General features: G+C 39.5%; 1 protein-coding gene and 1 pseudogene across 1 annotated transcript; both read left to right on the top strand.

The window, feature by feature from the left end:
- Window positions 1–4,626: 4,626 nt before the first annotated feature.
- On the top strand, window positions 4,627–14,841 carry LOC127437337 (thrombospondin type-1 domain-containing protein 4-like; annotated as a pseudogene).
- Window positions 14,842–18,381: 3,540 nt separating this feature from the next.
- On the top strand, window positions 18,382–119,629 carry LOC127437298 (carbohydrate sulfotransferase 8-like). Its single transcript, XM_051692145.1, has 4 exons — window positions 18,382–18,492; window positions 46,075–46,283; window positions 115,306–115,346; window positions 117,682–119,629. Exons 2-4 carry the CDS (start codon window positions 46,109–46,111, stop codon window positions 118,762–118,764), a joined length of 1,299 nt encoding a protein of 432 aa, XP_051548105.1. The 5' UTR covers window positions 18,382–18,492; window positions 46,075–46,108; the 3' UTR covers window positions 118,765–119,629.
- Window positions 119,630–122,378: the final 2,749 nt, after the last annotated feature.

Raw genomic sequence — 122,378 nt, forward strand, 5'->3', positions numbered from 1 at the left:
CCCCCAAACCATACTAGGGAGTCAGAAATTGGTAGGACACTGAGGAGAAGATAAAGCTGTTATCCTCCTAAAAAAAATAGTTATGATAGTAGCATCTCTAATTTTTTTAGGAGAAATAAAAAATTAGATTCAAATGACGTAACTATTTACAAAGTAAGAGTATACAGCAATAATTATGTTATGGGTAGCATAGACAAGATAAATTGGTTTTGTATTTGATGATAAATTTGACGTATTTTAGTATGACTTTTAATTGTATACTTTGGTATCTTGGCAAATCTGAGCAGAGTAACATTGTTGACATCTGTTCTGAATTCTGAATCTCAAGAGCAGGAAACGTAACCATTTGCTTTCCATTTAATCTCATTGCTCTTTAGGAGAAACAATTGAGATCTTGTGATATTTTCTTTCCTTTAATGTGATGGTAAACACACTTCTTGCAGTTTCCATTAGGCCAAAGGAGATGAAACTGCAAAATGATGTTAGAATAGCAATAATCAGATTAAAATGAGTAGATCCATAGATTGAGTGGAGGCCAGTCTTGAAGATCGAACCAGACTGCATGTGTGGTCTCAGCACTTCGTTTTCAGAATGACTCTGTCCCCCTCCCTTTAACCCAGACAACCCCCTGCTCATAAATGCCCCAGAAACCCCTTTCCTTTCAGTTATCATTCTACTCTCAAACTGAGAGAGCTGAAACAGCCTGAGGAGAATGTTACGAGTGGGGAGAGACAGGTAGAAAGGGATACAGGTACTTCTTTGATGTTAGGTGGACTACTCCTTTCATTTGAGGATGCTTTCTATAGTGGTTCCTCTCCTGCTGGTCTCTTTCCATATGCACTGGCCAACCCAGAATAACAGATATGCACTGGTTCAGAACTTCCACAAGTTGTCATAGATGTTTAATTGATTGCTGAAAGTACTTTATAAAAAGTTTCTGCACTGAATTTTTTAGACAGTACTTTGTTTTGATCAAACATAGGCTTATTTGTCATGTACGTCTGTTGCTATTTTAATGACAGCAAATTGAAATATCTCTATATGTACAAATGTCTCATTGTAAACAGTGACACCAAAAAGTATTTGGCCACACTTAAAAATGGATGAATGTCTTAGCATTATATAACAATATCTCAAACCAAGTGCCATCTATTTTGAAGAAAGGAACACAATTTTCAAGCATAGCATTGCTCAAAAAGAAGTTTGTTAGGTTTCAAATGATGAAAAATAGATAGACTAAAAGTATTTAATACTTTATGGTTGTCAAACTTTGTGGAACATATCCATAGTTTATGTGATGAACTAAACCTGTGGTTTTGCTGCTAGGACACTTAAAGTGTTAGTTCACCCAAAAAGGAAATTCTCTCATCATTTACTCAACCCCATGCCATCCCAGATGTGTATGACTTTCTTTCTTCTGCTGAACACAAATGAAGATTTTTAGAAGAATATGTCCAATTTGTAGGTCCATGTAATGCAAGTGAATGGTGGCCAGAACTCTGAATCTTCAAAAAGCACATAAAGGTAGCATTAAAGTAATCCAAACGACTCCAGTGGTTAAATCTATATCTTCAGAAATGGTATAAGTGTGGGTGAGAAACAGATAGATATTGAAGTGTTTTACTATAAATCTCAACTTTTGACCAGCCCTGCCCAGTAGGTGGTGATATGCATGAAGAATGTGAAGCAACGAAAAAACAAATGAATGTGAAAGTGAAAGTGGATATTTATATTAGAAAAGGACTTAAATATTGATCTGTTTCTCACCGCCACCTATCATTTCACTTCTGAAGACAGATTTAATCACTGGAGTATGGATTACTTTTATGCTGCATTTATGTGCTTTTCGGAGCTTCAAAGTTCCGGTCACCATTCACTTGCATTGTATGGACCTACAGAGCTGAAATTTTCTTCAAAAAAGTTTCGTTTGTGTTCTGCAGAAGAAAGAAAGTCACACATCTGGGATGGCATGAGGGTGAGTAAATGATGAAAGAATTTTCATTTCTGGGTGAATCTCTTTAAGGGGAACCAACTTAATACTTCCAATAAAAAAGATCTTGGGACCTGGTGGTTAACAGTAATTTTAAAAATGGCTAAGAAAAGTAATGTTCTGAGAAAAGAATGGTTTGAAATTTTGGATCTAATGCAATGAAATTCATGCATTTGTAGGTTTGACTTATTGTCCAGTATGACCATACTTTTTGGAACCAGTGCCACTGTATGTAAAGTACATTGATGGTCAAAAAATAACCACTAAACAAACACATAAGCATTAGGCAATCATATTATTCATCCAATTAAAACTATACCATCTTTATTATTACACATACAACATGTATTGTCTTTATGTAATGATATTTGATCATTATTATTGTACAATGTTGTGTCTGTGCTGTTCCATTACTTCAAAGTTACCCAGGGTGATGATTTGTTTTGAATCAACCTTGCAAAATGAGCACCATGCTGAGGTGTCTGGAGAATGACTTGGCTGCCCTTTCGGGGTCCTAAAAGTAATTGTAGCATGTAATTGTTGCAGGTGTGCCAGAGAAAGGGAATTGACTGGTAGAAGGTATTGGGGCAAACTTGGTTCTCAACAGTAATAGATGCCTTTTAATGAATGCTGAGCAATTTTGTGTTCAATAACTATCCAATTTTCTACCTGGAAATGCTTCATACCACAATGGTATGAAGATATGGTGAATACAAGCTAAATTGTTGAAAAACAGTTTGTGTATTTCTGTTACCAACTTATTGATTAAACAATTTTAATCAGAACTCTCTTGATATGTGATTTAGATCTCTTTAGCACTCTGTGGTTCTTCCAGGAAGTAATACATTTGAATAAATTAAAATGGAAAAACTCCACAAAGATTAAAAAAAAAAAAAAAACACCTGCAATTCTCTCTGCTCCCCAAAATAGATGATCTTCCAACTGCAAAACCCTGGTGTGCACTGTAAATTCATTCTCCCTGTAGAAAACCTTGCAAACCAACGGCATCCTCATTACAACAGACCTGGAGGTAAGCCCTAAATGGAGAGCTATTCAAAGCTGGTGTCATATTTACAGAGTTTGAGTTGTTTGCTTTCTCTGATAGACTCTGAAAGCATACATGACCCTGATAAAGATGGATTTGAAAATGGACAGAATTCTTTAAGAAACACAGCACTGGAGCCTGGGTAGCTCAGCAAGTATTGATGCTGACTACCATACCTGGAGTCACGAGTTCGAATCCAGGGCATGCTGAGTGACTCCAGCCAGGTCCCCAATGCAACCAAATTGGCCCAGTTGCTAGGGAGGGTAGAGTCACATGGGGTTACCTCCTCGTGGTCGCTATAATGTGTGGTTCTCGCTCTCGGTGGGGCGCGTGGTGAGTTATGCATGGATGCCACAGAGAATAGTGTGGGCCTCCACACGTGCTACATTTCCACGGTAACACACTCAACAAGCCACATGCATGGATTGACATCTCAGACACTGAGGCAACTGAGATTCGTCCTCCTCCACCCAGATTGAGGCGAGTCACTATGCCACCACGAGGATTTAGAGCGCACTGGGAATTGGGCATTCCAAATTGGGGAGAAAAGGGGAGAAAATCAACAAAAAATTTTTTGAAAAAAAAAGAAACAGCACTGAAACCAGAGTACATGTAGATAGAGACCAGCACCTCAACAGGTGGCGCCTCATGTGGCAGGGGTGAGAAGTACATATTGTATCATTCAAGGAACATTTCACCCAAAAATGAAAATTTGTAATTTACTACCCTCAGTTTTTAAGCTTCAAAAAGGATGCAAAAGCACCATAAAAATAAAATGTGAATTATGAGCAGTATTCCAAGTTTTCTGGAGCCATATGATAGCTTTGTGTAAGAAACACAAACCCTGAAATTCTCTCTGCTCCCCAAAATAGATGATCTTCCAACTGCAAAACCCTGGTGTGCACTACAAATTCATTCTCCCTGTAAAAAATCTTGCAAACCCACGGCATCCTCATTTCAACAGACCTGGAGGTAAGCCCTAAACGGAGAGCTTTTCAAAGCTGGTGTCATATTTACAGAGTTTGAGTTGTTTGCTTTCTCTGATAGACTCTGAAATCATACATGACCCTGATAAAGATGGATTTGAAAATGGACAGAATTCTTTAAGAGACACAGCACTGGAGCCTGGGTAGCTCAGCAAGTATTGATGCTGACTACCACACCTGGAGTCATGAGTTTGAATCCAGGGTGTGTTGAGTGACTCCAGCCAGGTCTCCTAAGCAACCAAATTGGCCCAGTTGCTAGGGAGGGTAGAGTCACATGGGGTTAGCTCCTCGTGGTCGCTATAATGTGTGGTTCTCGCTCTCGGTGGGCACGTGGTGAGTTGTGCGTGGATATCACGGAGAATAGCGTGGGCCTCCACACATGCTACATCTCCGCGGTAACACGCTCAACAAGCCACGTGATAAGATGCACGGATTGACATCTCAGACACTGAGGCAACTGAGATTTGTCCTCCACCACCCGGATTTAGGCGAGTCACTACGCCACCACGAGGACTTAGAGCACATTGGGAATTGGGCATTCCAAATTGGGGAGAAAAGGGGAGAAAATCAAAAAAGAAAAAGAAACAGCACTGAAACCAGAGTACATGTGGATAGAGACCAGCACCTCATCATGTAGCGCCTCCTGTGGCAGGGGTGAAGAACATATTGTATCATTCAAGGAACATTTCACCCAAAAATGAAAATTTGTAATTTACTACCCTCAGTTTTTAAGCTTCAAAAAGGATGCAAAAGCACCATAAAAATAAAATGTGAATTATGAGCTGTATTCCAAGTTTTCTGGAGCCATATGAAAGCTTTGTGTAAGAAACAGCCTGTTCATGAGAGAGGTAGCAATTTCTGATTTGTGAACGAATTATTCATTTGACTCTGATCCTTACAGTTAATTGGTTGTTCCGGTTATCAAAACTGCTCTCATTGATTTATTGAGAAAACGGGCTGATCTGGTTCTTTAGTTAAACTCATTGACTGACATTGATCCAGTCACAGTGATTCTCCAGTTGTCAGTCCTATTGTTTGACTGCAGAAAACAAATGCACAACTTTCATAACAATTTTATGGTGCTTTTGCATCCTTTTGAAGCTTGAAAGCTCCAGTTCTTATTCATTGCATTTGTGTAGCAAAGAGCCACAATACATTCTTCAAAATTTCTCCTTTTGTGTTTCATGGAAAAAAGAAAATCATACAGGTTTGGTGCGCCAAGAAAGTGAGTAAATGATGACTGAAACTTCATTGTGGGGGGAACTATTCCTCTAACTTTGGAAATGTGTAATGCCAATGGCAAAAAAAGTTAAAAAGAAAAAAATGCTACATACAGTTGTGGAGCACAATACTTGCTGACCTCTCTCCAAACATAGCGCTTGTGGTTGTGACCATAAAGTTCTATTTTGGTCTCATCACTCCAAATTACAGTGTGCCAGAAGCTGTGAGGTGTGTCAAGGTGTTGTCGGGCATATTGTAACCAGGCTTTTTTGTGGCATTGGCTTCTTTCTGGCAACTCGACCATGCAGCTCATTTTTGTTCAAGTATCGTCGTATTGTGCTCCTTGAAAAAACCACACCATCTTTTTCCAGAGCAGCCTGAATTTCTCCTGAGGTTACATGTGGGTTTTTCTTTGTATCCCGAACAATTCTTCTGGCAGTTGTGGCTGAAATCTTTCATGGTGTACCTGACCTTGGCTTGGTATTAAGAGATCCCCGAATTTTCCACTTCTTAATAAGTGATTGAACAGTACTGACTGGCATTTTCAAGGCTTTGGATATCTTTTTATATCCTTTTCCATCTTTATAAAGTTCCATTACCTTGTTACGCAGGTCTTTTGACAGTTCTTTTCTGCTCCCCATGGCTCGGTATCTAGCCTGCTCAGTGCATCCACGTGAGAGCTAACAAACTCATTGACTATTTATACACAGACACTAATTGCAATTTAAAAAGCCACAGGTGTGGGAAATTAACCTTTAATTGCCATTTAAACCTGTGTGTGTCACCTTGTGTGTCTGTAACAAGGCCAAACATTCAAGGGTATGTAAACTTTTGATCAGGGCCATTTGGGTGATTTCTGTTACCAATATGATTTAAAAAGGAGCCAAACAACTATGTGATAATAAATGGCTTCATATGATCACTATCCTTAAATAAAAGACAGGGTTTTTTTTTGCATGATCTGTCATATTTTCAAAATCAATGCCAAAATTTCACAATTTCTGCCAGGGTATGCAAACTTTTGAGCACAACTGTATGTGTATAATGATTATTCCTTTTCTCCTATTAGATGTGTAAAGGAGTCAGGCGTGTAGTATTTGGTTGGCTGTGCAAACTCAGCCATGAGGAAGTGTCAGAGCTGTTGTGTGATGAAGCTTATAAACCAGCCCCCAGAGAAGAGCCCTGTAACACCCAGCCATGCCCTGCCCAGTAAGCAAACTAATGATACTCCTTTTGGCTTTACATATATCTGACCAACTGTTTAAGTCTAATTAGATAAAAATAGAATGCAACACAAGGCACAAAAGTATTATTTTGAGTAAAGCAGAGAGAAAGATAGGTGTGTGCCACTCTAATTATTATAATGAATGTATCTCTTGTTTTAAAGGTGGAATACTAGTGAATGGTCTGAATGCAGTAAGACCTGTGGTCTCGGTACACAGCACTGCCAAGTGTTTTGTATGCAGACAAATGCCAACTGAACAATGTCAGTGTCACCAAAGTTCTGCAGACATCTCCCTGTCCCCGAGACAGCTGCCACCTGTCAGCTGAAGATATGCACCGAATGGCAGATTTGCACCGACTGGACTCCAGTAGGTGACATCTGTCAAGTATACGGGATTACTATGGATCTGTTTATCGCCTGAGGCGACAGTATTGTGTCACAGCTATAGACCTAATGTGGTGACAGTACATTTTTTATTCCTATTTATTAGTGCCATTGTTATTTTACTGAAGATTTGTTTTAGAAGGCCTACTGGTTGCTGTATCCACTGCTCATGTTATACTCAGTGATTTCCACAAGTTGAACAATTTTATTATATACATTTGGTAAAATGTACTTAATCCAACAGGTTGCTCAGCAGTTGTCTCATGACATATCGTAATAATTCGTACAAGATGGAAAAATCGTAAGTTATCGTACGACTTGGCTAGTACGAAAAGGTACAACTTTTATTCCCATAGAGACCAACCAAACAATAAACAGAATTTCAAATCGATACAATACAGTTATCAAATTTTATCTACAGCCAGCCTCCTATCCAACACTTTATTTCAAGGAGGGGAGTGTCAGTGAACAAATTTGCGTACTCTTTCCATATTTATTTTTGCAATAAATTACTAATGTAAGTTAGTTATCTGTAATACGCCTCCCTTGTCTTCTTCCAAGGTTTAGGTTTAGGATTTGGGTTAGGGGTTAAACTTGGGAAAAATAATAAGAATGCTCATTCAAAACCCAGATGTTTCTCTTTCTTCTGTTGTACACAACAGTGATTTTCCTGTTGAAGTCATGGTTAGGTTTAGTGTTTGGATAAGGGGTTAGACTTTATGGCTAGGTTAAGTTGTGGGGTAAAACTTTGGAAAAATCGTGATAACATTGTTCGTTGCTTTGTTTTATTTTTCTTTATGAGAGTAAAAGTGGAATGTTTTTATATGAGCCAACTTGTGCAATTACTTACAATTTTGCCATCTCATATTATTATTACGACTTTTCATGAGACCAGGTTGAGTTGTTCCATTCTAACAGGTTTGGCCGGAGTTAAAGTAGTCTCGCCTAGCATGAAGTCTGGTCCAATTTTGCAGCTTATTCAGGCAAAAAACTGCCAATGTAGACAGGAAAGATCTGTCAGACTGACATGTAAAGAGACCATCCACAGTACATATTGTTTTTTCCTGCTGTTTAGGGGCAGGTTAATCTGAAATACTACAATTGATACCACAAGAATAATGCAAAAATTATGTAAAAAACATGAAAATACAGTTCTGCTTGTAGATATCTAGGTTTCTTGCTATTATGTGACTCAAACAAAACTCTGAGGATCTTTCAATTATGTAATGCTACTGCCATTCCTGTGATCAGTTCATCCTCAATAACACTCATTATTGTAGAGGTCTGCATTCCTGCGGGACCCGATCAGATTTCTTGCGGCGTGGGATTAAATTTCCGAGTTGAAGGTAGTAAAAGACGGTATGTCCATAAGTTGTGTGTGGGAGCCTGAAAAACCCAATGTGGACATCTATTTTTACAAGAATGGCAGAGCATGGAAACACTGTGTCATCAAAGGATGTGAAACTGGAATTGGAAAATGGTCAGTTTATGTTTTAAGAAACCAACCTCAGGCAAGTCAGATGGACATCATGTCACGCATCATCTGATAATAGCAATAACAGAAAAAAAAAAAAAAACATAATTTGTGTACACTTGTTGACTATTTGTATGGCTTTTGCCCTCTGTGGAAAACATGGGAACAGGGAGTGGGTGAACATGGAGTACAATTCAGCGGGAGCGTTCAGGTGTGGAATAGAAACTTGTGGGAGCAAGATGTAAAAAACAGTCCCGTGCAGACCTCTACATTATAGCACCCCAGTACCTTGATTTTCAGGCGTTTTCAGGCAGACTGTTGCACCTTGAATCCTGAAAGTTGTGTAAAGCCTGTCAGTCAGCTTGGAACTGGTGATTACAGCCAGCTTTTGCTTTATTTGTGTTCAATATGCATTAGATGACCAGTGAACAGAATGTGGGCGGCCTGTAGGCGTGCTGTCTGTGGCCGAGAGACTATGCTACACAACTGTGCAATACTTTGCGAACATGGCCAGTTCTGCAAATTACGCTTGATTTCCCAAGACCATTCAAGCTACAAAAATTAATCACTGCCATAAGGGCCAATCAATTAATCCTGACCTTTGTCTGACCCAGACATGTTGGCAGGGGACAACCACAGGAGGGGACTAAAACCACTAATGCCAGGCTAGAAAATATTGGAAAATATTATGTTATGTCAGACTCAGCACTGTAGTGTAATGCTGTTGGTTATATTCCCACAGTGCTCAACTCCATGTGGCATAGGTCAAAGGTCATGGGAGGTTGTTTCATGAGCAACACTGGCGAAATAGCACCTGATGAGGAATGCAATATGAGTTTACGGCCCAGCGATGTGGAGAACTGTGACACGGGGCCATGCACAAGAAGTTGGTTCTTTACAGAATGGAGCAATAATGTAATAACAGAAATCACACTCGAGCGCACACACACACAAACACAATCTTGCCACACTAATATGTTGAGGGACTCAGTTGCTCCATGATTGCATTTCAAGGTAATTGCCAAATGTACTGCTGATAATGTTATTTTCCCATGTTTTCAGTGTTCTGACTGTCACTCCGGTGTGAAAACCGGTAGTGTAGTGTCTGAGAGACCACAGGGGCAGTTTGCCTTTAGAGGGCTGTGGGTCACAGCGCCCACCAGAGGTACAGAAAAGTAACAGCAACTCCTGCAACAGTCAAGAAGAGTGGTTCACCGGACAGTGGAGTCAGGTAATGGCAATGCTTTTACTGTTAGAGTGAATGTTGTTGGCACATCTGATTGTTGGTAACTGTCAATGGAGTCTATGGAATCTTTGAAGAGAAATGCAAAAGGAAATTTAAAGGAATGTTCCGGGTTCAATACAAGTTAAGCTCATTCGACAGCATTTGTGGCATAATATTGATTACCAACAAAAAGATAATTTGTGGTAGATTAAAAAAACAAAAAGATTAGAAAAAAGGCCAAAAAGTGGTTAAGGCACTTACAGTGGAAGTGAACGGGGCCAGTCCATAATCTTTACAATACACACTTGTTTCAAAAGTGTAGCCATAAGATGTAAACATTATAAATGTTAACATTATTATAGTGTGATAAAAGTGCTTACTTACCTTATCTGTGCAAAGGTATAACCGATATTACAACTTCGCTGTCATGACGATGCAACACCGTTAAACACTGTAATCTGGTAAGACGCTGTAACGGCAGTAAATCACTGATTTTTATCATGCGTAAATCATATTAAAACCTATATTGTACTTCTTGTGGCTATACTTAAAAAGTGTGCATTTCAATGTTTATAGACTGCTTCCTTTCACTTCCATTGTAAGTGCCTTACTGAAACCGATTTTTGCTTTTTTTTTTTTTTTTTTTCTTGCTGTTAATTGAGCTTATATTCTTAAACACACTTGAGCTTAAACACCCTATGCATTGTGTCAGTGTTCTGCAGATTGTGGTCCAGACAGCCAGCAGAGGACAGTAGTGTGCATACTGAGAAGTAAGGAGGGGCTCACTGTACTGCCTCCACCCCAGTGTGCCTCTTACAGTCAGCCTCCCAGCATGCAAAGCTGCTACCACAAAGCCTGTGGGGCCAGGTGGTATCACACCGACTGGAGTCCTGTGAGGATACATCTTCTTTTTCTCTCCCCAATAAATCTCCATTAACATTGACTTTCAGTGGGCTGACTCACTTTCTTCATCTAAACTTAGAAGACACAGGCAGCCATCTAAATCTAGTAGGAGGACAGAGATAGCATTCCTTGGATAAAGAACTATTATTTTAGCCTTTGTGTTAGAAATAGGTCTGCTTTTTGAACCTGGTGGAAGTTTTGTCTTGTTTTAGAAGTTTTAAAAACAATTTTTTTTATCTTTAGTCTGTTTGAGACATTTGAATTGTAGATGTTTATTAATCAATATAATAACTCCCTTGCTCTTACTTGAACCAGCACTAAAAAAACATGTCCACCCCATATCTTCCCAAATTTTTCAAAACACTCTATCATATTTCTTACGTTTAAGAAAAGTAATAACCTTCTTTCTTTTTATGGGGTGCCCCAACCCATTTACATTCCATGTGGAGAGAGATAGTACACTCATATTAACATTTTACATTTTGATATAGTAGAAAAAATAAATTGTGTGTCAAAAACAAAATTATACAGACCACATTCCCCATTAGTGAAACAATCAAACCCCGAACTTCCCCCCGAACAAAACAAACAGGAAAAAAAAAAAAAAAAACGTGCGCATTAACCCCGCACACGAAAGTGCCAACTGGTGACAATCCCTCTAAACTCAAAAGGTCCATGAACGCCCACGAGCCCCCACGAAAACTTTGCTATCGGACTGCTCAATTTTGCCTCATAAATTTGTGAGGCAAAATTACATAACAGAAATTACTTTGTAAAATAAACCCCAGCCAATAGGAAGAATGAACACAAAGAACGTGTAGATTCATTCACAGAACGGTCTCAAAGGTGTGATCTTCACAAAACAAATTCCAGCTGATATAAAACCGTTCAGATTCCTCGGACAGACAAACAAATGTTCAGTGAGCCGGCTGTTATGAGTTCAGCGGATGACATAATCATTCCAATGTCCCGTAAAAATACTCAACAAAACAAACTCCAGCCAACAGGAGGAATAAGCACGAAGAATGAACAGATTAATCCACAGCTGTTCCAAAGGAGTGTTATTCAATAGAACAAGCTCCAGCCGTTAGGCGGAACCAATACAAAAAGAAACAAAACCAGAATCCCGGTTCCCCGGATGGTCGAGTCAATTCACTCAGAGGCCGCATAAAAGTATATACCATGACTTACACAATCTGTCAACTTTATAAAAGACATCCTTTGTGTGAGCATGTAGATATTTTGCAGTCATCCGTAGTGTCCACTCTCAAACTGGCCAGGAACTTCAATGCAAAAGTAATCTTTCGTCAATGCAAAAGTTTCTTTAAGGAAAAATGTTATTCACAAAACAAACTCCAGCCGCTCGGCGGAGCCAACGCAAAAAGAAAAAAGAAACCAAAATGATCCCCATCTTCCTCAAAAGCCAGAGTAAGTACAGTGAGTCAACCCACTCACATGAGAAACACCCAGTGGTTTACTCATTTACATTTATGCATTTGGCAGATGCTTTTATCCAAAGCAACTTACAGTACCCTTATTACAGGGACAATCCCCCTGGAGTAACCTGGAGTTAAGTGCCTTGCTTAAGGACACAGTGGTGGTGGCTGTGGGGTTTGAACCAACAACCTTCTGCTTTCCAGTTCAGTGATTTAGTCCACTACGCCACCACCACCACTCACCCATTGATTCAATAAAAGACATTGCCTGATAGGGACATGTAAATACTTTGTGACCGTCCTTCGTTTCTATTCTCAGTATGGCCGGAAACATCAGAGCAAAAGTGATCTTTCACTGATGTAAGAGTTTCTTACATTCCTTGAACTGATCGCGTTTCTCTCTTGTCGATCTCGCAAAGTCCGGGAAAAAGAAAATATTATGGTTCTTCCAAGAAAGCTTCCCTTTGCTCCTCGCCTGGCGCAATACAAGATCTTTATCGGATGATCTCAGAAATCTGTCCAGAATCTATCGGGGCCTGTCTCCCTCAGAAAATCTGTGAGCTGGGACTCTGTGAGCTCGCTCGATTTCCAGCTTGTGGCCTATTATGTCGAGCAGACTCTGGAGAAGCTCGTCTAGAAATTTCACCATATCTCTGCCCTCCTCATGCTCAGGAATTCCAACAATTTGAACGTTATTCCTGCGGCTTCTATTCTCAAGATCTTCAAGCTTTGGTCGCAGACGGATTAGCAGTTAATTCCCTCTCCGAAGATTCCAGACAATCGATTCATCTCTCAACATCAGTCACTCTTGTAACTAACTCAGAGAATTTTATTTCCATCGCCGTAATCGATTGACGTATTACAGCGAGATCCTCCAAGTCAGCAAGAACCTTCGTCAACATCACCGACATGTTGGACAACTGACGCTGGATCACCTCTCCCGCCGCGCCATCCAAATCGAGTCCCCGGTCTGTAGGCCTGTCGGGGCTTTCATACTGAACATGTAAGTGTCTTTTAATGTCTCCAGAGCCTGATGATTTTGACTTCTTTGCCATGTTTTGCCTCAAAGAGCAAATGTGTAACTGGGTGTATCAAAGTTATAGTGAAAAAGGAGTTACATTTTGGTCTGTTATCACCCAAAACCTATTGTATCGCTTCAGCAAACACTGATAAAACAACTGGAGTCATATGGATTCCTTTTATGCTGCCTTTATGTGGTTTTTGGAGCTTCTAGCCACCATTCACTTGCATTGTATAGAACTACAGAGCTGAGATATTCTTCTAAAAATCTTTATTTGTGTTCTGCAGAAGAAAGAAAGTCATACACATCTTGGAGTGCATGAGTGAGTAAATGATGAGAGAATTTTAATTTTGGGGTGAAATATCCCATTAACGGGAAAGTTCAGCCAAAAATGACAATGCTGTCATCATTTACTCACCTTAATCATGTTCCAAACCTGTATGACTTTCTTTCCCCTGTGGAACACAAAAGAGATGTTAGGCAAAATGTTAGCTTCAGTCATCATTCACTTTCATGGTATGGATAAAAGATTTATGGGTGAACTAAATGCTTTAGACAAAAATAAATTGTGCCTACATATTAATTTTTTGCAAAAATAACATTTTATAAAAATAAAAATAAATAAAAAAAAGATGGACACAAAGTGAAGCCGACAAGTGTCAGACACACATGGGAACTCCTTCAATGCAGTTTAGAACGCATCCCAGGAGGATGAATTGAATGAAGTTGGTTAAGAAAATGCCCAGATTGTGCAGAGATGTAATCTAGACAAAGGGTGACTACTTTGAAAAAGCTAAAATATAAGATTATTATTATTGCATAAAAACCTCCTTTTGTTGTATTTCAGAGCTTTGATGACTTCGCTATTATTCAAAAACATGGAAAATAGTAATAATAAAGAACGAGTAGGTGTGTCCAAAATTTTCACTGGTAGTTTATGTCTCATAAAGTGTTCCAGGTCATGTGAAGGTGGTATTCGTGTTCGAGAGGTGCATTGTCTTACTGATGACCTGCAACCCTCCCAGGACTGTGAGGAGCATCTGATACCAGCAGGTCAAGAGACTTGCAATAACAAACCGTGCTTGCCACAAATAGGTGAACCTTATGCACATTATTTCACATGGTTCATCTGATATAATGTTTTTAAATGTTGGTTTTTACTAACAACCCAATTGACATATGACGTTTTACAGCATTTACACAGCTCAGAGAAGTGTCTAAAGACACTTGAAAATGCTTTTGTTTTGCATTTCGATAGAATTGCATTTAATTTCATTCATTAGAAATTATATTAACTGCTTAAGAAATTTGAATTTCTGAGTATTTGGTATGTTCCCCTTTTGCTGTAATGATATCATGCACTCGAGTTGACTCCACAAATTTGTGCAAAACCTGATGATCCATGTTCCATGGAACATTGTATGTGCTTTTATAGAAGCAAGGAAATCTGACCTTTTGTACAAAGTAATTAACATGGTCAGTCTGTGTCACAAATGTACTTAATTGTTTAGTGACCTTGAAAGAGTGCAGAATATTAAATATTTCTTATTCGTTTTGCATAAAAATCTTTCTTGGTTTTATTTACTTTATTTTATTGTATTTCCTTTCAGGTATGAATTAGATTTTGAAAATTCTAGTTTTTCAGTATGGACTCTGACTTTTGAATCCCTCTATATCATATAATCTTAATGTGTTTTGTTTTCTTTTGCAATTGAGAGCTGCAGAGACAAATACTACAACTGCAACATCGTGGTTCAGACTCGCCTGTGCATGTATGATTACTACAGGACGGCGTGTTGCATTTCCTGCTTGACATTTGCTCGTGGGCAATCATACAGGTGGGGCTATAGGTGACATCATCGTCTCTTTTATCCACAAACCTCATAACTGACTGCAATTTGATCTCTTTGTAACAGCATTAGTGAGCTAAAAGAAACTTCTAGCCTTGCAGATGAACTCATTATGTACTGGTTGGTGGTCCAGACATCCGTACCAGGAAGAAATGCAGCAAATGATTCAGATGGGGGTCCATGTGCCAAGTCATTAATAAATTTGCCACTCTGAAACAAGACAAAAATCTCAAGAAACAAAAAATATAATTAAAAATGACATCAATAAGAGTGTTCAGGAAACCTGTTCAAAAGCAATTATTAGAAATTTGATTATTCAGCTTTAAAGTAGTGGCTAAGAAAGTGTTATATCAATATCAATATCAATATCAATATCAATATCAAATATATATATATATATATATATATATATTGCTGTTCTTACACTGATATCAAAAACAGCTGCAAGAATCACAAGAACATTTAATTCAAATGAAAATCTGCTAACTTGTATTTCCAATCAAAAAATTCAAGGAAAGCACAATTAGATGGTGAAACCTAGAGAGATCATCTCTTTCAATGAGGATGTACTGTATGTTGTCTGAAGTAAAGAACCTCGAAGAGAATTTCTTATATTGCTTTTCATTTTGGACTGGAAAAGAGATTTTAGTGCTGTGGGAATAGATCAACAAGAATCTGAAACATGAAATCAATATTATTTTGTCTATTTCTGCAGTGAATAAAAAACAATTGGTTATCTTGTGGGCAGTGAGGTGAATTATACTGCTGTTAGGAAAAGTGAGCGGCACCTCATAGTGACAGTGAAGAAATAAAATTATGCAAGCTGACAGTAATTTATAAAGCAATCAATACATGCCTTCAAGATATAGTGCAAATGCGTACAGTACATCATTTAATCCATTTGGTGGTAAAAGTCTATTGTTTTGGAGTTGCTGAAGTCAATAAACTAAATAATGTCATAAATAAAATTTGATCGACAAGAAAAAGGTAAATCACCAGTGTGTTATAGATCTAAATGAACAGTTCATGAAACCTAACACTGTATAGGGCCTGCTGTGCATTTACATATTGGTAATACAGGCCAGCAATGCACAATGGTATCATTCTCAGTTTCATTAATTCACAATGTTCTTTTAATCTCTTTCGGTCCCCTGAGAGTGAATTTTATTTATGGACTGTACATTTATTTATAGACTCCTGCCCAATGTTACCCAATAAACAAAGGAAGAAGACTGCAGTTTTGACAACACAAGAAATCCTATTGATTTTAGATTTAACTTTCATTAGAACTTGCAACATTGCTCTAACCAAACGTACTGTGGCAGTCCTATGGTACAGCGAATTTAGATGGGCTTGAGATAGGCCTCGACCATGATACTGAATGCTTACCATTTTCATGTATTATGGATAGCTCATTAACAATTTTTACCTTAATGATCTATTTCTATACCTATTCTGACTCTTTATCGACTATTTTTGTTGGTGTAACCTAATGCAGTCAGATTCAGTCATAATAAATAATAAAGATTTTATTACATAAAATTGCCTACATTTTTTTAGGATACCTGACAAATATTTTTTTATAGTATGGTAGGATACTTGAAGATACTTTTAAAATACTGTACTACTTAGAATACTACCATGTGAAACGACAATGAAGCCGGTGCAGCCAGACATTTCTTCAGTCTACTATGATGGACCTAAGAGGATGAACTGATGCCAACTCCAACCATAAGTCATGGGATACTTCATATGCCATTGCCTGAACCTTGGACTTAGGATAGACCTCGCCAAAATTACTGGCCGGTTGAACTGCGAATCACCTTACTGATCTCGGCCTGCATCACCTTGATCTAATGATGGACTACACTCTTGAAATGGAATACATACACTCAATAAATTGCCAACAAAAGCCTTCATCAGCCAACTAACAAAGGATGAATTTCAAAAGACATTAGTCATAAACAGTTCTTACAAAAACTTTGTTTAAACACTGGCCCTTAACACTTACTTAGTTTAATAATTTAAAACCATGACTTGCACTGCACATAATTAAGTAATATTGGCATTATATTCATGATGTTAGCCAGAGGGGAACTGGCCCCCACAGTGAGTCTGGTTTCTTCCAAGGTTATTTTTCTCCATTAACCAACATCTTATAAAGTTTTGTGTTCCTTGCCACAGTCGCCTTCAGCTTGCTCACTAGGTTTCTTAATACATTTATTATTTAATTACTTATTTTAATACACACTTCACAATCGTACTTAATCAATCTACACAATGAAGACTTTATAGATATTACAGTTTAATTTTGTTAATGCATGATTTTCTGTAAAGCTGCTTTGAAACGATGTGTGTTGTGAAAGGTGCTGTACAAATAAAATTGAAATGATCAACGTTTTGCTAAATCTTTGCTGAACCTTGTTCATATTACTCACAAAAGGCATGTAACCAAGTGAACTTAAATTAACTCAGTTGTTTCAATGCTTTCAAGCTTTACTTAATCTATTAGTGTTAGGACAACATGAATATTTTTGTTTGATTAACTAAAACTGGGCAGGGGATTTCTCATTTCCAGCATGCTTTGCATGGCACTTGATAGAGAGAGTAAATGTTCAAAGTAAATGTTATATAATGTGTCTTTGTGCAAGATGAATATAAAGAGGGAGACTTGCTAGTGTTTTTATGTTTTGTTGTGTTGAGATTTAGAAGAGTTTCTGTTATGTTGGAGTTTTAAGGGTTATCATGGTGAAGAGTAGAGCTTGAGCTTATATCTTAAGGACATGCACATGTTGAGAATGCTCTATATTGCTTTACTCTTTGAGTAAATAATCATATCATTTGCATGCATTTAGCATACTAGCATTTACTGTGCTTTTATGTCAGAGAGAGATTAATTGATTTGAGTTCTTTTAAGGTATCTAATATAGTTGGGTTTACTCAATTCAATCAGATTCCCTCTACTTAAAGTATTTAAGGTGAGAATACATGGTACATTTATTTTAAGATAACTTATTTTAAACATGCGGAACCTCTGTCCATGATTGAATCAAGTTCAGCTAAGTAGTTATATGTGTTTGATAGTAGTTATTACAAAGTATTCAACAATTTTCACACCATCCAAACTATTCCACCCATCTCTGACTGTAAAACCAGCAATTGTTACCTCAAGGATCTATTTCTACTTGATCTAACCGATATTTGGGCCAGGTAAATTTAGATTAACTTTTTTACTTCAATTCACTAAGTTAATTTCGATGTTACCACATAATACATTTTTCCTTGTATTTTTAGCAAGAACGTATGTCTAAAAGTCAAATTTACTGACGTTTGTATTAAAGCGCGCCAAACTCTGGGCGGTTATTATAGTTGCTGTTGCCTGGCAATATCAGCAGCAGCATCGGTGTCCCTAGAGAGCGCGGGAATAAAGGCTGAGGGATGCGCACGCCCAACACGGCGCTGCTCCAACCGAGAGCGCATACACATCACATATCACAAAACACCAGCGCCAGTCGCTTCAAAGTTAAACTCGGGCGGTACTAGCCACACAGGACTCCGACTGCAGATAGGAATGCTATCACAGACTACTGCAGATTTTATTTGTGTCCCATGGTTCAGTTACAAACTCGACGTTGAAATTTAAATCGTTGAATTCTGTCACCCCTAACGAAGTCAATTCGCGGGCTAAGTGTGCTCGAGACGCCACATTTCAGCCTTATGAAGATAGCTGAGGTAAGTGTTGCGTGTTTTAAAGGATTTTCTCGGTTATTTATACAGGAAAGAGTAATAAACGGTCCCCAAGGTGAGTCATTTCGAGCTTCAGAAAGCTAACAAAGTGTCCGAGCAAAGAGACAGAGGTGTTGAAGAGAAGTGAAGGACTAGGTACGCATAAGACATCAGTTTAGAAGGCAATTGTCTGTCTGTGTAACTTATTTCGCCCTAATCCCTAAACAAGAAGGTTTTAAAGCATCTGTTCCTCTGAAGTCTGACTCAGCCTCTTTTATACTTTGACAGGTAACTGCTTCATGTGGTAACATCTAAATGAACTGGTAGTCAATAATACCTATTATGATGTGACTGAATCAATCTGAATACATTAGATTACACTAACAATATTAATTTTAAGGGGCAGATCAGGAAAAAATAGCTCTTTACAGTTTAAATTCAGTTAATTATGGTAGTTTAATTGATGATTGTTTGTTTATTTATGAATTAATTTGAACAGGTTTGAGTGAATTTAGCTCTCATTCAAACATACTCCTGGAGCATAACTTCTGGAAGTTCTCTTGGAAGAAATGCTTCAATTTGTTACTACTTGGGTTTGAAACAAATGCAGTGCATGCTATTCTGTCTGTCCTACACAGATGCCACATCTGTCACTGTGATCTTAATGATATAGCTTACACCTTTTCAGAGGTATGCTTCACTGTCTCGTTCAGATGGCTTTTGGGACAGAAAGAGAGATGTTCTCTTTTTTCATTCCGCATGGTCTCTGACAGGGAAAATTTAAGAGATATTTCCTCTGATTCCTTTGAATTATTTCTCAGCAGGCTATAAATAGGATGGTGACATGCACCAGCTTCTGCTTAAGAAATGGATGAGCTCAGAGGACAAGAGCTTTTAGCATGTCTACTAGATGTTTGTTACAAAAAAAAAAAAAAAAAAAATGAAGGTGTGGTTGAAACTGAAGCAATTAGTTGACCAGTTGCTTTGTAGAAGTAAAAATACCTGGGTCGGGCAATTTAAAGTACTGTAGGAATATTATTACCTTGTGACAAAAGTCCTCTTTAGGTCAGAGGTGCACATGGCACAAATTAGGATCCTCCTGAAATCCAAAAAAAAAAAAAAAAAAAGATTGTCAATAAAATACAACAGGTGGTGAAATGAGAATGTCTGAGCTCTTATTTTGCCACACAGAGACTTGATTTGTTTCAATGTCCATTTTGTTTCATGCCAGTTACAGTTCTATCGTCTGTATTTCAGGCTGGTCCTTACGGAGGCTTATTTTTACTTTTGCTACCATGGAAATTGCCTATATAATGGCCTCCTCAATTCTGTGCAAATAATACTTGTGGGACACCTCATGCATTTTTTAGCATTATACTAATGGATGTTTGCTGTTTGTGGAGGCCACGGAGAGCCATAACATTTTAAAACAACCACTTATGAACACAAATCACTTTGTTTTCTGTTTAGGCTGTAGACTCGGCTCGTTTAAGATGACGGGATTCAAGATTTGATCCTTTCTCATTCTCCGTCATATACTGCAAATGTGTTTCTGACTCAAACTTTTTGAATTACACTCTGTTAATTGATGTGTGCACCAGTGTTGTACTCTAGTCCAGGACTCGGACTCGAGTCCGACTCGATTCACGATATTGATGACTCGTGACTCGTCTCAGACATGAACACTAATGTCTCAGACTTGGACTTGGACTCGAGCATTGGGTGCATTCTGACTTGGAGGAGAGTACTCGTTACGACCATTAACTTTTGCGTTCTGCCCTTTTATGACATGAGATGCATGTCATGCAATATATCGGTTCCGCGAGCACGAATCTCTGCACTTGCACATGGATTTCCTTTGCACTCTCAAATCTCCCTGCTCTCGTTCAGAGAGTGCGTGTGTCACTCAAAACATGTCATGTGTACTCGCAAATCTATTATAATGCAAAATAACTCCTCCTCTGTCTCTGACAATGTAAGAGACATGAGCAAATCAAATGACAGAAACCATTAACAAATAACACATTGCGACTCAAGTCCTCTCAAAACTTTCACCTCAGTAGAAAACGTCTCCGGTTACTCACGTATCCTTGGTTCCCTGAGATGAAGAGAACGAGACACTGCATTTGAACACTATAGGGAAAATCCCTTTTCCATGACCTAGTTGAAGCCCTTGTATCGTAACACCAATCTTGTGATTGGTAATGATGTTTGAACTCTGCCCCTTTAGGCACGCATTTGCCCTATATTAGCGGGCGCTCAAACATAATTTCTTCAGAATTTCTGACTGAGGGACAAGAACGCGTCGCTCGTTCCTTGAAACTCTGATGTAGTAGTGCAGCCAAATCTTGCGATGTCTCGTTCTCTTCATCTCAGGGAACCGAGGTTACGTGAGTAACTGGAGACGTTCCCTATCAATTCAGTTCACATCGAAATTACATTTGAATGCTGCACTACGCCGCATTATGTAGCATCATACCTTATATGTACCAGGGTAGAAACACTTAGAAGAATGTGTATATGAGGTCATGGTCCTTTTGGCGGTGACTTATATGTCTTCAAGTGTGTATGAAAATGAATAACCCCACATGGTGAAAAACAGATGGAAAGTTAATCTTAATCAGTGGATCTATACGAGCCATGTAATACACACAGATTAATTAACCCCTTCATAACCAAAGGTAGGGAGAGAGGTTTTATTCTATTGGAAGTGCTTGTGACTTCTAGTGGGCGTAAATTAGATAATTAGATGTATTAATATTATAACAGGTAGCCCGCCCAAAGAAGGAGCTCGGGCTCACCTGCCTGGTGAAGGAATAGTAGCTCTCTAGACAGAGAGGACTCGCGAAGCGATAGACAGCATGACTAGGTAATAAAACCTTGCGAACGTGTTCTGCGAAGACCATCCTGCTGCAAAACATATGTCCTATAGGGATATAGCATTTGTCCATGCCCATGAGGAAGCCATGCCTCTAGTTGAATGCGCCTTTATGCCAATAGGGTATCTAATGCTCTGTGACTCATAAGTGAGGGCGATCGCATCAACGATCCAGTGAGAGAGCCTTTGTTTGGAGACGGACATGCATTTTGTGCATCCTCCATAACAAACGAAGAGCTGATTTAACAGTCTAAACTGGTGAGTGCACTCCACATACGTGTGCAATGCCCGCACGGGGCATAATAAATTTGCTAACTGCTCCTCATCCGAATTAGACGGTGGAGAAGAGAAAGCTTTTAGGTGCACTATCTGAGCCCTGAAGGGTGTGGAAAGCACCTTAGGTACATAGCCTTTTTTGAGTTTGATGGTGGCTTTTGAAAGCCCCGGACCGAATTCCTGATATGAACTGTCAACCGACAGTGCCTGTATATCACCAACCTGTTTTACTGAGGCCAGAGCCAACAGCAGTGCAGTCTTTAAAGAGAGCACATGCAACTCAACAGATTTCAATGGTTCGAAAGGGGGGCTCAGCACCAGATTTAAGTCCCATGTTGGAACTGTAGCAGGGCGAGGGGAGTTCAAGCACCTCGCTCCCCTAAGGAACTTTATGATCCGATCATATCTGCCTATAGAGGAACCAGCCTCTGGGGTGTGAAATGCAGTTATGATCGCTACATAGACCTTAAGCATTGACAGAGTAGACCTGCATCCAACCGCTCTTGAAGGAATGTAAGGATCTCCACAATTCACTGGGTCTTTGTTGCGTGAAGAGCACCAGTCCACAAGCCATTTTAGTGCATAGAGGCATCTCATAGTGCACCAGGCGTGACTCAGTACATGGTGTCTGAGCCAGCACTGGAGAGGTCTCATGTGTAAAAGACCTAACGGTATGACGGCAGATGCTGCCGCCATAAAACCCAGCATTTTCTGAAAAGACTTCAGTGGTAATGCTTTCCCCAGTTTGAACTGAGACAGACACTGGTGAATGGTCTGAACGTGCTCACTCGTGAGGTGTGCACGCATGCTATTGTAGTTGAGTCGAACCCCCAAAAAGGAGATTTGTTGGCTGGGAGTAAGTGTGCTTTTCGCCCAGTTGACATTGAGACCCAGGCCGTTCAAATGGTGAAGTATCAAGTCCATGTGCTCGCATAGCAGAGCCTCTGATCAGGCCAGTAATAGCCAATCCTTGAGGTAATTCAGAATGCGCACACCGTTCATATTCAAGGGGGCGAGCGCCGCATCGACACATTTCGTGAACATGCTTGGGGCTAGAGATAATCTGAAGGGAAGGACTTTGAATTGATACAGTATGTCATCCCTTCGAACGCGATCGAACATGGGATCGAAGACCCATGTTCGATCAGTTTTAGCACTATATCTGACATGCCTATGAGCGCCCGCCATGCGTTCACGCAACCGCTCTTGAAGGAATGTAAGGATCTCCATTATGGAGCAATTCACTGGGTCTTTGTTGCGTGAAGAGCACCAATCCTTAAGCCATTTTAGTGCATAGAGGCATCTCGTAGATGGTGCTCTAGCTTGCAAAATGGTGTTCATTACAGACTGAGCCAATTCCGGCTTGTGCGTTGTGCTCCGTTCAGGGTCCATACATGTGGGTTCTACAGCTCCGGCTGGGGATGCCAAATCATGCTCTGCACTTGAGAGAGCAGATCCTTCCTCAGTGGTTTTTCCCATAGAGGCCCGCCTAATATCTCCATCATTTCGGAGCCATTTTGGCACAACCAACAGAACCATTTCCTTGTCCTGTCGGACTGACAGAGTGGAGGAGACGTACTGGGGAAAACGCATATTTGCGTTTTGTCGGCCTCTTGTGGCCCAAGGCAGCCACTTCCAGTGGGGCTTGGGACAGAGAGTACCAAAGAGGGCAGTGGGCTGTCTCTGCGGAGGCAAATTGGTCAACTGCCACTTTGCCAAACATTTCCCAAATCCTCAGAACTGTCTGAGGATGAAGTCTACATTCCCCCCCCATTGGTCCATGGCGCGACGCTCCTCACGAGGAGGCGTTGTGCCAGGCTCATCATTGGTAGCAATTGAGTGCCGCCCTGGCGATTTATATATGCTACCACTGACATATTGTCTGACCAAATCAGAACATGATGATTCACTATGTTGGAATGGAAAGCTTTCACCGCTAAGAAGACGGCTAGCATTTCCAAGCAGTTGATGTGCCACGCCCGTTTCGCACCTGTCCAATTGCCGAATGCGAATCTCAAGAACAGCCTGTGGTGTGGTACAGTTCGGATATGAATGTACGCGTCCTTTTGATCTATTGACGCAAACCAATCCTGTGGGCAGATGTGCGATAAGATCTGTTTCTGAGTTAACCTTTGAATGGCCGTTTTGCAAGCATGCTGTTCAAGTGTCTCAGATCTAAAATTGCCCAAATCCCGCTACCTTTCTTCGGAAAGAAAAGGTAGCAGCTGTAAAAACCCTTTGCGGGCATGGCAGCTCGGAACAATCTCTATCACATCTTTTGCGAGATTGTGAATTTCTGCACGTAATACCAGCATGTTCCATGACAGAACCGTTGAGGACAAAATGCTGCTGAAGCAAGGTGGTCTGCATGCGAATTGGATCGAATACCTGTGTTCGATAATTTTTAGCACCATATCTGACATGCCCGTGAGCACACGCCACGCGTTCACGTAACAGGATAGTGGGCGCTTTATATTTAACACTAATTGTGGTAGCGCGCTGCTCACCATTGGGAAGCAGTTGTGCACAGTGTGTGAAATGGGGAAGCAAGGCAAACTCTCAAGATTGGCCTGAGCCAAAGTTAATAAGTACACTAAGGTATGGTTTAGGAGCGTACAAACATAAGAGAGAGAATTGTTTGTATGTGATCATTATGAACAGAACCCAAAGAGGGCTCAATTCAAATGTCACAGATGCAGATAGGCCGGAGGCCACCGTCTTTTTGCATTTTGATGAGAAAATAACGACTGTGAAATTCTCTCTGTGCACCGTATGGGGAACTACCCCTATTGCATCTCTCACAAGGATATTTACTACCTTGCAATGCAGAATGGGCATGTCCTGCACTGTAATGTGGAGGATAGAACGCTGTTGAAGCGAGGCGGCCGCATTGCGAACTGGAATGTATAACCGCACGCTGCCGATTTTTAAACACACTGAGAAATGCTCGGTAACGCATGCCACACGACCACATAATGCACGGGTGGGCTCCGAGTTTCGTGGGTGTGTTGAGGGGAGCTGCCGTTTATAAGATGGGAGAATTTTGTGTGGAGTATGGGCTGATTTTTTCTCTGAGATGCTAGGAAGCGCACCGCGCGAGTGGGCCGGGCACAGATAGCGTCTGCTTATCAGACAGCAGCTTCTCACTCAGAGTGTGTCACGCATCCGTGCACAGCGCTAATAGTGTAAAGGCTCGAGTGAGCTAACAATAGACACCAATCACCCGCGGTTATCATGGTGAGTGAGTTTAGTTGGAGAGGACGAAAGACCTTTTTCAGCCTTCAGCGCGCGTAGAGCAGCCACTACGATGTACACATGCTATTCAAGCAATGCAAGGAAGCATTGCAATAAAAACTGACTCGTTCCCGGTGAGAATAGCAGGGAAGGGTGAGTCAAAACATAATAGAAAAAGGCAGGAGCTCTAGATTCCTATGAACACTATTCTTCCAGGGGGATTCTTCCCACTGGGGACTGACAGCGCTATTTGCTTTGCAGTACAAAGATGCTAAAATATGCCTGAGGACGGCAGCCCCTCAAATCTGGGTGCGCACAGTTTAGGGCGTACGCCAGGTCTCAGTAAGCTCCGTGTGAACCTCAGGGAAGAACAACACTGCTTTCCGAACCACGGTCTTTTAACGGTGGAGGGTGTGCAGGAATCATACATTCAAATGAGAAATTTTTGGCTCGACAGGAGGCGACCACTCAAGGCCGAGCTCTTCGACCTTGACACGGAGTAACTCGTATCAATAGCCATTGCGCGCTTCTCACCCTTGCTGGGGGGAGGGGCTGCAACATCCTCCATGTACCATTCTCAGATGCTGCGAGGGACACGGCATCATTATCATCATCAGGCCTGCCGAATGTGACAACACCGTGCTCATTCATAGAGGGCCGGTGGTCATCATGTGCATACTGCACTGGCGAAGATGCTGCATGGGAAAATCATGGGGCTCGTGGGGCTTGCACAGGCCTGAGATCCTACTCAGGATCTTCCATCTCTACCTCGCGGCCCTGCCGTGCTTCCTCATGTGGTCCCTCGAGACTTAACACAGAGTAAAGTTGGGAGGGCGCGGGAGGCGGAATCGTCCCTCAGAACAAGGGCAACCCTAGAACGGAGCTTCTTGAGACTCATGTCCTCACAGTGAGGGCAGTCTGTCCCCATGAGAGCTGCTTCGGCGTGGGTGCGGCCCAGGCAGCGAACTTAGCTCTCATGTTGGTCAGACGGAGCGATGTGTCGCTCACAGGAACACTTGCGATACGACATCTTTAAAAAGACACTTACACACAAGCAGCTCTTTTATGTGTGTTTTATGTCACTTGGACGGAATTATATTATATATATTGAAAGGATACAACTCCTGCTTGGATGCCGCGGGAAGCGGGTAGATGTCTCGCTGAGCGAAGAACCCGACCTGGCAGCGGAGAGACTTCTTCGCCGGAACACTAGAAGGGGTGGGTGAATCAGCAGGCGCTGAACTCAGGCGAAGAATGTCCTGATGTGTCTGCAGGGAATCCCATCTGCTAAATTGTGTCCGTTGACGGCAAAGAGCGGCTGATCAAGATGAGATGATCCATCATAGTCAAGACAAGACTATGTCAGTCTTGAAGGAAGAAATTCTGAAGAAATGATGTTTGAGCACCTGCTTATATAGGGCAAATGCATGCCTAAAGGGGCAGAGCGCAAACATCATTGTCAATCCCAAAATTGCCGTTATGATACAAGGACTCCAACTAGGTCGTGGAATAGGGAATTTCCCTGTAGCGTTCAAATGCAGTGTCGAGTGAACTGAATCGATAGGGAACTTACCTGCACAAGTTTGTCTAGAATGCATAAAGGATTTTTCATGTGGCGACACATACGTAGAAAATATGTGGAACAAAATCATAAATCATTATTACGAGTTATAATTATAATGGGAACATAAGATCATGTTGACGTGTGCTCATGCGTTTATGACAGGTGCCATTTTACATAGAGACGGAGGCTCATGTGATGCGAGTTTATCACAAATGTAGGCTAAAACAGTTAAGTAATCCCATTGTTAAAAGGACAAACATCCGTCCATCCATGAAAAATCATGTGAATTGCTCCAACGCCTGAATTATAATGAATTTTGATAATATAACACTAGAGGACAATACCTGAGTATGAATAAATAAATAAATAAATAAATACATTTCAAATAAAATTTCAAATAAATGGCAAGAAGGCACTGTTGTTTACAGTGGAAAGTTATTTTTCTGACATCTCATTTTTTATTTCCTTGATTATTGTATAGGCCTATATACAACATTGTGATAAATAGATAGATAGATATAATTTTATTAAGTTTTCAGCTAATTATTCAAGACAAAGAAACAGTTAGTACTAAAATTAGAACAAAGAAACAAATTAAGAAAACTGTGCTTAAAGTTATTGTGTGTATGGTTTCTTGTACAATACACTTTGAAATGCTGAATGTGTGTATGTGTGTGCCAATAAACTTAAAATGGCAACAGAATTGTGATTTTTGTTCTTACTTTATGACATAGACAAGGACTTGTAACTCGGACTTGTATGCAGTTATTGGCAACTCAGCTCGGACTCGATATCTAGTGACTTGACTGCAACACTGCTGTGCACTGCTGTATGCCTCAACTGAGTGTTAATAAGTGTTAATCTGTTGTGTTTATAACTTTATAGAAGCTTCTTATGACCAATGTAAGGACATTTTGACCAAACACGGGTTGTTATATATTTTCAATAGGATTTCTACAAATAGGATCCTTTCCTGAATCAACTGGTCCTGGAATGAAATTCTTTAGGACCTATTGCATGCCTTGAAAGTTAGTTTTGTATGTTTTGTTCCTCTGGTAGCACACATGGCTCTATGAGCTGGTGCAAGTTATTGACTTCTGTAGTATTACAGTAATTTTATGACCTCACAGGCATTACTTCCAATGATGTATTTTGTATTCAAAAGTGGACTAGTAACTCAATAGTAGAATATCAATTTATTGTCGCAGAGCACAGCGGGAATTACCTAGACAGCAGTTCAGCCCAGCTTGACAGAGTATAAATAAATGCCTTGCAATAGCTGCGGAGAATCCAAACTGGAATTATCACTTGCATGCCCACAGATTCACAAACTAACATAAGTGTTCACCAGATCTTGAGCCACACACTCCTCGCACCCTCACAGTATTCCTCTGTAGGCCTCCTGACAGAGACTGCTGACGCTCTGCATGTCAAGGACAAAATCAGAATGCTCCGATAGAAGGTAAAAAGACAAGTTCTCACTCTGTATGATTAGTCAGGCCCTGAGAGGATTAGGGTTTGACATTCAAACATCCACTCAACTCTGCAAATTATCGGATGTCTGACTGGAATATGAGCCAGTGTTTAGGAGAGGGGACACGTCAAAAAAAGCTGCTTGTTCATTTTAGTCCAGGTGGCTTATTCGTATGAAATCGTATGAGTTCGTTCATATGAATTAGTACGAATTGTAGACGTGCAAATCCCCGGATGTGTAATGTGGGAGTAAGCAGAAGTTATGCATGTCAGACATTGTGTACATGTTTCTTTATTTTATGCCCTTACTCAAACCCCATATCTAAACCTAACCATAGAGTAGTCTCAAAGCATGATTTGAAGGAGAAAGAGTGTGTTATGACAGAAGAAAGTAAATGTTGCACTTTAGAAGGAGACGAGGGAGAGTCACCTGATTGGCTGTTGTAAAACATGAGAGTTTGTTGGTTTAATTAATTAAAAAGAGCAATGAAACACAATTGTTGGACATTTTGTCACAACTTAATTTCATTGTGTGCAATCAATTTAAATTAGAAAAAGGGAAGTTTAAGTAGATTTGCATTGGAACTACATTAATAATTTAAAAAATGTAATACTCTACTTAATTAAAATACTGTTTTTTCTTTATTTCTTACTGTATGCCAGAAAACAAAAACAAAATATAGCCAATATTTGGTAAAACAAACATTGAAAAAAAAAAAAACTCCATAATACTATATATATATATATATATATATATATATATATATATATATATATATATATATATGTAATGCTTTTAACGATTTGCGTCATGCCTTTTACCTGTGGTAAAACATTTATTACATTTACTATTGATAATTATTGGAATAAACAGTTATGTCACCAAGTAATATTGTTCATTATCCTAACTGTAAGCTGTTGCCAGCGGTTACAGGTGACCGTTTATATTTAACGACGGCTTTGAATGCGGCAGATCCAATCATAATTTAGAGCCGAAACTATCTGTTTTATAATAATATTTTAAATATGCCATGGACACATCCACAAAAATTCGTTTTTGTTTGAAAACACATTGATTTAGCTTAATCTACGACTCCACATCATCCACATTAGAGCAGTGTTTTCCTCCAACGAAAACAGAGACTTTTGAAAACGCTCTCCATAATTGCATACTTTACAAAACGATGATGTCAGGAAACTGAAAATGGAGGTTTCAAACTTAAGCGGATTAGTGCGGACGTGAGTGTGTTAAAGTAGAATGACTTCATTAAAAAGCATGCGGTCTGTTGTGTTGCATGTTCTCAGGTGACCCAAGTTTAATTCCCACTCAGTCCTAATCATTTTCATTGCATCTAGTAGGCAAAACGAAATTAATTTAAGATTAAATTCAAAATTTCTGTTCAAATATTTTGCTGAAAAGGCTTCCTCAATTTAATTAAGTTCATTGAACGTTTTTATTTCCTGAGTAAAGGACAACAAGGGTCTTGCTGAACCTGTTGTTTAAAGATCATCCCAAGTAAACATCTGTCTCCTGCAGAATCGTGCCACTGCACAGTAATATTAGTGTGTAATTTATTTCCCTTCAAGGCCAGCACACCTCATGTGTAAGGGAGGTCAACATATGGTGCTACTTAGCCTGTGACTAACGCTGTGTGTGCATCTGAGTGTGTGAGAGAAAGAGAGTGGTTAAAACAAAGACGATATTACAGTGTGAGTGTGCAGAGTGTATTTTCTGCAAGAGCATATTGGATGAGTGCATGAGGGTGTATCCGCCCCAGCACAGTGACTGATGTAATTTACACTGTCACAATATGAGGCCAGTCTGAGGGTGACAGGGAAGAGAGGGAGAGCAGGGCACAGTGATGACTGACCTGTCAGCACTGATCATTCTGCATGTCATGTACAACTTGCTGAAAATGTTGAACCTGTAGTGCCAGGAGAGGACCTGAGTGAGAACTACCTCTGGGTGATAATGCTGTGTGGTCACCTATGTGGTGATTTTGCCAAGCCAAAAGTGGATCAGCATATTTTATTTGTCCTTAAACAACACTCCTTTTTCTTGTCAACTTCCTGGAACAACATTCCTGTCAGTTCTAACCGTAAAACTAACCGTTACCACTAGAAATGTTGTTCTATAACCAACAATGATGTTGATCAAGGAACACGTCCTACCTGGGGAAAGTACAGTAAGTCTTGTGGTAAGCAGAGAGGACCTTAGTGAGAGTGTGGAAGGTAGCCTACAGTAATAATTAGCAACCACAAGCAAATATTCATTCTGGAAATAAGAAGACCTGTGGCCCGAAAAATTACAAACTTCTCTGTTCACATTGGGGAAAACAAAAAAGGTGGGTTATAGTACGTCTTTCTCCTCTTAGTAACCTATAGGCCATGCAAAATTTCGAAAATTCGTATAGGCTGATAATATATCACACTTGCAAATTCCCTGTGGATAATGCACAATCACGACATAGATTTCTATAATTTAATCCAACTGTATCTGCTGATTTGGATTAAAACGTCCCATAAATACTTACCAATATAAATTGTTCAAACTTTATTTTTGTGGTGTGAATCGTAACTAAAGAAGTTTACAGACATTTAAAGTAAATGTATTAAAAGTAAAATAGTAATTAAAATAGTTGTAAAGAAAAGAAAAATTAAAAGTTGTAAAGAAACGTGTTAAGAAAATGCAATAATTTATTTATTTTCGTTTTGTAAGCTCTGTATTTATTTAATTCAGGGAATAATGCTTTCATATTGCTGAAGCGTTGCACTTTTCTGCAAGTACTTTCTGCTTATTTATTTATTACAACTTTTTATATAAAATGAAAAGAAGAAAAAACATTGAAAGAGCTTGAGTAGAGTGATAACAGGGCACAAATGTTGCTATGGTGGTGCAGACGCGGAGCAGGTTTCTTTCCAAGTGAATTGGGGTGCGAGAGAGATGCGGACTATCTCATCTGTTGTAATAGCAGTCACTATATGGCTGCGATGCTAAATTTCTGACACTTAGTGGTGCTAAAAGTGACAGCTAAATTTTCTCTCAAACAGATGGGTTTTTACAGGAAAATTCTGTATTCAATATAATTTCAGTTCAATCAACAGCATTTGTGGTAAATAATTACCACAAAACATAATATCGACTCGTCCCTCCTATTCTTAAAAAAAATAAGCACAAATCGAGGTTACGGTGAGGCACTTACAATGGAAGTGAATGGGGCCAATTTTTGGAGGGTTTAAAGGCAGAAATATGAAGCTTATAGTTTTATAAAAAGCACTTACATTAATTCTTCTATTAAAACTTGTGTACTATTTGAACTATAAAGTTTTTCTTGTGGCCGAGCGGATTTCGAATCCACCTATTGTCCCATTCTTTTCCCCATCCTGTTTCCTGACTCCACTTGTAGTATTTCCCTATATACAACTTATAATAAAAAAAAAGTTAATATAAATATTGATTTTCTTGCAGTGATTTGGTCTACTTAATTAAAATACTGTTTTTTCTTTATTTCTTACTGTATGCCAGAAAACAAAAACAAAATATAGCCAATATTCTTTTCCTTGTCCGGGGTGAGAAGGGTGATGGCTTTCTCCCGTGGCTTGGCATCAGTTGTGTGTAGATTGTTTTTGCAAAAGTCTCGGAGGCTAACCATATGAAAATCCACCATGGTTTTAGTATAATAATAAACTATGTTTTTGGCAGAAACCATATTTTTGATGTAATTAACCATGGTGTTATTACAGTAATATAGTGTTAATATAGTATCCATATTATATTTTTTGTGGTTATTGATTTTACAACAAAATACCATGGTGAGATGGTTACTGTAGGAAAACCATGGGTCATTTTTTAAGGGAAAGTTAGGTTTAGGGTTAGGGGTTGGAGTAGGGGGTCTGTGGGACACAATAGACACAATAAACATGCCTATAGACCATTTCAAGGACTGTTCATTAGTGATGTCAAGTGACGTCATTGTTCCATGAACATTTCCTGCTTGTCAAAACTATTTTGCAGAGATGGGCCACTTCTGTTAAAATGAATGGGAGAAATTGGAACGCCCAACTGCAGCCAACGGTCAACGGATGTAGAAAGGAAATCCCTTCTTACAGGTAAAATAGCCATTCACCTTTTTTATACAGAAATAGTCTGTAAAACAACTCGAGAACGCGCATTCGCATTAGCTATACAAAATGGTAAAATTGCGTTTTTTTTAACACAATCTGAGTTACAGACGCACAATTTATTATATCAGTTGTGGCAGAACGATACACCCCTCCCATGGATCATCGTTGCCCGTGGTGACTTTTCCCCGTTTGGGCGTGACTGGGATTACCTGAACCCAATGAAGAGCCTCATCTCCGCTGGCTTTAAACACCGAGTGCGCCTCTCCTCGGGAGTCCGATCTCTACCTGCTGACGTCTTCGCAGGTCCAGGAATGGAGCGGGGAGGGTCCAGTGCGAGTTAGATGCAACACCGGACCCGCACCTCAGAACCCCTGCATGAGTTAGATGTGACGCTGGGGAGTCGCTGCCGATGGGCCAGGATGCCGGGCCGCAATTCCCCTCAAGTGCCGAGACCCAGGGAAGCTGGACTGCTCGAGTGAAGCCGCCACCCCACGCGCCTTGGACCAAGGAGGGGAGCATGTCGCGGCTGCTGGGACCCCACCCACTATCACCTGCACCTTATCCTGTCTTCACTACTCTTCCTTCCCAAAGCCTTTTCCACCACGAAGGCCTACGATTCCCATTTGTTTTGGACATTTAATTGCCTCTCCGAGGCCTGACACCACACCCACTGTGTTCGTCTCTTGCTCACCCCGCCACACAATGTTGTCAGATTTTACTGCTTTTTTGAAATATGTTCTTTTATCGTAATCTTGACCAACCGTTTTGGAGATTTTGGTCTTTCCCCATTCAAAGAGATAAGAGCTGTGCTTTCATGACGCTTGTTCACATAGAAAAGAGAAAAAGAGTTTACAAGAGTGTTTCAAAGATGGCCACCGAGTGGACTGACGTACCTTGAAAAAGAGACTTGTTGAAAGGATCCGGAAATATGTTTGGACCGTTCTAATTCCTTTGTTTTTGTTTACATTCTTGAAATAGTCTATACTGTATTTTAGTTTTTAATTAGGGGTGATCACTATTTGCACTTGGAGTAAATAGCTTCTGCCTTGTTTAAATCGTAGTTTTTACAGTCATTTTAGGGTTTACAGTTATGTCTACATGGCAACAACGTTGCCTACACAGAAAGCACGGCTACACTACATGGGCTGTGTGCGTGCTTAAAATTTTGTATGAAATGCTGCATTGACCCATTTTATATATGTGTAAATAATCTATATAAATTACATATTACTCTTTGTGCATATTATTTTAGTGAATACAAGTGTAAAATATCACACTTCACTCTTGTGTTGTTCGAACAAGTAAAGCACGCTGCTTTTTTATGCATTCATTTGTCCACAGAAGTCAGTGAACGCATGCACGCAGCCATACGTGAAGTTGTGCTTCAATAGTAGTCTATGGCAGATACCTGTACAATAACATTTCAGGGGAGTAAAGATTGACCATTGAACGAGAGGCTCTAAACATGTCATTTTGGGTCCTGCCCGGATGCTGTGCTTCTCTGGGAGTCTACGGTAGCTTCATGAGTGCTGTTTGTATTGAATGTGCATCTGATTCAAGGATGTAACCACATATTCAGGATGGGGGTGACCAAATGATATAATTTAATAATCAACCATCCAGGAAAAAACCCCACATCAGTAGACCACTATTATGAAAATTGGGTGGGATGTGTCCCGCTCAATATCTATGGTGGTTTACAGCCCTGATCTTATTGCCTATTAGACTCTGGGCAATCAATGTTTTTTATCCTGCCTGGAAGCTCGGCTTCTCTATATGATAATTGGTTGAGCTCTCAAATGGGCAGTACTCCGTGACAAACAACAACAAAAAAATGTAGACAGTGATGGACATTAGAGGTCGACCGATAGTGGGTTTTGCCGACACCGATAACTAAGGTGGGAAATCAGACCGATAGCCGATTAATCGGCCGATAGTTTTTAAAATGTATAATTCGAATAAAAACTTTACACTCAATGTACAAAACTTTAGTAATACTTTCCATGGCGATACTTTAATACATTTCTCCCACACTGGTACCTTCTTCAAAGCCTTTGCCATCTGAAATGGATGAAAATATTAATTAAAATATTACCGGTCAAATGTGTTTGTACAATGTACAAGAAAGGAGAGAGAAAAAGGGATAGAAAAAATTCAACTCAAGTCTTGTCTTTTGAAAGGTAATTTTAGAATGGCATTGCCTATATTATATATATATATAGGCGTATCAACGCATACGCACAAATTCATAAGTGACTTTTTTATTCAAAACAGCGTATTAAGAGGAAAGGTAAGCAGTTTCCATCCTTGACTTTGGAACATTGTTCTAACCATTCAAACAGCTAATGTCCATTTGCCTGTCCTCTCCACCTTGTCAGCATTGCAATTCTCCAGTGCAGCGGTTAGTTCTAAACAAATGTATTATCAAACCACCTTTTGTTGTCTTAAATGACTGATTTATTGTACAATGATGTGCATTGTATACATACTTTGGCTTTTCTCTGTTGATGTTTTAAACCCGCATTTTAAGTTTCCGTCTATATAAATAGCCTAGTCATGTTGCATAACAAACTCCACGCAGAGTCAGTGATTGTTTTTATTTAACTTCTAGAGGGCGCCGTTATATAGTTGAAGAAAGGAGTTCAGGCTGTAGAACCCTCCAGTGCCGGCAGGGTTGGGAGGGTTACTTTTTAAATGTATTCTACTACAGATTACAGAATAAATGCTGTAAAATGTAATTTGTAATGTATTCCATTGGATTACTCAAGGTCAGTAACGTATTCTAAATACTTTGGATTACTTCTTCAGCACTGGTAGATTTTTTAACTTGTTTTGACTATAAAAACTCTGCCAGAGGGGGGCCTGGGTAGCTCAGTTGTAAAGATGCTGGCTTCCACCTGTGGAGTTCGCGAGTTCTCAATCCCAGGGCATGCTGAGTGACTCCAGTCAGGTCTCCTAAACAACCAAATTGGCCTGGTTGCTAGGGAGGGTAGAGTCACATGGGGTAACCTCCTCGTGATCGCTATAGTGTGGTTCGCTCTCAGTGGGGCATGTGGTGAGTCGTGCGTAGATGCTGCGGTGGATGGCGTGGGCCTCCACACGCACTATGTCTCCATGGTAACACGCTCAACATGCCACGTGATAAGATGCACGGGTTGACGGTCTCAGACGCGGAGGCAGCTGAGATTCGTCCTCCCCACCCGGATTGAGGCGAGTCACTATGCCACCATGAGGACTTAGAGAATTGGACATTCCAAATTGGACAATTTACACAAGGTTTATTTCTATTTCTTCTGCTCCAAACTTACTTCAGACTTACTTCTCTGTCTGCTCGTATGAATGTAACACATCATAAGAAAGTGTTTTACCACTGTTCAAATGCACTTTGGATCACATCATTTATATGTATAAATGTTTTCCATCTGAAAGGACTAAATATTAAGTAAAACAACTGACAATAAAATGCAAAGTAATCTCTTCAGTTATCAAAATACTTTTTGAATGTAACTGTATTCTAATTACCAATGATTTAAACTGTAACTGTAGTGGAAAACAGTTACTTATATTTTGTATTTTAAATACGTAATCCCGTTACATGTACTCCGTTACTCCCCAACCCTGAGCGCCGGCCATGGAGAAATGAGTCCAAAAATAGGTATCAGAAACAATCTGAGTTTATTTTTTTCTGATAGCTGATAGTTAAAAAACGCAACGATCGGCCCTGATTAATCTGTAAATCTGATATATCGGTCGACCTCTAATGGAATTAATTGACAGAGTATGAAATGTAAAGGCACCACTCTTGAGCACAGAGTGTTCATGCGTCATTATTTGCATTCTAACATAACATTTGTTTCAGCTTTCATAATCTGATATTTTGTCTATTTTGTTGCAAAAACAGGTTTGAGGTTAATTATTTTTGTTAAGCAATTTCAACGCTAGAGTAGTAGTTTGAGCAGCTTTGGGAGCAGACACCAAAAACAAGTCTTTTGAATACCAATATAAGATATATGAAGTGGGGGGCATATTTAGAGATGTACTGTGTGAGAAAGAAATTCTGGAGATTTTAGAGATTCATGCTCTTTTTTTACAGATTACTCTGTATATCCATGCGGAAAGCTGAACTGATAGATGAGGGATCTGAGAGCTCGGAACCAGGTTTATACTCCCTCTCCGTTTTTCCCTTGATCCCCAAGTAATCTCAACCCTTCCTCCATCATGTTATAGGAGTGGTTTACTTAATGAAAAAATGTTGTGATCTGTAAATGAAAAGGCTTTGGTGGCTCTCAAATCATTAATCCACGCAAGTTAAAATCACACATGCTCAGGAATCAGTGCAGTTCCTCCCTCTGAAAGCAAAGACACAAAGGACAAAAAGTGCAAGAAATCGTCTGATTTCTCTCATGAATATCCTAAAACACTATATGATCTGAAAGCATAAACTCTGAGTCATGCACGCTGCAGTATAATTTTTATTCAGTGTGAGAGAATCATTATAATGAGACATCTTTCATTCACTCTCGTAATACCGAAGGTAGTGGGCTTGAGAGTATTTCAAGGATAAGCTAGCTTCTCGTTTGTTCTAACATTTAGAAGATAAATGCGCGAGTGGGCATAAAAGCAGATTTTGATAGCCAAGTTATTAATGCAAAGGCGTCCCATATCTCAGTTAAATAAAGATCAGTTGATTTCTGTCTGTGCAGTAAGAGTGATTTATTTCACCATTTCAGTATGATTAGGGAGGAAAAGTTATTGTAAAATCAAGTCATTTGGGTTTCCATATTGTGGTGTATTTAAACGGGGCTTTTTGTACTTTATTACATTTTAGTAGAAGGTTGAAAGGCTTTTTTTTATTTATTAAATAAGGCTTAATAATCTGACTTTAGCCTCTCTTTTTATAGATGTGCTGTCATGATTTAGACTGTACATTTAGCCTCTTTTGTGGATGTACAATATGTTCACTTGGTAAATACCCTTTAAGGTCAGAAGATACCAAAATCCATTAATCCAGGTTTTGACGTCATTGTATCCTACGCAGCTTTCAAAAGGCTTTAGACCCTCTTTTGGCAAACAAGGAGATTGATTCTACTGTAGATACAGTATGTTAGACTGATTACAACCACATATAGAGATCCTAATTTGGGCACTTACTAAAATAAATTATATTAAAGGGAAAGTTCACTCCATAATGAAAATTCTCTCATTATTTACTCACCCTCATGATGTCCCAGGTGTGTATGACTTTCTTTCTTCACCAGAACATATTTGAAGAAAAATGAAAAATTTCTTAGCTCAGTAGGTCCTTAAAATGCAAGTGAATTGAGATTTCTCTTTTGAAGCTCCAAAAATCACAGACAGTCAGCATAAACATCATCTATATGACTCCAGCGGTTAAATTATGTCTTCTAAAACATCACGATTGATTTTGGTGTGAAAAAGATAAATATTTAAGTACTTCTTTAAACTCTAAATCATGCTTCGGTACGCGTGTGTGATGTAATCTCATTGGTATTTGAAACGCGAGAACTGTAGCACGTGAGTCACAGCTGGAAGAGCAACGCTGTTTACAAGTGAGAAGGAGGAATGCTGTACAGAAGTTTGGTTGGTTTTGGTTTAGATATGTTTTTATCTGTTTCTTTACTCACAATGATGTGTTTTAATGCTCATCCTGGATGTCTCAACTGAGTGGAGAACGTGAGATTACGTCGGTATCATGGCAACGCTAATATGTCACATGAGAGACTGCTTGGACTCCACCCTCTCGTGAAGCTTACCCTCACATTGGATTATAGTTAAAAAGTACTTAAATATTTCTATTTTTTCACACCAAAATTGATCTTATCGTTTAAGAAGACATTAGTTTAACCGCTGGAGTCGTATCGATGATGTCTGTGATTTTTAGAGCTTCAAAAGAGAAATCTTCATCCACTTGCAAGATATTTTTCTATTTTTCTTCAAATGTGTTCTGGTGAAGAAAGAAAGTCATACACACCTGGGATATCATGAGGGTGAGTAAATAATGAGAGAATTTTCATTTTTGGGTGAACCATCCCTTTAAATATAAACCATGTTGGCCTACTTTATCTTTGACTGTTTATTTAATGTTTTGCCTCTGTTATCACAAGGATGTAACCAAAAATTTTAATTCTATAATTCTTTACTCGCCCTCATGTCATTCCAAATTTACATGCTGTTGTTTTTTTCTCCACAGAACTCAAAAGAATATTTTTTTAAAATCTTCTTCCAGTTCTTATCCATACAGTTCATAGTGACCACACTTGTCAAGCTTCAATAAGGAAAAACAAAGAACAATAAATGTAATCCATGCATCTTATGTGCTATATTGTAAATCTCCTGAAGTAATATGATAGCTTTTAAGTTGTTATTCACTGATAATCTTCCCATCTAGTGAGCCGTTACCATGAGAATCGCTACAACTGGATCATTAAATCAGTGAGTCAAGATCTGGAACTGAAGGTCTGGATCAGTTTAATTCATAAACAAATCAATCTTTTGAGCCAATTCTTTTCAGCGAACTGGTTCATTTGGGTCACACATCTCACTGGAGGGGAAGATTATCAGTGAATATAGCGACTAAAATTTCCTCGCACAAAGCTATTGTATGGCTTTAGAGACTTGGAATACACCGATCAACCACAACATTAAAACCACCTGCCTAATATTGTGTAGGTCCCCCTCATGCAGCCAAACAATCATGCCACGGTCTAAATCACTGAGATCACATTTTTTCCACATTCTGGTGGTTGATGTGAACATTAACTGAAGCTCCTGACCCGTATTTTATGCACTGCACTGCTACCACACGATTGGCTGATTAGATAATCGCTTGGATGATTGTTGGTGCTAGATGGGCTGGTTTGAGTATTTCTGTAACTGCTGATCTCCTAGGGTCTCTAGAATTTACTCAGAATGGTGCCAAAAATAAAAAACATCCAGTGAGGGGCAGTTCTGTGGATGGAAATGCCTTATTGATGAGAGAGGTCAACAGAGAATGGCCAGACTGGTTCGAACTGACAAAGTCTATGGTAATTCAGATAACCGCTCTGTACAATTGTGGTGAGAAGAATATCATCGGAGATGCGGGTTGGCACTGTTTTGGCGGCACGAGGGGGACCTACACAATATTAGGCAGGTAGTTTTAATGTTGTGGCTGATCGGTGTATAGCGCACAAGTCTTATGGACTATTTACTTTTTCTGTCATTTTTGGAGTTTAATAGACCTGGTCACTTTTTATGGAAAAGACCTGCATCGAGGTTGTTCATAATATCTCCTTTTGTGTTCCATGGAAAAAATAACGAGTAAATAATGATTTTTATTTATTGTATTTTTTTGGGTGATCTGTTCCTTTATTAAACCTGTCATCGAAAACCCCATATTGATGGATTAATAATCTGAATACTGGGGGGATATTCTCCCTCAATGTCTATGGTAGTTACAGCCCTGATATAGATAAATATAGTTAGAAAAATACATTTCTTTCTGTTGTAAAGTTAAATACAGAGCCTGTTGTCAAAACAAAACCATGCACAGAATCATCAACGTACTAAGGCTGCAACGGTACACAAAATTCACAGTTCAGTACGTACCTCGGTTTTGGGGTCATGGTTTGGTATGGTTTCGGTACAGTAGCAAAAACAAAGAATATTTCTTTAAATATTTTTGAAAACAGTGGCTGATGGGCAATAATTCTTATTGTGAAGGCTCATTTATACATGACTGCACTATGCATATTTCTTCAACGAAATTACAATACAAAACTTAAGAGCCTCATATATGCACATTGTATAAAAACATAATAATAAAAGTTAAAAAAAGTGCAATTATAATAATTGTAACAAAATTAAGACATTAACAGTGCTGATTTTTGTGTCTTTTGCCTTTCAGCTCACCACTTGTACTTATCACTTAATTTTCAAGCTTTTTTTTTCAGGAAAATCAGAATATCCACATTATCAGAGGAGAGGACAATTCTTGGACAATTACAGCGTGTGCTTGTTTAGAGCGGACACTACAGAATTGCTGAAATGCGTTCTTGTAGGAACTTATATAACAGGGCTGAAGCATGTTAAGCAGACGCTTAAATCCTGTGTTCTCGATGACTGAGTTTGGTCGCATATCTGCAGCAATAAATACTCCTATGGCATTCGTTATCGCTTTAACCCTGTCTGAGCTTGCAGCGAGAAGCTGCTTGAAGGCTGTGGTGAGATTAACTTGCACAGGCTGTTTATGCTTTGCTTCCATGAGCTCAAGAGACACATGTGGATGATGTCGCCGCAAATGAGTCATCATGTTAGATGTGTTTCCTGAGACATATCTGACTTTGGTGAAACAGAGCCGACACACAGCCTTCGTCCTGTTCACTACTTGTTGCCCAGTATTACTGTAGTTTACTGTGAAATCATAATGCTCCCAAACAACAGATGTTAGAGATGGTGGTGGATCTTCAATCTCTGGCTTATTTAAGTCCGACATATTTATATTTTGTTTAGTTCCATCACAGTTGGGAAAAATAGTGAGCTAGCTAGTATAAGCTTCACATGCATTTATCTGATCTGCAGATTCTAGTGTACCATCTGGCACTCTGCTCTGTTCAATTTTGGTTCAGCGCGGTCCCGTGTTTCTCCGCAATCTTTTTTCATTTGAGTTCCACACAGTTTGTGTTGTTTCTTATATGTTGTTTTAATATTGGTTTAACACATGCTATGATATGTAATCATTCGTGTGACTGCGAGTACCATTCCGAAGGCCCTGTATCAGTTCGGTTCGACGAGGACACATGTACCGTTGCAGCCCTACCATGTACTAAAATTATTTTGCCTTCAAAATTTAATTACATCCAACAAATAATGTGGAGAAAGTAGGTGCTTAGATTACTTAAAATTTGTCTGCAAATTATTTTATTATGGGCGAGGTTTGCATGTTGTAAAGCATTTCATATTAGATCAATGATTTATTAATTTCTAATTCTGGAGCAAATGATTTAACAGGCTTAATAATTGCAAAAGTGTGGTATTATACAGAGCAATGATGAATGTGTGTTCAACAAGGAAGGATGTAGTGTGAGAGCGAGGGAGAGAGACAACGGAGGAGCTTACAGTGATATTGATTTGCGAGTATGTCCACCATCTGTCACCATAATGAATGTTAATATGAGACTACGCAGAATACAAAAGCTCAACAGATCGTGTAACCAGGGGTTTAAGACTCAGGGCTCTTACATTTTGACAGTACCACAACCCTAAAGCTTTCCTCACACTGCACAGATTGGAAATTCCAATCTGGTCATTTTGCAAGTGATGAAATCAAAACCAGTAAATTCAATATATGATGTATCTACTTTGGTTGCTATAGTAATTATGTAAGTGTAGGCATGATGCCATTTCCAAGAGACTTTGTCATGAAAGTAGCTGTTAGTCTGGAGAAAGAGAAAACTGGATGGAAAACTGGACATTTTGCCTCTGCTCATGTCTATCACGTCATCTCACTGTGGTGCTGAACGTACAAGGTGCATGAGAGAACATAAGCAACATTTTAAGCATTCATGCAAATGTTGTGTCCAAAACTGCTGACTTGTTCACTCATTCACTATTCAATACATCCACTTACCGACCACTTTATTAGGAACAGTATGGTCCTAATAAAGTGCCCAACATGGTCTTCTGCTGTTGTAGCCATCTACCTCAAGGTTTGATGTGTTGTGCATTCTGAGATACTATTCTACTTACTACAATTGTACAGAGTGGTTATCTGAGTTACCTTAGCCTTTCTGTCAGCTCAAAGTAGTCTGGCCATTCTCTATTGACCTCTCTCATCAACAAGGCATTTCCATTGGCAGAACTGCCGCTCACTGGATGTTTTTTGTTTTTGGCACCATTTTGAGTAAACTCTAGAGACTGTTGTGTGTGAAACTGCCAGGAGATCAGCAGTTACAGAAATACTCAAACCAGCCCATCTGGCACCAACAATCATGCCACAGTCCAAATCACTGAGATCACATTTTTTCCCCATTCTGATGGTTGATGTTAATATTAACTGAAGCTCCTGACCCATATCTGCAGGATTTTATGCACTACACTTCTGCCACACTACAGTACTGGCTAATTAGATGATCGCATGAATAAGTAGGTGTAGGTGTACCCAAGAAAGTGGTCGGTGAGTGTAGTTCACTTTATGAGGATAGAGTGAGTGAAAATTACGGTATTGTGACAAAGCTGCAGACAATATTGCACACTTTGTATGATGTTACCTGGGCTTGAATGGCAAAAAATCTACCTTAAATTCGAGCTGTCTGTTCAGAAGATGCATTCCAAAAAAATCCAAATTTAATCTGATTTCAAGACATATATGGATGACTTTTTTTCTGTTCAGACAACAAACAACTTTGTCATATACTGTACAAACAAAAAATTATTAACAAATTTTGCCTTTCTGAACAAAGAATCTTTTTTAGCATAGATTTAAAGATAAAGCAGTCTATGCACATACACAACATCACTTGACTTATAATTATTCAGTATTGTGCAGACAACTGTCAAAACAAGTAATACAAAATTTAATCTGTTTAAGGAGTTTCAGAGATTTATGACTGGGTAATTGAGCACGTCTGGTTTTTGCAAGCTTTTTATAAGGTTGCAAATTTCTTCCCACTTACAAATACAATCAAATTTGATTGAAACAGGCCACTATACTGTACCAGAATTACCAGTCATTAGCATTAATATATGCAGTCCTTCTTGATTATTATATCCATTTCAGACTTGTTGTCAAGACAGAACAATCTTCTGGTCACCACCAGGTAAAGTTAAAGGGATAGTTTACCTAAAAATGAAAATTCTCTCATCATTTACTCCCCCTCATGCCATCCCAGATGTGTGACGTTCTGTCTTATGCTAAACACAAACAAAGATTTTTAGAAGAATATCTCAGCTCTGTAGGTCCATACAATGCAAGTGAATGGGTGCCACAATTTTGAAGCTTCAAAATGCACATAAAGGCAGTATAAAAGTAATCTATAAGACCCCAGTGGTTAAATCAGTGTCTTCTGAAGCAATATGATAGGTGTGGGTGAGAAACAGATCAATATTTAAAAATAAATTTTCCTCCCTGCCCAGTAGGGGGCGATATGCATGAAGAATGCACATCACCAAAAAAAAAAAAGAAGAAGAAGGACTTAAATATTGAACTGTTTCTCACCCACACCTATTATATTGCTTTAGAAGATATGGAATTAACCACTGGAATCTTATGGATTACATTTATGCTGTTTATGTGCATTTTGGAGCTTCATATTTTTGGTATCCATTCACTTGCATTGTGAGGACCTACAGAGCTGAAATATTCTTCTAAAAATCTTAATTTGTGTTCTGCAGATGAAAGAAAGTCATGCACATCTGGGATGGCATGAGGGTGAGTAAATGATGAGAGAATTTTAATTTCTGGGCGAACTATACCATGCCATGAATTAGTGAGTGACTTATGGTCTTAAAGAATAATTATTTATTCAGATACAGCACAGAAAGTCAGAATAACTTAAAGGTGAATTGTGTAATTTCTGTGCCACTAGTGTCACTAAATGCAATTGCAAAAATAATGTCTGTTTTCTTCTGTTGGTCAGACAAACTCACGCCATTGGCTGAACCAGTGTTATTGTGTCAGGCTGGTCGGGATGTTAAAAAAAAAACAGATCAAAGGTTTAGTGCCACAGAGCCACTCCGTTTACATTTTTCGGAGAAATCAACCTACAAATAAAAACACACATTTAGAAATTATAACATCTAATTTTCATATTTAAATCTTAACCATGAATATTAAAAACCAGACTAAATAATGATCAATTACATCAAGCAATTTCTAAACAGATTGTTTAATAGAAACATTAATTATTGTGTTAACTGTCAGTTAGACCAGAATTATTATACTATACATTTCTATTTTATTTTCAGTTTGTCCTTAAATAAATTTCGTTTAACTTTAGTTCTTTCAGTGTTTTCTATTTTCAGTTTAGTTTCAGGTTTTCAGTATACAGTATTTAGTTTTTATTTTGGTATTTTAACGGTCAAATTTAATTTGTTAACCAATATTATTTCAATATGTTTAATGGCATTACATTTCTCAGGGTTGTGTGTTATCTGTATACAGTATAGTGGCATTTTCATATTTAATGAAGGCAGGTTTTAAAGGTTTTGAATTTTAGAATATGCTCTGTATCAAAAACGAAAATCTTATTTTTTTTTTAGTTATATTTTGTTCAGTTTATTTTTATTTTGTTTTAGTTTTCATTAATGATAATAACACAACAATGAAGTACCTTTGACCTGCTTTTGAACTACAAGTTCACAAGTTCATGTCAATTGTAAGCTCATCTGATGAGAAGCTCCTGTTATTAGCAGAAGATCCTCCAGCTCCAGTGAAGAGAGCAGCTCTAGATTACATCCACAGATTTCCTTTTACTTCTCAAGACCCCTTTAAATCCCACTATCATCCAGGTCAAGAATCGGCATTATCACTGGGACTGAGGTAATGGGGGAAGTGGTCCAGTCCAGAGAAAAGCAATCAAACCCAGATAAAAGGATAGGGGGGCGTCTTGGAAGGAGCAGGTGCACTGTTTTTTTTTTTACTCAAAGCTATTGTTAAAGAAATCTAACCCCCATTACCTTAGCCTTGATTGCCTGCAAAGATGCGAGTGTAAACCTCAAGCTGCAATTTCAGTGTTTTGATATGTGAAGATGATAAGCCCGGTTTCCATCTGGTTGAAAGCTTGATGTTTTTTTTTGTTTTTTTTAAGGATTTGGCACATTTACATTGAAATGCTAAATGGAAAGTGCTTTCAAGCAAATAAAAATGACTTTGCAAGGCAAATGAAGGAACATTCACACTGTGCTACAAACAAATTCAATAATTACTGGGCTTTGATTTATTTTGATGAAACAGGACCAATGACTATACCAAAGGTTATATCTGTGAAAATGTGCCACTGTCGTTTAATATGGATAATGTTATTATACACAGTCCTATTAATAAAGCTAAAAGCAAATTAATTCACATCAATCTATAATTTCCTCCTCAGTGCACCAGTTTAGATCTTTTTGGTGTTAAGCTCTACAAGGCACATTCTATGATGAATGTACGTAATAAGAATTTGTGTTTGTGTGGGCCATGTGAGTCAGTCTAATCTCAGTGCATACTGAGAATACACATGGAACAGGCAGTGCAAGATGTTGTGTGTGGACTCCAGGTCTCTTTGGCTTGGAGCACATGATTCCTTATGCTACCTTCACCTGCTGAGAACAGCAAACCAGGAACACACACACACACACACAAACACACACACAGCTGTGCCTCACTTTTTCTAGTTAGTATTCTCTGTTTTGCACACTCTTTTTGGAAATGGGACCTTGCAGTCAGCAGAATATTCATCAGATAAACCTGCGAAAATACAACACGCTATTTATATAAATGCATGCCTTATTTATTATGCAGTAGACAGATGAGGAAATTCACAACTGTGATTCTTCAGACGCCCCATTGTCCCTTTTCAATTTACTACTAAAACTAATAAAAGTTCTCTGTAGACCCCAACAGCAGACTTAATTGGATTTGTAAATTTTCTGAAGAAATGTGAGTGCAGTTTGCCTGTAGAAAACATGCCACAACAATGCTAAGGTGTTGCTACAGTATTTTGCTTCAAAATAGCTCACCCCCAAGTCTCTGTGATATTATGGTCTCTAGATATGATTTGGGTCATCGTAAGTTTGAAGGTAATAGCACACATTTCTTTAACAAGCCACATAATTTGAGGTATCATTCATGTCTGTAAAACAAACGTTGTGTGACAAATCACATGCCAAAGTTTAATACTTGGGGTTAGGGGTTTGTTCAGATCCCTTATGCCTTAGCAAGCACCACAATTTTTGTTTTTGCTGACTAGTGTGTCTTGTAATAGAGGAGCAGTCACAACTTCCTTGGTTGCTTTGGTTAAAGTTTTTTTTTCTTTTGTGTGTATGTGTTTGTGTGTAGGTCCAAACGTCTGGGCCGTGCGTCACAGGCCGTGATGTGGGCAGAGTGTAGGGTGCTGGAGGCAGGCTGTGGAGTCAGGAGGAGGTTTCTACGTTCGTCTGTCATGAGACTCCCATGCTCCTTCTGGTTCCTGCTGCTATTGGGTGCTGGAGGTCTTCTTCTGCTGCATCTACTGGACCTCTCAGAGACACTCAAGCAACAGAACCAAGGTCTGTCAAACTTGTACCTCAATCTTTAACAGAGATTCAGACTGCTTTTTTCTCTCCGTTTTAAAGGGTCTGTTCACTCAAAAATGAATATTCTTGCATTATTTACTCATTGTCATTTTGTTCCAAACCTGTATGTCTTTCTTTATTCAGTGGAACATGATTCACACGAAAGACTGTCAAGAAAATGTCCAGGTCCTATTTTACTCCATAGTCAAAAGAAACCAATAAATAAACCATATTTTACCAGCCAATACTCATTACCACAATGCATACATTTTTTTATTATGATATTCTCATTACCTCAATGTGAAAAAGAAAATCATAAATTATTTAAATTGCAAAGTATTTATGCATCATAGTAGTTCTTCCTTGGTACTGTCTTTTGTTTTTTGTTGATTTTGAAAAAAATGTAATACAGTAAAAACAATGACTGTTACAGTAATTAAAAACAATGTGAATAGTAAAAGTAAAACATCCAGATGTGTTATGTTAATAAGAATTGCGGTGTAAAATGTGCGTAAGTGTCCTGAAATTAATATCACAATGCAAAAAAATATTAATGGTCATAAATGTAGGCTTCATTGTCATCATGTAAAATACAATTTATTATTATTTTGTATTGATTTGGGGCTAAATAAAATTTCACATTTTCTTGACAAGTTTAATAAGTATCATCCCATTGCATCTTTTTTTTTTTTTTTGAACAATGATTGTATATGGAGACTGAGGCTGTCAGTCTCAAACATTCTGTCTAATATCTCCTTTAGTGTTCCATGGATGAAAGAAAGTCATACAGGTTTGGAACTACATGAGAGTGAGTATATGATTACAGATTGTTTTTTGGGGGGGAGAACTATCCCTTTAACAATACCATAATCGCAACAAGACATGATATTTTTACACACTAAAGGGGAGTTCATACCAACAGCAATTAATCGCTGGCGGTCACGGAGTCTGTTCTTGCTTTCTGGTAGATTTTCCTGCTTGACTGCTGTGTCAAACTGTATCAGGCCGCAGATCACCTGAGCAACACTGCCATTCCCACTGGTAGTCAGCACATTATATTGCTGTTCATTTGCATCACCAATGGTTCCTGCCGCTAATGCCGTTGGAAATTGACAACTTCAGGTCACTTCAAATCACTGTCAGTGTAAACGCCCCTTAAGACACAGAGTGATTTGTACCCTTTAACTGAAAAACGTGACGGACCAAATACAAACAACTGAAGTTGTTTTAAGATATGAATAGAATCCTTGAAATCATTAAATTGTCATATAGCACTAGAAATATTGTACCACCCTAGCAAAATAACCATTAAGCCAAAGTTTCCTCTGAAAGAGCTAACACTGTGTTTGATTACTGTCATTTTTCTTTTTTTTATGTGATAGCATGCAGTGAACTGAGCTTTAAAACTCACAACGTCTACCCTACTGAGCCATCAAAAGCAGCTAATATTGTCTGTTTCCATCTTGCGACAGAGGACAATTGTTAGCTGAACGCACAAGCTCATGAAAATGATATTATACTGATTGAGAGATACGCAGGGGAGATATTGCAACGTTGTCTCTCCGAAATGTGGGTCAACACAAAACTCTACCAAATGACTTTTGAAAGGAAGTTGCCTGTCGACCTCACTTCTGTTTGTTGATGCAGTATTTAACTTGATCAGTGTAAACAAAATGGAACTGATTTACAGAGAAACATTTTTAAAAAAGCACTTATGGCTAGGTTTGCATGTTAATGTATGCAACTAAATCCCTATAGGAATATTTTTAAATGCAGGTTTAAAAAAATGGGGGAAAATCACTGAACTTGTGGAGTTTAATCAAAACTAGAATAGTAGAAACATATTTTTATGTTTCCGGGGACACAATGTTGTGATATTGTTCTTTATTTGTCCCAGTTTTCATAAATATTCCAAATTAGAGTGCACCACACTTTATTTTCTGAAGGAACTTAGAGACGGTGACTGAGTGACACTGGCAGAGTGGATCCTCATTTTTACGTCTCAAGAATGGTAAGATATACTGTAATTCTTCTTTGACATTATTGTTGGTACTCCTAAATTACTAACATTAAATCATCTTTTTGTTAAACTAAACAGTCACTAGAGGTTAATTAATATGCATATAGTTTTGCCGGTACTTATCTAACACTACATGTTAGCTCGTGATCAAACAGTTATAAGGTTATTACATGGATGCTATGTGAAGAAATATCTTTGTCCATTTATTATGCTGCGCCTGTGGCAAGCGGCCCTCACTCAATATCTTTAAATACGCAATCCATTCTGATATAGTGATAACAGAAAAATCAATTCAAGAAGGCATTTGGTAATGTTCAAATATGAGCTATGTCTATTTAAAGCTCTTCCATTCACTATGCATCTCAGCCTTGATGATCACTATTTAAATAATAAAAAAAATCATCTGTTATTGAGCTTAACATCTTACCCTTGTCTTACAACTTAAAATATCAAAAGGACTTATTTTAATCAATATATCGAGTTATTCTTTAAATTTTTGGCAGGATTCCTGTAGTGAATCTTGGGTAGTGGTGTGTCCGTCTGACATAATTATTCAGTTCAAACGGGGTAGACAGTCTCTTGATTTTGTGGCTACCTGCATTTTTTCTGCCGTCCTGAACTCTTTTCTCGCTCACTGCGATACCGTCATTATCGTATTAATGTTATTAATGCATTAGAGTTGATGAGTGCCTATGCAGTGACACAATCAGAGATGTAATGTATTTAATGAACATAGTCTGGAGCAGAGATAGCGAGTTACAGCAGAGAACTGAGCTGAGTAAGAACATGAGGCAACAGTGAATCTGTTTCAAGCGTTGGGCATCTCCAGCACAAAAGTGCAGCTGAATCAGGTAAACTATGTTTGTGATGTTTGTTGTCAGGTAAACATGTGGCGCCCTTTTGTCATGTTAGAGACACCCAAAGAGGAAGAGAAAGGAAATAATAGAGTAACAAAGATAATATCAATATTTGATTAAAGAAGACCATGAATAGCTGGATTAATGTTGTAAAACTGTTTACCAGGGTGGGAGTCAGTGTAAGGGGACTCCCCAAGAGCTTGGACTCAATTCGAACACTGCATTTGTTGGACAAAACAGATTGTCCCATCCTACACCATTGTTTAAGCCATAATATTGGGGTCACTTATGATTCAGTAATGAAAAGGTGGAATTTCTATATCAGAATGAAGCATAAATAGCTTTTTGGCGATTGGTTAACAATGTTCAGTAGTCTGCGAAGTGATGTCACCAAAAACAGGATTTCTTATTTGGAATAACCTGCACCGATGAATCCTTTACATTAAGACTAGTAAGTAAGAAGGTAAATAGGGTCAATTTTGATTTCATGTCGACTTTACATTTTACAAAAGCTCTGATGCCAGAATTTTTTTTAAGAGGGTATACATTTTGTTGCATTAGAATGTAATTAGAGAATGACTAGACTTGAGATAATTAAATCAAATCCATTACTATTGACTCAAGTCTTATGTAAGCACTCATTGGTGGGAAAACTACTGTAGGTAACAGTTCAATAGTGTCCTGAAAACGGAGTCCCTCTCAGTCTATTCAGTTTCATCTCTCCTGTGCTGATTGATCTGTCTTTCTATACCCTCTGATCCCAACCGCCCAGTCAATGACAGCTGTCTCTGTGGACCCCCCCACCTAATTTCAGTATGATTTCACAGTCTCATAGTATTGCCATTTATTATAGGCCAGTTACAGTCAATGGTTATTGTATACTTGCCAGTACAGTGGTCTGATGTTTGCTCTCATGCTCTATCACTGCAGTGATACATTATACAATACGTTCAGCAGTGAGTGTGGTAGTAAGAAAACTTTTTTTTTGAGTGTCTGTTTGAATGTGAGCCAACATGAATTGAAAGGAATGAGATGGGCCCAAGAGAAGGCATATCTTAGTGTTCATTAAGAAAGATACTTTGTTCATGAAAGAGAATAAATAATGTAAGTAACACTTAGGTTTTTTTTTTTTAAACTTTCTAATTACTGCTGTGAATGCCTTCATGAGTAGCAATTGTCTAATTTGATATCTTGCTAAAATGTGCATTTGCAATATTTCCATAGATATATCCCATTTATTTGCAATTACATTACGCATTTGGTAGACACTTTTATCCAAAGTGACTTAATATAATTAGACACAATCATGATTTTCTTAGTTCAGTGCCCCCTGGAATTGGAAATTGGTGAAATTTGGCATGTGTCCTCCTCAGAATGTCAGAATTGTGAAGTTTGAACATTGAGCTCCAAAGATACTGGCCAATAAGCAATTATGGGCCATGTCCAAAAAAATGCATTGGCTTATATCTTCTGAATTTTTTGACAACATTTTGCCAGGAACATGTCTAGATGATTAATTCCAAATTTCATGCAGAATGGACAGTCAGCCTAGGCAGTGGCAGTGGTGGCTCAGCAGTTAAGGCTCTGGATTACTGATCAGAAGGTTGGGGGTTCAAGCCCTGATGCCACTGTTGGGCCCTTGAGCAGGGCCCATGAGCAAGGCCCTTGACCCTATCTGCTCCAGGGGTGCTGTATCATGTCTGACCCCAGCTTAGCTGGGTTATGTGAAAAAAAAGAATTTTACTGTATATGTGCAAAATGTGTGATAAATAAATATAATTATTATAATAGGACGAGTAAAAAATTTTCAAAGTGGTGCCATTTTTGGTTGCAAAAATTGAAATCCATATTGATGGTTTATTTGGTTGATTTTTAAAAAATTTATTAGAAATGATAACAAATAAATAATACTTTCCAGCCCTTACAGTTCCAGAGTTATTAGCAAAAACGTGAATTAGTTTATTATAGCGCCAACTCAACTTGGTATACAGTAGATCTTCTTGTAGACACCGTGCATGTGTATACCAAGCTTCATGTCCATCTGCCATTCACAAATGAATTTATTGGCTGCTGAATTTTGATTGGCTGTTGGCAGCCATTTTTGTTGATATGTCTGAGTGATATTAAAGGATATTTTGCAGGACAGTGCATTCAAGGCCTATGTTTAATAAATGTGTTCTTTGGGAATCAAACCCACAACCTTTTTGATATTAACATTTATTGATTAAAAATAAAACAAGATTGAAGAAACAGAACATAAACACACAGAATCAAATTATAACAAATTATATGTCCCTCCCACTACAAATATCTAGTGGTCCAACACAAAAAGTATACACACATTCAAATACAAATACCAATACAAAAAAAAAAAAAAAAACAGACAAGAGGAAACACTTAAAGGTTCTATATGTAATATTTTTACTGTACTAAATCATAAAATGACCATAATATGTCATTATAGAATTAGGAAACATGCTTAGTTGAAATACTGGCTTCTCCGATAACAATGCTACAGCAGTATATTCTATTTGAAGCTTCCATTCTGGGCCGGAATTTCTGTTTATGTTTTGGCTTGTGTGATCCTGCCCACTGCCCACTCACCAATAGTATTTCGACACTGCCGGGTTGCCATATTTGAACAAGTTTGCAGGCAAACAACACTGCGTGCTGCAGCCATGGAAGTCAGCAAACGAACTGGATCAGAGATAACAGATTCCACCCGACCTAAAAAGCCGTCTAAAAACCACCATGACCAGAGGTGTAGTAAAACAAGGATAAATATTGGAGATGCCTTTGGAAAATGGAGACAGCTTAAAGCCCGGAAATCCTTTAAAACGGATGCTGAGTTGGCTAATTTGCATGTCAACATTCTGGCAACCCGCATGAGCTTCGAGTCTGGGCCGGGGCAGACAACTCTCCAATATTTTGAATTTGGACTGCAGTACCCATTTGAAACACTTGTTGTCAATCTTACATACATCACCTTTAAGAATATATATATATATATATATATATATATATATATATATATAAATCATACATTTAAAACTACAATCTCCCTCCACTGCCCCTCTCTGAGAATCTTCTAAAAAGGCTAAATAGTTGCCCCATTTTTTATGAAATAATGACATATTACCTAGCCTTCTATATGACATTACTTCAAATGCCGCTACCCTGCCCATCTCTGTATGCCACTCTTGAAAAAAGGGCAAAATGAAATTTGAGTGCCCAATACATCAACATAATACTCTGAATCCTCAACCAAAATTCTTGGATCTTAACACACCACCAAAAAACATGGGTTGTGTCCCCATCTTCTGATTCGCATCACCAGCAGGTGGGTGTGTCTTTAAGACAAAGTATATACAATCTAGAGATCGTATAGAGAATCTAGAATCGATGTAAAATCTTAAATTGCATAAGGCGCACCCTTGCATAGATGCAGACTTGACGTTTTTTAGAATCCTAGTCCACACTCCCTCCTCCAAGTTTAAGTCTTTCTCCCATAATCTCTTGAGAGAAGTTGAAGCTCCATCCCAGAACTATAGAGATCATGATAGAATCCTTTAAAAGCATTATTAATATCAATGGCCGAGTGTAGCAGCCAATTATGTAATAACTACCGTTAATGTAATAACTGCCAATAATGTAATACATTTTTTATTATTATTTTATTAACCCAGCCAATAATGTAAGAACTTATTACATTATGGGCATAAAGTTATTATGTTATTGGTTCAGAAATTGTATTACATTATTGGTAAGTTATTACATTATTGACTTTTATTACATTAAGAATGGAAAATGTATTACGTTATTGGCAGTTATTACATTAACGGTAGTTATTACATTATTGGCTGCTACACCGAGGTAAATATTTTACCACCAGCAGATTTCACTGAGGGAATGGTAGAAAGAGATTCTCTCTGTTTTATATATCTAGCCAGAAGCTTCCCTGCTTTGTCCCCCGACTCAAAGTATGACTGTCTTGCCCTGAATAGCCAAAACTCCACCTTCCATGACAAAATAGTATTATATCTTTATTTCAATTGGGTCAATTCTCTGAGGCCATTAGATAACATTCAGCACTTCAGCTCTGCCTCGGCACCTTTAATATTCCCTTCCAATTCCACAAGTTCTTATGCTTTGGATTTTTTGGTGATTGAGGCATACTGTATGATCCGGTCCCTAAGAACGGCCTTAAGTGCCTCCCAAGCCACACCTACCGAGGATACTGAGGACCAGTTGGTCTCCATATACACATTGATTTCAGCCTTTAGCATTTGTTGGAATTCAGGATTTTCCAAAGGGATACATTAAAGTGCCAGCTATATGATTTCTTTTTCTCTGTATGTGGCAACACCTCTAAACACACCAGGGCATGATCTGAGACTAAAATGTTTCCAACTGAGCAATCAACAACAGATAAAATGAGGGACTTAGATATAAAAAAAAAAATCTATTCTAGAGTAAATCTTATGGACTGAAGAAAAACATTTATAGTCCCTACCAGATGGGTTCAAAAGTCTCCAAATATCTGTTAGACCAAGATTTTTACACATCCTGTGAAGCGTCGGTGTTGCTCTAGGGGGCTTGCACACTTTTGCTTCACTATGATCAAGTCCATCAAAAGATTAAAGTCTCCTCCCAATGTTATATCATGAGGGGTGCCAGCTGCTTGCAACATCCCTTCAAGATCTGTAAAAAAGCCCTGACCATCGATGTTAGGTGCATATATATTAGTCAAAATAAGACTTTGTCCCTGAATTTCAGCTAAAACAATAATGACTCTTCCTAATTTATCTTTACACTGTTTGAGACATTTGAATTGTAGATGTTTACTTATCAGTGTAATGACTCCCCTGCTCTTGCTTGAGCCAGCACTATAAAAAAAAGCCCACCCCATATCTTCCCAAATTTTTCAGCTTCCTGCAGAGAAAGGTGTGTTTCTTGAAGAAACACTATATTTCATAATTTCATAATTTCATGGTACTCCTGCAGTAAAACCAGACATTAAATACTATGGTTTTTAGACCCCATTCACATTAAAAGTCAAAATTGAACCTCTCAGCCCTCTTTACAATTATCAGGTCAGTGATGGACACTCCATTATGAGATAATTATCATAGAGTTACAGTGAAACCATTTTAAAGTGCCTGTTCAAGAGTTCTCAGCTGCCAAAATAGGATGCAATCAATCACAGGATAATCAGTTGTATTGCTTTCAGACAGCCTATTGCAGTCAATGGGATTTTAAAGAACTACATTATGGTGCATGCATTTCCGAGACCGTTCCCCCCACCTAATTTGATTGCAGTTGAGCTCACTTTGCACACCACTTAAGCAAGATCAATACTCGTTTACAGCCCTGCTAGATTTACAAGGCGATTTAGAGCAATTATTCAAGTCAATTTTATCCCCACCTCTGCAGAACATTAACAAACTAGAGTTCCCATTTAGGATATCATTATTGTTAATAATTTGATGAGTGCTTAACCTTTGACCCACAAGCGACTTCCTGAATTGTATAATAAGTGACAGTTGAGGAAACTACCTTGAAACTGTAGCTATAAGCTACAGTCAAGCTGCAAGTTATTTATACAACCCATAAAATTAGAAAACACCATTTTTTTCAGAAATGTGTCTGAAATGAATAATTTGAAAATAAATAAATGAAAATTAATTTTAAAATGTCCAATTCACAGATTTTGCAATAGTGAAGTACAAGTATATCCCCAGTATTTCACTATGCAAAAGGAATACAGTGCATCCGGATAGTATTCACAGCGCTTCACTTTTTCCACATTTTGTTATGTTACAGCCTTATTCCAAAATGGATTAAATTCATTATTTTCCTCAAAATTCTACAAACAATACCCCATAATGACAACGTGAAAGAAGTTTGTTTGAAATCTTTGCAAATTATTAAAAATAAAAAAACGAAAAAAAAAAAATCACATGTACATAAGTATTCACAGCCTTTGCCATGACACTCAAAATTGAGCTCAGGTGCATCCTGTTTCCACTGATCATCCTTGAGATGTTTCTACAACTTGATTGGAGTCCACCTGTGGTAAATTCAGTTGATTGGACATGATTTGGAAAGGCACACACCTGTCTATATAAGGTCCCACAGTTAACAGTGCATGTCAGAGCACAAACCAAGCCATGAAGTCCAAGGAATTGTCTGTAGACCTCTGAGACAGGATTGTATCAAGGCACAGATCTGGGGAAGGGTACAGAAAAATTTCTGCAGCATTGAAGGTCCCAATGAGCACAGTGGCCTCCATTATCCGTAAATGGAAGAAGTATGGAACCACCAGGACTCTTCCTAGAGCTGGCCGCCCGGCCAAACTGAGCGATCGGGGGAGAAGGGCCTTAGTCAGGGAGGTGACCAAGAACCCGATGGTCACTCTGACAGAGCTCCAACGTTTCTCTGTGGAGAGAGGAGAACCTTCCAGAAGAACAACCATCTCTGCAGCACTCCACCAATCAGGCCTGTATGGTAGAGTGGCCAGACAGAAGCCTCTCCTCAGTAAAAGGCACATGACAGCCCGCCTGGAGTTTGCCAAAAGGCACCTGAAGGATTCTCAGACCATGAGAAACAAAATTCTCTGGTCTGATGAAACAAAGATTGAACTCTTTGGCCTGAATTGCAAGTGTCATGTCTGGAGGAAACCAGGCACCGCTCATCACCTGGCCAATACCATCCCTACAGTGAAGCATGGTGGTGGCAGCATCATGCTGTGGGGATGTTTTTCAGCGGCAGGAACTGGGAGAATAGTCAGGATCGAGGGAAAGATGAATGCAGCAATGTACAGAGACATTCTTGATGAAAATCTGCTCCAGAGCACTCTGGACCTCAGACTGGGGCGAAGGTTCATCTTCCAACAGGACAACAACCCTAAGCACACAGCCAAGATAACAAAGGAGTGGCTCCGGGACAACTCTGTGAATGTCCTTGAGTGGCCCAGCCAGAGCCCAGACTTGAACCCGATTGAACATCTCTGGAGAGATCTGAAAATGGCTGTGCACTGACGCTCCCCATCCAACCTGATGGAGCTTGAGAGGTCCTGCAAAGAAGAATGGGAGAAACTGCCCAAAAATAGGTGTGCCAAGCTTGTAGCATCATACTCAAAAATACTTGAGGCTGTAATTGGTGCCAAAGGTGCTTCAACAAAGTATTGAGCAAAGGCTGTGAATACTTATGTACATGTGATTTTTTTTTTCTTCAGTTTTTTATTTTTAATAAATTTGCAAAGATTTCAAACAAACTTCTTTCACGTTGTCATTATGGGGTATTGTTTGTAGAATTTTGAGGAAAATAATGAATTTAATCCATTTTGGAATAAGGCTGTAACATAACAAAATGTGGAAAAAGTGAAGCGCTGTGAATACTTTCTGGATGCACTGTATATCTAGGGCTGAAACGATTAGTCGACGTTATCGACAACATCGACAATAAAAAAAATGTGAAAAAAATTTTCATTGTCTAATAGTCGTTTGATCTCATTTAACGTAACATGAGATCATATGAAACTCTAATGATGACACTCGAGAGCAGCACTGCAGTTCGCGCCTGACTAAGGAGAGGAAGAAGACACAGCTCACAATCCAGATGCTCTCTAAACTTTCCAAACAGCTTCAGGTGATGTAGATCGCAAACTATGACTATAATGCAAAAATACAAAATAAGTAAATACAGAAGCACTCTCGTTGTGGAATAAGTGGAGCTGGAGCTGCCGCTCCGCTGAAGCAAACTTGCGTGTCCAGCGTCTTTAAAGGAAACACCCCGGCATTACATCTTAAATGCAGTTATATTTAATGTGTTATAGCTTTAGTAAAGTTCAAATCATACGGAAGCAGATCATGTAAATAACTACAAACTCCGAAAATGGCATTTCTCTGTGCGGTCAGCGCCTCTTCTATGAGTTGCGTGAATGTCCCAATCTAAGGGGGAGAGATTGCAGCTGCACCCGGCTGAGGCACACTCTGTCGCAAGATATTTTAAAATATCTAAAAATCCTTTAAAAAAGATGCATTCACTTGAGAAGCTGCATATAAGATATTTAGACTTGCTTTTAGAGAATAGATCTTGAATATAAGTATATTTTGTCTTTATTGCACTCGCAGAAGTATAACCAAGTGGAAAAATACACATATACAAAATACACTTATATTTAAGATACATTCAAGTCAAGTCAAGTGGGTTTTTATTGTCATTCCTCTATATAGCTTATATGCATTGGAACGAAATGTCGTTACTCCAGGACCATGGTGCAACGCAGAACAGTATGCAAGATTACATAAAGTGCAATACACAACAGAGTGCAGGACAATAAATACATTCTCTTAAAGCAAGTCTAAATATCTTATATGTTTCTTCTCAATTAAACGTATCTTGTTTTAAGGATTTTTAGACTATTTTAAATGGAAAACAAGACAAAAACACTTGATAACAATAGGATTTTTTGCAGTGAATTTCTTTACTGAATTAAACTTAATAAAAAGTATTTTTCCCCTTTAATTCAGTGAATGTCATTTAGAGGTATTTTTAAAAGATGATTTTGTTGATTTGATAACTCAGATTTAAAGGATCCGGAAATTATACTGCAATGCTTCGGGGCTAGTAGCATTTTAATTCCTTTGTTATTGTTTACATACATCCTTGAAATGGTCTATACAGAACTAAAAGGAGAAGGCATACAATAGTTTTGATGAGAAGCAAACTGAAATTCAGTTAATTTGTCATTGAAAATCTTGACATCCGTTGCATGTTCGTGAATGCACGAGAGAAGCTCGTTCACAGTGACATGCGTTCATGTGAGAACATGTTTTTAGCACTGAACAATGAAAGTGAAAATGAAACGGACATCAAGATTTTCACTGAAAAATATCTTGAATTTCAGGTTGTTTCTCACTACATCCTATCGTATGTCTTCAAAAGGCTTGGAATATGACATATAAGTCACATGGATTACTTTCATGAAACTTTTAGGTCTTTTTTTAAACTTTAAATTGAGGCCCTATCCACTGCTGTTGTATTGAAAAGACAGACCAAGATACAGTATTGGCATCACCTTTTGTGTTGACAGAAAAAAGAAAGAAAGAAAGACATATGTGTTTGGAATGACATGAGGGTGAGTATATGATAGCTGAATTTTAATTTTTGGGTGAACGTCAAGATTCCTTTAAGCCACGGCAAAAGTGTGAGACATATTATATCACACAATAGCATTTTCATCCTCTCTGCTTCTGATATGTGAGGCTGTAGATTAAATTTTTCCCCAAGGTTAAAAACTCAGAGAGGTGAGAGATGTTTGAAATCTCCACCATCCTGGATCAACACGCAAACATGTCTCTGCACGGAAAGGTCTCGTCAGAGCGTTCAAGTTTAATTAGAGTTCACACAGAATGGGCTTCTTCACAGTCAGGTTTCAGACGAATCCACAGTCCGGAAATATGAATATATACTGGTGTTAGGCTCCTATGGTGTTCAGTTATTTGCTTTGAAGCAAGTGTATCTCAGATCCTGTTCTCAGAATACTCATAACTTTATGCGAATATATCTGATTATAAGATCCAAATCCAATTATATGTGTGTATTTTTAAAAAAATTCATAAGCTAATTTAGTGGAAGAGTCCTGTTTAAAACTGAGCCTTTTCCAAATAATGCTTTCGTTTGTCCAAACAACACCCTCGAGGGGTCTTAATCAAGGGGGCGTTTACCTGACAAATCAGTAATATAAAAAAAAAATCATCCAAGCCGCTGCTGCAGACCTCGCTGTTTCATGCTAAACTGCTTTTATACAATGCAAACAACATGTAGCTCCAAAATAAAGCATGCAGAATTTTTTCCACAAATTGCAGACAAAAACTTTCAATGGGTACAGAGGTGAAGCACATATGTTTTTGTTCAAGGAAATCTGAAATTTGCCAGTGGCCTGTATTTATTTTTCGACAAAATATATGCTGTCTTGAATAGGCATAAGCAGCTCAGTGCATTGACGAATTGAAGTATATACTGTATCTCCTACATACAGCCATTGCTTCACACATGTCCTTGTAACTTCAAGAAAAGACAGAAGTAGAACAGCAGAGTGAGAGTGAGGGAATGATCTTTTAATGGTTTTGTGAGCCATTCAGTCAAACCCACTCATACTGGGCACAGAGGTCGTTGCACTTGAAAGAAGTTTTTTAGTGTCGAATACATGCAGCTTGTTAACATTCAGCCATGCTCATTAAGTTCATTTAGGCCTGACATGAAGGTCAGTTAGTATCATATTCACTGTACAATTATGATTCTTACAGGTTTGTAATTTCTGAAAGTGCACATAATGTGCATGTTGTCCATTTTACTACATGACACTTTTAAAAATGTAACAATGTGGTGATTTTCGGTTCCTATAATACTGAATTAATGGAGGTGAATTACCAGACTGGAGGTGAATTGCCAGATCAGACTCTGATAAAGGAATAGTTCACCCAAAAAATCAGGATTTACTAACATAGGGAAATTCATTTAGGTTTGGAATGACATGAGGGTGAATAAATGATGACAAAATTTCCATTTTTGTGTGAACCAATCCTTTAAGGCCACATGGTTTTACTCCTCAGCTTGCTTCACGCATAAATTGCAGTGTTAAATCAAATCAGTTCAATACACAACAGCATACAGCAAAAAAATTCAATTTCAATCTCTTTATTTATAGAAATCCTGATATTTGACCCCCTTTCCATGCCCCTTTGAGGGTGCTGTGCTAGGTTGATGCAGTGGTTTGTTACTGGGGTATTTATAGACGAAAGATGACGGAGGAAGACTCTTGTGCTTTGTATTGGGCAGCCTGACTTGTGTGGTATCAGAACACAAGGCTATTGGATTCCTTCGAAAGAGGGCAGAAATTTTTGTCGGCCAGTAGCATCTAATCCATGTTCAAAGGCACAGCCTGACCCCTCCTCGCTCCCTGTGCAGAGGTCTCTGAGCGTACAGAGTTCTGACACAATTAGGCCATTGGCTGCTATCCATACAGCAGGTGTTTCCTTAATTAAGATGACAAATGAGAGAGTTGACACTATATGTACGCCTTTATCTGGATTTATGACTTTATGAAGTGTCCAACCCTGCATCCCAATCTGCATAATATTTGTCCATGAATGGTCCATGGATTGTGATATTCAATGTAGTGCCAGTTTCTCCCAAATTACAGTATGTTTAAAATAGTAAGCCTGGTTTATGTTGATACTTTTGAAATTTTCTGGTGTCAGGGTTCCCACCATAGATTTACATGTAGATGCCTCATTCGCAGCTCTTCCTATGGACTGTGATATTTCAGCTCGTCTATCATATTGGAAAGGTCATGTGCCATAGTTAATATGGTAAATAAATCCTACTTAATGCAAAATTCCTGTGACTCCTCTTGTAACATTTGCAGTAGGGGTGTGACGAGATCTCGTGCCACGAGATCTTGCGATATTAAAACATGACGATATTTCTCGTTGAGGTGAAAAGCTGTCTCACAATATCAGCATGACGGAGTGTGAGGGTGAAATTAGCATAGAAAAAGCCCCCCCGCCACTTTTAAATAGTTTGTGTGGCAGCATTTTAGGTACCCGGTGGAAACAATAAACTGTGACAGAGTGACAGACAAAACACGAACAAAGGCTGTGTCTTGTTTGGAAGGCTGCGTCCTCCGGAGGTCACATTTATCGGCCGCATACGTCATCGAGGCTGTCTTGTTTCATTTTTTCCGATGACGTATGTGGCCGACAAATGCGACCTCCGGAGGACGCAGCCTTCCAAACGAGGCACAGCCAATATGTAAGCACTGTAAGAAAATAGTGCCGTACACCGCGGCTAACACAAGCACTATGCAAAGACACCTACAGAACCACCACAGCTCTCAACTTAAATCAACCAGGTCTGAAGAGACTCATGTGAAATCATACAGGAGAGAAGCCAGTCAGTTGAGTTTGTGGCAAAACCTTATACAGTGCTTGCATATTGTTCTGTCTTTTACTGCATATGATAATTCATACTCAGAAAGTAGAACTGGAGTGACATTCATTACAAGATGATTAGTTAAAACATTTTAAAATGCACCTGCATTGTTTTGCATTTTGTGACTTTCAGTTGAATAAAAGACTATTTTTCCAGTCATATACACTACCGGTCAAAAGTTTTGAAACACTTGCCTGAAATGTTTCTCATGATCTTAGAAATATTTTGATCTGAAGGCGTATGCTTAAATGTTTGAAATTAGTTTTGTAGACAAAAATATAATTGTGCCACCATATTCATTTATTTCATTACAAAACTAAAATTTATTTAAAAAAAAAAGTTTTTTCAAGAAATTGATGACTTGGACCAAATAATAAAGAAAAGCAGCCACTAAGTGCCCAGCATATAGATGGGAACTCCTTCAATACTGTTTAAAAAGCATCCCAGGGTGATACCTCAAGAAGTTGGTTGAGAAAATGTCAAGAGTACATTTCTGCAAATTCTAGGCAAAGGGGGACTGCTTTGAAGATGCTAAAATATAACACACTTTTGATTTATTTTGGATTTTGTTTAGTCGCAACATAATTCCCATAGTTCTATTTATGTTATTCCATAGTTTTGATGACTTTACTATTATTCTAAAATGTGAAGAAACAAATTATAATAAAGAATGAGTGTTTCAAAACTTGAGACCAGTAGTGTATATAGTGTTAAAATATCGTCTTGTCTCGTTCTCGTGAACATAGTATCGTGTATCATCTCGTCTCGTGAGCTAAGTGTATCATCACACCCCTAGTTGGCAGCATTTTTTTTCGTAGCAAGCTCCAAATTAAGTTGTCTATAAATTAATTTATCATGGCAAACATATTGAAGAGTAGCACCCAAGCAGTCAGTTTATCCTATAATGAACACAAAAGTAGTTTAATTGCTCTGAGGCATTTCCTCCATTGACTTTCAAACAGGTGTCTTTGTTGACCATTCCAAAATGGTCGACGACGCGGTTGACGTATCTGAACCAGCCAAATGAGGTATCTACATATGTATATTTATTGTTCCAAAGGTCATGGAATACCTGAAAAAAAACTTGGAATACCTTTTTCCAGGCTTGGAATTTTTTTTTTTAATCTTAAAAATAATGAAAATTTCTGTAATGAGTATACGGTTTTCAAAAATATTTCATTGGTTATATATTGCTCTTGTGTAGTAAAACATGCTTGCATGCCATGGTGTTGACTGATTTCTGAGCCAGTATCTTTCTTTTGAATTGTTTGTTTTCAATACATGAGTCAGACCTGTTCACAAATCATTTTGAATGATTCATTAGCAAATTGATCTAAATTTGAATGATTTTTAAAAATCATTATCCAGTAATCACAAACAATTGACAATATCATGGGAAAGTCATGGTAATTTATTGGTCAAAAAATGTGTGAATGCTTTTTAGGATAGTATTGCATATATAGGGTAAAATGGGTTTGTGGTTGTTTACTTATTTTAAGAAGAAAAGTGTCGAAGAATATGATGCTGCTACATTAGTTTTTAAATGTTTAAACCTAACACTTAAAGGGGTAGTCACCCAAAAATGAAAATTCTCTTATTATTATTTTTTACTCTAAATCTCCACTTTAACTTTCACTTTCTGATGTAAAAGTGAAAATGGAGATTTAGACTAAGAAAAGGACATACATTTTGATCTGTTTCTCACCCACACCTATTATATCACTTCTGAAGATATAAATTAAACCACTGGAGTATGGATTACTTTTACACTGCCTTTATGTGCATTTTGGAGCTACAAAGGTCTGATCACCGTTCACTTGCACTGTATGGACTTACAGAGCTGAAATATTCTTCTAAAAATCTTAATTTGTGTTCTGCTGAAAAAAGAAAGTCATACACATCTGGGATGGCATGAGGGTGAGTAAATGATAAGAAAACTTTCATTTTTGGGTGAACTATCCCTTTAAAATTATTAATTATTCAATAATATATAAAATTATTAATATTAAGGAAATTAATTTAGCTAGATGCTGATGCTTACAGTACATGCAAAGTTTGCAAACACAAACAAGATGAAAATCAAAAGCTTAAGTTTTCTCAAGAGTCTTTTTTTTATTTATTTTTTTTAACTAGCCATATTCTAGTGATTATTTAAGGTTGATACAAAAATTGGCACTTCACACAAAGACCATAAAATGATAAGGCTTGTGGGTATGTAATCACATTCAAGACAAATGTTTTGGAAAGCAGTGACAAAGTGAAGTAGTGTAATTTGGAATTTAGAGATCCAAAATGATTATTCGGCCAAAATTAACTCATGGATATCCTCCAAGGCCAGAAATTTGCTGATGTTTATCAAATGCATATCAGGCATGTGGAGGAAGCATTTATTAATGGTAGGAGAAGCTCTAGGCTTCTATATAAGGAACTAACTGCAAGGCATGTGAATATGAATGCCAGGTATACAATATTAATGAACAAAACACCTGTGTTGACAGTATCTCTTCTTGCAATAACTTCCCCATAAGCTTTAGCTCCCAAAAAAATAACAATCTCTGTAAGGCTTTGATTAAAATCAACCCCCAGGCAATGTGTAGAGCTTACATAAGCTGATTATGTGTTCATCTAAAATGCATCATCTAAACAACAGGTTATTTCAAGCCATGCCAAAATGAACACAAATACATTATTCAGAATGAATGACAAATTTTAATAAAATAAACCCTTTTTTATTAAAGGCTTATTTTATCTGCCCATTATAATTGTAGTCGACTTGAAATGTTGTGGGAAATTGTCATGTCCTGGGTGTGACATTCTACATATCTTAAACTATTTTAAACAGCATTTGTTAAAATTATTATAATTATTTTTATACTAGCAGAATATTTTTACTTTCGAAAAGTCATTTCTTACCGCAAGATGATTTAAAATGAACTATTGAAAGCAAAATGTATTAAAAAACGTAAAAGAAATGGTGAATAGTTACAGGACCTAAGATATACAGTACACTTTCCCTTATACATATATATAAATTAAAATCATGATAAATAACACATTGTGTCCACTGTCCAGTTCAACGTGTTGGTTACAGGGTATGATAATGGACAAGAGGGAGCCACTCTAGTAAGCCACCTCTGCTGTTAGAGCCTTTTATCTGGTCTATCTTTAGGAGTGTGCGCCATCCGAACATGAACCATCGCTCAACGCGGTTCAGGCAGAGTTCAGGGGCAAGGGCGCTTTTCTCCCAGTGATGGCCTCTTGCTGAACTCTCAATTGGCTCTCTGATCTTCTAAACCAGCTGAAGACAGCACAAGTAGGATCAAATATGTATGGATTTTGTTAAACATACATTTCAAGGCTTTTATAACTGCTGTTTTATGAACATGTTGTCATATACATATTACACAAAGTTTAAGGGTCATTCATGTTATGCTCAGTGCTGGGCGGATTACTTGTGAATTGTAATCCAGTAATGATTATAAATTACATGACAAAAAATGCAATCAGTAACGTAATCTCGTAGATTACATTTTGTGGTAATCTGATCCGATTACTTTTGGATTACTTTCAACCTAATTCTATTTTACAGATTACAACCTAATCTTGTTTTATGTCACATGCATTTGAGTAGGATAATCATTTTAACATAAAAGATCAAAAAGGAAGAAAATGTATACCAATCTATATTACTAACAAAAAGAGCTCCTTGTGACATTCTTAAAAAGTGCATTAAACATTACATGAATTAAATAAACATTTAATCTAACAGCAATGACAGTGCATGGCCAAAGTTTATAATTCAAAACACTGAGACATCAAGTTCATTTTATGTGCATAAAACAATAGCAACACTAAGAACATTAATGACCATAAAATCAACAGCATTGACATTGCTAGGTCAAAGCTTTCATCTAAAAACACTGAAACAATTTTGACCCTTACTGCTTACTGATGGTCTATCACCTATTCCAAAGCTGAGGTGCAAGATATTATCTTTTGAACAGCAAGAATGTTCTAAAAGAGTAGAATATTTTAAAACAGTTCCACTGAGTCACACAAGAAACTCAGTTCCACTGAGTCACACAAGAAACAATTGTGGCAAGTTTTATGTCAAGTTTCATGCAGTGGACTCTGCATCAGCAGCAACGGTAGAGCGATGGGCTTTGTTCCATACTGTTGCACATTTTGCAGTTGAACTATTGTGTAGCCTGCGGGCAGGACCCTTAGAGATGGCATCCACTAGATCCTTTGAAGCAGTTAAGTTTAATGTGTGAGCTGCACACTATTGGTGTAATTTAATTCTTAAAAATGAAATTATCTCTATAGATCCAGTGGTTAAATGGCTGGGTTGTAGCAAGTATCAGTTCTGAGTGCAATAGACACAAACCTCCCCTTCTCCCTCTCTTCCGAAAACACTCGAAGATTTACCGAATGTATATCAGCGGTGTGCTGATTTAGAATGAAAAATGTAAAAGATTGAAAAAAGATAATTATTAAGATGATCAATACATTTTTAACAATTTACTGCCGTTGCCTTGTTAATATATAATCATGTAATCTATAAAAAAGTAACTGTAGTCCAATTACAAGTAATTTAAAATGTAATTTAATCCAATTACAAGTACTTGGTTTTTGTAATATGATTACGTAATCCAGATAACATATAATCTGTTACTACCAGCACTGTTGTACCTTTTTCTAGAACCCTTGAAAAACTATGTATGGCTGTGTAATTTAAGGAAGCATTTATATAAAAGGCAATGCCAGACTTTCAGAAATATGCTAATATTTAATATGGACGTCAATTTAAAGTTAATTTTGATAGTCTTGTAACCATGTTTTTAAATTTTGACAATATTATTCTGATTTCTGTAATTTTATCTAAGATGATGGAATGTTTAGAGTGAGACAAACTAAAACGTGCTGTTGTTTTCCCTCCAAAATGATGTCATTTCCTGGAGGATGATGTCATTTCCTGGAGGATGATGTCATTAAGGAACTGGCTTTTTTTAGTTATTACAAAAGAATGAAAGGATGGAAAGTGAAACTGAGGCCATGATGAAAACCTATGAAATTATGAATATTAAATTAAGACAATGCAAAATAAATTTTTGTTTAAAGCATTTTGATTAGAATAAATAAATAACTGAATATTTCTTAATGAATTGCCAGTTTTCCAGATTAGAAGTTAGAGTATAGCACCTGGAGACATTAATTTTGATATTGTTATAAAAGAACACTAAGATAATTTCAATTTTTAGTTTAATATTAAATCTGACATACTGGAGATATGAAAATATACTGCATAACAGGAGTGACCCTTAAACAGTAAAAGTGCTGTCAGTGTATGACCTTTGGTTTCCTATCACTGATTATTGTTTGAAAATTTGACTTGTGTTCTAAATGGGTGAAATCCTGTCATATTGTCCCCTACAGTTAATTCATCTGTTGCATGCAGTTTCAGTTAAGACACATCAGCTAGAAATAAATGTCAGCTAAATGTCATTTTTTAAATGACTGTGGACAAATGGATCTAAAGGAAGAGTGTTGCAGTCAATGATTTCACTAATTAAACTGAACAAGAATAAAGAAGATGCTGACTTTTGGATGTTGTAAACATTTGACTATCACATAGTCTTTCCCCATATCATTATTATGCCTTTTACCTACCCAAAGACTATAATCTTTCTGCAAAAAAAGACAACTTTCAAATTGATTTGACAATTTGGTGCTGTTTCTCAGTAACTAAAGGTCGTTACTCTAATTAGTCTACAGCAGCATCCCAGAGATCACTTGTCTTGTCTTTCTAAATTAAGAAGAGTTTTTGAAGCAGAAAGCAAAGGACAATATATATATATTCTGTTTTATATTTTCTACAAGAATCTTTGAGAAACCTCTTAAAGTCTCTTTTTTTGTTGTGATACATTTCACAAAAAGCATAGACTTTGCTGTCTCATTACTTTTTTCAAAATATTAGAGGCACAAATCCCATATTTTTTTTGTTATGAGAACTTTAAAGTAAAAATTAAAAAACAAATTCTAACATTGAATTAACCTAAAATGAAAAGTTGTGATTTAGGCCTGCCCCACTTCCGAGGTCAGGATCTGCTTGACTGTATCCAACAGGGTTGTCCTGTATTGGTTGGGACATCCCGTATTTTGGCCAAAAGCAGGACATCACATATTTAAGCGGTAAATCACTTGAGAAGGAACCCACCCCCCCAGTGTCCAACTAGGATATTATCATAAAGATGATCATACAGCAGTGGCATAAAATGTACATCATCTGTTGAATCTATATTCAATTAATTGCAGTAAAAAAACAAACAAACAAAAAAAAAAATTAATTAAATGTAATCACGAAATACATCATATTTAGCCGTGTCCCTAATTTTTTCTATTTAATTTTGTTGTTTATTTAATCTATATTGCTAGAAAATAATTATATCACACAAATCAGGGTTTAAAGAATACCAAATTTGTACCAAATTTTGGTAACAGGGTTGCAAAAATGGCAAACCTCATTGAAAATGGGTAGAAAATGAAACAGCTCATTTAATTTGATTCATTTTTAATTTTATTTGACTTTCTGAGGCTGATGATCAACCTTTTCTTACAATTTGTTAAAAAAAATATTAAATATAATATTAAAAAGAAAAAATATTTTTGTTTTTGTTTGAGGTCCTATTTTTAGCCTATTCATGGAAAGTAGCTTGTCTTTTCCATCACTTTAAACTCCTAAAATGGCATAAAATGATCATGATTTTTGAGATTTTTGCCAGATTCAGTTAAATAATAAAGCAAAAACCTGGAATAAATTTAATTGTTAACCTAGCTGAAAGTCGATAAAAAGATTCATATGTGATATATCTCAAACTTTTAATCCACGTGATGTATTAAACTGACCTTTTATCAGTGTTTGTTACAGAAGTGTTTGTTACATTGCATACAACCGAAGGATGAGTCCTTATATCTCTTTAACTGAATTACAAAATTAAAGTTGCATTTCATGCTTTTGCCAATATCTCAGTGTTTTTATAACACACTGTAGACCAGTGGTTCTCAATGTTTTTTTTATGAACGCCCCCCTACTTCATTCCCTTACCCCAGCCCCCACCCCCAATTATGTGACATAATTTGAAAGCGGAGACTTTGTTGTACAAAAGGAAAGAAAAGAAAACACAAAACTCAATATTTGTGTTATTTGCATAATTTGCTCAATGCAACTTCGATGCATAATTTTAAAGTTTTGTTAATAAATTCAGCAGGCTTACGCATCATGAATGTGAGACCAAACCTTGCGTTTCTTGAATTCAAGCAGATGGAGGGCTATATCTGGGGCCTATAAAATGAAAATGTGAAGACAGGAATAATAATAAAAGTGATATTGTTAATATATTTTATATTTGCCTTTTTGAAATTTTGTATTTATTCATTAATTATTTATTTTTTATAGTTTTAACAGTGGTATTTGTAACAAGACCATAGTAAACACATGGAAGCATGGATCTTCTTCACTACCATGGTTAGATGTTACATGATTTCTATAAAACAAATTATGGCATTTTTGTAATTATAAACAGTAGACCTGCTCTAAAAACAAATAAAACAATAAATACAAAATACAAATATTTATAAGTTGTAACAAAAATTAATTATATTCCCTCACTCCCCTAATGTAGACTATGACAAATTTAATAAAGCTGAAGTAGTGATATGATAATATTTTTTATCAATCTGTTTCTGCCTAAAGTACAGTTAGTGTTACTATAGTAAATTCAAGGGTGGTGATGTAGAATTCTGTGCCGAATTCAAATGGTTTCCCCTTCTCGCGCCTTACTTCTCACTGATTCTCGCAATGCTGCGAGTTTAAGGTACTCAAGCTTTAAGAGCTTTGCACTCGTGCTGCTCTGTCCATTGAGCCGTATCCATCTACAGAGCCATACAGGTGCATTAGCCAAGGTTGTATTTGACGCTGCTAAACCAGATACTTCAGATGCGTCGCTAGATTTCAAAATCAGATGAACCGTGGTACAAATGCGTACCAACCCGTATAATTGAGAACCAACTGATAAACTCCAAGTCTAGATAAATGTTTTAATGCAAAGAGGAACTTGACGATAGATTTGATTATAATGACTGATAAACGCCCCCCATTTGTAACCTAACGCCCCCCCTCTCTAATAATTTGTTCTCAGCGCCCCCTGACATACTGTACTTTTGCAGGGAATAATGCATCAAATTTAGCAGATAAGGGAAAGTATATTAAACAGAGGTTGTTTGCAGGTGTGCAATTTTATACATCTGTGTATGTGTAATAATTTCCTGTTTTCATCTATGGTTGTGCACATGTGTGTGCATTTGTGTTTCTGTCTTTCTTGTGTATTTCAGTCAGAGCTGCACAGTCCATCTCCCTACGAGAAGTTTGTGCATTGAAACTGTTTACTGATTCCTCACAGACAGTGCTGTGATGTACAGCAATGAGGCGTCACCAGGGTAAAATTGATAAATGAATATGGGTGGGTGACCATAATGGCAACTGTAAGAAATTGGATACTTGGCATTTCCAGATTTAATTTACTGTAGGGCCCTGCGTTCTCAGAGTGCTATGCCACGGCCCACTTTCTCGTGACAAGCACCTAATTATTTTCACCCATCCAAGTGTAGACCTTTTTCAAACCATGGCTAGGAAAAACAGCTGCCAAATCTAGAGCTAGAAATTGCTGGGATAGATGAATTTCTCTGCTTTACAGAGACGTCTAAAAGAAAGAGGTACTCATGCTTCAATGTGTAGCCTTATTTATGAATTGCCTAATCATGGATAGATAGATATACTCAATACTTTTATTGTGACATGCTATACAGTACTTAATTTAAAACGATTTTGAACAGAGTTTTGTTTTTTGTTATTATTATGCATGCCGTTTTTATGACATCATATTAAATGAGAGACTACATATTTGCACTTCATTTGTCACACCTTTTAGTTTACCCAAAATTATAAAATTAACTAATGTCAGCAAAATGGTTATTAAAAATTGTGACCAGTCACAGCTCCAAAAATATTAATTTCTTTTATACAGTCTTATAAATTTTAACCTAAAATCTTGATGTTGATTAAAACTTCCAACATATAGGGAATGTCTGAGCGCATAAACTATATTATATTTAGGGTCCAAAATTAACACTTACTGTATCATGTGGCAAATAAAATTGGCTTACAGTAAAATTGGCTTTGTAAACAGTGTGGGTAAACAAAACAGAGTTTCTCGCCAGTTGGCTGGTTACTTTATTATGAACAGCAAAATTACATGGTCTAAAGTGATTTGTAAGAATCCTAATCTGACCCCCGCTGATAGAAGTGACATTAGTGATTAAAACCATAGACACAAAACATCTATTATAGAAAACATGGGATATTTACCATCAGAAGTTACGCTAGAAGGTTTTTTTTTTTTTTCTCCAGAACTCTATGTGGTGACATGCATGTGGAATATTCCTCACATGAAGCCACCAAAATGAAAATATGAGGAATAAAATCACAATGGGTCTTCAAGTTTCTGTAACAGGCGACACAAATACCTGTGCTATTTGTCATGGAAAAACAGGTAAATAATCCCATTTTCATAGTGAAAAAATAATTATTATTTAAAAATAATTCATAATACAGTTTCATGATCAGTATGAAATATTTATGGCTGGTAATTAATTACACAGGGGAACTTCTAACTTTATAAATCACAGAAATATTAATTTGAGAAGTTTCATCATTAGTTTTAAACAATTTTAGTAACATTTTAGCTTTTTAAAATATACAAATTCCATGCAGTCCATCAATAAATATGATGTCTTTAAATTGCATATATTATATTGCATATACAGTATATATTTTGTTACATGTTGTTTACATGCATAATTTGTGCTATTTGTAAGTGTATGTAGAACATATCATGTAAATGTTGATATGTAACAAGTGCTAAAGCGGTCTCTTTAAGACCAGCGGCAGGGACTTTGGCAAAAGTGTTTGGTGGAATGGCTTCTTTAAAGCATATGTGCAGTGTGTGATTCAAATTAAATGTTTCTTATTATTGTTAAGAACAAAAATTATATTAAAAGAGACATAAATACACATAAAGAGTCAAACCAAAATTTTACTCTCAGCACGGATTGAAAAGATCTGAAACACTGGTGAGTGAAATCTAAAAAATTACCAACCTGTGGCAAATCACAGATATTTTTTAGTGGCATATGCGAGTGCATTATGGAGGGTCGCGCAAAGAGTAAAAGTGCGTTCTTAGGAGTTTAAGAATCAACATTAAGGTTATTAAAATGAAGATTGCGATTAAGCGGGAAATCTATATTTTTGCCCGATTCTACTGTCAAACGCGTTAGAGAGGCCCACGTGTCCACAAGAGATACAGGCTCAGTTTCAGGCTCTCTCACACCTCGTAGAAGCATCTCTGACTGCACTGAGGAATGCTGCTTTCAGAGTTTGCACTTATTTAGACGACCTGCTTTTTTATTGAAATGCTGGACATGATATGAATACACAAATAGTTGAATTTAAATATTTAAAGTATGATTTTAAAGTATCAATACAATATCATGAGAATCAGTAACGTGATATATCGATATTTGATTGTATTGACACAGCCTAGCCAAATATGCACCTAAATCCAAAATCAGTGTGTCACTCTAGGGGATCTGATTATAGTGATGTAATAATTTTCCCATTTCTTGCCCGTCCTGAAACTATTATATGCATGATTTGTCCTTTCGGTCCCCTTGAGTCCAGCGGGGTGTGCTCAGCCTTTCTCCATCCTCTTTTCTTTCTATCCTTTTACTGGAAAAGTATTGTCGTTCATTCCCTTTGGATTTCTAATCCTTGTGTGGGCAGTATGTGCTCAGAATTTTAGCAGCAATCTTCTCAAGGCCTCTAGGTTAGAGAGCAGACAGTCAGAGGTCAAGCTGTGTCTGACATCTGTGCCATCCCCATTTCATTTCCAATCATAGTGACATTACTGAAGGCCTTTGATGTCTCCTAAAATCTAAGAATGAGGTTAATTCGATCCTTTAAAATGTTGTGTTCGTCCTCAGAATATTCTCACCCCATAAAATCAAAATGAGATTTTTATGGCATTTAGTACGTCAATTAGCTTTGAGATCACCTATATGCTAATGTACTCTGAAATGTTGACAAAATTCACTTTTAGCAGGTACATACTTTTGAATATATACATTCTTGCTCTTGCAGGAAAACAAAGTTAAAATATTGAGGCACTACACAGATTTTTGTCCAATCATATGCTCTCTAGAATGAGAATGTCCCATCCCCTAGTACCATCTGCAACCGAATAGCAAGTACCAAATTATTGTTTTGTGGTATGAATAAAACCTATTAGCTAATTTAAAAAAGGCAGGGCAAGCCTTTCGAAATGCCCCTCCCAAACCTCCTATTTCAATAGGAAATACTGTATGTAAACACAAGAAAGAAAACTGTACTCGTCACGTGATTTAATTGGGATTTAACACATCAACCATTTTTACTTATGTCATAAACTCAGACTTGTTGTGTAGGCCAAATACACACACATGCACAGAGGGAGTGTTTAATGTGATGGTGTCACAGAAGTGATGTTTGATTTATGAAGAGTGCCTGTGAGAGGAACACAGTAGGCAGATCATTAGTGTTCAGTTACAACTTGATCTCTCTCACCCTTCCACAATACTGATGATGTTTGACAAGCACCATCTCTCTTTCTGTCTGAAATATTTAGCATTCACGTGAAGACACAGATTACTCCCAATTATTACCTTTCTAACCATAATTTATTTTGTATTCCCAAAAATGCTCAGTGATCAATTTGAACTATAAGCTCTAAAAGCCAATCTTAGAAATTACATCCCATAAATAGATAGACAGACTGGCAGATAGATAGATAGATTAGATGGATGGATGGATGGATATTATGTTAGTTGATGTTAATGGCTTATGTCGTGGCATTATGACATCATAGTGGTTTATGCACCCTGTGAAATTATGAGCAGCCATAATGACATTAGTCTCCAGATTCTCTTAACTTCATACACCTGACTCAAGTTTTTGCCCCAACATCTTGTAATGTGGAAAAAATATATTGTACAAGACATTTTCCAGAGTTTTTTTGTAAAAAATCCAGTTGTTTTTGTTTTGTCAAAATATGGTCTACTTTCACTCTACTGTACTTTCACCTCAGTCATTGCTTCTCGCTGCACATTTTGATGTTTAAAAAGGATGTTGAGGCAGACATATTTACTGGCCTGCTTTTTGTTAGAAAACAAATAATATCGGCTCATAAATGATACAGATAAGTGTAGCCTAAAACCAAATGATGTATGACTGGTCAGCAGTTGCCAGGAGTCTTGTCAGCAAAGTTCTGCTTAAATGCACAAATTGAATTACATTCCCTGAATAATTCTGTTACAGCTGAATTGAAGTCCTCATTTGCTGCGTAAAGATTTTACAGTTTCACGTCTTTTCAATGTGACTATTTTTTATCCCTTTTATGCCATAACCTCATACCCCATTTGGGTCGATCTTGTAAGGTTTCAATTAACTGTTAGAGCTGGAAATTAATAAGACTCATAAAAACTCAAGTTGGAGTGACCTTGCTCTGAACCAGTTTGTGATAGTTATTAACTACAGTGGGGTCCAAAAGTCTGAGTCCACATTGAAATCTGTTGTGTGTTAAAGGGAGAATGACTTTCATTCTTCTGTGGAACACAAATGAGATGTTAGCTATTCCCTTTCATTGTATGGAAAACAGATGCAATGAAAGTGAATGGGGACTGAGACTAGCATTCTTCCTACAGGACTGGAACAACATGAGGGTGAGTTAATGATGACACAGCATTCAGTTTTGGGTGAACTATCCCTTTAAGGTCTCCCCAAAGTGTTCAGAAGACAGTTACAAATGCTCTGTTGTTTGTTTTTCAGACAAGTGTGGTTGCTAGGGATTGTTCAGCTTGGCCTTATTTTGAGCTTATGTTTTGAAAAAACAAGAACTTCGGACCCTTAATATTCAGCACACCGATACACTGCATACATCCTCAGTAGACCGAGACACACAATAATCCTGATGTCTCTGCATGCCGCAATATCCTGTGCAATATCATTATGAGATAGAGGGAGAGAGAGAGAGAGAGAGAGAGAGAAAGAGAGACGTTGCTCAAGATTTCATTTCAAGCACTTCATTTCACCAGTATGACATTTATTGTGAAGGCAAGGGTTCTTGGCTTTAATATTGTACAGCTTTACAATGCAGCAGCCCAGATTTCAATGTTTCCTTATAAAAGCCCTCAAGGTCAGAAGAGGCCAGCCCCTTTCTGAGCCAGAGAAATGTTCAAATCCACTCACCCTGGGAAAGAGTAGCCCACCTCATCTTATGTGTGGGCGATGTGGATTTCAATCATGGAATAATCCATGCTCATTATTTCTTAAAATTGATCTATGCAAACTAAAGGTGGTGTGGAGATGTCCTTGTAGCTCTGAAGCCTTATAAGAACAATAGCTGGGGGTTATGGAGGGATTTTGACGTGTGTTGGATTCTAAAAGGATTGTTTTTGATTGGACAAACTGACATTCAGACCATACAGATCTGTAACTCACCATGTGCAAAGTTGTTCTGAGTAGGGCTGCAACGGTACACAAAATTCACGGTTCGGTACGTACCTCAGTTTTGGGGTCACGGTTAGGTACAGTTTTGGTACAGCAGGGAAAACTAAATATTATCTTTAAATTATTTACTTTGAAAACACAGTGGCTGATGGGCAACAATTGTTATTGTGAAGGCTCATTTATACATGACTGCACTATGCATATTTCTTCAACGAAATTACAATACAAAACTTAAGAGCTTCTTATATGCACATTGTATAAAAACATAAATAATTAAAAAAAAGTTAAAAAAAATTGCAATTATAATAATTGTAACAAAATTAAAATATTAGCAGTGCATATTTTTTGCCTTTCAGCTCACCACTTGTACTTATCACTCAATTTACAAGTTTTTTTTTTTTTTTTTCATGAAAATCAGAATATCCACATTATCAGAGGAAAGGGCAGATCTGTTAGCACTGACAATGTCCCCTGCTGGACAATGACAGCACATGCTTGTTTATATACACTGATCAGCCACAACATTAAAACCAACTGCCTAATATCATGTAGGTTCCCCTCATGCTGCAAAAACAGCTCTGACCCATTGAGGCATGGACTCCACAAGACCTCTGAAGGTGTCCTGTGGTATGTGGCACCAAGACGTTAGCAGCAGATCCTTTAAATCCTGTAAGTTGTGAGGTGGGGCCTCCATGGATCAGACTTGTTGGTCCAGCACATCCCCTAGATGTTCAATCGGATTGAGATCTGGGGAATTTAGAGGCCAAGTCAACACCCTGAACTCTTTGTCATGTTCCTCAAACCATTCCTGAAAAATTTTTGCAGTGTGGCAGGGACACAGTTTGCAGTTATCCTGCTGAAAGTGGTCACTGACATCAAGGAATACCAGTGCCATAAAGGGTTGTACGTGGTCTGCAACAATCTTTAGGTAGGTGGTACGTGCCAAAGTAACATCCACATGAATGCCAGGACCCAAGGTTTCCCTGCAGAACATTGCCCAGAGCATCACACTGCCTCTGCCGGGCTGCTTTCTTCCCATGGTGCATCCTGCTGCCATCTCTTCCCCAGGTAAACGACGCACACATACCCGTCCATCCACATGATCTAAAAAAAACATGATTCATCAGACCAGGCCACCTTCTTCCATTGCTCCATGGTCCAGTTGTGACACTTTCGGCGGTGGACAGGGACATGGGCATTCTGACCGGTCTGCGGCTACACAGCCCCATACGCAGCAAGCTGCGATGCACTGTGTGTTATGACACCTTTCTATCATGGCCAGCACTACGTTTTTCAGCAATTTGTGCTACAGTAGCTCTTCTGTGGGATCGAACTAGACAGGCTAGCCTTTGCACCCCACATGCATCAATGAGCCTTGGGCGCCCATGACCCTGTCACCAGTTCACCGGTTGTCCTTCCTTGGACCACTTTTGGTAGGTACTAACCACTGCATACTGAGAACACCTCCCAAGACCTGCCATTTTGGAGATGCTCTGACCCAGTCGTCTAGCCATCACAATTTGGCCCTTGTCAAAGTTGCTCAGATCCTTATGCTTGCCCATTTTTCCTGCTTCCAACACATGAAATTCAAGAACGTCATGGTTACTTGTGTAACCTCCGTTCCCTGATGGAGGGAACGAGATGTTGTGTCGATGTAGTGACACTAGGGGTCACTCTTGGGAGCCTGAGACACCTCTGGTCTTTGATAAAATACCAATGAAAATTGGCGAGTGGTATTTGCATGCCACTCCCCCGGACATACGGGTATAAAAGGAGCTGGTATGCAACCACTCATTCAGGTTTAATGCTGAGGAGCCGATATAAGGTCCGGCCAGTTCAGTGGGTAGTTCAGCATTGTGGCAGGAGGGACACAACATCTCGTTCCCTCCATCAGGGAACGGAGGTTACACAAGTAACCATGATGTTCCCTATCTGTCACTCACACGACGTTGTGTCGATGTAGTGTCACTAGGGGTCCCTATACGAAACGCCACAATTGGCTGAACTGTGTTACGTGAACTGGCGGTGTGTGGTGGGCAGACTACTGTGTGCCTCATAGCCAGCACACCAGGTCGACACGTAACCTCCCCAACATAGTTATGAGTGTCGAACGGCTCTTTTTGGGGACAAGTCAACTACCCAAGAGATTTAACTTTTTAAGAGATTTAAGAGAGGCTTAACCCAGTCGTGGCCTCTTTTCCCCATCTCTTTTTTCCACTCCCTAAAAAAGAAGGGGGATTATCTGACTGGGCCGCCAGGTCTAGTCTGGGGGGTGTCCCTCCCAAGGGAAAGACACAGCGGAGACCACACCTCGCCCAAAGAGAGGGGGGATATTTAAGTGGAAGAATACGTCACATTGTCTTTCCAACCATGTGGAGAGTCTTCTAGGTAGATCCTGCCCAATGGGGCAGGAGTTACTACAAACATGGAGACTGGGGCAGAGGGGCTCTGCCCAAGGAAGACGCAGTTTGCTGACAGGGAAAGAATTAGTGGAAGATATATATATCGCATGGGGTTAGCCTTACAGGGAACCGCCACATGCGGAGTACCTACCCAGAACAGGACTCTTAGTTAGCACGTGTACTGGGCCGGCAGCGAATCTCTCCGAAAACTCGACTGCCACAGGGCTCGGAGGAAGTCAACCAGGGAACAAACTTGTGAACACTACTGGGAATTAATGGCACACGTCTTCAGCTCAAAAGGAGGTGGAAGGCGCTATGTGCAAGCGATACACCCGGCCGGCTATCCCGGGCTTATCCGCTTGTGTTGCGTGCCACTACCTGGGATGAAACCGGTTCCACCCAGAGGTTGTAGAACCTTGCAAAGGTGTTGGGTGTTGCCCAGCCCGCTGCTCTGCAAATGTCTGTTAGAGAGGCACCTCTGGCTACACCCCTGGTAGAATGGGCTCGTAGCCCTATCGGGGGCAGCATGTCCTGGGTGAGATATGCCATAGTTATGGTGTCAATGAGCCAGTGGGCGATCCTCTGCTTGGAGACAGCGCTTCCTTTCCGCTGTGCACCAAAGCAGACAAAGAGCTGCTCAGAGATTCTAAAGCTCTGCGTGCAATCCAAATAGATGCGTAAAGTGCGCACCGGACACAGCAACGACAGGGCTGATCAGGTCGTGCTTCCCTAAGGACTTACTGTCGACTGCGTCGTGGTGTTCTATGGCGGCAACGTACACCTTCAAAGTGGAAGGGGACAGCCTCCCTTCCAACCTCTCCTGCATGAAGGAAAGCAGTGATCCGACTGCGCATCTCTGGGGGTCTTCGCGTCAGGAAGAACACCACTTAGCGAACAGACGCCACTTAAAAGCATACAGGCACCTCGTAGAGGGGGCCCTAGCCTGAGTGATCGTGTCTACCACCGCAGGTCTTCCGCGTCCCATCCAGGGGCCAGACATGGAGATTCCAGAGGTCTGGTCACAGGTGCCAGAGGGTGCCCCCTCTGAAGAAGGTCCTTCCTCAGGGGAATTCGCCAGGTGGGAGCTGTCGCGAGGTGCGTGAGGTCCGAGAACCACATCTGGGTGGGCCAGTAGGGTGCTACCAGGACGACCTGCTCCTCGTCCTCCCTGACCTTGCACAGGGTCTGCGCAAGCAGGCTCACTGGGGGAAACGCATATTTGCGAAGTCCAGGGGGCCAGCTGTATTCCAGCGCGTCTATGCCGAGAGGAGCCTCGGTGAGGGCGTACCAGAGCGGGCAGTGGGATGATTCTTGTGAGGTGAACAGGTCAACCTGTGCCTGTCCAAAACGACTTCAAATCAGCTGGACCACCTGAGGGTGGAGTCTCCACTCTCCCCTGAGGGTAACCTGCCATGACAGCGCGTCCGTTGTAGTGTTGAGGTTGCCCGGGATGTGAATGGCTCGCAGCGACTTGAAGTGCTGCTGACTCCAGAGGAGGAGACGGCGGGCGAGTTGTGACATACAGCGAGAGCGCAGACCGCCTTGGCGGTTGACATATGCTACCATTGCCGTGTTGTCTGTCCGAAGTAACACATGCTTGCCCTGGATCAACGGCCAGAACCTCCGCATTTTGGAGGTGTCTGTTGTGACCACAACGTGCCTGGAGACCAGTTCTAGAGGAACACCTGCCCGTAGAAATGAGAGGTCGGTCCAAGGGCTGAAAAGCCGGTGACAGACTGGCATGATGACCACGCGATGTGTCCCGTTATGCCATGCCCATCTCGGGACTCGAGTCTGGAGCCAGTGCTGAAGCGGCCTCATATGCATCAACCCGAGCGGGGTGGCCACCGCCGAGGATACCATATGCCCCAGGAGCCTCTGAAAAAGTTTCAGTGGAACTGCTGTTTTCTGTTTGAATGCCTTCAAACAGGCCAGCACCGACTGGGGCTGGGCCGAAGGGGCGCACTTGGCGACGAGCAGATGGGGTGCAGGATCTTGAGCCGCGCCGGGGCAGGATGTGCCGGATTGCCTCCGTCTGCTGCTTCACCACCGAGAACTGCTGGGCAAAGTCCTCGACGGTGTCACCGAATAGGCCCGCCTGGGAAATGGGGGCAGCAAGGAACCGTGTTGGCCTCGCCCATCTCGACCAGGTTGAGCCAAAGGTGGCACTCTTGGACCACTAGTGTGGCCATCGTCTGCCCGAGAGACCGCGCCATGACCTTCGTCACTCAGAGAGCGAGGTCAGTCGCCGAGTGCAGTTCCTGCATCAAATCTGGGGCGGAACTACCCTCGTGCAGTTCTTTCAAGGCCTTGGCTTGGTGGACCTGCAGGAGAGCCATGGCGTGCAGGGCGGAGGCGGCTTGTTCAGCAGCGCTGTAGGCTTTAGCCGTCAGGGACGACGTGAGCCTACAGGGCTTGGACGGGAGCTTAGGGCAACCCGTGTTCTGCGGGCATAGGTGCACCGCAAGCGCCTTATCCACCGGGGGAATCGCCGTATAGCCCCTGGTTGCCCCGCCATCGAGGGTAATGAGAGTGGGGGAACTGCGGAATCGGGGCCGGGCAGTAAAAGGTGCCTCCCACGACTTCGTCAGCTCTTCTTCCGGGAAGAATGGCACTGGAGCGGGGCATGGCTGCTTTGAGCGGTGCCGCGAGCCCAGGAACCAATCATCAAGCCGCGAGGGTTCAGGGGAGAGTGGATGGTTCCACTCTAACCCGACGCTCGCGGCTGCCCGGGAAAGCATGTCCGTCATTTCGGCATCGGCCTGTGACTGGGCAATTGTCCCCGAAGGGGGAAGCCCAGCTGAGGCTTCTGCGTCCGACTGGACAAGCCCGCTCTCCAATGCTGCGCTCGAGAGCTCATCATCTTCGTGGGCTCCGAACAAGAAGCCAGACTCGCCATGAGACGAGCCGGCGAACTCATCCGGAAGCCCGATTGGGGCAGACGAGTGTGCTGGGGAATGAGAGGTCTGCGGGGGGATTCCTGGCAGAGACGATCCCATTGGGGTCCCCAAATCGCCCCTAGCCACGCTGGCCTCATACCCGTAGGTAGAAGGACCGAGGCGGGGAGCCGCTGGGGTTCTTACGAAAGCAAGCTGCGACTGCAATGTTGCCATGGACGTGTTCTCGCAGTGAGAACATGAACCATCCACAAACGCTGCCTCCGTGTGGGTCGCGCCTAGACATGAAAGACAGCGATCATGACCATCCGAAGTTGAGAGATAAAGACCGCAACCAGGAATAACACAATCGGAAAGGCGTCTTTAAAAAGACGTTCCGTGTGTGCCGCTCTTTTAGAGAAATATATACTCTTTTAGAGGAAGAAAAGCTCTTTCAGAAAATATACTCACTTGTTTTTCTGCCGAAGCGCCCAGGGGCGTTCTCTGCAGTGCACCAGTGCAGAGGAGGGAGAAGCTGCTGAAATGCGCTGTCAGATCCAGCAGAGGTGAATGAACAGTAGTATTCAGCTCAATGAGCATAACCATTCGGCTCCGAAAAGAAAATCTGAATGAGTGGTTGCATACCAGCTGCTTTTATACCCGTATGTCCGGGGGAGTGGCATGCAAATACCACTCGCCAATTTTCATTGGCTTTTTATCAAAGACCAGAGGTGTCTCGGGCTCCCAAGAGTGACCCCTAGTGTCACTACATCGACACAACATCGAGTGAGTGACAGATAGGGAACTGACTGTTCACTTAATGCCTAATATATCCCACCCCTTGACAGATACCATTGTAACAAGATAATAAATGTTATTCACTTCACCTGTCAGTGGTTTTAATGTTGTGGCTGATCAGTGTAGAACGGGCACTACATAATTGCTGAAATGCATTCTTGTAGGAACTTTATAACAGGGCTGAAGCACGTCATCTTTCATTTTAGTTCTATGTGGTTTGTGTTGTTTGTTATATGTTGTTTTACAGTTTTTCTCAATTGCTTTGGCTCAATTCTCGAATGAGAATTATATTTTCAAAACAATGTTCAAATCTCTGAACAATTAGTTTCTTGTTCACACCAGATTTGAATTTCTTATTCATTTAAGCAAATTAAGAGTAAGTACAATTGTCTACAATTTGCACAATAACTAACTGCACATGGCTTGCTGATCAAAACTGATGAGTTGATTCTCAGTGAAATTGTCATACTCTTCACAACTTCTAAATATTCTTTCATCATGTGAGCCATCACATACAAAATGATCCATTCAATTATCAAAATCTGTCAGACATACATGTATATTCCATAAATATCTATGACATGGAATGTTTGTGATGTCTGCTAAATCTCTGGCCAGACAAACAAGAGCGACAGGATGTCCACCAAGAAGATGGGAACTTGAAGTGGTACGTACTGTGAGGAGGTACAATTTATTGTTTTTTACAGAAAAACCGTAGTTTTTTTTTTTTGTGTTTTTTTTTTGCATTTTTGTCATTTTGTGGCAATTTTCTGTTCACTATATATGACTTTACATGTAAGAAATGTGTAAAAATGGACATACAAATGTGAATTATCTGTTTACATGTAACACATTGCTACAAAATAAATGTACTGTATACATACAAATGTGCATATCCTTTTACTGTGTACTACAGTATTGTACAGTATTGATTTTTCCCAGTAAACTTTTACCTGCTGTTGAAATCGGTGTCTAAAAAGCTCAGTGTGATACACAATAGCATTCAGCTAGACAAAACTGGCATTTTTGTATAGTACAGTAAGCAGCCAGTAACAACAAAATGAAATTAGTATATAGCAAACATTTCCAGGGTTGACTTTTATGGTGAAAAAACATCTAAACATTTTGACCACTATGGCTCACACGATGACAAAAAAACTTTTCATTTTGGTGGCATTGGCCAATTTACTGACACAATAACTAGGTTTTGAAGCATGAATTAAATGTTATGGGTGAGTTACTACATTTTGCAGACATGCAATAGAGTTGTGATGTCCCATAAAACAGTTGTGAAAAAATGACCCAAAGCAATTGAGAAAAACTGTAATATTGGTTTCATGCATGCTAAGATATGTAATCATTCGTGTGACTGTGTGTACCGTACCGAAGGCCCTGTATCCGTTCGGTTCTGCACGGATACATGTACCATTGCTGCCCTAATTCTGAGTGTTTTTTTTTACCACATGTTATGCAGTTGCTAGGTGGTTACTTACTGGTCCCAGTCAAAATATCCCAGCCCCCAGTCTCTTTGATATAGGATGGTCCCTAGCAATGACTAGGGTCACTCCTTCACAGTACATCAATGGAATTTTGTCACCTGTTTTATCGCCCAGCGGGTAAAAATAATCTTATTGATCATTTAGACAAGTAATAGCAAAGTTATTATAGCAATGAGGTACATGCAGAGTTTAATACTAAGGGTTAAGGCTTTGTTGAAATCCCTAAACCAAAGTATAAGAAATAGTCCCTTTCAAGGCAAGTCAGTCCACTTGGCGGCCATTTTTGGAATGCTGTGGGGCAGGCTGGGCAGCTAATTTGTCAATGTAAACAAGTGGCATACAAGTACAACTCCAATCTACTTGAATGGGGAAAAACCATAATCTCCAAAGCCATTAGTCAAGATTTCAAATCAGCAGTAAATTCTGAGAGCACTTCATCATAAATTGGGATTCTTTTCCTCTGATTATGCTAAAAATCTAAATTTTCTCGGATTGCCTAGCTAATGCGTATATTATGTTCTCGAGTTGATTGACAGGTGATGTCTGTATCTAAAAGGTGATTGGCTCTTTTACCTGTAAGCTGGGACTTCCTTTTCTACATCCCTTGGCCGTTCCAATTTCTCCCATTCATTTTATTAGAAGTGACCCATCTCTGCTAAATAGTCTCTGGAAATAGTAAAAGTGATGTTTGCCGTCATTTTAAATATTTATTAATATAAATCATTGTCCTGGGCAATCCTTCATCCTACATGCTATAGCCTTCCTTTTGGAGACCTGAGTTTTAATTTCCAGACAGGTCTTGGTTTGTGGTCATGATCTGGATCTTTAGGGTCTGTTCTTGATTTCCACTCTGCTGCACAGTAATGCACTTCCTCTGGATCTCAGTCACTGAGTGCGGCAAGTTTCATGTAATATTCCTGGGTGCTGACTGGTTTCTTATGCTCATGTGACTGTCCTGTAAATTATACATAGTATATTGTAACGGGTTCACAAAGTGGTGCAAGGAGGAAGCGGGAGATGACGAATTCCAACTCAAAAGGTATGTTTATTTTACAAACAAAAACTCGCTTTTTAGCAGACTCAAAGCAACACAGACTCTGGGTGTGTGCAGCTCGCTCTCCCCTCACTGGCTCACTCTTAAATCCGTCTCCACTCTCACTGCAATGACAAACAGCTGTTAGAGAGAATCAATGAGAGGTTATGATCCTTCTCATCTCCCAATCTTGCTCTCCATTCACAAGCCGGCACTCAACCACACCCCCACCATCTGACTACAAGATTGTTGAACATACATGCTTAACACAGTAGTAAAATATGAATGGAAGTGACCAGAAAACAGCTTACAATGGAAAAGCAGTTTTATATTTTTTGTCCTTATTAGTGCAACTAGGGTATTTTTTTAGACATATTTTTGTCTAGAAATAAGAGGATGGATATGGCCTAGCCCATTCTCAACAGCTGTTGTTCGTAAACAAATTTGAGTATAAATAATTCAGAGGCTTGTAAATAAAATATTGCTGAGAGTGAGGTTTGTTACTGTTCACAACATACAATATAGGGAAAAAGAGAAGCACAGAAGGTCTTGAAAGGGCATAAGGTTAAAGGTGAAGATACAGTGTTGGTGATATCATAAAAGATACAGTGACTTTTAAGTTTTGTCTGCCTCTTAAAAGACTGTACCTATAAGAACATTTATGGCATAACATTGATTAAGATTCATCCCTTGTTTATTAAAAAACAAAACAGCAATAATTGTGGTTACAGTAGGACAATTACAATGGAAGTGAATGGGGAAGTGAGCGTAATGCTGATAAATCCATGATTTTATCATACTTTAATCATGTTAACATGTATAATGTTTAGGTCTTGTGGCTATACTTTTGAAAATTTGAGTATTTTAGTGTTTATAGACTGATCCCATTCACTTCCATTGTAAGTGCTTTTCTATAAGCACAATTTTTGCTTCTTTTTTTAATAAACATAGGATGAGTCAAAGTTATTTTTTGTGGTAATCAACATTATGCCTCAAATGCTGTTGGTTGAGCTTAACTGGTGTTAAACCTAGGACATTATTATATTCCGTGTTCAATACAAGGTAAGCTCAATCAACAGCATTTGTGGCATAATGTTGATTACCACAAAAATTAATTTTGACTCGTCCCTCCTTTTCTTAAAAAAAAAGCAAAAATTGAGGATATAGTGAGGCACTTACAATGGAAGTGAATGGGGCCAATATTTGGAGGATTCCAAGGCAGAAATGTGAAGCTTATAATTTTGTAAAATCACTTACATTAATTCTTCTGTTAAAACTTGTGTATTATTTGAGCTGTAAAGTTTAAATCGTCATTGTTACAGTCATTTTAGGGTTTTAGGGTTTGTTGACATTACATCGTTATGGCAACGAAGTTGTAAAATTGGCTATAACTTTGCACAGAAAAGGTTTGTAAGTGATTTTATCACACAACAATCATGTTAACACATATTGTTTATGTGTTGTGGCTAAACTTTTGAAACAGTGAGTATTTTAATGTTTACAGATTGACCACATTCACTTCCATTGTAAGTGCCTTACTGTCACTTCGATTTTTGCTTTTTTTAAAGAAAAGGAGGAATGAGTCAAAATTTGTTTTTGTAATAATTAATATTATGCAAATCATTTTTGCATAAATGATTTGTTGATGCAAATCATTTTTAGATGGTATCCTACATTGTAAACTTCTTTAGTTGTTAACCTTGATATATGTGGGTGATACTTTATGACTTTTGATAATCTTATGAGAACTGTCTATAAAGAAAACTTCAGTTAGAGAACACGCTTTAATTGTCCTCCGTGAAAAAACATTACACTACTTCAGTTTGGGGTCTCAACGACCCCAAATATAAAACATTAATACATTTCAGAAAAGTGCATGCCAACTTTATGATAAATCAGAAGGTTAAAGCTTCTATAATATCTGTCCTCTGGGTTCGGTATTTAAACTTATTTAAAGAATTTAAAGGGAACCTATCAAAATTTTGAACCTACTATTATAATTTTACACATAAAAACGGTAAAGTCAATCTCAACAGAGCATGAGAGTTAGAACTTAGGAGACTCATTTATTTTAAGTTGTTTACTTGTTTATTCCTGTTGTATACCAGCAGGCCCCCTGGTGGCACAGCCGTCTGTTGTCAGCTGCTGTGTTGAGAACCATTGTGCGTGTGTGTGCCTGGCCCTCTGCAAAAGCCTGTGCTGGAGAGAGAAGTTCATTAGCTTTATTAACATTCATCTCCCTGCTTCCTTCACCTCGTACTGTCAGCTGTCGACTTTTTAACAAACTTACTCTCCCTCAGTCCTGTGCTGGGCGTTTGTCTTGACATTGGTGCTATCTTTCATACTAGGTATTTATAACATAAAGCTAATAAATATTACATAATTAAAGGGTTAGTTGTTTCAAATCATTATGTTGTGCCCAACATGAACGAAATTCTTTCTTCTGTGGAACACACAAAAAAAAGTTTAGCAGAGTCTTCGAGGTGCTCTTTTACATACATTGAAATTGAAAGCTTCATAAAAGCACCATAAAATTAAACAGCATTGATAAAATAAGTGTCTATATTAAAATGTATTTGTAAATAAATGTGTGAGTGAGTATGTGTGTGTGTGTGTGTGTGTGTGTGTGTGTGTGTCACTGTGAGATGATAATTGGATGTGGTGTTGGCATTGTATTCATCAGTAGGCAGAAGGACACTTGACTGGAAATAGGCTGGATTTGAACGGGAAATGACCAGACACAAATTGCAAACTACATCCTTAACAACCATATCCATCAGGTTACCCATCCTTATAGCCATCTAACCATTCCTACGTCCAATCAATCACAAAATCTATCACCCCTTCACTCACTAAATCCCTCCATCACACTGCGATTTGCTCATTCTCCCTCCCTCTCCTGCAGTTCATTCCCTGACTGTGGCAGCTTGAGGTGTTTACTCTTTCTCTGACTGCCTGGTATAAATAGGTATAAATATTGATGTGTGGAAGGGCTGAATGGCTCGCACAGTCCGTTCAGATAGTGACAATCATTCCAGAGACTTGTCTGAAGAATTATCTGACAGAAAGATGACGGAGGTCATTTTATATTACAGTAACAAAGAAACCAATGAAACTTAATGGTGGAAGTACTTTCGCTTATATTAGAGTGTGGATAGCTGAGACACAGTACTCCCATCTAACACAGATTACTGATTACAGTTCTAGATAGATAGATAGATCAGTCAGTCAGTCAGTTAGGATGGGCACGAGTACCTGCGTACTCAGAAGCGACTGCAATGATCAATAATGAAAATGTTTGACATCACTTTTCACTGAATTCAAAATTCAGTGACAAATACCTGACAACTATACACAAACATTTCAAAGATGGGTCTTTTTAAAAATTTTGAGATAGATTACATTGTGATTTTCAGTGGTACCTTGATTGTCAACAGAGACGTCTCATTGTAACCAAACTGATAAATGATGCTGCAATGCTAGCATTTGTTCTACAGGCAGGGTTGGGGAGTAACGAAATACATGTAACAGGAATACGTATTTAAAATACAAAATATAAGTAACTGTATTCCACTACAGTTACAGTTTAAATCATTGGTAATTAGAATACAGTTACATTCAAAAACTATTTTGATTACTGAAGAGATAACTTTTTATTTTATTGTCATTTGTTTTATTTAATATTTAGTTCTTTCAGATGGAAAACATTTATACATATAAATGATACAATCCAAAGTGCATTTGAACAGCGGTGAAACACTTTCTTATGATGTGTTACATTCATACAAGCAGACAGAGAAGTAAGATAGAAGTAAGTTTGGAGCAGAAGAAATAGAAATAAACCTTGTGTAAATTGTCAGCTTTACGCTAAGCTAAAGTGCTATTTCTAGCCATTTTACATGCACGTTACCAGGCACGATCATATTTTTTTATCAAGAAAATTCACGTTGGATCATAATTTCTTTTTTTCTAGTAAGACCTTTGATATTAGGGCAAAAGTCATATTCTTGACAATAATTTTTGTATTGTTTTCCTGTAAAAATATCTCAAAATCTTTGAAACAAGACTGCATAAGATATTTAGGTTTTTCAGAGAATGTATTTTTAAAATGTGTATTTTGTCTTACTGTACTGGCAGAGTTTTTATAGTCAAAACAAGTGAAAAAATCTACCAGTGCTGAAGAAGTAATCCAAAGTATTTAGAATACGTTACTGACCTTCAGTAATCTAACGGAATATACAAATTACATTTTACAGCATGTATTCTGTAATCTTTAGTGGAATACATTTCAAAAGTAACCCTCCCAACCCTGTCTACAGGTTTACGATAATCAAAAGAAAGTTTAATCCACTGTGTTTTGAACATCTGTCTCTGCAAACGTTTGCTAAACAAGTTTTATTGTCATATAATGTAGAAACTTTGACTCATTAATGCATATTATTTAATAGAAGTGAAGGTTTATCATTGACTGTAAATCTCCCTCGGTGCCGACATGTGTCACACCTGCATTTCAGCGAAATCAGAGCTGAAGATTTCCGCACAAATTGTAAGTCCAACATAAAGTGGCATTCCATTGCAGTTTTCCCAATATGAAGTTTAAAATTCAGAGTTAAATGAGAGCAAGCATGAATCATCACAGCAACAACAGAGCGCAGCATGACAGCGCTCCAGCCTCTAGAGAAGCGCGCGCACACACAGAAGGTGAGCTCTTTCTTTCAAACATTGAGATGAAGCGGAGCTTCTTCAAAACTATTTTAAACTTAACACTGCATTTTAAAAACGCAATGGTAAGATGGCTACACAGTGATGTGCACCTACTAAGCTTATTACAGTAACCTGAAGGAAGAACAGACATGCACGTTCTGAGCATTGTTTCAATGAATTGGCCAGTGAGTCTTTACATAATGTCTTTGCATAATGACAAAATATCATGCATTATATTTTGATTATGCCCTCTTTTGTACTTATTGTAACAGACTACATTATAACAGCCTATAATAATGAATAGACACTGGAACAATGACATGCAATGCAGCAGCCAAAGACATATAACATAAATGTACATATATACTATACAGTATATGTACATGTCTATGTGCCCACCCCCCTTCGCCTGAGTACTCGATGATTAGTTGAGTAATTACTTTGAGTACTCTAGTATACAAAAAGACCAAAATGACCTTTCCTAATAGATGGATAGATACATAGATAGATAGATTATATACAAACCTTAGTTATATATAAACTTTCAACTCCTTGCATGACCATGTAAAGCCGATGTTACGTTATGTCCCCCAGTTACGCCTATAATGCATAACTAAAAGTTGATCAACCTAGAACAGTAATCCTATTGCTAAAACAATGATCAAGGAATATCTTTTTATGGAAACATTAACATAAATACTTACAAAAACACAAGCTTAACATTTCTACTTTTAAACGCTCCGGAAAGCCTTGCCCCATAGACTGTAAATGCGATTTTCATTTGTTTTTACAAACTTTGACAGCATACCAAAGAGCTTAAAAGGATAGTTAACCCAAAAATGAAAATTATTTTAACATTTACTCACCCTCATGCCATCCCAGATGTGTATGACTTTCTTTCTTCTGCAGAACACAAATGAAGATTTTTAGAAGAATATTTCAGCTCTGTTGGCCAACTCGATGCAAGTGAATGGTGGCCAGATCTGCTTTTTGGAGCTTCAAAGTTCTGGCCACCATTCACTTGCATCGAGTTGGCCAACAGAGCTGAAATATTCTTCTAAAAATCTTCATTTGTGTTCTGCAGAAGAAAGTCATACACATCTAGGATGGCTTGAGGGTGAGTAGCCTAAATGATGAGAGGATTCTCATTTTTGGGTGAACTAAGCCTTTAACTTGTACTGAACGTGGAACATTGAAGATGATACCTTTTTTAATTGTATTATTTCATTTACAACTTATGTCGTTGCAGCCACACAGGAAATGCTACCAAAGCAAGACAGATGATTTTCTTGTGCTTAGCTCTACTTTTATAGAGCTATTTTTGATACACAAAGAAGCACACATACACACCTGTACACCCACTCTCTGTCTGGCAAATAAACAAATCCTTAACAAGCATACAAGCCGGTACACATATATATCCTGCAGCCTTTTTCATACTTACTTACAAACACATCTTGGCTTCCAGCAGAAGATTGCATGATTGTGTACAACAATTATAGAACATTTCTTGTTTTCTATTCATGCTCTGATACCTGATATAAGCTCTTTTCCTGCTGCTTCTTTGCTTAGCCTATATACATATGCTGAAACATATGGCCTCATGTTCAGTTTCTATTTCAAGGTGAAGTTAACTCAGCTCTAATGCACCAATTGGCATATTTATTGTAATTTATAGTAACATATACTGAAGTTCCCTATCTGTCACTCACTCAATGTTGTGTCGATGTAGTGACACTAGGGGTCACTCTTGGAAGCCCGAGACACCTCTGGTCTTTGATAAAAGGCCAATGAAAATTGGCGAGTGGTATTTGCATACTACTCCCCCAGACATACGGGTATAAAAGGAGCTGATATGCAACCACTCATTCAGATTTTCTCTTCGGAGCCGAACGGTCGATGTTTACTGAGCTGACTGTTCATTCACCTCTGCTGGATCTGATGGCGCATTTCAGCGGCTTCTCCCTCCTCTGCACTGGTGCACTGCAGAGAACGCCCCTGGGTGCTTCGGCAGAAAAAAGAGACTATATTTTTCTAAAAGAATATATTTCTCTAAAAGAGCGGCACAAACGGAACGTCTTTTTAAAGACGCATCTTTTTAAAGATGCCTTTCTGATTGTGTGTTATTCCTGGTTGCGGTCGTTACCTCTCAACTTCTGATGGTCACGATTGCTGTCTTTCGTGTCTGGGCGTGACCCATGTGGAGACAGCGTTCGTGGATGGATCATGTACTCACTGAGAGAACATGACCATGGCAATGTTGCGGTCGCGGCTTGCTTTCGGCTTGCTCTACCTACGGGTATGAGGCCAGCGCGGCTAGCACTGGGGGCAATTTGGGGACCCCAATGGGACCACCTCCGCCGGGTATCCCCCCACGGACCTCCCATTCCCCAGCACGCTCGTCTGCCCCGATCAGGCTTCCAGATGAGTCCGCCGACTCGTCTCATGGCGAGTTTGACCTCTTGTTCGGAGCCCGCGAAGCTGAGGAGCTCTCGAGTGCAGCATCGGAGAGCGGGCTCGTCCAGTCGGAAGCAGAAGCCTCAGCTGGGCTCCCCCCCTCGGGTGCGGTTGCCCAGTCACAGGCTGATGATCGATGATTGTTTCCTGGGCTCTCGGCGCCACTCAAAGCAGCCACGGCCCACTCCAGTCCCTGAGTGGAGAGCGCCGCCACCTGGCGCGGACGCCCAAAGCTCCCGTCCAAGGCCTGTAGGTTCACGTCGTCCCTGACTGCAAGTCCACCAAGCCAAGGCGCTAAAGGAACTGCACGAGGGTAGTTCTGCCCCAGATTCGATGCAGGAGCTGCGCTCGGTGACCGATCTCACTCTCCGGGCGATGAAGGTCACACCGTGGTCTCTCGGGTGGGCGATGTCCACCTTAGTGGTCCAGGAGCACCACCTTTGGCCCAACCTGGTCGAGATGGGTGAGGCCGACAAGGCACGGTTCCTTGCTGCCCCCATTTCCCAGGTTGGCCTATTCGGCGACACCGACGAGGACTTTGCCCAGCAGTTCTCGACGGTGAAGCAACAGACGGAGGCTATCTGGCACATCCTGCCCCAGCGTGGCTCAAGATCCCACACCCCGCCTGCCCGTCGCCAAGGCTGTCCCCCTGCGGTGACTGCACCGGCTCCACTGCAGCCCGCCCCTTTGGCCCGGTGTGGAGCCCACCGCAGGAAGCAGACGCCACCCATCTCACGGCCAGCTGCCAAGAACCCTCGTAAGGCTTCGAAGCGCCCCTGAGACGGGCGACCCAGGGACAACGAAATCCACCTTGGAGCTGGTAAGCAGGCCACTCCATCCCCCGGTGGAGGGCTGGGAGGTGAATCTTTTGTTGCTTTTTCATTTAATTTCGCCGCATGCCTAAGTGGCTGCGGTACCCAACAGTTCAGCAAAAGAGCGGTTTCCTTGTTCTTTGGGTCACGTACCCGGTGTGCACGGCTGTCATCATGACCATCATCCATCTTTCCATCCTTGCCGGTTTGGCGCTCCAGCGGCGGTCTCCCCGCCCCTGCGTGCTCAGCTGTGGCACAAATCCGCCCCTGATGTGACAGTCTACACTGGTCACGAGGACAGGCCTCTTCCTCCCCCATCCCAGGCTGTTCCGGGGGTGGTCACAAGGAGCCAGGTAAGTGCTTCGATGTCCCTGAACTCATTACGGCCACAACATGGCGTGGCGCCTTGAGCTCCGCCCCGCCACGAGGCCCCACCTGCCGGTACATCTGACAAGGTTGTCCCCTTCAAGATTGGTTCGCGGCGGTAGACCTGAAGGACGCATATTTCCACGTCTCGATTCTAACTCGACACAGACCCTTCCTGCGGTTTGCATTCGAGGGTCGGGCGTATCAATACAAGGTCCTCCCTTTCTGTCTGTCCTTGTCCCCTCGCGTCTTCACGAAGGTCGCAGAGGCAGCTCTTGCCCCGTTAAGGGAAGTGGGCATTCGCATTCTCAACTATCTTGACGATTGGCTAATCCTAGCCCACTCTCGGGATATGCTGTGTGCACACAGGGACCTGGTGCTCTCGCACCTCAGCCGACTAGGGCTTCGGGTCAACTGGGAAAAGAGCAAGCTCCTCCCGGTTCAGAGCATCTTTTCTCGGTTTGGAGTTGGACTCAGTCTCATTAACGGCACGCCTCACGAATGAGCGCGCACAGTCGGTGCTGACCTGTTTGAAGGTGTTCAAACAGAAAACAGTGGTTCCACTGAAACTCTTTCAGAGGCTCCTGGCACATATGGCATCCTCAGCGGTGGCCACATCCTCTCGGGTTGAGGAATATGAGACCGCTTCAGCACTGGCTTCAGACTTGACTCCCGAGATGGGCATGGCACCGCGGGACACATTGCGTGGCCATCATGCCGATCTGTCACTGCCTCTTCAGCCCTTGGACTGACCTCACATTTCTACGGGCAGGCATCCCCCTAGAGCAGGTCTTCAGGTGCGTCGTGGTTACGACAGACACTTCCAAAACGGGCTGGGGCGCTGTTTGCAACGGGCACACAGCCACTGGCTTATGGACGGTCCCGTGGCTGCGTTGAGTCAACTGCCTCGAGTTGCTGGCAATTCTGCTCGCCCTGCGGAGGTTCCGGCCGTTGATCCAGGGCAAGCACATGTTAGTTTGGACAGACAACACGGCAATGGTAGCATATGTCAACCGTCAAGGCGGTCTGCGCTCCCGTTGTACGCCACAATTCGCCCGCCGTCTCCTCCTCTGGAGTCAGCAGCACCTCAAGTCGCTGCGAGCCACTCACATCCCGGGCGACCTCAACACTGCAGTGGACGCGCTGTCACAGCAGACCACCCTCTGGTGGTCCAGGTGATTTGAAGTCGATTCGGGCAGGCACAGGTAGACCTGTTCGCCTCCCAAGAATCCTCCTACTGCCCTCTCTGGTACGCCCTGACCGAGGCACCTCTCGGTATAGACGTGCTGGCATACAGCTGGCCCCCTGGACTTCGCAAATATGTGTTTCCCCCAGTGAGCCTACTTGCACAGACCCTGTGCAAGGACCCATGCGATGTATATCTTCAGCTAATTCGTTTCCTTGTTGGCAAACTGCATCTTCCTTGGGCAGAGGCCCCTCTGCCCCAGTCACCACGCTTGTAGTAACTCCTTCCCCGTAGGGTAGGACCTACCTTGTGACTCCCCCACATGGCATACTTCCGACATAGCTCGGCAAGACCATGTGACGTATTTTCACTTAAATACCCCCCCCCGGGCGGGGTGTGGTCTCCTCGGTGTCAGGGGCACCCCCCTGACTAGACCTGGTGGGCCCAGTCGGTTAATCCCCCTTTTTTTAGGGAGTAAGAGGCCACGACTGGGCTAGCCGTTCGACACTCATAACTGTGTTGGGGGAGGTTATGCACTGATGCACTGGCTATGAGGCACACAGTGGTCTGTCCGTCACGCACCGCCAGTTCACGTAACACAGTTCAGCCGGTTGTGGCGTTTTTGTATAGGGACCCCTAGTGTCACTACATCGACACAACCTCGAGTGAGTGACAGATAGGGAACATCCTGGTTACTTGCGTAACCTCCGTTCCCTGATGGAAGGAACGAGACGTTGTGTCCCTCCTGCCACAACGCTGAACTACCCGCTGAAATGGCCGGGACCTTGTCTCGGCTCCTCAGCATAAAACCTGAATGAGTGGTTGCATACCAGCTCCTTTTATACCCGTATGTCCGGGGGAGTGGTATGCAAATATCACTCGCCAATTTTCTTTGGCCTTTTATCAAAGACCAGAGGTGTCTCGGGCTCCCAAGAGTGACCCCTAGTGTCACTACATCGACACAACGTCTCGTTCCCTGATGGAGGTTACGCAGGTAAGCAGGACGTTTTCCTGGTTTAGTTGTTGCACAAAGGACATAGATTGTAACTCAGTTAGACAAGCATACAAATTAGTTGTGTGAAAATGATGTTATTTTTTTCACAGTGCATTAGGTCTTAAGAAGAGGGCCAGAGTTAGGTCACCATTAAGTGCAATCAATAAATTGAGTCACGCTTACTGTGCAATGTACAAATGGAGATGTTGACAGCTGGGTACCACCAAATTTAGCAAGTCCCTTGCTATTGATCTCAGTAGTCTGTCACTTGATACCTCGCAGTCCTCCAAACTGTTAAACAAAGTGAGAAACAGTGTGTCCAACCATTGTATGTAAAGTTTGTATTGAGATAGTAGCCAGTCAAAGAGAAATAGGGGTGATTGGGGCTGGTTGTCACATGGGGAAGTTGTCACAAGGGCTATATCAAAGTAACTATAAGGTTTGGAGTCAGAAGTCAAATTACACCAATGTATTTTATCTAGAAGTGGTTTTGTTTGTATGTTCACTTCAAACAGCTAGTTCAAAACTGTCTTGAATGAATAATTATTGTGAATTCTCTAGATTTTTCTCTTTTATTTTGATCTTGTGTTTTACCTGTTTTATTGTTCATATTTTCTAAAAGGCCTAGTATAGGTGGTTTAATGGCAGGTTCCACTGTTACAACGTGTTGTATGACAACGTGCCCAGTTATCGGTTCATTGTGTTCAATTAACTGTTTTTTTTTTTCCCGTGCATTAACAGTGAAAATATTCTTTAGCTTTTTATTAGCCAAGAATTTAAGTTATGTGCCTATATAGAAACTGACTTTAAAAAATAAACCTACCCTGAGAAATAGCCTATTTACTGGAGTAAAAAGTGTGACAACTAGCCCGGTTTCTTTGATATTGTAAAATGCTGCTTATAGGATGTAACAGGGGTTAAAATGGGTAAGGAGGAGGCGGGAACCAGCTGAACAGTCAAAGTCATATTTAATTTAAACAAAAATACACAAACATAAACTCACTCTCTCTCTCTCGAACTGCCGCATCTGGCTCGGTCTTATCCCTCTCCTCGGCTGATTAGTCCGATTGGGGGCCAGCCGTGCGCACTCACGGCCTGGCCACGCCCCCCCTCTTTCAAAAATTGACCTTTTGGTTGCACCTGCCGGCAGGCTTTTCCCGCCTTCCTCAAGGCATGGGAGGGAAAAGGGGAGAGGGAAAGGGCAAGGCAGAGCGACAGTGAGAGAGAGAGAGGAGAGAGAGAAAAAAAATTGCTTGCCGGTTCTCAGACACGCCATCGCCTGGTCCTCAACCACTCCTCCACCCTCTGGTGGAAGACAGCCGCTCCTCCCCGGGTGGACAGGAGCGAGTCCTCCAACCCCTGGCGGATGGAACGCCCCTCCGCGTTCTGGCAGCCGGTAGCGAGCCCCTCCGCCCCTGGCAGTGGCTCCACCACTCTAGGCAGCCGACAGCGAGCCCCTCCTCCCCTCATGGACAGTGGCTGTTCCTCCACGTCCAGGCGGCCAGCAGCGACTCCTCCATCCCCCGGCGGAAGGCCGCGGCTGCTCCTTTGGGCAGACGGTAGTGACGAGGGCTCCAAGACAGCGCATCCCTCCTTCTTCCTGGATTTTGGCACCAATGTAACAGGGGTTAAAATAGGAAAGGAGGAGGTGGGAACCGGCTGAAAATTCAAAGTAATATTTAATTTAAACAAAAAGACACAAACATAAACACACACAACAGCTGTGTGTGGCTCTCTCTCTCTCGAACTGCAGCATCCGGCTCTGCCTCATCCCTCTCCTCGGCTGATTAGCCCGATTGGGGGCTGGCCGTGTGCACTCACGGCCCGGCCCCGCCTCGCCCTCCTCGTCGTCACATAGGACAAATTGCACACTTTTTAAAAAGAAACAATTTATGTATCAAAAAGTCTTTCCATCTGCTCTTTATTCAAGTGCGATTAGTCAAATTGTCTGTCCTGCCCTTTAATTTCACCAATACAAAACTTTCTCAACAAAGTTGTTATTTTTTTCCTCTGCAGATTCTTATGATGGATAATAGCTCAGAAAGAAGTGGCATTTTTCTTTGGGTGATCTGTCGTCTCCATTTCCTGTTCAAATTATGAGTGAAAACCTGTTATTTTAATTCATTTGCTACTCAGGCGTAAACAGAGCTACTCTGTCTCTGTCAAATCAGTAACATCCCATCATGCCGGAGACTGCTGCCATGTTTATGACATATTAATTTGATTTTGTGGAAAGCTGCACTGTGGTAAACGAAGACCTCCTACATTAGAAGTGACAGGAACTATGTTTGCTCTCATTCTTCTCTGCCTCTGCTGCTGTCTGTGTGGAACTGTACAACTTTGAGCTTAGAGAGTATAATATACAAGAGAGTACTGTATATTATTCAATCCGGTTATGACAAGTCATCATAATTAGTACAAGATGACAAAATGGTAAGAAAACTTATAACTACTACTTATGCAGAAAAATAAATCAGTGCACAATGTTATTAAAATATTTCTTATGTTTAACCTCTAACCCCAATCTAAACCTACTCTTACACTATTCATAAAGTGTAACCCCTTACCCAAACCATAAACCTAACAATCAATTTAATAGGAAAATAACTTTTGTGTACCATGGAAGAAAGATAACATCTGGGTTTGGTACAAGATGGGGAAGTGTATTACAGGTTGTTCACTTGATTCCATCATTTGTATTGCATAAATATATATGGAATGAGTTATTACATTTGTTCACAGACGTTTCCCTTCTTAAAATGTTGAACAGGAGACCAGCAAAAATTTGATGCCTGTACTGTATCAGTTTCAAATTATATTTGTTTATTGGTTGGTCTCTTTGGGAATAAAATTTGTACCTTTTCATATGAGCCAAGTTGTATGATTTTGATTTTGCAATCTTGTACGAATTCTTACAAGTTGTCTTGTGACTGTGTGGATTATATTCCACCTGAAGGTTAGCCACTGCCAGCAGCCAATGTTACTTTTAAAGTATAATTTGTTACATTATTGTTACGTTACATTGCGTTAGTTTCTTTCTCAGTAAAATAGTTGGCACGTAATGTCAATGACACTTTTACATGTCATATAAATTAAAATGTTAATTTAATAAATGTGGTGTAATTAATTTTTACAAATATTTAAAACAGTAAATAATAAAAAAATATAATAAATTAAAATCCACGTCTCTTATAGAGGTTACAAAAGCTGTGTACATAATAATAGAACAATTGATTTTACTTATTTCAAATAAATGAATTACAAAAGAATAAGAAAAAGTGCTAATTAAAATAGTTTTAAATGTATTACAGCATGTCACACCGTGGCATATGTTAACTTCCCAAAAGTGTCAATTTTACTGCAAAAAATTTAAAAATTGCTCATTTGACTAAGTACTATGTACTTTATACTATGTATTATGGTGTAAATTCAAAAAGTACATGTTGCCCCCAACATTGACCACTGTAAGAAGCCTTACTATAACTATGATTTCTACAAAATCAGATTTTTTTCTGTTTCTTCAGAAGGTTTAACCTTATAAAGGACCAGCATGTATGAGAACATTCTAGAAGATCCATACTGCGGTGAGATCAGTGAAAGTCACTCGCTCTGTGTTTTCTGTTCCTGCCCACTTCCCAGGATTTGAGTTATTCATAAGCTGTAAAGTCATTGGGAGCGAGGTTGTGTGCCGTGCCCCATTAATGCCGACTGCCACAGTGCAGCAGTGTCGCTCTCCTGCTTTGCCTCCTGTCGTTTAGGTTGCCCATCTCTGACAAGACTCTGATCTAATAGACCTGAGTGATCTGCCAGTGCCAGTGGGAGGGAGGCATACAGCGGCAGAGACATTAGCTGTTTACAGGGATGGTCTGTTATCTTTCACACAATCTCTCCTGCCTTCACTTCACCTCCTCTCTCTGTCTCGTTCACCTCCTCCCACTCAAGTGAGAGATCTTGCAGAGCCACAGAGCGTGAGAGAGTTGCATGTAGTCGGGTCAGTGCACATACTGTAACTGTGCCATATCTGTGCAGATATGAAGAAATTATTTTCATCTTATCATTCAGTGATGATTCCAAATACTCTATCTATCTATCTATCTATCTGTCTGTCTGTCTGTCTGTCTGTGGAACTTTGGAATGGTTTTTATTAGTGGAGCAAAAATTGGCAATATAACTGGCCACAATGTGTCTAAAATGTGTTGTTGGAAAAAGTTAATTGGAAATAATTAACTTATTGTTCATAGAACAGTTGTATAAAAGCAGTATCACACTCACAATTGTGCCGTTGTGCTCTTGCTTGTGTGATATTGCTTAATTAAACTTAAGTACCCTACCCTAAACAATCATCATTCAACCTAAATCTGAATTCTAGCAACTTTAGTCATAATTGACAGTAATTGAGCATATTTAACACTAAAATAACGGGATAATTTGTTAAGTTTGGTATATAATTAATTTAGACATGATAATGTTCTGAGAGGTCTGTGCAATCCTTATGAAGGTGCAGAATATGCAGTAACGTGCTACAGATGTAGCACACAGCATTGCAGCCAGATTAAGTGAGATAATCCATTATGACACAAATTGTGCTGAAAAAAATGGGGCTCACCAGCAGCATTCTGAATATATGAATAAAAGAGAAGAAACACCATGAATATATTGCAGATTCTCTTTGAAATTCAAACTCTCTCTCCTCTGTGAGAATCTGCAACCTATACAGTGTCCTCATTACAGGGAACCACCTCATCAGATTACATACAGGTCTATTTACCAATGCAGTGGACTGTATTGTTTTCCAGAAGTGAGGACAAATAGGACAAACTCTATTGCCTATATTTTAGCATTCTCTACCCTAAATTGGGTATTATCCACATTTGTTTAGTCTCAGCCTCAGATAGCCTGCCCACTGTTCGCTCACTCACAGTCTGATGCATATTGCACACCAAACTTGAAAGCACTTTCTAGATGTTTCCTGGAGTAAAGGCACACATTTTTTTATCAGTCTACCTTGGAAACAAAGTTGTGTACCGGGATGAAACAGTGAGCACTTCTAATGAAGAACTAAGCACTGGATTTGCTCAAATTCGTCATGAGATAGTGACATCAGATCTTTAAAAGATATTCAAAGTTTGATTTGAGACACTTAATAGAAGTTAGCTAGTCTTTAAAATAATCTGTATTAATTGCTCATAAAATACTGATCATGAAGTCCATACACATCCGATATGTCTGATATTCTTGCACCACTGTTTTCTGTACAACCATTCTAGCAGACTATTATAATGCAGATGTATATGCATCTATACAGTATATACACACACATATATATATATATATAGAGAGAGATAGAGAGAGAGAGAGAGAGAGAGATACAGTTGAGTGCAAAAGTTTGTATCCCCCTTTTGTCTCATAAGTTTAAACACTCCTTGACTGGTCACGTGACGCCATGCGAGAGACAGATGTGTGAGCGACAAGCTCTGCGCACTTTGCTAGTTTTTAAATTATTTTCATGTTATAATCCGGCGAGATTCAATACACCCAGTTGCATATTTGCTCTTTGAGGTAAACATGGCGAAGAAGTCAAAATCCTCAGACTCTGGAGACATTAAAAGACACTTACATGCTCTAGCTGAAACCTCTGACAGCCCTCCGAGCCGGGGACTCAATTTGGAAAGCACGTCGGGAGAAGAAATTCAGTGTCAACTGTCCAACATCTCGGTGATGCTGACGAAGGTTGTTGCTGATTTGGAGGATCTCGCTGTAATACGTCGATCGATTACGGTGATAGAAACAAAATTCAACAAAAAGAGTTGGTCACAAGAGTGGCAGATGTTGAGAAACGGATTGATTATCTGGAATCATCGGAAAGAGAATTATCCGCTAATCTGCCTGCCTCCAAAATAGACCTGCAACACGTTTTGGAAAAACTGGAATATCTCAAAATATGAGCCGAAGGAATAACATACGGATTGTTGGAATTCCTGAGCATGAAGAAGGCAGAGATATGGTGAAATTCCTAGACGAGCTCTTCCCGAGTCTTCTTGACATAACAGGCCATAAGCTGGAAATCGAGCGAGCTCACAGAGTCCCGGCTCGCAGATCTGCTGAGGGAGACAGGCCCCGATCAATTCTGGCCAAATTTCTGAGATCATCCGATAAAGATCTCATGTTGTGCCAGGCGAGGAGCAAAGGAAAGCTTTCTTGGAAGAATCACAATATTTTCTTGTTCCCGGACTTTGCGAATTTGACAAGAGAGAAACGCGATCGGTTCGAGGAATGTAAGAAACTCTTACATCAACGGAAGATCGCTTTTGCACTGATGTTTCCGGCCAAACTGAGAATAGACACCAAGGACGGCAGCAAAGTATTTTTATGCCCCAAGCAGGCACTGGCCTACATAGAAAGTATGGGTGAGTAAAACCAGTGGGCGTTTCTTATGTGAGTGGACTGACTCCACCATTTTTGTTTCTTTTTGTGTTGGCTCTGCCTAGCGGCTGGAGTTTGTTTTGTGGCATGACTCCTTCAAGAAACTTTTGCACTGACGGAAGATCACTTTTACTCTGAAGTTCCTGGCCAGATTGAGAATGGTCACTATGGATGACTGCAAAATATCTACATGCTCACATAAAGGACGTCCTTTATAAAGTTGAAGGACTGAGTAAGTCATGGTGGGTTTTTTTCTACGCGGCCTCCAAGTGAATTTGACTCGGCCTAACGGCTGGAGTTTTTTTTTTGTGGAATAACACTGCTTCGGGACAGCTGTGGATGAATCTGTTCGTTCTTTGTGCTTGCGCCTCCTGTTGGCTGGAGTTTGTTTTTGTGGAATATTTTTAAGGGACATTAGAATGATTACGTCATCTGCTGCACTCATAACAGCCGGCTCACTGAACACTTGTTTGTCTGTCCGAGGAAACTGAATGGCTTTATATCAGCTGGAAGTTGTTTTGTGGAGGAACACACCTTCGAGACAGTTCTGTGAATGAATCTACATGTTCTTTGGGTTTATTCTGCCTGTTGGCTGGGGTCTGTTTTACAAAGTATTTTCTGTTATGTAATTTTGGCTCACAAAATTTGTGCAGAAGCACTGGACTTGAGAAATCCGATGGCAAAGTTGTCGTGGGGGCTCTCATAGGCGTACATAGACCTTTTGAGTTTAGAGGGATTGACGCCAGTTGGCACTGTCGTGCACGGGGTTAATGCGCATGTTTTTCTTTTTTTCTGTTTGTTTTGTTCGGGGGGAAGTTCGGGGTTTTATTGTTGCACTAATGGGGAATGTGGTCTGTATAATCTTATTTTTGACACACAGTTTATTTTTTCTATTATATCAAAATGTCAAATGTTAATATGAGTAGGTTATCTCTCTCCACATGGAATGTTAATGGATTGGGGCATCCCATAAAAAGAAGGAAGGTTATTTCTTTTCTTAAGCATAAGAAATATGATATAGTGTTTCTTCAAGAAACACATCTTTCCCCGCAGGAAGCTGAAAAATTTGGGAAGATATGGGGTGGGCATGTTTTCTTTAGTGCTGGCTCAAGTAAGAGTAGGGGAGTCATTATTGTGATAAATAAACATCTGCAATTCAAATTTCTCAAACAGATTAAAGATAAATTAGGAAGAGTCATTATTGTTTTAGGAGAAATTCAGGGGCAAAGGTTGATTTTGGCTAATATTTACGCACCTAATGCTGATGATCAGGACTTTTTTATAGATCTTGAAGGGATGTTGCAAGCTGCTGGCACCCCTCATAATATAATATTGGGAGGTGACTTTAATCTTTTGATGGACTCAGTCCTTGATCACAGTGAAGCAAAATTGTGCAAGCCCCCTAGAGCAACATTGACGCTTCACAGAATGTGTAAATATCTTGGCTTTACAGATATTTGGAGACTTTTGAACCCATCTGGTAGGGATTATAATTTTTTTTCATCAGTCCATAAGAGTTATTCTAGAATAGATTTTTTTTATATATATCTAAATCCCTCATTTCATCTGTTGTTGATTGGTCAATTGGAAACATTTTAGTCTCAGATCACGCCCTGGTGTTGCCACATATAGTGAAAAATAAATCATATAGTTGGCGCTTTAATGTATCCCTTTTGCAAAATCCTAATTTCCAACAAATGTTAAAGACTGAAATCAGTGTTTACATGGAGACCAACTGGTCCTCAGTATCCTCTGTGGGCGTGGCTTGGGAGGCACTTAAGGCGGTTCTTAGGGGTCGGATCATACAGTATGCCTCATTCATCAAAAAATCCAAAGCACGAGAACTCGTGGAGTTGGAAGGGAATATTAAAAGTGCAGAGGCAGAGCTGAAGCGCAGAATGTCATCTGATGGTCTCAGAGAACTGACCCGATTGAAATACAGATATGTAAAAGATGAGGCGAGGAGCAGTTTTTCCTTCTTCAGGTGAGGCTTTATTTTCCCCTCTTGGCGACACCACTTTACAGTTTACCTTCACACACTAAACTGACACTAACACACACAGCTTTCATAAATAAACTTTCACTACTAGAAAAATCCTTGCTCTGGCTCGGCTCTGTCGTATCCAGTCTCTCTCTCGACTGAGTGTTGTGTCGCTCTATTTATGTCGCTCTCCCCGTGCTCACTGAAATTAGAGACAGGTGTTAGACATAATTTAGCTCAGGTGTAAGCGCCCTTACCGCTTTCTCTCTCCGGAGAGATGCTTGACCACGCCCCCGCTGCCACAAGATATAATACTATTTTATCGCGCAAAGTGGAGTTTTGGCTATTCAGGGCAAGACAGTCATACTTTGAGTCGGGGGACAAAGCAGGGAAGCTTTTGGCTAGATATATAAAACAGAGAGAGTCTTTCTCTACCATTCCCTCAGTGAAATCTGCTGGTGGTGAAATTTTTACCTTGGCCATTGATATTAATAATGTCTTTAAAGAGTTCTATCTTGATCTTTATAGTTCCATGTCTTCGTCTACGATGAAGATATTAGAAAATTTGTGGAACCATTAGAACTCCCTAAATTGACGACTGAGCAAAAAAATTCTCTTGATTCTGAGATAACCTTGGAGGAGCTTGACGAGGTAATTAAGGCCTTACCTACAGGCAAGGCTCCGGGGCCAGATGGTTTTGCTGCTGAATTTTTTAGATCTTATGCTACAGTATTGGCTCCACTTTTGTTAGAAGTATATACAGAATCATTAAAGAATGGAAAGCTTCCTCCAACCATGACACAAGCCTGGATCAGTCTGATTTTTAAAAAGGACAAAGATCCAAGCGAGTGTAAAAGTTACAGTCCTATTTCCCTGATCCAGCTAGATGTAAAAATTTTGGCAAAAATTTTGACTAATCGATTAAGTAAATTTATGACATCTCTTATACATATAGATCAAGTTGGGGTTTATTCGGGGTCATAGCTCTTCTGATAACATTAGGCGTTTTATTGATGTCATGTTGTCAGTAGCGAATGATCAGTCTCCGGTCGCTGCCATCTCACTTGACTCCGAAAAGGCATTTGATATGGTAGAATGGGATTATCTTTTTAAGATTTTGGAAATATATGGGTTCGGGAGTACATTTATTGGCTGGATTAAATTACTTTATAGACACCCTGTAGCAGCGGTACAAACAAATGGATTAATTTCAGATTATTTTACTCTGAAAAGGGGCACTCGGCAGGGTTGCCCTCTTTCCCCATTATTGTTCTGTCTTGCCCTGGAACCATTAGCAGCTGCGATAAGAAAGAAGGATGATTTTCCAGGGGTGATTGCAGGAGGTATTTGTGCATAAGCTTCTGCTTTACGCAGATGATATTTTATTATTTGTCTCTGACCCTACTAGATCTATGCCTTGCCTCCACAGAATTATTAATTCCTTTTCCAAATTCTCAGGATACAAAGTCAGTTGGGCTAAATCCAAAGCTTTGGCTCTGACAACGTACTGTCTAGTAGCGGCCTTCCAGCCGGGCGTCTTCCAGTGGCCCAAACAGGGCATCAAGTATTTGGGTATTTTATTCCCAGCAAATGCTCCTTGAAACAACCACACCATCTTTATCCAGACCAGCCTGTATTTCTCCTGAGGTTACCTGTGTGTTTTTCTTTGTATCCCGAACAAGTCTTCTGGCAGTTGTGGCTGAAATCTTTCTTGGTCTACCTGACCTTGGCTTGGTATCAAGAGATCCCCGAATTTTCCACTTCTTAATAAGTGATTGAACAGTACTGACTGGCATTTTCAAGGCTTTGGATATCTTTTTATAGGGCCATTTGGGTGATTTCTGTTATCATTATGATTTAAAAAGGAGCCAAACAACTATGTGATAATAATTGGCTTCATATGATCACTATCCTTAAATAAAAGACAGTTTTTTTTGCATGATCAGTCATATTTTCAAAATCAATGCCAAATTTTCACAATTTCTGCCAGGGTATGCAAACTTTTGAGCACAACTGTATGTGTATGAGAATGTGTATGTGTTTATGCATATATATATATATATATATATATATATATATATATATATATATATATATATATTCATTATTATTATTATTATTTTATTCTCTGTATATGTGAGTACTTAGGTAAGACCACTGGGATGTTCATTTGGGGTCAGGTGGGGTTCTTGATTGGGGAGGGGTAGTAGTGGGATTTAATGTTGATTTATTGTATATATGTTTTGTTTGTTTTGTTTGCTTTGAAAAATCAATAAAAATGTTAATAAAAAATAAATAAAAATAAAAAAAAACACCCCTTTCCAAATTTATACAAATATAAGTGATTTTTTTTATTTTTTATTTAGTACTGCCCTTCTGAAGCTACATAACATATTTACATACAGTATATTCCACAAGACAAAATAATAACAATTTACACAAATTATCCTGTTTAAAAGTTTCCATCCCCTTTGGTTTTTAATGTAGTGTGTTGCCTTCTTGAGCATCAGTGAATGTTTGCACAAATAAGCATTGTGGGTCAGACCTTGTGCTGAAAGTCAAAGGTCTGGCTATGCCGACTAGTATTTGTCATACTTGTAAATGTGTGGGAATATATGGAAGATCGTTTTTGCTGAATCAGCCAAAAACGTCTACTGAACAGTGCAGTTTGGAAGATGAGCTGATCATGACCAATTTTGCCAAGTGATGTATGAACAGATCAAAGTAGAAAAAGAGTCCCTGAAAAGACATCCACCTACCCAGCCCCTTCTCCTGGCCTGTAAATAACCTGCTGTAACTCTCAAACCTGTGTCAGGGTGCAGCAAGCAATTAATCCATCAACGAACAGTGTCATGGTTTTGGCGTTTAATCGATACCAGTCTGGCCTCTTCCATAGGTCAGTGTCAGAGCATTGAGACATCTCAGCCAATCCCGGTCTGATTCAGGATGACTCAGGACATCTTCTCGTCCCCTGCCAGAGTCCTTGAGGTGTAATTCTGACCATCTAGTCCTATGTTAGTGAGAAACAACAAGGGTTTGGGCTCCACTGTCAAGTGTGCACCACCAATTGCTTTGTTCTTTGATATTGTACTCCAACTTGCAAGAATAAAATGTCTCTGTAAGCATATAAAGAGAACTGAAGACTAAGCTTTGTTCATACAGCACAGAAATCTGATTTGGTGTTCATATCTGATCTTTAGGACTGACTGTTCTAACTGTCATTTAGCAAGTGATGAAATCTGAATGCATATACTGTGTGTGTGTATAGTATATATATATATATATATATATATATATATATATATATATATATATATATATATACACACACTACCGTTCAAAAGTTTGGGGTCACTTGCCTGAAATGTTTCTCATGATCTTAAAAACCTTTTGATCTGAAGGCGTATGCTTAAATGTTTGAAAATATTTTTGTAGACAAAAATATAATTGTGCCAAAATATAAATTTATTTAATTACAAAACTGAAATTTTATTTAAAAAAAAAAAAAGTTTTTGAAATGGATGACTTGGACCGAATAATTAAGAAAAGCAGCCACTAAGTGCCCAGCATATAGATGGGAACTCCTTCTATACTGTTTAAAAAGCATCCCAGGGTGATACCTCAAGAAGTTGGTTGAGAAAATGCCAAGAGTACATTTCTGCAAAATCTAGGCAAAGTGTGGCCACTTTGAAGATGCTAAAATATAACATAGTTTTGATTTATTTTGGATTTTTTTAATCACAACATAATTCCCATATTTCCATTTCTATTATTCCATAGTTGTGATGACTTTACTATTATTCTAAAATGTGAAAAAAGAAAGAAAGAATGAGTAAGTGACCCTAAACTTTTGAACGGTAGTGTATATATATATATATATATATATATATATATATATATATATATATATATATATATATATATATATATATATAGTATATTCACCAATCAGCCACAACATTAAAACCACCTGCCTAATATTGTGTAGGTCCCCCTTGTGTTGGCAAAACAGCGCCAACCTGCATCTCAGGATAGCATTCTGAGATGATATTCTTTTCACCACAGTTGTACAGAGCAGTTATCTGAGTTACCATAAACTTTGTCAGTTCAAACCAGTCTGGCCATTCTCTGTTGATGTCTCTAATCATCAAGGCATTTCCATCTGCAGAACTGCCGCTCACTGGATGTTTTTGGCATTATTCAGTGTAAATTGTAGAGACTGTTGTGCTTTAAAATCCCAGGAGATCAGCAATTACAGAAATACTCGAACCAGCTCATCTGGCACCAACAATCATCCATGCGATTATCTAATCAGCCAATCGTGTGGCAGCACTGCAGTGCATAAAATCAAGCAGATATGGGTCAGGAGCTTCAGTTAATGTTCACATCAACCATCACAATGGGGAAAAATGTGATCTCAGTGATTTGGACCGTGGCATGATTGTTGGTGCCAGATGGGCTGGTTAGAGCATTTCTGTAACTGCTGATCTCCTGGAATTTTCACGTGCAACAGTCTCTAGAATTTACTCCGAATGGTGCCAAAAACAGAACCAAAGCAGACAGGACCGACAGGATACATGAAACATGACTGATAACAAGACGAACTGACACTGGACAGCAAACACAAGGTGCCTAATATAGGGAGAGAAATCAAGAGGGTTAACAGACAGGGCAGGTGTGACTAATGAAAAAATAATGAGTAAACAAGGAGGCAGGGAATGGCATCAGACTGAGAAACACACGGCGATACTGAAATAATAAAGCCACGTGTTCTCACAAGACAGCAAACAGGACAATGAGGTGATATTCTCTCATTCCAATCGACAAACAAGACGAGAGAATGCGTAGCAACACTAAACAAAGCTATGCCATGCATTCTCAGACAAAACAATACCTGAGCATACATCGAGAGGCAAACGCCATGCGATGCACGTAACAGGAGACAAAACGAGACAGGACACTTGTGTGAGAGTTCTGCCACACAAGCACCCGACACCGAAGACAGAAGTGACTGAACCTCAGCATAACATGAAGACTGCTCTCGACCCGGGCACGCAGCGCACAGCGTGCACCTGCGGCCACGAGAGACAGTCACAAAGACTGACATAAGTTATTGACGTGAGTGCATGCAGCCAGATGACACAAGCGCAGAGCACCCACATCAATAACAGACAGACAAGGAGTATGGACGTCCGGGTCCCGACACAGACCGGAACCGAACTAGACAGGAAGTCAGGACCCAGACACCATACTCCAGACATGAAACACAGACAGAAGTGTGCACGGCAGGGAATAAAACAGAGACCGCGCGCTCACACAAAGACAGACATGGGTGGATAATGCCACAGTCCCGTCAGACCAAAACTCAGACTGACAAAGTGACGGGAACTGTGACAGGACCTACACAATATTAGGCAGGTGGTTTTAATGTTGTGGCTGATTGGTGTATATACACACACACACACAGTACACTGACTATTTTAATACTGCCAGTCAATAAGGGTCAGGTTGTAAAACAAGAAGTATTTACACCTGCCGATTCAAGAGAAAAACAGCGGAAGCGGTGATACACCGTATTCTGCTATTCAGGGGAAACTTTCAACGGTGGGAAACCAGACTTTTAAATATTATATTTTATAAATGCAATGACTGGAATTGTTCAGTTGAAGGGGGTACCAAACTGTGAATCCTGAACCAAACAGATTGGTGAATACATGTTTACACATTCGCTTCCACTCAGTTGCAAGGTATGAAAGTAGCTACGTGGTTAGCTAGTTAGCTATAAGCTCGTTGTCACAGAGAGTAAAAGATGGACCAGCATTGCATCTCACCAACTAGCTACAACATAGCCTGAAATCAACACTCAACAGACAATCCACCACCGCTCCGTTGTCTGCTGAGCTGCAAAAAGATGCTCTGATGTTTACATTTCAATCTGCTACATTACTGACTGCACTGACAAACTATAGCTGGCTAAAACAGCAAACAAATATGATAAACATGAGTGACATGGTTGTCAGGGACAGGGTTCTCGTTATATTAGTTATATTGAAAAGGGAAAATGATGGGATCATTGTTTATTAACTTTCCAATATGTATTTCACAAGCTCTGTAAACAGTGGAGTCGAAGCGCGCTCTGCTTGAAAAACTACGTTATGACACCAATTCTAAAGCATTGTTTTCTGCATAATATGTTCTGAAAAAGTTTTCGTATCTGTGCATATCGGTAAACATATACGCCGATACCGATATATCGGTGAAAGGCTAATATCGTATTTTTGACACACAATCTATTTTTTCTAATATGGCAAAATGTTAATATGAGTGGATTGTCTCTCTCCACGTGGAATGTGAATGGGTTGGGGCACCCCATAAAAAGAAGGAAGGTTATTTCTATTCTTAAACGTAAGAAATATGACATCGTGTTTCTTCAAAAAATGCATCTTTCCCAGCAGGAAGCTGAAAAATTTGGGAAGAAATGGGATGAACATGTTCCCCTTCTGTCACTCACTCGATGTTGTGTCGATGTAGTGACACTAGGGGTCACTCTTGAGAGCCCTGAACACCTCAGATCTTTGAGAAAAGGCCAATGAGAATTGGCGAGTGGAATTTGCATGCCACTCCCCCAGACATACGGGTATAAAAGGAGCTGGCTCGCAACCACTCATTCAGATTTTTTCTTCGGAGCCGAGCGGTTGTACTATCAGCGAGCTGAATACTACTGCCGTTCCATTCACCTCTTAAGAAATGTATGCTGTTGGATATACAGCAAATTTCCAGTGGCTTCTCTTCTTCTGCACGACGAGTGCAGATTTTGCCCCGGGTGCTTCGAATGCGCTTAAAGAGTGTATATTCCTGCTAAAGAGTATATTTTCTCTATTAGAGCACACACATTGACATTGAACGTCTTTTTAAAGATGCGTCTTTATAAAGATGCCTTTCTGTCTTTGTGTGATTCCTGGATGCAGTCGCTATCTCTCCGCTTCCGATGGCCACGGGCGCTGCCTCACGTGTCTAGGCAGCGATCACACTGAGGCAGCGTTCGTGGATGGTTCATGTTCTCATTGCGAGAATATGACCATGGCAACGTTGTGGTCGCGGCTTTCCTTCTTCGGGGGGAAAGCCACTCTAGCCGCCCCCCGTGCCTCGCCTTTTACCTCCGGGTATGAGGCCGGCCTGGCTGGCGCTGGAGGCGATTTGGGGGCTATGCCGGGTAAATCCCCGTGGACCTCCCATTCCCCAGCACGCTCGTTTGCCCCCAGCAAGTTCCGAGCTCACCTCAGGACCAGCTTAGTGTCCCTTTCGGAGCTCCAGAGTGGGATGAGTGCTCGATCGCTGCATCGGTGAGTGTACTGGCGACTCGACCGGGCTGCCACCTTCAGGTCGGCCCGCCCAGTCTGAGGCTGACGGCGAGATGACCGCCATGCTTGCCCGGGCCGCGCGTGTGTCAGGTTGGAGTGGAACCTTCCACCCTCCCCTGAGCCCTCGCAGCTAGATGATTGGCTCCTGGGTTCTGGGCGCCACTACCAGCCACGCCCCCCCCCCCCCCCGTCACCTTTCTTCCCAGAAGTGCACGACGAGCTGACGAGGTCATGGAGGGCACCTTTTTCTGCCCGAAACTAACCTCCCAGCTCATCCGCTCTCACTACCCTCAATGGTGGGGCAGCCCACGGGTTTACGGAGGTCCCTCAGGTGGATAAGGCGATTGTGGTCCACCTGTGCCCGCAAAGCGCAACCACCTGGCGGGATCGCCCGGCACTCCCTTCCAAGGCCTGTAGGATGATGTCGTCTCTGACTGTCAAAGCCTACAGTGCTGCTGGTCAGGCCGCCTCTGCCCTGCATGCCATGGCCTTCCTGCAAGTACACCAGGCCAAGGCACTAAAGGAACTGCACGTGGGTAGTCCTGATCCCGATGTGATGCAGGAGCTGCGCTCGGCGACCAACCTCGCCCTCCGAGCAACGAAGGTCACGGCGCGAGCACTCGGGCAGGCGATGTCCACCCTCGTTAATATAATATATTATATTGAGCGTTAATGGCCCCAGCCGAATAAACTCTGTGGAGAGAAAACATAGAGAGAAAAGGCCGCGGCCTGCTTCCATACTAGATACGTCTCTTCCCCCCCCCCCCCAGGGATGTGGGGAACTATACAACATTTTTTGGGGCGTTGGGGGAGGCTACGTGCAGACCGGTGCACCTGCTACTATGCACGCAGCAGCTTGCTTGCACCTGCACCGGCAGTCCATGTAACACGGTTCAGCTAGTTGTGGCGTTTTATATAGGGACCCCTAGTGTCACTACATCGACACAACATCGAGTGAGTGACAGAAAGGGAACATCACGGTTATTGTCGTAACCTCCGTTCCCTGATGGAGGGAACGAGACGTTGTGTCCCCCCGGCCACAACGCTGTACTACCTGCTGAAATGGCCGGGACCCTGTCTCGGCTCCTCAGCACAAAACCTGAATGAGTGGTTGCAAGCCAGCTCCTTTTATACCTTTATGTCCGGGGGAGTGGCATGCAAATTCCACTCTCCAATTCTCATTGGCCTTTTCTCAAAGATCTGAGGTGTTCGGGGCTCTTGAGCGATCCCTAGTGTCACTACATCGACACAACGTCTCGTTCCCTCCATCAGGGAACGGAGGTTATGATAGTAACCGAGATATTTTCTTTAGTGCTGGCTCAAGTAAGAGCAGGGGAGTCATTACACTGATAAGTAAGCATCTACAATTCAAATATCTCAAACAGATTAAAGATAAATTAGGAAGAGTCATTATTGTTTTAGCAGAAATTCAGGGGCAAAGGTTGAATTTGGCTAATATTTACGCACCTAACACTGATGATCAGGGCTTTTTTATAGATCTTGAAGGGATGTTGCAAGATGCTCACACCCCTCATGATATAATATTGGGAGGAGACTTTAATCTTTTGATGCACTCAGTCCTTGATCATAGTGAAGCAAAAGTGTGTAAGCCCCCTAGAGCAACACTGATGCTTCACAGGATGTGTAAAAATCTTGGTCTTATAGATATTTTGAGACTTTTGAACCCATCTGGTAGGAACTATACATTTTTTTTCATCAGTCCATAAGATTTATTCTAGAATAGATTTTTTTATATATATATCTAAGTCCCTCATTTCATCTGTTGTTGATTGCTCAATTGGAAACATCTTAGTCTCAGATCACGCCCTGGTGAGTTGAGAGGTGTAGCCACATATAGAGAAAAACAAATCATATAGTTGGTGCTTTAATGTATTCCTTTTGCAAAATCATGAATTCCACCAAATGTTAAAGGCTGAAATCAATGTGTATATGTAGACCAACTGGTCCTCAGTATCCTCTGTAGGCGTGGCTTGGGAGGCACTTAAAGCGGTTCTTAGGGGTCGGATCATACAGTATGCCACATTCATCAAAAAGTCCAAAGCACGAGGACTCGTGGAGTTGGAAGGGAATATTAAAAGTGCCGAGGCAGAGCTAAAGCACCGAATGTCGTCTGATGACCTCAGGGAATTGACCCGATTGAAATAAAGATATTATACTATTTTGTCACGGAAGGTGGAGTTTTGGCTATTCAGGGCAAGACAGTCATACTTTGAGTCGGGGGACAAAGCAGGAAAGCTTTTGGCTAGATATATAAAACAGAGAGAGTATTTTTCTACCATTCCCTCAGTGAAATCTGCTGATGGTGAATTTTTTTGCCTCAGCCATTGATATTAATAATGCTTTTAAAGATCTTGATCTTTATAGTTCCATGTCTTCGTCTACTGATGAAGATATTAGAAACTTTGTGTAACCATTAGAACTCCCTAAACTGACGACTGAGCAAACAAATTCTCTTGATTCTGAGATAAACTTGGAGGAGCTTGGCAAGGTAATTAAGGCCTTGCTTACAGACAAGGCTCTGGGGCCAGATGGCTTTGCCGCTGAATTTTTTAGATCTTATGCTACAGAACTGGCTCCACTTTTGCTAGAAGTTTATATAGTTATATAGAATCATTAAAGAATGGAAAGCTTCTGCCAACCATGACACAAGCCCGGATCAGTCTGATACATAAAAAGGACAAAGATCCAAGCGAGTGTAACAGTTACTGTCCAATTTCCCTGATCCAGCTAGACCTTCAAATATTGTCAAAAATTCTGGCTAACCAATTAAGTAAATTTATGACATCTCTTATACATGTAGATCAGGTGGGGTTTATTCAGGGCTGCAGCTCTTCTGATAACATTAGGCATTTCATCAATATCATGTGGTCAGTGGTGAATGATCAGACTCCGGTCGCTGCCATCTCACTTGAAGCTGAAAAGATGTTTGATATGGTAGAATGGGATTATCTTTTTAAGATTTTGGAAATATATGGATTTGGGAATACTTTTATTGGATGGATTAAGTTACTTTATAGACACCCGGTAGCGGCGGTACAAACAAATGGATTAATTTCAGATTATTTTACTCTGGTTAGGGGCACCCGGCAGGGTTGCCTTCTTTCCCCATTATTATTCTGTCTTGCACTGGAACCATTAGCAGCCGTGATAAGAAAGGAAGATGATTTTCCAGGGGTGGTAAGCTTTTGTTTTATGCAGATGATATTTTATTATTCATCCCCGACCCCACTAGATCTATGCATTGCCTCCACGGAATTATTCATTCCTTTTATTCCTTTTAAGTTCTCAGGATACAGTCAGTTGGTCTAAATCCAAAGCTTTGGCTCTGACAGCGTACTGCCCAGTAATGGCTTTTCAGCCAGTGCCTTCCAGTGGCCTAAACAGGGCATTAAGTATTTGGGCATTTTATTCCCAGCAAATTTGTCTGATTTAGTTAGTTAATTTTGACCCCTTAATAAAAAGGTTTTCGAGCGATATGGGCAGGTGGGCTTAATTACATTATCTATGAATGGGAAAGTTAATGTTTTTAAAATGAATTCCAAGTATTCCACAATTTTAACTACCTGCTGAATTCTCTCCCTGTAGATGCCCCCCTCTCTTATTTCAAGCAATTTGATAGCATAGCGAAGTCTTTCATTTGGAATGGTAAGCGTCCCAGATTACATTTCAATAAGTTACATAGGCCGATTGACAAAGATGGGCTAGGCCTACCCAAGATTTTGTTTTATTATTATGCATTCGGTCTCAGACATTTGGCTCACTGGTCGCTTCCACCTGAGAGAGCCCCTCCCTGGTTTTGTATTGAACAGGAAGTTCTTGCCCCTATTTCGCCATTGCAAAGCTTCTCTATCAAACTAACCGGAGAAATTAAGTTACACCCCGTTATCTCGCATTTTCACTCAGTATGGACAGAAGTGTCCAGAGTGTTTAATTTGGACATTTATTTAAATGTTGCCTCGAGCATATGGCTGAACCCCAAATTATGTATTAATAAGTTCCCTTTTTGCTGGTCAGAGTGGATCGTAGGGAGTGGACACTCGGTGACCTATATGAGAGTGGAGTGTTGATATCCTTTGAAAATTTGGTTCAACATTTGGGATTCCCAGATCTCAGTTCGATAAGTATTTACAGCTGTGCCACCTCCTCTGTACTGTTTTTGGGAGTAGTGTACACCCCCCTAAAGTGGCAGATACTCTGGAAGTGGTGATTACTGCTTTTGGAAAAGGTCATGAGGCATCAGTGTATTACTCCCTGCTAATTTAGAGTCTGGGGGACATAGCTTTAACTTCTATCAAGAGAAAGATTTAAACTTGATATTGGAGGAGGAAATGTGGGCTAGTATTCTAAAAAACGTCAAGTCTGCATCTAGAGATGCAAGGGTGCACCTTATGCAATTCAAGATTTTACATAGATTCTATTGGACCCTCTCTAGATTGTATAGGCTTGGTCTTAAAGGCACACCCACCTGCTGGCGATGTCAATCAGAAGATGGAGACACAACCCATGTCTTTTGGGGGTGTGTTAAGATCCAATCATTTTGGTTGAAGATTCAAAGTTTTATGTGTGAGGTATTGGGCACTCAAATTTTATTTTGCCCCAGAGTCTGTATTTTAGGTGATGGGGTAGTCTAAAAAAATGGGTCCTAACTAGCATTTATAATCACCAGACAGATAGTTTTAAGGGGATGGAAGTCCGCTGGAGTGCCCCCATTTCAGGAGTGGTGTTCAGAGATGGGCAGAGTGGCAGCTTTTGAAGAGGGGTCATCTAGAAGACTGGGGAATTTAGACTTGTTTGTGGGGAAATGGGGCAAATATTTGGCGTATTTGGAGTGCTCTCGGGGAGGGACAGTGGAGAGAGAGGTGTAGTGGATGATGTGTGTGATTATTATATTTTTTAGTTTAGTTTTTTTGTTAGTTTGTGTGTCTATAATCATGTGACCACTGGGGTGTTGTTGGGGGGTGGGGGGTGGGGTAATAGTGGGGGTTAAATATTGATTCTGTTTGTATATGTTTTGCTTTTCTTTGTTTAATAGATGAATCAATAAAAAATGTTAATCATAAATAAAATTAAAAAAGTTTCCAATGCACGTCCTTCAAACTTATGACTGCTCTTGTGGTGAATACTAATGAATATGTTTCTGAATATACTGTATTTTGACACACACCTCTCTTCATATACAATAACCTTTGATGTCAAGATGATGTTTGTCAGGCTGCTGGGCAGCCATCTGGAGCTGCTGCAAACAGTGGCACATAAACATTAGCAGTCGACCATGGGAGTCAACCTCCCTCTGTCCGCCCGCCCTTTCTCTTCACTTTGTCTGTGTAAGATGAGGAAAACATGAGCAAGGACAAAACTTCATTGAGCCATATGGTCCTTTATTTCACGTTAGGGTGACCTGTGGGTTTCAATATAACAGTTCGCTTTCCGTTGGTTACGCTTTAAATGTAAGCAGCCCGATGAAAATTCCTGGACCCAAAAGTTCACTTTCATAGTTCATGGATTGTTAAAAGGGATGAGCATGAAATGTCATCCTGATATTCATTCTCTCTCTTTCTTTTTCCCTCAGGTCCAAAGGTCTTATTCACCCAAGTACAGTCAGTGAGGAAGGTAAGCTTATTTGTCTCCTGTGTCATCACAAGGTTTTACCTCTGGCTGTACTTGTTTTACATCGCTTTCACAACTGCCTGTTTCATGCCGTGTGCTACAGTAAAAAGAACTGAGGGGCCATGCTGCTGAAATTATTGTGCACTGGCTCCACTTTGTGGTTGCTGTTGGAGCAGTTTTAGGGAAGCTTCTTTTAATCTGTTGCTTGCCAAGCTACAAGCTCCACATAATTTCAAGAAGTTAAGCTCTTCTTTAAAAAAAATTTTAGCTACACTACAAGCTTTTAACAAAAGTAGCAAACTATATTGAAGCTATTTTAGGGGGCAATATATTTCTAAATATATAACTACAAGATTATATCATTTATAATTTAATTTAGCAGTACTTATCTGGCACTTGTAAAAACAATTTTTTCGAAAGATTGAATGAATGAACATTTATGGTGACAAAATTTACATTTACACTCAATATGATCAATAAAACTAGAAAACATACTAATATATGTAACTGAGGCAAAAATAAACTAAATATTTTGCAATTAAAAAGAAGACCTGAATACTGCACAGCAACTTCTGTGCAGGGGCTCAAATGAATTGGTGAATCTTTTTTTTTTTTTTACTGGTTCATTTACATGAACTTTCCAAACAAACCAGTTTACTAAAATGAATCAGATTCTCCTAACACTATATATTAGAGAGAGGAAATGCTGGGAGAGTGCATTTGATTATTGTCTCAGTTTGCTTGGCTTTTAAGCTGAGTAGACAACACAATGTAACCAAAAACAGCAATGTACAATTTGGAAAACAGCTCAGCAATTGTCAAGCTGCTGAAAAATGTTGTTAAGAAATAGCATTGCTAATTCAAGATGGAGACGCAAGATTAAAAAAAATTGCATGTGACACCTATTTAACTTTGTAAAGATGAAGAACTATAAAAAGCAGGAATAATTATATGGGTGTTTTTCAACTTTGGGCATTTTTATGTACCAGGTGTTGATTTTTAATAAAACAATTACATTTAACATGTTTCTTTTTGTTATATAAAGGTTGCATCAAAATTGACTTGAAAACTTTTTACCAGGCCTTCATCATTTAAAAAAAAAAATATTTGCTTTTCAATTGCCTTTTATGTATAGATTTTACTATTTAAATTTGTCCCAGACTTTCAATATTAAACTGTGAAAATCCATTATAAAAATACAAATGACTACATGTTTTAAACTATGAAAATCTAAACAATGAGTAAAACAAAAATCAACCATTTCAATATTTATTGTATGACAATGATTAGTATATTTTTTTATTATTATTATTTTTTCAGTTTAGCATCATTTCCACCACACCAAACAGTTTTGCCCCTAATGTTTTTTCTTTTTCTTAAATGTTAGTGCTGTACTTGTTTATCTTGCCAACAAGAGTGTCAGTGCATGTTTGAAATGAAAATGTGACAAGTGATGTTTGAAGAAAAACAGAAAAATCAAGGTGAATATCACTGACAGAGTGTTTTTATTGGCCATCATTTCCAATCAAGCTATAATTTTACCAAATTAAGTTGGAAAATATTATTTGTGTGTATTTATGATACATTTACATAAAATGTTAGCTATAAAATTTGCCTAAGCAAGACAAAGAAGTTGCCCATTTTATTTAAAAAACATTAATTCTATATTATATATATAAATATATGAGTTACTCCTCTATAGGAGTTTATAAACATATATTGTATATGTGTGTGTATGTATATATATATATATACACTACCGTTCAAAAGTTTAGGGTCACTTACTCATTCTTTCTTTTTTTCACATTTTAGAATAATAGTAAAGTCATCACAACTATGGAGTAATAGAAATGGAAATATGGGAATTATGTTGTGACTAAAAAAATCCAAAATAAATCAAAACTGTGTTATATTTTAGCATCTTCAAAGTGGCCACACTTTGCCTAGATTTTGCAGAAATGTACTCTTGACATTTTCTCAACCAACTTCTTGAGGTATCACCCTGGGATGCTTTTTAAACAGTATTGAAGGAGTTCCCATCTATATGCTGGGCACTTAGTGGCTGCTTTTCTTAATTATTCGGTCCAAGTCATCCATTTCAGAAACCTTTTTTTATTTTAGTTTTGTAATTAAATAAATTAATATGTTGGCACAATTATATTTTTGTCTACAAAACGAATTTCAAACTTTTAAGCATACGCCAAAAGTTTTTAAGATCATATGAAACATTTCAGGCAAGTGACCCCAAACTTTTGAATGGTAGTGTATATGTATATATAAACCCCACTCAGCTGTAATAATTGTTGCTGATAGAACTTAATTTTCTCTTTCACTACAGGAACAGTGTTTTCATTGTCTTGACAATGACAGACAGATTTCTGATGCAATGGAGGACAGCTTTCCTAGTCCTGCCCACCCTGTCCAACATCCAGTCTCGTCCTGGGCCCAACGCTCCTCTCTAATCAACCCCAGAGACATCACAGCTTCTCACGTCACTAAGAGCCACCGTAAACTACTCCTTAAGAGCGGACCACTTATCCAGCAGCCCAACACAGACCCTCCGTGCCAGACCAAGGACTGCACAGAGCGACTGACCCGGGTACAGCAGTTCCGTCAGAAGCTTATGAGAGAGGTATGTGACAAATACACAAGCGGAACCACTAAACAGACTATAACCCGTATGCATGTGTCCCGGATCTTTGTGGAGGACACCCACAAACTCCTTTACTGTGAGGTGCCCAAGGCAGGTTGCTCTAATTGGAAGAGGGTACTCATGGTGCTTCAAGGACTCGCCCCATCAACTGGAGAGATCCAACATGATGAGGTACATTATGGGAATCACCTTAAACGTCTGGACTCCTTTGATCACAGGGGCATCATCAAGCGTTTGAACACCTATACCAAAGTCCTCTTCCTGAGGGAACCTTTCGAGAGGTTGGTATCTGCTTTTCGGGATAAGTTCGAGAGTCCAAACTCATACTACCACCCAGTGTTTGGGAAGCCCATTATCTCAAGATATCGTAGTAATGCAACCCAGTATGCCTTACGCACAGGAGCTGGTGTGACCTTCAAGGAGTTTATCCAGTATTTGTTAGATGTGCATCGGCCGGTTGGCATGGACATCCACTGGGAGTCTGTAGGCCAACTCTGCAGCCCTTGTCTGCTAAACTATGATTTCATTGGGAAATTTGAGACTCTGGAAGAAGAGGCCAATTTCCTTTTGAGAAGTATTGGAGCTCCTTCCAATTTAACATTTCCTAGTTTTAAAGATAGGAACCCTAATGCAGAAAGGACTTCCTCACAGATTACAAGGAGATACTTTGCACAGCTAAATGCAATTGAAAGACAGAGGGCGTTTGACTTCTACTACATGGATTATCTGATGTTCAACTACTCCAAACCATTTAAAGATTTGTACTGAAGCCTTTTTACAAAAACTTGTTGGCTTGATGTTCACATTTTGTCTTAGTGAAGTTTTTTATTACTAAAAAATCGTTGTTTATTCTTTATAAAGTAATCACACTCTATATTTTTTTCAGTAATTGCAGGCTGGTCCTTGCTTTTATCTTATTTACAGTGCTACACATATTTGATGCATATTTAATCAATTTAAACTAAGTCCCCACATTGTGAGTGTAATTTGGCTTAGTGTGACATTTTTTTCTCAAGACTGCCTAGAATGAATAGAATTAACTCAGAGTGTCTAAATTGTGCTGTACTGTGTCAGATTAGGAACACAAAGAAAGCTGTGTGAATATGATGTTATATACTGTTAAAGAGATAGTTCGCCCAAAAATGAAATCTCTGTCAATGTTGTTCCAAAACTATATGACTTTCTTTCCTCTGTGGAACACAAAAGGAGATGTTAGGTAGAATGTTAGCCTTTCCTTTCACTTTTTTCACTTTCCTTTCACCTTTCACTTTCATTGTAAGTAAAAAAGAAGCAATCCAAGTAAATTGCGACTGAGGCTAACGTTCCTCCTAACATCTCCTTTTGTGTTCCATGGAGGACAGAAAGTTGTACTGGTTTGGACCAATATGAGGGTGAGTAAATGATAACAGAATTTTCATTTTTGGGTGATCTGTTCCTTTAAGAGGTGCAAATTTGTGCACATAGAGTGCAAATGCAACTGTTGTCCAACTTTTAAAAATATGAGTCAATTTACTCCATATATACTGTGATGCAGTGGAAATATTTTTAACATTGTGACAGGAACAAGTTGTTGCTGGATTTGGTTCATACTAGTATAATAATAAGAAATGTAAACTATTGTGAATGTATAACAACAATTTGTCTACAATATGTCATGTATCAACATGATCTGATACACCTTTGCCTTTCTATGACATTTTTCATATTAGGACATGTCCTTGTTTCTCATATAGTAGATTTTTCTGTATATCAATAAATGTTAGCACCATCTTTTAACATTAGTCTGCTGGCATCTCTGTGTTATTGCCTTCCTTGTTGTTATAATGAAGTCATTATATCATAAAATATCAGACATTACGAGGACTGCGCTGAATCTACGCCCACAGAATTCTGCAGAAAGCTCTGCAGAATTTAAACGCCCATCATTTACAAAGTTCCACATATTTCGTGTTCATTTGAGGGTTGCACTTTCAATTCTGTTTTAAGAGATAGTTCACCCAAAAGACATTTACTTATCATCGTGTTGTTGTAAAACTGTAACACTTTCTTTCTGTCATGGAAGTGAGATGCTAGGCAGTATGTTAGTTTCAGTCACCATTCACTTTCATTGCATATTTTTTTTATGCAATGAAAATGAAAGGTGACTGAGGCTGTCATTCTGCCTAACATCTCCCTTTGTGTTTCATGGACGAAAAAAAGTAATGCATGTTTGGAACAACATCAGTGTAACATGAGTAAATGATGACAGAATTATTGGGTGAACTATCCCTTCAACACACTATTTTAATCCATCCTGTGGAATTTCCCTTACAATCAGTTTATAACATTATATCAGTGTTATATTACCCTGGAATTAGTTTTAAAAAATGAATTACCACAGATGCGAGGGGGTTTCTTTTACAGCTGCTGAGAGAGTGACAGTAAATTTGGCATCTTTTCCCATCTGACTGTCTTAATCCACCGCTCTCTATTTTTTTCCACTTCTGGAAATTCATTGAAACGTAAAAGTGGATTTTTTTTTTTTGGTCTTGGAGCAAATGGTTATGTGAACATTATATTTGCTGTGATCTCCCATTCAACAATGTCGAAGTTTACCCTGCAAACGTTTACTTCCGCTTTTCAAATCCCTGAGTGTGAAAAAGGTCTATTATGGTGGCTTTGATCATTATATTGATAGCAATGTCACTATAAATCACACTTTTCTGATTGATATATGGGCACATGCAGTGGTCGATTTGTAAAAAAAAAATTCAAGGGGATGGTGGTGTCAGACTTTTTTTTATTTTTTTGGAGGGGGGATCTTTTAAAATCTAGTTTAAAACACATGTCAGGTTCTTAGAAATGTAATATTTGTGTCCAATTTGTGTCCATTTATAGCATTTACCACAAAAAAAAAAAAAAAAACAACTTTAAAAATGTAATGTTTGTCATAAATTAAAAGGCATTATAATACTTTCTTTTCACCTTGAATACATGAGAGTATAAACAACTTAATCATTAATTTCAAAAAAGTTTTCAAACTAATTTTATATATATATATACATATTTGAGTCAAAAATATCAAGAAGTTTTCTCAGAGTTACACCACATGAACAAAATATGACTTTTCATAAAAATGTCAAAATACATAATACAGTTTTGAATTCACCCTGGAACACTGAAGTGCCTTTACCTCAGATGAGTAACAGGTCAGGTAAAAAGTCCACTCCATGTACTGTGTTGTAAGTTCATCAAAAGAATAATACTGGATTGCTACCGCATTTCCAACATCGCACACTTGCAGTGTAGACAGATTTAGGAATTATAATGGAAGCGGTTGTGTTGTTTTCAGTGATAGACATTAAATTTGTCTTTTATAGAAGATTGACATAAACTGAAGGAGCTGTATGGTTCAGACAAAGCCAGTTTGGTTTTGTTGAAACTTATAAGTCATTAGACTAATCACATTCAGAAAAATACCATTAGCTTTCAACATAACGGGGCTCCCAATACGCATATTACGCAGTCTCCCTACGGGGGCACCGGAAACTTATCCTACCTTATAAATGGCACTATATGTGACGATAGTGATGCATTACACATAAAAGCAAAAACATTAAAGGATATTAGAGCAAAATGATATCAGCATATTTAGTCTCTGGGGGGAGGTGATTTTGGATGGGTCAAGGAGGCCAATTGCACCACCTTTACATGGCGCCCCTACGTATTGCATAACTTGCATAAATGGTTTTTACGCCTCTGCAAGTCACACACAGAAATCAACTCTCGGCATAAAAAACGCAACAATGGTGACAATTAACAAACATACTTTTATGTAAAAAAGTCAAAGCTGAACATTAAAATACAAGTAACTTAGACTACAACAAAAACAACGTCAAAATAAACCAGCAAATAGTAAAAAATCGAAGTAAATTTTTCATGCCGCAGTGCATGCTGGGAACATAGCTGTTAATTTCAACAACAGTAGACAGTATGTAATTTAACAGCAATATGCAGCTAAATTGCAGTTGTATACTGTAGCTGTCAAACAGTATCAGTCTCTTGCTGTTAATTTCAAGAACTACAATTTCTAAATAAACAATAAAAATGCTGCAGTGTCACTATACTATTTGTTAGTATTTAACAGGGGTGTAAGAGTATCTGCCACTATTTACACTAGAGTGCAAATAGCATCTAACGCTATTTGCACTTAGTGCAAAGAAGATGCTCTTTGTCGCTATTTGCACTTAATGTAAATAGCATCTGTTGCTATTTGCACTTAGAGCAAATAGCCTCTGCTTTTAAAATTAGTTAGTTTAGAGTGATGTCACAGTGTTTAACGTACTGTTCCAGCCACAAGTAAAGCCAATAATGCAGGTTTTTCTTTCCGTGGACCGCCGCTT

The sequence above is a fragment of the Myxocyprinus asiaticus genome, chromosome 48 (genome assembly GCF_019703515.2).
Source record: "Myxocyprinus asiaticus isolate MX2 ecotype Aquarium Trade chromosome 48, UBuf_Myxa_2, whole genome shotgun sequence".
NCBI lineage: Eukaryota > Metazoa > Chordata > Actinopteri > Cypriniformes > Catostomidae > Myxocyprinus > Myxocyprinus asiaticus.

What these genes read in the sequence shown, in the direction of transcription:
- LOC127437298 (XM_051692145.1), top strand. Translation starts at nt 46,109, where the DNA reads ATGTGGGCAGAGTGTAGGGTGCTGGAGGCAGGCTGTGGAGTCAGGAGG. An exon ending in ACTCAAGCAACAGAACCAAG is followed by an intron (nt 46,284 to 115,305) that starts GTCTGTCAAACT and finishes TTTTTCCCTCAG; the next exon opens with GTCCAAAGGTCTTATTCACC. An exon ending in AAGTACAGTCAGTGAGGAAG is followed by an intron (nt 115,347 to 117,681) that starts GTAAGCTTATTT and finishes CTTTCACTACAG; the next exon opens with GAACAGTGTTTTCATTGTCT.